The sequence below is a fragment of the Pseudopipra pipra genome, chromosome 17 (genome assembly GCF_036250125.1).
Source record: "Pseudopipra pipra isolate bDixPip1 chromosome 17, bDixPip1.hap1, whole genome shotgun sequence".
NCBI classification, from domain to species: Eukaryota; Metazoa; Chordata; class Aves; order Passeriformes; family Pipridae; genus Pseudopipra; species Pseudopipra pipra.
Genome location: NC_087565.1, coordinates 12,475,207 through 12,615,169, shown reverse-complemented (window position 1 = coordinate 12,615,169; position 139,963 = coordinate 12,475,207). Strand labels below are relative to the sequence as shown.

Sequence of the window (139,963 nt, the reverse complement as noted above, 5' to 3'; positions counted from 1 at the left end):
CCCCAGACTCGACGTTGGGCTGTACTACAATTTTAGGGTCAAGGCAGCTCAAAGAGGGAAACACAAGCAGTGAGCTGAAAGCAGGGGAAATATTTTGACTGAGCACGTGTGGAGTTGTGCACTGATGTGGTTTCATCACTCCTGGTAGCCACGGTGGCTGTTTCCAGGTCAGCTCAAATTTGGCCCCAAGAACTGCTTTCGTCTCCTTCGCTCGGCACAGGCACGATAACCTCTGCTCATGGATTGCATCCAAGGTTTTCATTGTGAAGCAACTGTTCCAGCATCTGAATGACCTTTAGAAAAATAGTAGCAACAGAGAAATGTTTGTTTTTTTTAACTTTGGATCACTTTGAATATCCCGCAATCCTTAAGGTTTGCCATCACAGTAATATGTGGCAAATGGCTCCGCTCCTAAAGCAGCATAATTGTCCTTTTGATCATCACTCTGGTGACTCCAGCCAAACTCAACCATCCTTGCCACCAACTATGTTTTTAATGCTCCAGCTGCACTTTTATTGTTTGGGTCATCCTGGCCAAACCTGCAATTCCACAGTTTCCCTGGAAGGGCACACAGCATTTTGCCTGTTTTAAAGGACCATTCTTTGTTGGTAGTAAAATGCACACTGTTAAACAACACAGCTGTTGTCTTCATTTGTTCGGGAGTAAAGCGAAAGCAATCGCTAATGCAATGAAGGGAGGGGGAAGGGACCTTCTTCTGCTGACGTTGCTTACACACACACACACACACACACTACAGATCAGCTTTCCAAGTCCAGTGTTTCCTTTTTTAGATGCTGACTTGGGTGAATTCCTCTGGGCCTACCCCAGCCACAGCTTTGGAGCCTGTCGGCGTTTATTTAAACACCGGCTGTGACGGAGCGATGACAGCCCAAGGACAGTGGCATTCCTCCCTCTCCCTCCTGCCTCACACACATCCTTTCCCACTGGTCACACAGGCCATGCAAGCCCACCCTGATTTCCCCACCAAGCAGCTTTGCTGCATCCCCTGTGGAATACATGGACCCTCCACATCCAGGTGCCTTTGAGCCTTGCTGAGCAGAGCCATGGAAAAGGCTGGGAAGGAGATGGAAGGATGCTTTGCCAGCAGGATCTCTGGCAGCCCCAATGAGATGTGGCGCTTTCAGGAAGTACCTGTGCCACCAGATCTGAAGAGGAGGAGCAGGTTCAGAATGTGCAGCCTTTGAAATCACTTAAGACACGCACCAGCAAGTACCAGAGCATGTGCGTGAGCTCAGCTTCCATGGGCACCAACTGGCGAGTGCTTTCTTCCCTAATTCATGGGAAACCCCAGCCCACTGGCTGTTGGACAGTGATCACTGCACTTGTCTCCCCTGCACAATGTTCCCTGGAATAGCAGGAGATGTGTGAGCCAGAGCCAGCCACGCTCCGGTGCTGCCCTGCTGTGGAGGTGTTTGCCTCTTTTCCTGGAGCGCTTTGTTCTTCCTCATGTTCAACTCTGGACATGAAAATATGATTCACACCAAGCAACCCAGAAAATTCCTCCTGCCAGCCACCAGCTTTTCCCGGTATCAGCATTCCCATCGTTGAAATTCTCTGTAAAACTCAGAGCCACTCTATCTTTGAGGGCTGTATAAACACACACCACTATAGCTCCCAATGAGCCCTGGAGCTCCAGAAGCTGAGGGAGAGACTGGATATCTAAACATAGATGTGTTGTATCCCAGAAATGACATGGGGTAGCTGAAACTTCCTCATGGGACCTACAGGAAAACCACACCTTAGCATTCTGAGGCACCTTAGATATGTGTCCTAAAGCATTTTATTCACTCCCCCCTGATTTTTCTTTGGCTTCCAGTGAGAATGTTGTAATGGGTGGTACAGGATCTGCTGCACATCTGCACCCCACATGTGGTGGATGCTGTATAAGAGGTATAGGAGTGTGGTCAAAAACTGGCCTAAGCTATGAGTGGTTTGAATGAATATCATAGAAAACTTCAGCAACAGAAATATTCCTGTGAGTAACCTGCACTGACATGATGAGAGTGTATTAGGAGGCTGTTGGCTGACCCACAAGTGTCTCTGCTCTTTGCCATGAGCACAGGGAGAGCTTTGCTTCTGGCACAGCTGTTCCCAAAGTCCAGTTTAACAGTGGGCTAATGAGAAACTTGGTGGCTTCATATACTGTAAAGGTTGAAACTGCAACAAGAAAGAGAAAGGGGAAGGTGGTGAGAAAGGCCACCATTAGTGCCACTGTGTGGGACTGGGCAGAGGAATTGACTGCTACGTTTAGCAGGAGTTATCAGCTCACCTAACATTTCTCAGCCAAAAGTAACTTGCTGGAGGAAGCAAAAGTGGATCTAGTTCATCCCCTTGCCTCCAGTCTGTTGCTCTTCCCTAAGAAGAGGGAAGAGACCTTCACCTTTGCACGGAATGGGGACCATAGAGACTTTTACCCCATGAAGACAGTGAAAAGCAAACTCAAGTCCATTGCTGCGAGGTGAGCTCTCAGCTTGGGGAAAACTCTCTCACTCTGCTGCACCAGTCCAGAGAAGAGCTGCTGGATTTGCTCTGCTCTCTACTTGGGCTCTGGTTTCGTTTCCTTGGTCAGGGCTGTAGGATGGTCCTTGCTGTGACAGAAATAGCTGTGCATTAGCAGCTCCTTCCTGCTGCCCTCAGCTCTGTTCAGCCTGGGAGAAGGTCTGGGGGGGGCTCGAGAGGAGAGAGGAGAGGGTCAGAGATACTGTGTGTGCTGCAGAGCCAGCAATGCGAGACATCTCTTCTTTCTAGAGGCAACATGTCAAGCTAAATTGAAGATACTAAATGTAATTGCAGTTTGCTTTAGCAAAACGCACTCTCAGCCGTCTGCGAGAGACATTTGAGCACTGAGTGCTCCTGATCCAAATATTAGCACATTTGTGGGATTACAGCTTCATCCCACCCCCGAGGTGAGTTTTTGCATTGATTTCAATGGGCACTCCAGGGCTGGGAAGTGGATCAGCAACCTGGAGTTCCCAGGTGGGGTTAAGCCCTTTCTGGAGACACCAGGTGAGCAGGATCACCCCTCCAAGGGGAACAGGATGGTCAGCAAGGCCACTCCAAGCCAGAAGCACTTTCCATTAGCCTGTGCACCACAGAAAACAGTGGGAAGGACCTGGTCAGTAAACCAGGAGCTCCTGCAAATCCAACCAGAGGCTTTGTCTGAGGATGAAAAGTGAGAATGTAAGGTGGGCAGCAGGAAGGTAGAAGATTTCCCAGAGTGGGATCTATCAGATACTGGAATAATCCCCCCCAGGGAAATGGTGTTGAGTCCAACCCTTTAGAAATTTAAACTAAATAAAGCACAAGACAATAGAGAGGAAGGGATTTGCAGTGTCTTTTCCAGTGTGAGGAATAAAGGGTGCCTAGAGGAGGACACTCCTCCTGAAATGCCTTCTGCAGCAGTGAAGGAAACCTGTAGCTCTGATTTGCACTAAACTGCCAGAAGTCAGGAGGGAAGAGGAGAGGGACAGCTGGTGGATGGCAGTGTTGGGATGCAACTCTGCCTCCCAAGGGCAAGGGCAGCTGTCTGGGACACACCAACAGGGGCCACTGCCGGTGCTGAGCTGCTGACCTGGAGGATATGGACCCACCAGGGAGACTAATAAACACAGGAGAGATCCTGACAGGCCTGATGGCATGGAGTGGGATGGGGAGAGAGAAAGCAAATGGTTTTTAAATACAGGAGCATGAGTTGCTGAGGGAGCAAAGGTGATGGTGGCATGAACAGAACCAGGGCCATGAACATGTCCCAGCCATGGTGACCCACAGACTGACAATGCAGGCACCAGGCACAGGCCCAAAGGAGTTGGAAACTGCCTGGATTCTGCCTAGACATGCCATCCTGGGAAAAAGAGGGTCCAGGCATGAGGCCCCTTGTCTCACCATCCAGTAAAACCCTCTCCTTGCACTGCTCTGGGGCTCTGTGCCTGGGAGGGACCGGCCATGGCTGGTGCTGCTTCTTCATGTTTTCCTCTTCTCTTCCCATTCTTCTTGGAGAGGGAGAGTGAAAAGGTATCAAGATGAGCACTGCTGAACTTTCAAACTCTTAGGGGGCTTAACACAACCTGTTTCACCTGCTGAACGTGTAGCCTGAATCTATGTTTCCAATTATTGTGAAGAATTTACTTTGACATTGGTTTTTTTGTTGAAAATAAAGCTGAACTGAGGGCAGGATGTTGTCTTTAACTAGTTTGAGATGACTAATTATTAAACTCATTTTCTAAAGGTTACCATATACAGAAAAGCAATTATACAGAGATTAAAACAAGTTCGGAAACCTGATTCATTCTGAAACTATGGTAAACCCAAATCTTGTACTATTTCTGATTTTTAATGACCTCAGGAACATTTTATTTAACTTAGATGTCAAATGCAATTCTGAAATGAGAGATTAAATACATTTCACGCTTTTCTTTTTTTTTTTTTTCCTTTTTTTTTTCCCCTACATAGTACAGTGCACAAATTTCCAGTGCTAATTCTGTTAGTGGATTTTAGCAGTCTGGGAGGAGAGCTGTGTGTGGAGAGAGGATCCTGGTTAACCCCTGGGTGGCTGTGCTCCTTCGAGACACCCAGCTGGGTCCAGCTCCTGGGGCTGGGGAATCCACCAGACCCCCCTCAGCCACAAGAGGAGCTTTGGGATTTGAGGGGACAGAGCAAGGTGGGTCTAATAAAGCTGTTTATTCTCAGGGCTGCTCCCCACTTGCTCTGCCCTGACACAGCACCCCTGAATTCCCCTCTGGGAGGCTCTTTCTCTTGTGGATTTTCTGTAAAAAGCAGTAAGGGGTTAGAACTCCATGGGGCTCCTGTGTTTGTCCCAGGCTCCCAGGCTGGGATGCTGGTGGTCCACAGATCCCACACGGTGCCATGGGGCATTTTTCCCTGGCAGATCTCCAGAGGAGGAAGAAGTGGCACTTGCCTGTGATGGTGCAGCTCTGCTCCACCCATGTGACACACTGGGGTGATCAGGAGCTCCTTGCTCCCAGAAGCATCACCATGGCAGGTCCTGCAAGGGGATGGACATTGAGGGAGGTGGGACAAGCACACTCCACATGCTCCTTGGGCTCCTGCCCTACTGCCAGGTACCAACAGCCCTTTCTGCATTGGAGAAGAGCAGGGTGGCAGGGCCAGGCCAGCAGAGTGTGCCAGTGATACCCTCACAGAGTGTACAGCAGAGAGAGAGATCTGCACATCTCCCTGGGACCCAGTGGATCTCCACCAAAGCTGTGCTGGTCAGCACATGGAGCCCTACAAAGCATCCCTGGGAGATGCAGCCCAGAGGGCAGCTCCAGAAAGTGATGGGAGATGCTGCATCCCAGCCATGGGGATGCCAGGATGGCCGTGCTGGGCACTCAGAGCTGCCCAGAGCAAAGGGCAAGGGCTTTTCTCCCTCCTCCCCTCTCCTCTCACTGCGCTGGAGCAGAGCCACGGGGAGTGAAGTCCCTCAGGAAATAGCAGCTCATTCAGCCTGACACTCCCCAGCTGAGGTGTCCCAGGTTAAACAAACCATCTGCTCCCATGAGGCCTCTGACCAGCAAACCTGCAGGCAGCAGTGACCCCTAGCCCAGCACAGGGTTTATCCCATCCCAGCCAAAACCAGACTTTAACTAATTGAGAGTTTCAGCCAGCTCGGAGGCAGCCATCCCCAGCAAGGGCTGTGAGTGCTCCAGGGTCTCTCTCCCAGGGACTCCAAGGAGACAGCCCTCATGGATGGCTCTTCTTCTGATGTTTGGCAGTTCCTCTGATCCCAGTCCCAAGGGGTGTTGGCAGTGGGCTGGGTCAAATCCCTGGTTTTCTCTGCCAGTAGCTGCTCTGGGGCACAGGACAAGGGAAAATGCTCATTTTTAAGCAAGCAGGAGAATTCCCCTGTTCTCGAGAACAGAAGGAAAGTAGACATGAGGTATGATGTACACTTGTACCATTCTTGCTTTTTTGGTGCCTGAATCTCATCACTGGAATGACCCTCTTTCTCAACCCTTGGGGTAATTCCTGGGTCCTTAACCTGGGTTATGTCATGTTGAAGTAAATCTCAGCTCATCCAGGTTGTGAAAGAGAGTGCAAATACATACCTAGAGGCAGAAAGAATAGATTTTGGAAGGATTCTGGGGGAAAAATATCACATTGCTTTCATTTCTTGTCTTTATTTCTGCTCCATACGGAAAAAAAAATTAAAAACTACTTAGCATTAAGTATTTGGTTTTGAGCTTCTAACAGAACATGAAGTTGTACTCTTGAACATCCCTGTTTCCCTCAGGCTCACCAAAGACAGAAGCTGTTACCCACAGGAGCAACACTCTGGTCTCATTTTCCATCTCCCAAAGACAAAGACAGCCAAGCAATAAGCAAGGTTTTAAAAAACATCAACTGCCAAGAGTTCCCAAAATACAGCTGCATTATCGAGGAGCTCACACAGCAAAGCACTCCCCCATCACTGTCCTTCAGTCCCATTTATCCCACTGCCACCCTCCCTGGCTCTCCCTCATCTCTCCCTTCATCTCCCCATGGCTAAAGAGGCACCCACGGATGGATCTGGGGCTGGGAAATAATTCAGGCTAAAATGAAGCCATTTCAGAACAGACTTTAAAAGCTGCCTGTTTCTTTTTGACGTGCAGTAAACAAAGGTTCTGCTGTTATGGTGTTGAGACCATCCCATGTGGAGAAAGGAGTCTCAATTTGCTGCAGCTGCTGCCCACGAGGAGGTGAAAACTTCAGTGAAATGGAGCCTTGCAGTGGCCTTTCATTTATCCTCAGGAATTGATTTTACTTCTCAGGGCCATCCAGAACTCGCTGTTTGTAGCTCAGTCAGAGAAGGGGTGGTTTGCCCAGCTCTGAGCTGGAGCTCGGCTGCTGCACCAGCCCGGTGTCCGGGTGGCAGTGGCACAGAGAGGGGAAGCTGAGGGACCTGCTCTGCCACCACGGTGTCCCGGTGGTCCCCAAGGAGCGTTGAGGACAGGGCTGGCTCCCGGCGGGTGTGTCTGCCCGGCTGTGCAGGGCTGGGGAAGAGGATCTGTGTCTGTGTTCCACCCTGGGCAAGGCAGCAGGTCCCGGGCAGGACCACGCTGGAGCCAGCACAATGCAGCAGGATTTTCCAGTCCCAGCTCCAGATGAAAGGGTTTACCCATCCCTCGGGGGGCATCTGCCTGCCTTGGCCTGGCCACCGTCCCCCGTGCAACAGGACCTCATCCCACGCTCAACGCTGTCCTCCCAACAGGAGGTGATTAATTAGCGCCTTGACATCTTAATTCAAGGTGCACACTGGCCTCTAGTGGGCACAGAGGAACCCTGTGTGATGCTAACTGTGGCTATCACAGGAATGGGTGACAGCACAAATTATATGGGTAATGTTTATATATATATTCATATATATGTCCGTTTGTTCATGTATTTCTATATACACACATATATATGTCTGGTTTTTTCATGTACTTATATATACACATATATATGACCTGTTATTCTATGTATGTCAGTGCTCCACATGATTTCTCTCTCATCCCTTGAACTCCATGAGTTTCCATGTTACCCCTTTCTGGCAGAACAGAACCAGCTCCCTGTGAAGTTGAGCCGTGGAATTAAAAACCAGCAGAGCTCTGGGGCTTGGTGATGCTTTGGGGAGTCCACAGCCCCTACATGTTCACTGATGGCTCCTACTGGGTACAAATGGGCTGGAATCTGGAAAGAAGACTAACAAAACTTAGAAAAAAAAATTTGGCTTGGGATTTCAAAGTGAAAAATGTCTCTCCTCTGAAAATTTGGGACAGAGGAAAGTTGGGTTGGGCACAGAGAACATGTGGGGCCACTTGGCCCATCAGAGGTGTCTGACTGTGACAGGAGCAGTGCTGTGACCTGGCAGATCCCAAAAGCCAGGCTCACTGGGAAGAAACTCCTGAGGTACAGTCCTGGGGAGCCTGATTGCCCAGCAGCTGAGAGAGCCCCAGCTCATGGACTGGGAGGATAATTTGGGTAGGAAGGTCTGCTGAAGGTCTTCTAATCTAGCCTCCACAGACCTCCCTCTGCCCATGGATCCAGCACTGATATCAATTGTATTTGTTATGGAGATGATCCTTTAGGGGATTTCATCCCCAGGACCAGGACCCAGGGCCTCCTGGAGAGGCAGGACAAGGGCAGAGCCTCCCAGCACTGCCCTCTGCTCTGCTGAGCTCCTTCACCAGCTTCTTCCCTCCCTCTCAGCCCAAGGGGATCACCCAAGGGGACTGGATCCTTCATTCCTCTTCCTTTCCTGATGCTGGCGAATAAAAAATGTGGCCACGCTTTCAAATATGGTTTTTGCCACCCTTTCTCTCTCACTGGGCAGCTGCCACCTTCAGCACCCCTCTGAGCAGCCCCAGTTACTGCACTGGGAAGTCTCCAGCTGGGACAGGTCTCCTGGAAGAGCCCACCTGGAGCTGCTGGGCAGCTCTGCAGCATCAGGGCAGAAACACTGGCCCCATCATCCTGGCCCCATCATCCTGGAGAGAGTGAGGAAATGGTCACAGACAGCCCCAAAACCCTACTGGTCCTCACATCTCCCTGCTCTCCCCCTCTGCCAGGCTGCTCCAGGCGTAAGGACATTTATCCCATGTGATCCACAGGCAGCTTTACATAGGGTGGCTCCCACGGGAAGAAAATAAGCCACTCATGAACTAAGGAATCACAATTTTAGAAGCTAATCAAACAGCCATTTGGTCTGCTAGACAGTGGGATAAAGGGTATTTACTGACTTCAGGATAACAGAAAGGAGAGCAGAGGAGAGAAGAGGACAGGAGAATGGAGTATTTTTTTTCCCAACTGTATATGAAATGTTTGTACAACTGGAGCTTCAGGAGCTTCAGCTTTAAGAAAAAAACTTGCTGGACAATCCTGAAAATTCAAGAATTCAAAGCACTGAGTGTAGAGAGAGATGGGAAAGATGGGGCTGCCTGCCTGGGAATCCACCCTCAAAACTGCAGTCACATCTCTGTGGTCCCAGGGCAAGCTGGGATACATAGGATGGGTTGGATTTTTTTGCAGTGAAACTGCTTCAAAACCCCTAAAAGCCCACAAGAGACAGCAGATAAAAATCTTTGGGTGTCTATAATCCGGCGACTAATAAATATTGATCAAAATGTTTGTAATCCTAACAGCGGAAATATGCTCCAGCAAAATGCAGACCTCAACACAAAGGTCTCCTTCCAACCACCCCACCAGGGTGCTGTGGAAGGAAGGCCATAGGATTTACTGGAAGGGTTGGATTGTTGTGGACTCATGGAATAATTTAGGTTGGAAAAGGCCTCTAAGATCATCGAGTCCAACCATTAACCCAGCACTGCCAAGGCCACCAATAAACCATGTTCCCAAGTGCCACATCCACAGATCTTTCTGTCCCCTCCTGTCAGAGAGTTGTGGAGAGTGAGAAGGTCCCCCATGAGCCTCCTTTTCTCCAGGCTGAGCCCCCCCAGCTCCCTCAGCTGCTCCTCACAAGTTTGTTTAACAAAAAATGTTCGTATTTGAATAATTTGAATAGTTTTGTTCCGTCTGTGCGTTTTATCTGACAGCTCACACAGAGCTTTGGAGGTGCCACCAGGAGGCCATGAGATCACCCATTCCCACTTGGTCCCCACAGCCCCATTCCCAGCTGTCACTGGGCTTGTAGGAAATTCCCACCTTCAAGTCTTTGGGCAAGTTTTCTTGAGATTAGTCATCAGCTGTAAAAGCTGTGGGGGAGACTCACAGGCAGATGGCAGAGAGACAAACAGGCAGCTGGAATGGCAAACCAGGCAGGAATTGGGATGTGTGTCATCTGAAGGCTTTTCAGCAGGGGCTCAATGCAGCTCAAACTGGGTGGGGGGAGATGGCCCATGGCCCTGGGCTTCCCTCCCACCAGTGGAGAGGAGAGGACAGGAGGACAAGAACCAGACAAACAAATCCATCAGGAAATGTGTCTGGTTGCCCAGAGAAGCTGTGGATGACCCATCCCTGAGAACATTCAAGGCCAGGTCTGGTGGAAGGTGCCCCCGCTCGTTGCAGAGGGGTTGGACTAGATGAGGTCCCTTCCAACCCAGACCATGATGTGGTTCTATGAAATAAGAAAGGCTCTGAAAAACACAAAGGAATTGAAGCCTCACTTGGGAAACTGCTCCAGGATCTCCAGGGCACAGCAAACAGACATGGAGAACAGAGATTTTTCTCTGGCTCCTTTATCCTACAGGCTGAGAAGCCAAAGTAGAGGGACAGAGAGAGAGGGTCACCATGGAGGGACTGATCCCAGCATTAATTCCCTCTCCAACACAAGAAGTAGACCTGAGCTCCCTGTCAAGTCACACGTGTTGTCATAAATATTTCTACTTAGCAGCCAACACTAAAACAAACAGCAGCCCTTGATCCAGGCCCAGCAAGGACAGGTTGGTTTTTTTTCCCACCCAAGTGAAATAGGAAAAAAAAAAATCAAAAAATGTTTTGACTCCCTCTGAAACATTTTGACTTCCACTGAAGAAACTCCCTTGGGTGTCTGGAAATTATTTACCATTGAAAATGGCTTTTGTGCCTTTGTAGTTCGAATTCTCCCAGGCAGGTGCCATTTCAAAACAGAAGTGGGAAGGTTTTGCTTTGGAGATTTTGGACTGATTTTTTTCCTTATTCTTTTCTTCTTTTTTTTTTTTTTTTCCGTCAACTACCAAGTGAAACATTTTGTTCAAAAAATGCCTAAACAAAATATTTTGACATTTTCAAAATGTTCTCCTGTTCCCTTTAGCCAAAACACGTTGCTATGTTCAAAGCAAATTCACAGATCCCTCCAGCCTTTCCAAAAGGCCCCGGGTTTGCTGAGTTGCAACAGAGAGATTGTTAACGGAGAGATGCTCCTGCAGCCACGGGGGCAGGGAGGATGGGGGGAACTGAGGGGGGGCTTGAGGAGTCAGAGAGGGAAAAATAAGGGGGGCAGCAGCTTGTGGAGTGCCAGGAGGATGGTGAGGAGGAAATGGGAAGAAACTGGGAGAGCATGAGGGGCTCACAGCAGGGCTGGAGTAGAGTCAGAGAGCTGAGCAGCTTCATGGGTGAGGGTGATGGGGCTTACAAGGTGGCATAGAGGTTATGGGCAGAGGAACCTGATTAAAATATGGCCAGACTTGATTTCTATGCCCACCACCTGTGGTCCAGCTGCTGGGTGGAAAAGGAAGACCCATCCCTGCTGGCTACCAGGCCGTGCAGACCCTTGGACGTGCACCCTGGGCTGTGAGCACCTTTCTCCTGGCACCCCAAACCTGGTGGTGAGCTCTGCTCACAGCTTTCCCTTGTGGAGAAACGGGAGGAGAAACAAAAGAACCACATCTGAGAGGCTCTGGTGGTGCTATTTACTGGCAGCCCTGCCCTGATGCTGCACAGAAACTGTGTCAGCAGCAGCAAAGCTGTGCTGGGAAGGGACTCGGCGGCCGGCCCTGCGGGAGCTGCTCCCACCTCTCCCATCCTGGAGCTGGGCCAGGGTGGGATGGGGCCCTGGAATGGGAGGTAGAAGGATGAACACCATGCATTGGCCAGCATGCAGAGCCCAGCTCCTGCTCTCTGGGGTGACCATGGCTCTGGGGGTGTCACTGGGGCTGGATGGATGTTTTCTGCAGACGTCCTCTCCGCTCAGGGCCAGCAGAGCTCCTGTGAGCTCAGCTATCCCTGCAAGCCCAGAGAGGAGGCAAACCTGCTGCCTGGATTCAGGAGAGAGGCAGCTGCAGAGCATTCACCCTTCTGGGTCGCATCCAAAGCTGTTTCCATGGCAAAGGAAGGAGCATGGTGCGCGCTATCGGCAGGATCAGCGATGGGTGATCTCGTTGTGCCCGTATTTCCTGTTGTTTTACCGGAGTTACACACGGATTCAAAGGTGAATCATGGGGTTCACGACCTTCTCACATACTCCACTACTGGGGATGCTGTGGGAGGCTGCTATAATTAGTGACTAATTTCTAGAGTTTGGTAGCCCGAGCATCTTGTCACCCTGGCAAAGCAGGTGCCAGCCAGCCCCGAGCAGGTCCCAGCAGCACATTGGCTGCAGGAAAAGAGGCACTTTCCACATTCCCCACATGTGTCCCTGGTTTTGCAAAGACACATGATGGGAGGGTGCTGCAGGACCCCTGAAGGATCCAGGTTCAATCCCACAACAGCCATTCCAAGCTCTAACCCCATCATATGGAGCGGTCCTGCCCCAACACACGCGATGACCTACACGTGGCCAGCATCCCTCCCAAAAAACAGCCCCCAGAGTCCTGTGATGGAGAGACTCCTGTGTCTGCAACAGCAGAAAAAAGAGGATGTTGAGAAGAAGGCAAAAAAAACGTGAGTTTGGGGCAGATACTGAGAGGTGGGGTTGGTTTGATGATTTCAGCATCACCAGTGGAAGATGATTTGGAAGCCCAGCATGTGGGCCTGACCTCATCCCAGCATGGCTAATGAAGATGATCCAAACTGGTAGCAGCAAAGAAGAGATTTGGAGAATTCTGGTGAAATGTCTCAGGATAAGGACAATTACTATCCCTTGGAACACGGGGAAAGCTCCAAGTTGGCCAAGCTGAATGAGGGCCCTGCTCTTAGCCTTCCTCTGGTACTGATCAGAAGTCAAGACACAACCAGTTGGGACATCCTCAGAAGCTTTAAAGGGACCTATTTTTAAAAAAAAGAAAAAGCACACCAGGCCTCCATCCCTGCCCTCCACCACCTCCCTGGATCTACCTGGCACCATCGGTGCCTTCCACAGAACCCAACATGTTGTGGGGTCTTCTGGGGAGGACTCAGCAGCTGACTGTGCTTCTACACAACCAGTTTCCCCAGCAGAAGTTCTGGCCCAACAGTTTATCCTCACATCAGCTGCACAGATGGTGGATTTCGAAGGGAAATTATTTAGATAAGAGATTATCAGGTATACTTCGATGTCAGCTGAGCTTATGGGCTTAATGCAGAATGATGAATCACCCATCCAAACACATATTATTTTCCCTGGAGGCATTGTCCTGAGAAATTTATTTCCCTCTGAAGGGCCTTGTAAATCATTTGGAACAAATAATCCACAGTATTGCCAACCCCACATGTTCTAAAATCTGGAGTCATGTGGCCAGAGATTGGCCTAAAACTCATGAGATCTTCCCCTTCAGCAGTTTCAGGAGGTGGATCTTTATCGTATTTCTGATCTTTTTTTTGCTCACTCATCCATTTTTCAAGCTTCCCTCTCCACTGCCCACTCCTGGCTGTGTGTTATATATTAACTTCTCCTGTTCTCATGGTGCTGGAGGACACAATTTGCCCAAAAGCATTTGCCATCCAAAACCAGGCATCTACTCACCCTTGCCACCAGTGCCCAGCAAGGAGCTGATTGTGGGATTTGGGATTTGGGTATTTTCCCTGATTGGGGAACTATGCTCAGATGTACATGCTCTGTGGCATCTCTCTGTCACCGGCTTTTTCCAATCAGCAGTGGATTTTTGGAGGGTTATCCAGGACAGGCTGTGTTGTCTCTTTGGCTTAAGTCATTTTTTGAGGCTCTGTGGGGTGATTTTGGCAATGACTTCCATTCTCCATTCTCCTCTCCAGGGAATGGATGCAGAGAGACTCACATTGCAAGCATGGCTGAAGCCAGGACAGCAGACAGTTTCCTTCCAGGGGGTTTTGTCCATCCCCTACCTGGGGATATCCCAGCCCTGGCTCAGTGCTCCTTTCCCACTGCTCCCTCTCCCCCCAGCATGATGTTCTCCTCTCTTTCTGCCTCCCACAGTTTCATTCGGAGTTGGACATTCATCGAGTTGGGCTTGATGATCTTTGTGGGTCCTTTCCAACTCAGGATATTCTGTGATTCCATGATTTCTGGGCAGCCCTTGGTGCTCTGCCCAGCAGCCCTTCGCAGCAGAAGCATCTTCACTCCCACCTGAGAGACAACCATGAACCTGATGGCCAGAGATCAGACTGACAGTGACCACAAGTGCCTTTGACCACCTCTGTGGCCAGCCTGTGTTTCTGGGGCATCAGCATCCATCTCTCCTTGAAATGAGGTTGGTGGAGACCCTCTCCAGGGGCTCTCTGTGGAGCAAGACAAGCTGAAGCAACAGTTGTGACAGGAAGGGTTGTGGGAAGCGTTTCACAGCAGCACCAGGGCTCCTCAACCAGCCTGAGGGCCTGAAGGCTCAGTTCTCTGCAGTACTGGAGATCACGGGTGCTGCAACAGCAGATTTTCACCTTTCAGTGGACATTAGTGGGAAATCATTTGTGCAGAGCAGAGCCTGCAGCACTCGCTGCCCCATATCTGATCATCTCCCCCGATAGATGCCCAGCCCTATCTGATCCAGCAGTTATTGAAAACTCAGCTGAGTGTGACCAGGGTCATTTTTCAGGGTTTTCGTGTTGCTCTTTAACCACGGTGAAAATTAAAAGAGCCAACTGTGGAACAGGAGAAAGCGCTGTACTTTCACTATGACACTTTCTGGTAATGAGATATTTATTAATGTTCATTTCTTCTGAAAGGAAACAAACCAAACCCAATCCCTTATCTCTCTCTCGGTGTTTAAGTTATGAGTAACACGGGAAGCTTTTGGGCCATGAGACAGCAAATACACCCTGCTCAGGAGCCTGTGGGTGTAGGAGATACAGTGATAAAGCCAAGATAGATCAAATCACTCCCATTTACCTAGAGCTTTCTGCAACTCTTGAAATGATGTAGGGATTGAAAGATGCTTTGTCTTTTTTATGAGAAAAGCAGCTGTGATTTAGCAGTTTAATCACTTTTGTCACAAAGAAATGCAAAACAAAGCCCACCACCAGGAGAGGTTTTTTTCAAAGATGTGTTTAACACCCATCAGCAAGGAAGGATTTTAAATTCCAATGGTGGGCTGAGATAGACATGTAGGAAATAAAGTCATTGCTTATACAGTGGCCAGGCACTGCAAAACATCCCCAAAATGGGGATACACTTTGGATAGCAAAATAGCCATCCCTTCCCAGGCTCCAAAGCCTCCCTAAGCCTCCCCGAAGAAAGACCCACTGGCTCATGATGATTTTGTAATTCATCTTTTTCTCCTGTGTCTTAAAAATGATGGTCAAAGGATCTGAAAGCTCTCTGAAGCTGCTGTCCCACTAAAGGCTTAGCAATGGTGTTCATGGCCAGAACCTGCTGAGTGTGGGTGCTCAAACAGGCAGGTGGCTCACTTGAGGGTGATTTGGGATTAGCTACATAACAAAGAGTTGCCTTAGCACCTTGTAGAGTTTGGCCCCTAGGTTTTTTGCCCTATAGTGACTTCTGAATAACCTTGTTGAACCCGCAGGACTCCAGCCCTGGCTGCTGCAGGTCTCCTGCACTCACCCCTGGCAGAGATGAGTTCTGGCAGCCTGAACTCCCTCCCACACTCTGGACCTGCAAACCCTCACTGCTCCACTCACAGGCCCTGGGGTGTGGTGGGATGAGTTTCTTAAGAAGAAAACACAATGAAGTAATTATTTCCTTTGTCATCATGATCACACGCACGTGAATTATTGGGAAGGACAGAAACTTCACAGACCTCTGCCAAAGAAGCTGCCCTTCTCACCAAACCATGCCAGCACTGCTCCCATCCCAACCACAGCTCCCTTAGCCAGGGATTTCCCAGCTTCCCAGCCCCAGCTCCTCAAAACAATCATGATATGGTTTGGGTTGGAAAGGACCTTCCAGATCATCTCATTCCAACCCCGCTGCCATGGGCAGGGTCACCTTCCACTAGCCCAGGTTGCTCCAAGCCCCGTCCAACCTGGCCTTGGACACTTCCAGGGATGGGAAGTGTTTTGGGATCTTTGTCTTAGACCCCTCCCTAGTCCCTCTTCTTCGCTGCAACTCAGTTCTCCTGCTCAGTACTTGGCAAGGGCTATGAAATACCCAGGAGAATTCAACCTCCCAGCCCTGGCTGCTGTAGGTGGGAGATGCAAAATAATCCCTGACCCCCACATGGAGTGTTTGCTAGATGAGATTTCTCCACAGGTTTGTGGCACAGCCACTGGGGCACATGTGCATAGGAAAAGCAAAACATGCCCATAGCAAAATAGCCATCCCCTCCCAGGCTTCAAAGCCTCCCTAAACCTCCCCAAAGAAAGGGCCACCAGTTCACGATGATTTTGTAATGCATCTTTTTCTGCTATGCCCTAAAACTGATGGACAAAGGATCCACAGCTCACATGTTACTGTCAACCTGGACAAGAGAGGTTATACAAGATTTGGAAGGTGGTTTTTCCCTCAGGAGCCTTTTTCAAAACCCATTTTTAATTTCATATTTTCTGGCTCTGATGTATGACTGCATTTCCCAGTGTCAGGCCATGGCAGGGAAGGAAAACGTCTTGCTGCGCTGGTTGCTGGATATAACAAGGGGTGATGGCTTCAAAGTGCCAGAGGGCAGGGTTAGATGGGATATTAGGAAGAATTCTTCCCTGTGAGGGTGGGGAGGCCCTGGCACAGGTTGCCCAGAGAAGCTGTGGCTGCCCCATCCCTGGAAGTGTCCAAGGCCAGGTTGGACGGGACTTGGAGCAACCTGGGTTAGAGGAAAGTGTCCCTGCCCATGGTAGGGGGGTAGAATGAGAGGATCTTTAAGGTCCCTTCCAACCCAAACCATTCTGTGATTCTAAGACAAGGACTGGAAGGGCAAAAGTCCTTATGGGGTTTTGAGAAGCCACTGTCCTCAGTGAGCAGTAGGGGTTTCCCACCTGGACACCTGGTTGGGTTGGTTAACAGTCTCCAGATTACTCAGGCAGAGGGACTGCATGTCCCTTCCTATGGAGAAAGGCCTTTCCACAGGGCCTGCACCAGCCAGCCTTCACCAGGAGACATGTGGGTACAGTGTTCCCATGGCTGCACGTTATTCCTGCCCCTGAGGTGGGGAAAAATGCAGGCAGGAACCAGTAAATGAGCATTCACCCTCTCTAGTTATTCAAATGGGAACAGTGAGTGGAGAGACTGGGAGACTGGGAGACTGGGAGACTCTCACCACAGCGTGGGCTGGATGGGAGTGGGTGTCCCAGTGGATGTGGGGAAGGACCACAAGAGGAGCATCTGCTCCCATGTGGGTCTGGAGGCAGGAGACACGAGAAGGCAAGAGCCAGCCTGGCTATACCAGCTGAGGGCTGGAAGGGATGAGCCTTTCTTCTCATGAGAAATGTCAGAAAGCCCCGTTTCCACCGCAGCCCCGGCGGGCCCGTGTTTGTGCTCAGCCGGCGCTGCAGAGCCGAGCGGCTGCTCCTCACCCGCCTCTCACCCGGAGCACAGGCTCCTCTGATCTCTATCGTTTCCAGCAGCAGGGTGATGACAGCAGTTGTGAGATGAGCTGGCCACTTCAGCTCCACAGCACCCGCAGCACCGCTGCTGGAAGCGCGGCTGGAGAGCCACGGGGCGGGGCAGGTGACACCAGCAGAGCCCAAAAAGTCACGACTTCAGCCCCAGCGAGGTGGTCAGTGCCATGGGACACAGCAAACCTACGAAGGTTGGGCTGCTGCAGCACTCAGCTGGTGCTCCACGTGCACCCCAGCAAGCCCCAGCCCAGGCAGCACAGGCAGCACGGGAACTCCTGCCAGTGGTGCTCAGGGGCCAACCCAGACACAGCCAAGCTTGGCCAAAATCTCCACACGAGCCAAGTGCCACGTGTGGCAGCGCCTGGGGGAGGCACTGACATACCCTGAACTTCCACTGCTTCAGCCAAGCACCAGCAGCTCCCAGGAGTTGTTTTGTTTCCTAAACCCAGTGACAGGACCTGAGGGAACGCCTGGAGCTGTGTCAGGGCAGGGTCAGGTTGGATCTCAGGGAAAGGTTCTTCCCCCAGAGGGTGGTTGGCACTGACCAGGCTCCCCAGGGCAGTGGGCACGGCCCCAAGGCTGCCAGAGCTCCAGGAGCATTTGGACAATGCTCTGAGGGACAGGATGGGATTGTTGGGGTGTCTGTGCAGGGCCAGGAGTTGGACTGGATGGTCCTGGTGAGTCCCTTCCAATCAGGATATTCCATGATTCTATAATTCTATCTCAGCCCAAGCCTTGCAGTTCAGTTTAAGATCTCAGCTGTCAGCAAGAAAAATGTTATGTTTCTAACACCAAGGGTAGCAGGATGGAAATTTGAGATCTTAGACCCTTTAAGTCTCTGAAACAAGAAGACAAACAGGTGAAGCTCATAGGCTTTAAAACCTCATAATTTTGCACCCCATACCCTGATCACTGTGTCCTGCTGAGCCCTCAAACATAACACAGGGATCATTGATAAAAGATCCCTCCCTGATCTGCAAAAGAAATCTCTCAGAGTTTTTTTGTTGGAATTTTTTTTTTCTGAGAGCAGGGGGAAGTTCCACAATTTCAGAAAGGTCATATTTTCCACTTCCAGCTACGTAAACAGCTCTTTTACCTGTATACATGTACACAAATTCAGAAAGTATGTGTTGGTATAAGGTATTACCCACAAAGATTTGTTAGATTAATACCTAGATAAGCATAATCATCTGAATTTTAACTACTTTTCACTTGGTTCATTCCTGTTTTGAGTGAATGATACAAGAAGATATTCTCCAAAACGCTTTTAAACATCCAAGTTCAGCAAAGTCCTACCCCATTTCTATTGTTAACCTTCACAGAGTTTTGTTACACAACAAAAAAACAATAAGGGGGAAAAAATACAGGAAACAAGCCCCAACAACCAGGTCTCAAAATGAGCAAAATTCAACTCAGATTCATTGGCAGGAATCCTATCAGACCTGGTCCCAAAATTGCAGTGCATTGTTGTGGCAGGGTGGTACCTTGTTGTCGTTATTTGCTTGTTGGTGCTCAGCCAACTTTTGAGAAACCACAGCTGAAAACTTGAAATGCAGAAGCCACAGCACTGATATGCTTGACAGGGAAAAGCAGGTGTGACATAGGCAATGAAAAATGCCTCAATACCTGCATTTTGTCTGACCTGAAAGCAGAGCCAGCACTTGCCTTTGAGGCTCTCTAGAAAGCTCTAAATATTAACAGAGGAGAAATAAATATCATCTTCAAATAAGAGAGGAAGGAGCCCTCCAGACCACTGACATTTGAGAAGGAGAACTGCCAGGAAAACTGTCCTCTCATGACACAGACGCTATTGGACCACTCACAGTAATTTTTAGTAAAAAAGACACATGGATTTCTTCAAAAATAATTTCCCTGTTGGCAGTTTTGTCAGTGGCCAGACTTCTCTGCAGCACAGTGGTCACTCCTCTGCCCATAGCCAGCAGGAGAACTGGGAGAAGAGGAATCCAGAGCATCACAGAATCCCAGAATGGTTCAGGTTAGAAGGGACCACACTGGGGCATCTGGTCCCTCCTCCCTGCTCCAGCAGGGCCATCTCAGAGCACATGGCACAGGATTGTGTCCAGAGGGTTCTGGAATATCTCCAGTGAGGAGACCCCACACCCTCTCTGGTCTCTGTTCAGAGCTCAGTCACTGCCCAGCAAAGAGGTTCTTCCTCACGTCCAGGTGGAGCTTCCTGGGCATCAGTTCCTGCCCGTTCCTCCTGTGCCATTGCTGGGCCCCCCCGAGCAGAGCCTGGTCCATCCTCTGCCCCCTCCTGCAGCCCCTGACACACCCTGGGGAGGGCCCCTCTCACTGTCTGCTCTGGAGGCTGAACAGCCCCAGCTCCCTCAGCCTTCCCTGCTCCCAGAGATGCTCCATCCCTTGGGCATCTCCACAGCCTGTGCTGGACCCGCTCCAGGAGCTCCGTGTGTGTCCTATGCTGAGGAACCAGAGCTGGACACAACATCCCAGCTGTGCCTCCCAGGGCTGAGCAGAGGGGCCCAACCACCTCCCTAAAGGGCACAGCAAAATCAGTGGCCCTCCCAGGGGCTCCCATGGTCCCAGGAGCTTTCCCAGAGGCAGAGGGACACAGGGAGCACTGGGGTGGGGGTCTAAACCTGGCTTGGACAGAAAGGTGTTTCCCTGAGTGCTGCCATAGGGACTCCAGGGAAAAGCTCCATGCTCTTTCTTGATAGAAAGGGGCAGCAGAACAGATGAGAATCTGAGGAACAAAACAGGTGAGGCTTTGGAAACCCAAAGTGGGTTTCTGGGGACTGAGCTGGAAGCCCCATCACTGAAGAGGTCCAGAGCAGCAGCAAACAGAAAGCCATGGCCTCCCTTCCCACGCTGGACACGGATGGACATCTGTGATGCCATCCCAGTGGTGGAGTTGTGTCTCACAGCACTGACCAGAGGGGCAGGAGCTCTCTGGGGACACAGACCAGGGACTCAAGGGTGCAAAACTGCCTTCGAAAGAGTTCTGGTTGACCGCAGAGGGAGCAGGTGGTTAGCCACCAAATCCTGCTCTGAAAAGTCACTGCCAGTGAGATAATATGCTTGATTTTTATCAATAATCCCAAACTAACAACTGAAAACTGAAAGTTTTGTTTCTAAAGCAAAGTTTTCATTCTTTCAGTTCTCTGCAAACCACCGAATGTTTGCCAGGGAGGTTTCAACGCCAATGTCTTGGCCACGACCTCGTTCTGTGTCTGGAATCTCTGTCCAGGCTGCCCCAGAAGTGGCCACTTTGGGGTTGGTTGTCCCCACAGAAAGCTCTCCTTGTCCACAGTTTTGTCAGGAAGGAAAAGGGGACGTCAAAATGTCCCTGTGGTTCTGCTGGTTGCTGCATAGCTGAGGTCTTAGAGGAGTCCTTCAGGTGACAGCCCATGGATGTGGAAGAAGGACCCAGATGCCACAGGGTGCTGGGAAGGGAGATATGTCACACCAAGCCTAGGAGAGCAGACAGCCACAGCCCTGCCTTACTGCAGAACTCTGAGCAAGTTTTGGGCACTGGGTTGCTTTCTTCCTTAGAAGCCAAATCCTTGGATTTATGTGTCTCCAAGGATCTCAGCTTGTTTATAAGCACATTGCAACTCCTGAGCTTATGGGGCTGCACAGAAAAGCCAAGAGATGCAATGTGAGCAGGACCAGAAGCACTAAGGAAACTCACCCTGTCCATATCCCTCTCCCATCCCTGTCTGGGGCAGGGACAGTGGACTGGACATGGCTTGGTGGGTGAATCTGTGGAGGGAGACCTCAATGTGCTGGTTCATCAGCTTGGAGTCAAGGTGGGGGTCCCACTGCAAGACCCATAACCATCAGGCCATCACAGTCCCAGCAGGAGCCTCATAAGTGGGATGTGGAGAGGAAGGAGGTTCCCCCCACCTCCTTCCACGCTGAGAGAGGGGGAAATGGCTTTGTGGGGATGAGTGTCAGGAAGGACAGGGTCAGGAGCCACCTCCTCACCTGCAGAACGGAGCTTTTAAGGAAATCAGTTTGCTGCTGGAATCCTCCTCATCAAACATGGATGAGACACTGAAAATGCCATTATGCAGATCCCCAGGAAGGGAGGCCAGGACCTTATCAGGAGGGGGTTACTCAGTGTGGGAGTGCAGAACGGAGGATGTAAGTTTTGAAGGCATCGAGTGCCAACAGCATGGATAAAAAAGCCAGGTGTTTATTCCAGAAACCCCAGCTGGGAATTCTCTCACAGCCAGGTGATGGATCCCTGAAGGACAGACAGCAAGATCACAGAGCCTGAGCTGTGTTTGGATTTCATTGCCCAGATCATCACACCTCTTGCAGGGAGGAGCGAGGTGTGGCCAGCACATGGGTCTCACCCAAACCCTGCCAGGACAAGGCACCAGAGCTCTTTGGTTGGCTCTGGCTCCAGTGCAGAGCTCCTGTGAGCCAGCCCTGCTGAGCAGGCAACTGCATGGGAGATGTCACTGAAACCTGGGCTGGGGGTTCCCTCTGCTCTGCCTTCCCACTCCAAACCATCCCCTTCCCAAGCACCAACAGGCACTTGCACTGATGACAGTTTGCAGAGGTCAATTGTGCTGTTTTCATGGTCATTTCTACATCACTGAATTGGCAATTGTCAAATATCAAAGTAATTTTCACAGAGAACAATGTCTTTCGGGGTTTGCCAGATTATTGCCCCAAACAGGCTGAAACAGCACCACCAGGGAGGGGCTTAACCTTTACCCCTGTCACAAAGGAAGTCTGGGGACAGAGGCAGCCATCAGAATTGTCACCCAGATGCCTTAATGTTGTCATATATATGACACACTTTGTGTAGCAGCGATAATCATACAACCCTAGAATGGTTTGGGTTGGAAGGGACATTAAATCCCATTTCATTCCACCCCCTGCCATGGGCAGGGACACCTTCCACCAGCCCAGGTTGCTCCAAGCCCCGTCCAACCTGGCCTTGGACACTTCCAGGGGTGGGGCAGCCACAGCTTCTCTGGGCAACCTGTGCCAGTGCTTCTGGAAGTGATCTTAGGTTGAAAGCAAAAATAAAAAGGCAAAAAGGAGGTGAATGCTGGAGAAGTGACTCCTCCAGACGTGCTCTGGTGCATCTCTGTGTAGTTCACACCACACCCAAGAACAGTGTCAGTCTCTGCCACTCAGGCTCCTGTGCCTGGGCCCAGACTGTCCCAGAATGGTTGGTGGTGGTGTTCCCCTTCCTCCACTGTCCCTCCTCAGGACAAAATTCCCTTTTCCCAAATACCAAAGAAATCTGCCCAGCAGCTCCAAACCCACTTCCCCTCAGACCCACACCCCTTTGGCAGCAGTTACCAGTCTGGAGTCACACAGTCCTTGTCTCCTGCTTTGGGAAACAATCTCATCTGTGTCCTGACCTTTACTCAACAGGAGATCCTTGTTCACTGACAAGTTCCAGTGAATTTGTTTTACACGGTCATAAACTAGGGAATAAAATGTCTCTGCCACTTCTCTGTATTTCCAGAGAGCCACAGCAGGGTTTTCTCACTGCTTCTCATTCACCATGCATATGTGGAAGGTGAGGGATTCTCCCAGACACAGAAGTATTTTGAACTTTGAAGTCCAAATCCTGGCTGAGCTGGAGCTACTAACCAAACTTCTCACCCCTTTCCCACCTTGTGTAAAGCTGAAGAACCCTTCTAGTCCCTTTTTTTTTTAACTTTGCAAGCCCACCAAGAAAAATAAAGAATGGAGAAGTCAGTCCCTGTGCAGACACCCCTGACTCTCTAGCAGACAGACCCACACCTCTCTCCTGATCCTTGGCCATGTGGATTTATGTCACAGGGAAATGCTGCCTGTCCCCTGTTTGCCTGTCTGTGTTCCACAGAACCGCTCCTCTGAACACCTCCAAATCTGCCTGGTAAAAAAATATCAAAGCCACAATCCTCATGGGATATCCTTTATCCCAGCCTCGATAAAGGACAGTAAACCTCATTCACACAGGTGTGGCAGTTTTGGACTCGAACAATGTCACGTAACAGGGGTGCCAGAAATCCCCACAGTGAAAACCAAGGCACAGGGATGGTAACCAGGTTTTAGTTTTGTTTTCTCACTTGTCAAAATCGCACAGCAAAGCAAACTTGCATAAAATATTCAAACTCTCCAGAGAGCCACAATTCTTTGTGAACACAGTGCAAAGGTTTGTGCGTGGCCCTCATTGGAAGAAACCTGTTTGGAACAGGAGCCTCTGGTTGTTGCCTACCTACAGCTGTTGTAACTATGTCAGTTAATTAATTTAGTCAGTGATAGAAAAATCACCAAGAGGTTTAAAGAGAACCAGCTGAAGCTGGGAAAGCTGTGTGGTGAAGTGATGCCACACCAGCTCTCCCCTCCTCATCTTTTGCTGTTGTTTCTGCTCCCTGAGTGCAGCCTCAGTGGGACCTCTCTGTTCCTTCTCCCTGCCTGGCAGAGCAGGGCTGTGCAGCACTGGGACACCTCACCAGTCCCACCTGGGAGTCCAGCTCTTGCATTTAGAAATTGCTGCGTGGCTTAAAAACACATCACCTCTAAAAAGGTCAGAAACCAGGCAGCTGATCACTTTTTCTATGCCTTCTACCCAGCAGTATTTTTCTCTTTTATTATGTTAGTCAGGTGCTAAACAAATAAAATCAATTCTGAACTTATAAAAAGCAATTGGAAATGTCTAGTCCTTTATAGTGAAATCTCAACTGAAGCAGCCCACAGCACTTGGAGAAAAATCAATCATCATTTCCATCCTGCTACGTGTGCTACTAAAATTAAGAATTGATGTTCGGCTGCAAAGGAAAATTATTTCAAGAGAACCACCTTAGCAACAGTTTTCAGTGGTCATAAACCTCCCGTTTAAACAAACATCTACATCCCACCATGAATTATGAATATTAATGAGCAATCCTGATTTACATACAGTTTCCATCTTAATGGGCATCAAAGTTGCAAGCAGGGCAACAGCACCACTTACTGTAATAGCAGGTAGTAAAGATGTCCTGAGCCTAAAGATGCCATAAACCAAAGTGTTAAACGCCCCTATAATTACAGCCTCTCCCACATCCAACCCAAACTTCCTATTATTTTGCCAGTGGCCTTTTCATGAAGACAGAGAGCCTGACAAGCTGGAGTGAGGCATCTGAAGAAGCACTTAACTCTGCTGTGGCCTAAATATTCTAGCAACTGTGTGCTCTGTCCATTTGGAAGCACCACTCCTCTGCATCTCCTTTGATTTATTCCAGCAAAGCCTGTGTAAGTTGTATGATATTCTGTGCACACCACATTAATATCCTCTAGTATAAGCCACAGTGAAAACCACCCTTTCCCCCAGACGATTTCCATCCCACCAGCTCTATTTATTAACAGGCACACAGGTGATTTCCACACCACCATGTGGAAGCTGCTGTCTCTCCAACACTCAGGGGCTGTGCAGCATCTGCCTGACACCCTGACCATGGTGCTCTCCCCTCTGGCAACGGGAGCTGTTCCCACTCAGCTCTCCAGAGTTTTCTCAGCCCCTCTGTGGTGGGGTTTGTGGTGGCCACAACAGTCACTTTGCTCCAGCATGGCTCGTAATCCACCTGTGTCAGGAGTTGCCTGGGAGGACACAGCGCCATGTGCCCTCCAAACCCATCCCAGGATGAATAAAGTGCTCTCAGAAAGGGTGAGGAGGGTAATGAGCACTGCATCAAAAGCAGTTTTTCCAAGTTTTTCCCAACCAGCTTAGTTTGACTCAGCCAACCCTCTCAGCCGCTGCTCTCTTCCACACCAATCCCTGGATTCGGTCCCACTTACACCACCCCGTGCTCACTCCTTGTTTTGGTCTTTTAATTAGTGCAATTAGCCCCCCAGGAGTCCTTCTCCTCCCTGGCCTCGATGGCACAGCAATCCCACCTTCCCAGCTCTCCCTCTGATGCCAGGAGGGACCCAGCTCTGCCTTGTCCTGCCTTTCTTGCAACTCACACCCTGTACGTGTTTCAAAAAGGCTTCAGTCAATCTTAGAATTGAAAAACTGACTTGGATAGGGAAATTAGTGCTCCAGTAGAAGGCAAAAGGCAGTGCTCTAGAACACTGTTAAATTTAAGTCTGGAAAATGAACTTTAACAAAAAGCATTCCAGTAATGGACTGTGGCAGCTTTTAGTGAAATCAGCTCCAGCAGTTTGATTTTCCCAGGAACACAGTGAGATATACTCCAGCAGCCTTGAGCCATGGAATAAGCAAGCAGACAGTTTTATGATAAATGGTCCCAGAAACTCAAATTACAGCTGCAGCAAATGAACAATATGTTTAAATTACTTGGTGGTTTTTGTTTGGGCCACTGGTATCCGGGTGTGCACTGACACCTAGTGGGATGGCCCTGGGCTGGGAGTCGAGGGGAAACTGGGTTTATTTTGTTACAGAACATCAACAGCCAGCCCTCCCTGATGCTAAACATCCTTTCCCATGGGGGGGGGGTGATTGGAATTAGATATCTTTGGGGTCTTTCCCGATCCAAACCATCCCATGAGTCTATAAATGCCATGAGAAGCCAAAGTGTTGGGTTATTTGTGCCCCTTCCTCTCCTGCAAGCAAAGTGGGTTAGTTTTGATTTCTAAATGCTGCACCTTTGCCAGGCAAAGGGCTGGTTTATCACTTTTCCTCTTGTTCCTGCTCTCCCTGCCCAGGTCACCCCCCTCCTCACCCATGAGCATGGATGGGGAGAACAGGAAGGATTTACTGTGGATCAATGCAAGTCTAAAGGTGCAAGTGTAGGAAGAGCTCTGCCAATCCTTCTGATATTAAAATTGAACCTGGTTGAAGAGCAGGGTGCCAAAATCAGGGTGATCACACTGGGAATACAGGCTTGGGAATCTTTCCTGGTGTGAGCCACAGCGCTGATGGTGGAATCAGAGTGGTTTAGGTTGGGAGGGACCTTAGAGCCCATCTTATTCCATCTCCTGCCATGGGCAGGCACACCTCCCACTAGCCCAGGTTGCTCCAAGCCCCGTCCAACTTGGCCTCGAACACTTCCAGGGATGGGGCAGCCACAGCTTCTCTGGGCAACCTGTGCCAGTGCTTCTAGAAGTGATCTTAGGCTGAAAGCAAAAATAAAAAGACAAAAAGGAACACGGGGCAATCCCTTCCCGAGCAGCTGGGCCCTCCGCTGGCAACACCTCCTTACTGTGCGAACCTCACAGCACTCGTTATCTTTATTTCTGGGTATGAGAGCATCACTCCAGCGCTGCCCGCTTCCCCCGTGCCCCCCCAACCCGCCCAGGGAGGCTCATCCCTACTGCAGGCGCGCTACTGCCGCCGGGGAGGCACCGCCGGAACCTCCCCGTTCTCTGCGGGCCATCCCGCCGATAATTCCCGCAGCCGGAGCCCCACAGCCCCAACAACACCACTCCGATGTCCCCGCTCCATCCCGGCTGCATCCCGGCTCCCTCCCCGCTCCTCCCGCCCCGCCCCGGAAGCAGCCGCACCAACCCGAGCGCTTCCGCCTGCGCCTGCGCCGAGCGCCCGGCGCTCCCATTGGCTGGCGGGCGCGGCGGGGGTGGGGCCAGGAGAGCCGTAGCTCTCCAGTGTCTCCAGACACCCATTGGCTGTCGGCACAGGAGGGGCGGGGCCAGAGCTGACGAAGCGTGCTCCCATTGGCTGGCGGGCAGGGCGGGGCCAGGGGCGGGGCGGGTGCGGGATGGGGGAGCGGGGAGGGCTGCGGGTGAGATCCAGGTGAGATCCAGGTGAGATCCAGAGGCGGATCCAGAGGAAGGGCTCCCCCGGCGATGCGGGGGCCCGGCGCGGCCGTGCTGCGCTGCCTCGGCTCCCTGCTGTGCCTCTGGGCGCTGCGGCTCCCGGCGGGCCCCGTCGCGGCCGCCCGCGGGCTGGACGTCGCTTCGTACCGGTGAGTGCGGGGCGGGCGGGGCGGGGGCCGGGCCGGGCCGGGTTGGGCCGGGTTGGGCCGGGACTGAGCGCGATGTGCCTGTGCTGCAGGGAGAGGGTGCGGGCCATGTTCTACCACGCCTACGAGCACTACCTGGAGAGCGCCTTCCCCTACGACGAGCTGCGGCCGCTGACTTGCGACGGGCAGGACACCTGGGGCAGGTGAGAGGTGTCCCTCTCCCTGAGCGTCCTTCCCCCACCCCCCCGCCGGCTCTCACCTCGCTTCTCTCCTCCTCCACAGCTTCTCCCTCACGCTCATCGACGCCCTGGACACGCTGCTAGTGAGTACGAGCCGGCCCTGTGTGGTTTTGTGGATGCAGAGCTAAGTGTAAAAAAGAATAAGCAGAGAGGAGGTAGAGTTAGAGAAATAACCACAGTGCTCGTAACTGCGCTGGAATCTCGTGTTTGGCGTTGTTCCTGAACACCTGCAGCACCCACACTGTGCCCTCAAGGCCATTGAGAGCTGACTGCACACCTGGTTTTTACGTGGCAGTGACAGAAAGTCAGCTATTCATTGACCCTGGAGCTTTGTGTTTCACTTGGCATCACCCCTGGGGAGCAGGTGGCCAGAGCTCCCCATCCCTTACACCTCCTAAGTCTGGAATAAAGGCCTAAAATGTGTCAAGAAAGCATTTTAAACACAATTAAACTGTCAGTCCCCTCTTTAGTACTATCTGTAATTAATGATTTCACAGAATAGCAAAACAAAACTAGAATCAGCACTGAACTGCCACTTGTTTTCCCATGAACTCTAAGCTTTGTTCCCTGTTCTTCTGCTCCCCTGCAGATCTTGGGGAATGTTTCTGAGTTCCAGAGAGTTGTCAATGTGCTGCAGGAAGGGCTGGACTTCGACATTGATGTCAATGCCTCTGTCTTTGAAACCAACATTCGAGGTGAGGTGGGTTTTCCTGGGGGGTTTGTGGTGGATTTCCTTCCTGTTCAAGCCTCTGAGCTGCACACAAGGGTAATGTGAGGTGGTGGTCACAGGGAATTTTTGGTGCAGAGTGACAGGACATGTAAACAGGCAAAAAAATCCCAAAGAAATTCACTTCCTTTTTCTCTTTGCACGTCCCTCTCAGCTTCCTGCCCCAGCAGAAACAGAAGTAGACGTGGCAGTTTCCATATTCTGGCGTGAGGTTTTGAGCCTTGGAATAAACATCTTTTCCACTGAAACAGGACAGATTATACCCTGTCTTCCTTCACACACTGTTTTGGAATAGAGATTATTAATTTCTAGTTTTGGCCTTTTCTCCTTGAAAATCACAAAGGCCTTTGGAGTCTTGTACCTGACTGAATTCCTGATTGCTTCAGTGCCATCCAACTAAAAACACTGTCAGGGTACAAAACTGTTAGTTATGCTTTTGTTGTCTCTCCTGTCAGATATTGCTGAGCCAGCTCTACAGCAGTGTAATTTCTCTGTGTTTGTGGTGGTTATTGTTACCGTAGACAAACCTGTGAAATAACTAATATTAACTAATATAGCTATATTAGCTATATAAAACTAATAGCTAAATATAGCTGCCTCTGTCAGTCACGTAGGAAGTTGTGTCTCTGGCCTGGGCAGTTTTCTCCAAGGAGTTTAAGAACTTTACACAAACATAGTATTCAACTTTCTGGAAGAAATGATTCAGAATTCCTCTCATAGAGGTTCGTGCTCATTACAGTGTTGTATAATGTCATATATACCCTGATAGTCCTCAGGGCAGTGCAGCTGTAGTAGGGCAAGTGGGATCTGATGCTTGTAAAGAAATATATCATAGAATCTGAGAGTGTTTTGGGTTAGAAGGGACCTTAAAGACCATCTTGTTTCCAAGGGGCAGGGACACCTTCCACTACCCCAGGTGGTTCCAACCTGGCCTTGGACACTTCCAGGGATGGGGCAGCCACAGCTCTCTGGGCAGCCTGTGCCAGGGCCTCCTCACCCTCATGGGGAAGAATTCCTTCCCAATATCCCATCTAACCCTGCCCTCTGTCACTTTGAAGCCATCAATCTCCCCTTGTGCTGTCACTCCACACACAAACTTGCAGGAACAATCCGACCACTCTTCTGTGGTGTTTGAATGAGGCCGGGGAGGATGAGCCACCTCACTTCTCTCCCCTGTAAAACCGTGCCTCTGATAAAGAGGAATAGAACTGGTGTTGGATTTCATTCCTTCCACATTGTTCAGTGGGTTCTCCTGTGCCCTTGCAGTGGTGGGGGGGCTCCTCTCTGCCCACCTGCTCTCCAGGAAGGCTGGTGTGGAGGTCGAGGCGGGCTGGCCGTGCTCGGGGCCTCTCCTGAGGATGGCAGAGGAAGCAGCTCGTAAACTGCTGCCAGGTGAGCCCTTGTTTGCTTTATATCACTGTGCTGTGGGTTAGGAGGTGGCTGCTGGCTTTGGTGAACATGTATAACTTGATGTGTCAGCTCATAAACCAGCCCTGTGTTCCCTGAGCTCAAAGCAAGTTTAGTTTGCAGGGAAAATGCAGTTGTATACGTGCATATCAAGTGTTTGTGGGCTTAACATATCAGTTTGTGGCTTGCTGAGGGGAAATGTACTTCATATAAATAATAAATAAAGGCTGTGAAACAGCAGCTTGTAAAGACAAGGAGATGCAGCCTTATCTCCTCTCTGTGGGCTGCAGCTGGGATGTGTTCCCTGATGGCATGGCACTGTCCACCCAGGGCTGCCACGGAGGGATCACAACCTCAGTGTTGGCACTTGGCTGGAAAAAAAGTAGGGATGCTGCTCTGGCAAGGTGGAAGAGATCCACAGTACCTTCTCAGGACTGTGTGTACCTTGGGACTGCCCCTCCCAGGGTCACACTGCTGCTCATTGTGTTCTTTGAAGTCTCTGCAATCACTCCAGTCCCACTCCTTGCCCGTGTGCAGTGGGCTGTGAAGCACACGTTGGCTTGAGAGTCTGTTAAATATGACCTTGAACACTCATGTGACCCAAAAATCCTGTGTTTCAGCTTTCCAGACCCCAACTGGGATGCCCTATGGCACAGTGAACCTCCTGCATGGAGTCAACCCTGGGGAGACCCCAGTTACCTGTACTGCTGGAATTGGTACATTTATAGTGGAATTTGCCACTTTAAGCCACCTCACTGGTGACCCAGTGTTCGAGGATGTGGCCAGGAAGGCTTTGAAGGCCCTGTGGAAAAATCGCTCAGATATTGGGCTGGTGAGTGAGGAATGGACTTGGACTGGGCTGCTTTCTGTGTGGTTTTGTGGATGCAATGCTGAGTGTGAAAAAGCATAAACAGAGAGGAGATAGAATTGGATAAATAACCACAGTGCCCATAACTGGGCTGAAGTCTCGTGTTTGACATTGTTCCTGAACACCTGCAGCATCCACATCTCTGCTTTGCTAGTGCAGCCCAACATTATCCCATTGTTCTGTCCCCTAACAGATGTGGCTGGGAGACAAATCCCTCCTGCTGGCTAGTGCAGCTTTTGTGACAGCAGCTGTAGCAGATTAAATAAAAGATCTGTCTGATGCCTGGTGGGACAATGGTCTAGGGAAGAGAATAAGAGCATGGCAAGTGCACCAAGATATTCCCAGCCTATTTAGCTTTGGTGTTTTAGGAATATCCAGAGCTGGAAGTGTTACCTCGGTGTTCACTGTCTCCTGGTCTTTTCTATTGCTGCTTTTTTAGCCTGTGTGGAAAACTTGGTGCTGCAGATGTGAAGTGAAACAGATTTATTCATACCCTGTGTTTATTGAGACAGATTTATTCATAGCCTGGATGAAGAGTTTTGTTTGTCCTTTTGTTTGCTTTGGGATTTGTTTCTTTTTGGTTTATGCCCCTAATCCTCATTCAAAAAAGAAGCTGAATAGCTATTTTTTTTCATGTTTGTTAAGCAAGGCATGACTGTGTATTTTATTCATCAGCTGTGTTTGTTCATAGGCTGAAGAGTCCCAGGTCTGAAGGGTCTATTTAAATAGTAGCATGGCAGCTCTTGTGCCTTTGATATTCTTGGCCTCCATCTCTGTATTTGCACCTCTTTATCCTTCTTTACTCTTTTGTAAGATCAGAATTAGGACCAGACACACCCATGTTGAATGAAGAAAATGCTAGTTGGACTGGGAACCACTGGTCTGGAAAAAGCTCAAGGGTTTCTTGTGTGGGGGTGTTGTGGGGATTTGTTAATTCTAAATTAGTAGAAATGCTTTATTTTTGCTTTAACTTCCTCCTTCCCCTCTTGCAGGTGGGGAACCACATTGATGTGATCACTGCCAAGTGGGTGGCCCAGGATGCTGGCATTGGGGCAGGGGTGGACTCCTACTTTGAGTACCTGGTGAAAGGAGCCATTCTCCTGCAGGACAAGGAGCTGATGTCCATGTTTCTGGGTGAGTGTTTGGTTTTCTGTGTGAAGGGGCCCAGCAGTGCTTGGCTGCACCTGTAAAAAGCAGCGGGCACTGCGGAAGGAGAGGATGGAGGATCTCACAGGGTACATTCAAGAATGTTCTTGAAGCCTTTGCTGTGATACTTTTGAGCAATCTGTGATTACAGAATCACCAAAGTGATTCTCATTCTTAAAAAAAAGGATTTTTTTTTGTTGGCTTACCTACCCATCTGCATTTCTTTATAGAATATAACAAAGCTATCAAAAATTACACCAAGTTTGATGACTGGTACCTGTGGGTTCAGATGTACAAAGGAACAGTGTCCATGCCTGTGTTTCAATCCCTGGAGGCCTATTGGCCAGGCTTACAGGTAAGAGCTGTCAGAGCACATGGTGATTTTGTTTGTCTGTCATGGGTCAATCTTTAATATAAAAGTTAGAAATATAACCCTCATCTGTGCAGGTGTAAAAGTTTGGTTGGACCTCTGGTGAAATCTCTGCCTGTGGAAGAGCAGATGTTGATTTTATCTACAGTTGATTTTATCCCAGCATCATGGGAGGGCAGTTTTGTTGTAGCACACTCCACTGACAGTGGTCTCATAATCCAGAGGTAAAATTAAGGAAAAAGAAGTTCCCACCTCTTTTCCATCACCTCATAAATGCTTTCTTTGTGTGAATGCTTTCCCACTGAGTGCTTTGCTTTCTCATCAGTCCTTGTGTTTGGACTGAGACTTTGTTATCCCCACTCAGTGCTGTGATTGATTAAACATTTGACTGAAGAAACACAATCTTCTTTAAAAAAAAATCAAAGAGACTTCATATTATTTCAGGTGTGGGAATGTGATCCAGCAGAAAAGCAGCATGTAACTCTCCAGTCTTACCTATTCCTAAGGCATCATATCCAAGTATTATTTCCACCATTCAGACCTGCTGAAATATCCATTTTTGTCACTACTTTACCTATAGGAGTGTTGCTGCATCAATTCCTTTGCTGTTTGTTCTTCACTCACATGTTGCTTTGTTAATTGTTCTCTCCCAGAGCCTAATTGGGGATGTGGATAATGCCATGAGGACCTTCCTCAACTATTACACTGTCTGGAAGCAGTTTGGGGGGCTGCCTGAGTTCTACAACATTCCCCAGGGCTACACAGTGGACAAGAGAGAGGGATATCCACTCAGGCCTGGTAAGCAGAAGTGGAATTAAAAGGGCCATGGACTCCTGCTTTTGCTGTGGTGGTGAGATCAAATGTTAGCAATACCTGCCTTCCACAAATTCCTCCTCCAGTTTTGCTCTGACTCAGTTCCTCACCAGGAGTTTGCAGAGTCAAAACTGCACGTTTTGTTTTCCACCATTCACAAAGACAGGGCTGCCTTTCAAGGAAGGAAGACAATGTTACCATAAAAAGGAGGCCCGTTAATGAATTGGCTTCACAGTGTAGGATTTACATATTTAAGTGTTAGGTTGTCTGACATGAGATGTTTCAGTCATGTTAAAGGGACTGTTTGTGTCCTTTAAATTTAGGAAGTGAAAGTGAGTTTGAATAGACCACTGTACTTGTGCTGGGTTCCTGAAATAAACTCATTCTGGTTGCACTAGTAAAGTTCAAGATCTAAGAGAGGTTCTGTGTTGTCTGTGATACTGCAATGAAATGATCTTTTTTTCTGATTTTTTACAACTCTGACTGAAAAAAAAAAATCAAATCTGATTATTAGGTCCATAAAATTTTGTACATGAGAATAATTAATTTCCTTTTGGTCTGAGTGTTCAGGTGACATCCACACTGGACAAATCCACCAAAAATACTCATTAGCATTAACTTTCAAATGAATTGTAGCATCCAAAAAGATCTTAGTAAGCAAACACAGCACAGTGCATATGTTGCCTATTTAGAGTGTTTGCATGGTGCTTGTTTTCATGATGTTTTGGATACCCCTGTTTCAAGAGACTTACAGTATTGTTTAAAATTGTATTTTGGGCATTGAATTTCTTATTTGTAATTCTTTCTAGAAGCAATTTTTTTTCTTCCTTTGACAACTGAGTTTTAATCTTCTTCTCTCTTGCTCCCCCTCCCACTCCCTGAATGTGGGAGGGAGGATTAGTCACTCTTACCTGAGCTGATCCAGGCTGGTGAGAGGGAATTTCTTAGTAGCACATCCTCAGGAAAAGCAAATCTGTGCTTGGAGCCAGAGGAAATTCAGTAACTAGATTATTTATCTGATCATCCTAAAGGATTTTTAAATTAGCTAAGGAGTATGCCATCATCCCTGTGTGTGTGGTTTGGTAATCTTTGCTATTTGCAAATGTCTGGGGTGTCTTTGCAGAGCTGATTGAGAGTGCCATGTATCTGTACCGTGCTACAAGAGATCCCACGCTCCTGGAGCTGGGAAGAGATGCAGTGGAGTCAATAGAGAAAATCAGCAAGGTGGACTGTGGGTTTGCAACTGTGAGTGCTAAATCATCTGCTAAATCAGCTAAATGGCTGCTGAAAATCAGCTTTTAGAAGGTGTTCTCATTAATTGTGTTTTCCCATTGAGTTAAGTGGTCACTTTGGTGGAAACATGAGTTCTTTTTCAAAAAAGCCCCTTTTATTTCTCTGGGAGGCTGATCTGGTCATGTTTCTGGTAGTAACTTCCCTCACAGTGTGAACAGTGGGCCAAATTCTGTCGTGGGCTGTTGCACCAGAGCCCAAAACCCTGGAAGGCATCAGAAGCTTCTCCTGCATCCCAACCAGGTGTAGCACCTGAGCAGGAAGGTTCAGGGGTAGGATCTCTGCCTGACACGTTCATGTGGGATTCTGCTTTCCCACTATGCCTTGAAAATCTGATCAAACACACAAAAACTGCAGGGAGTGATTTCTCTAACATCATTTAATGGGGATTTCAAACATACCATCAACTACCACCAACTACTTTTACAAAAAACCCTTAATATATAATGGGAATTAGGTCTTGTGATTTGGAAAGTAGGTAAAAGCCTTATGATTTTTTTTTTTCTTTAGTAGGGGAAATGATGGGAAGCTCTTCTCCTTGCCCAAACTGAGTTGGCAGAGGGCAAGTTTAGATGTTAGAAAGAAATTCTTCCCTGTGAGGGTGGGGAGGCCCTGGCACAGGCTGCCCAGAGAAGCTGTGGCTGCCCCATCCCTGGAAGTGTCCAAGGCCAGGTTGGACGGGGCTTGGAGCAACCTGGGCTAGTGGAAGGTGTCCCTGCCTGTGGCAGAGGGTAGAATAAGATGGTCTTTAATGTCCCTTACAACCAAAGTATTCTGTGATAAGAAATAGGGTGAATTGATGTCATACTGGGCTGTTAACTGAAATGAATTGCAAGCTGGCTTTATTTTCCCCCCCCCGAGTTCATAACTTAACTGAATTTGATATAAGTGTAACCCACTCTATTTCTTCCCTTGTAGATCAAAGACTTGAGGGATCACAGGCTGGATAATCGCATGGAATCCTTCTTTTTGGCTGAAACAATCAAATACTTGTACCTGCTGTTTGACCCGGACAACTTCATCCACAACAATGGCTCAGACTTCGACGTGGTGGTTACACCATATGGGGAGTGTGTCTTGAATGCTGGAGGCTACATCTTCAACACAGAGGCTCATCCCATCGATCCTGCTGCCCTGCACTGCTGCAGGAAGCGCAAGGAGGAGCAGTGGGAGGTGGAAGACTTGATGCGGGAATTCTACTCACTGAAGAAAACCAAGAAATTCACTTTAAAAAGACCCTCTGACCCCGGTGAAGGGGAGAGTGCAAAAGACCCTGAAGATGCAGAGAAAACTGGAGAGAAGAGAAGATCTAAGAAGAGCTCACACTCCCTCCTGAGTTGCCCCAGTCAATCTTTTAACTCCAAGCTTGCAGTACTGGGACAGGTCTTCCTAGATAACACCTGATCCCTTTTGCATCTTCAGTGTAAATTATTGAACTTGTTTCAGACTCTGGGAATGTATTTTTATAGTTTCATAATGGAAAGTGTTGTACCTCACAATGTGAATTGTATTATGAAGTGAAACAGCTTCCCATTAAATTCTGCTACTGCTCCTTCATAAACCAGGGCTCAGATACCACCTGTTAATGCTGTCCAGGGGCTGATCTCAGAGCAGTTCGTTGCCTGAATAGCAAAGAGGTTTTCAGAAAGAGAAAGAAAGGTCTGCAGGTTAAAGGTGCCTTGTTTTAGTGCATTTTGGGAGATTAGTTTGAAGTTTTACAGGCTTAGACAGAGTCCCCAGCTTACTTTGGTCTCTAAAAATGAGCCCGAGTGGCTCCCTGTCATAAGGGGAAAGCAGGGATTACTGGCTGTAGCTTCCCTTCTGAGCCTGAAACTCCCTGTGTGCTCCATCTTATCTTCAGTCTCTTTGTAAACGTGTGATTCACCTGAAAGAGCACTGGCCAGTCTAGAAAACCTGTTGATTTTGAGGTGGAGGCTCAGATGTGAAGCTCTGGCAGGTCTGTCGAGCCTGAAGGGTGGCATGGGGGAAGCAGAGCACTTGGAACTGGGAAAAGTGCTCTTTTTAGAATCAATTTGGTCAGTACCACCTGCCTAAAAAAAAAGCTAAGTGAGTGTCCAGGTAATGTCTGGACAGGAAACTGAGGTGGAGGATGGACTAGCAAAGTGATTGACACTGCAGTGGAGCTTGCTTTCTTTTTACAGAACCTAACATGCTTTTCTGATGAAGTTTCCTCATTTCCTTCCTCTTTTCAACTTCCCTTTGGGCTTCACCTCACTGCACGTCAGCCCCTCAGTCAGCGGGGCCCAGCTGAGCTGTACATGAGGCTGTTCTTGGTGTTCAGCTGACTTGGCAAATCCAAACCTTTCAATGTGTTATTAGTGTCTTTGCAGCAGGTGTATGCAACAGTCAGAAAGGGAGAAATCAGGAGTCTTACCAAAAGATTTTCTCTCTGAAGGAAAAACAAAAAGAGGGGGGCAGAAAAGCGATAGACTTTCTTCAAACCTGCTGGAGTGTGAGGAGTCTGGAGGAAGCACACAATCTAGGGTCACTGGAGTAGGTTAGAAATACAGGATAAATAAATCCCTGTGGCCAGCAAGATACTTAAATACAACTGGGCCAATGCCCAGTCTGTTGCCATGTTGGGTTGCTTTGAGAAACCATTTTTTGTTTTGATCAGTACTAGTACTGTAAAATTACATAAAATCTGCGTTTTACCCTTCAGGGTGGAAATCCTGTTGCAGTTGTGAGTAAACTCATTGTAAGAGACACTTAAAATGTTTGGGCAGGCATTTTGGTAGGATTGTTAACCTGTAAAGGTTCTGCTTCTGTCCTTCTTTCCCACAGCAGGTGGGACAGCTGCTGTTCAGGAATTCTGCATGGATACAGCGATTGCAGGGGAGATACTGGGAGAGGAGCACCCTAAAACTGAGGCATTGTTGGGCAAAGTGGAGCTCTTGTTAGTGGCTCTGTGTTGTAACCCTGGGTTATCTTTTTATTTTCCAGCTGTTCACGTCTCACACACTATTCATTGTCTAATCTGTTGAAAACAAAACACAGGCCTTCTCCTATGGCTTTGCTAAGTGCTGGGTCCTCATTTTCTCTCGGAGTTGCCCCATCCATGAAGCAGAGGAAAAGGAAGGACTTAAGAGGCCAGGCTGCAGATCTCCAGCTCAGTAAATCTCTGCTAACCAGGGCATTTTGGTACCCTCACCCTTGAGACTCCAGTAGCAGAACTAAGGGGCAGGAGCCTTAAGAGATAACATTTTTCCTCAGCACAGAGCTGAGAGAACTCATCTGCCCACAGCAACTGTGAGAGTAATCAGATGGATCATCTATGGGATGGGTGAGTCAGAATAACACAGGACAGCCTTAATTTTGGTTTGTTCCATCTCACCAAGACTTTCTTTTAACTGAAAGAACTGACAGGAGCTCTTAGGATCCTTAGTAAGCCTTTTTTAAATGGAAAACGGGCTTGGCCTTGTTTCTGGAGGGCAGAGCATGCTGGAGTCTCAGGGGCACTTGTACAAATTGTGCTGCTTCACAGGCAGTGTGAGGAAGGGCAGATGTCTGGGAATCTCTAAGGAATGATGGGATGAAATGGCTGCTGTCCCACTGGAGAACAGGTTCAATTCCCTTTAGGTACACCATGCTGTCAGTGAGAACTTCATGGGCTCAAAATCACTATCGCAAGCCGGGAACATAAAATAAAGCTAAAACTTGTGGTTCTCTGCTGCCTCCTCCCAGGGGAGGGAGAGGGAAGAGATGGCAGGTCTGTTTTGGCATTTTCCAGCTGGAAGGAGAGCTCCAGTTGAGCAGTGTGGTGAGTGCTTGGTCCTGTGAACGGAATTGTCAGGAATCCAAAATAGGACGCGTGTGGCAATTTTGGGCGGCTTCCAAATGAGGCAGGTCAGCACTCCAAAGGTTCCGCCTACGGAGCAAACTTGTGGCACCTGTCAAAAGGCTGGAAGGGAGCTGGGTTTTGGTTGAGTGGTGAAAGGTAGTGCAGAACCCAAATTTAGCATTTGCTGTCGATGATATCACTGTAATTGTGTCGAGTTTTTTCTCCGCTCCGAGCAGCCTGCAAAGCCCAAAACTGAAGGCCAGATTTTCTGAGGTGTTTCGGAAGTAGTTGGTTGGATTTGGAGAGGCAGTGGATTAATGGAAGGTCAGACAAACAGCTTGGGAAAGACTGTTTCGAAGGAGGAGGAAAAAGAGTCAGAGTTGCTGTCAAATGGCAAAAAAAAACCCCAAAACATACCAAAAAGGCATTTTAGTAGGAATAAAAATATTTTATTGGGGAAAAGGCATTTTAGTGGGGGAAAAAAAGGCATTTTAGTGGGAATAAAGATAGTTTAGTGGGAATAAAGTTATCTTAGTGCAAATAAAGACATTTTAGTGGGAATAAAGGTATCTTTGTGGGAATACAGTTATCTTCATGGGAATAAAGGCATTTTAGTGGGAATAAAGATATTTTAGTGTCAATAAAGGTACCTTAGTGCAAATAAAGGCATTTTAGTGGGAATAAAGATATTTTAGGGGGAACAAAGGTATCTTAGTGTGAATAAAGATATTTCAGTGGGAATAAAGGTATTTTAGTGAGAATAAAGTTATCTTAGTGGGAAAAAAGGTATTTTAGTGGGAATAAAGTTATCTTAGCGGGGAAAAAAGGTATTTTAGTGGGAATAAAGTATCTTGAAGGAAATAAATGCGTTTCAGTGGGAATAAAGGCATTTTAGTGGGAATAAATGCATTTTCAGGGGAATAAAGCTATTTTAGCAGGAACTAAGGTATGTTAGTGCGAATAAAGATATTTTAGTGGGAATAAAGTTATTTTAGGGGGGGAAAGGTATTTTAGTGGTAATAAAGTTATCTTAGTTGGAAAAAAGGTATTTTAGTGGGAATAAAGTTATCTTAGTGGGGGGAAAAGGTACCTTAGTAGAAATGAAGGCGTTTTAGTGGGAATAAAGGCATTTTCGGGGGAATAAAGGTATTTTAGCAGGAACAAAGGTATCTTAGTGCGAATAAAGATATTTTAGTGGGAATAAAGTTATTTTTTTTGGGGGGGAAGGTATCTTAGTGGGAATAAAGGCGTTTTAGCAGAAATAAAGGCGTTTTAATGGCGATGGAGTGTGGCGTGGAGGGAGCAGCTCCCGTGAGGAAATAAATGCATTTTAGTGGGAATAAATGCATTTTCGGGGGAATAAAGGTATTTTAGCAGGAACAAAGGTATCTTAGCGGGAATAAAGTTATCTTGGGGGGGGGGGAAGGTTTCTTAGCGGGAATAAAGGCGTTTTAGTGGGAATAGAGGTATTTTAATGGCAATAGAGTGTGGCGTGGAGGGAGCAGCTCCTGTGAGGAAATAAATGCATTTTAGTGGGAATAAAGGTGTTTTAGCAGGAACAAAGGTATCTTAGCGCGAATAAAGATATTTTAGCGGGAATAAAGTTATCTTGGGGTGGGAAGTTTCTTAGTGGGAATAAAGGCGTTTTAGTGGGACTAGAGGTATTTTAATGGCAGTGGAGTGTGGCGTGGAGGGAGCAGCTCCCGTGAGGAGCAGCACGAGTGACGGCGGCGCGGGTCCGGGCTCAGGCCGTGCCGTCCCCCCGCCCTCCCCACGCGGCCCCGCCATGTCCCCTCACCCGCCCGGGACTCCATTTCCCGGCATCCCCCCCGCGGCCGCTCGTTTAACACACGCTCCCCCCCCGGGGGCCGAGGCGGCGCTTGTTGTTTGTCTCGGATCGGGTCCCAGCCGGGCCATGGCGGCCATCGCGAGGGGCGGCCCCGGCGCCCGCGGGGCCCGAGCCGCGACCACCAACATCGTGTCGCAGCTGCGGCGCGGGCAGCTCAGCGGCCGCGGGCTCACCCGCGGGGCGCAGGTAAGGGCGGCCCGGGGGCGGTGTGAGGGGGTGCGGGGTGTGTGTGGGGGGTGCGGGGCTGGGGGTGCGGCGGCTCCCGGCCGAGCACGGCGCTCTCGGGGCTCTGCGGGGCCGCCAAGAGCCCGCCTGGCCTGGCGGGGCCCGCTCGGCCGTGCCGGGGCTCCCCAGAGCCCTCCCGGCCTCGCCGCCGCGCTGAGGGGCGGCCCCGCCGCACGGATGCGTCCCTGTCCCTGCCTTCCCCCGCCGTCCTCCCATCCCCGCAGGACGGGCGTTTTCCGGGCTGTTAAAGAGCCGTTCCCGGCCCCCTCCGCTCCCCGGCCGGAACAATGCGGCGTGGAAATTAAGGTGTATTTCCTGCACAAAGGCGACCTCGTGGTGTTTGGGGGGTTCGAGAAAATCCTTTTTGGGCCCCGTGGTTTTTCCTGCTCCGGGTCTGGGTTCCGTATTTGTCGCCTTTCCCAGCTGATAATGCTGGGAAATGGGATCGGCTCCTCAGCCCAGGCCTGTGCCTGCCCCGTGCTGATGCTGGGTCTTATTTTTTCTTTTTTTTTTTTTTCTTTTTGTTTTTTGATAACCTGCTCACGGATAATGGACTATTTTTTTTCCTTTTTCTTTATGGAGAATAATTGTGGTTTATTTTTGCAGATTAAATGCGAAATGGTGCAAAGGCTTGGAAGCTGAAATGTGGGATAAAGAACTTGCGTTTTGGGTGGTGATTTGTTGAGCTAAACTATTGTAACCATAAATATATTGTATAGCTTACTAGCTTAAAAGAGTTCAAACGGAATAAAAATTGAGACGCCTTTAAATTTATTTACTAGTGCAGACAGCAGTATTTTCTTTGGTTAACAAGGATTCTGAGGAATTACTGAGGGAAGGTTTGTTCATCGTGAATGTGCCTCGTTCTGTAGCAGAGATGGGTAAAAGAGCAGGAGATGATTTCTCACAGCTCTTTTGTCCTTATTGTGCTGCTTGCTCAGCTACGAGTTTGGTTAATCCTTGAGAAAAAGTAAATAATTTGCACAAATATAAACCTGTATTGACTCTTTTGAAGGAAGTTTTTTCTGTGGGACTGTTTTAGGAGTGGATTTCGTACAGCACTTGGACAAATATTGTCTCCCTGACTTACCTGTCCACTCCTGTGCTCTTTATTTCATGTTCTGCAGTTTCAGTCAGATAAACCTGTACCAACCCTGTGCACTTGTGTATCTGTAGCACGGTGCCTCCAATCTGGGCTTTGATTTGCCTCAGAAATTCAGTGCTGCTGTTTTAATTTGGGGCTTTTATGAATTTGCTGAAGCAAATAACTAAGCTTTTGCAGTAATCAAGGAAACTTCTGCTATTTGCATCCTCCTCCTCCTCCTCGAATTGCTCGAGTTTGGGGTGGGTTTTTGGTTGCTGGGGTTTTGTTTTGTTTTACTTGAAAAATTTTGGCATCCCTGTACTGCCCTGAAAGACTGGAGGCTTGGATACACAGAGCTCCCAGCACTTCGTAAATGCTGTAGGAAGACACTTTTAAATCACTTTTTATAATGGCATGGGGTGACAGGACTAAGGGGATTGGATTCACACTGATGGGGAGCAGGTTTAGATTAGATATTAGGAAAAAAACTCTTCCCTGTGAGGGTGGGGAGGCCCTGGCACAGGTTGCCCAGAGAAGCTGTGGCTGCCCCTGGATCCCTGGAAGTGTCCAAGGCCAGGTTGGACGGGGCTTGGAGCAACCTGGGCTAGTGGAAGGTGTCCCTGCCCATGGCAGGGGGTGGAATGAGATGAGCTTTAATGTCCCTTCCAACCCAGACCATTTTATGATTCACTTAGACTAAGGGAGGGAGAACAACAACTCCCTGAATGATTTTGGACTTTATAAATTACGTGTCTCTGTACTTTTACCTTGAAGCAGTGTTTTGTTTGCAGATGATCTAAATATAAAACACTTTGATGTAGCTTTTAAAGAAGCATGAGGCAGTTTTGGGTGCTTTCTTTTTTTTTTTTTTTAAGTTCTATTTTTTTAACAGAATGTTCCCAGTTTTCCTGCAGTTCACTCCTCAGTGGCAGTGTGGGAGCCCTTGCTTATGTTTCTCAACTCCTTTTTCTCCTGAAAAGCCTGAGAGCAGATCGAGTTTCCAAGCTGCTCTGTTGGGGTCTAGAGCAAGTCAGGGCAATGTCCTTGGAGCTCTTTCTTCCTGTCCTCTGGAAGGAAGTTTTGGGTCATGTGCTGCCTGGACTGCACTGTTGGTGTCCTGTGAGGAAGGTAAACCCTTCTCAAGATATTAACTCAGGGAGATTGTAGAATACTCTTCCTTGCTGTGGTGCCTGCCATGGGCAGCAGTGGCATTTATCCTTAAACAAAGCTTTGTGTACTATTTTTAGGTGATCTCAAGATCCATTTTTGTATAGGAAAAGTAGGGGCTTATCTGTGAACTGGGAAGGATCACTGTTGACAGGCCTACATCTGAAAGTTCATCCCTCTGATCTTACAGGGACATAAAAACATTTTTGACAGCAGCAGCCCCCTGAATATGTGGCAGTTTTGAGGTCAGCTGAGGCTCTGAAATCTGGTTCCCTGGGTGTTCTTGCTGTGCTCACCTACCAGGAGCCACAGCTCTCTTGCCAGTTGGTCTCTTACTTTACTATTAATAATAAATTATTAAGAGAGGGGCAACAAAGTTGGGGAAAAGTATAGAGAGTCATATGAGGGGGGGCTGAGGGAGCTGGGGGAGCTCAGCCTGGAGAAAAGGAGGCTCAGGAGGGACCTTCTGGCTCTGCAACTCCCTGACAGGAGGGGGGAGCTGGGGGGGGGGTCAGGCTCTGCTGCCAGGGAAAAAGGGACAGGACAAGGGGAAACAGTCTCAAGTTGTGCCAGAGGAGGTTCAGGTTGAACATCAGGAAGAATTTCTTCCTGGAAAGGGTGGTCAGGCATTGGATGGGGCTGCCCAGGGAAGTGGTGGAGTCCCCATCCCTGGAGGTGTCCAAGGGAGGACTGGATGTGGCACTCAGTGCTCTGGGCTGGGGGACAAGGTGGGAGTCAGGCACAGGGGGGACTTGGAGATCTTTTCCCACCTAAATGATTCTGTGATAGTAAGGTTGATGGATAAATCAGATTTCAGGGTATATTGCCATTATCTGTTCCTGTATCCATTTTATCCATATTTCTGGCATCAGCTGCTGCCCAGGACACAGGTTGGTATCAGATTGCATAACCTTGGGTCGGGGTTTGCCCTGCACTGATCACACAGCCAGTGGAAGGGGCTTGGCAGGAGCTGGTGAACCAACTTTCCAGAAGTGACACACATTTTCTGCTAAGGAGGAACACTGGTTGTGAGGGGGCTGGTGTGTTGTCCCTCTCTGGACACAGCTGTGCTGTGTGTCACAGGCACAGGGAACAAGCTCTGATGGGGGTTGTGCTGCTGTTCCTTGAAGGCAAAATAACACTTTGGGTCAGCTGATCAAGCTCAAATCCCCTTAGCAAGAGGGCACACACTTCATCTGCTGCAAGCCAGCTGTGAAAAACATGGCTACAGCAGGAAACCAGAAGATATTTAGGTGCAGCTATGGGAATCCCTGTAGGCAGAGCACTGTAATAATGGACTAACCAGGGATTTGTTGGCAAACCAACATGCTGCTGGTGCAGTCCCAAGAGCTGATCGTCAGCACTGCTCTCACCCTCACAGGATTGCCAAGGCTTAGCTGAAACAATCAGAATGGAAAAAAAGAGCCTCTTTTTCCAGCTGTAATTCATGCTCTGCTATCCCTAGGAATAGACACTTCCCTTTGCAGGGCAATCTCTATCCACTCAGGAAAAAGAAATCTCCGTGGAAGGAAAACATTTTCTGCCTCAGACACCCAGATTTCCAGCTCCTGCCCTTGCAGGTTATCAACAGGCTGAAGTAGCTTCCTAACTCTGAGAAAAATATTTTGTTTTCTAATCAGTTTTTAGTTTCCTCCTCAAAACAGCACCGCCAAAACAACATTCACATGAATATAATCCACTTGAGCAGCTCTAATTGTGTGGGTCTTAGCAAGCTTAGGCCTCTTCAGGAGAGGACAGCGAGGGAGTGTTAGAAAGCCTAGAAATGCCTTTATTATGTAACAGGGCCCAGAGCTCTGTCATGCAGTAGAAATGCTCAAAAAGTGGTTGTGTTGGACTTGAACAGTCTTTATTTTTTTGTGTGGCTGAAGATGAGTGGGAAGAGAAATGTTATAGCTGTGATATTCCGTGTCCCTCTGCTTTTCCTTAGGTATCCCTGCAGGTTTTGTTTTCTTTCAAAATAAATTAAAGAAGAAACTTAGGCAATTCCAAGGAAAACTGTTCACTGAGAAGTTAATATAATTTCACTTATTAGTTGATCTGTTTCTCTCTGAGAGTAAAATCATCAAAGCAAACATTAGTTGCTCTGGTAGATCCTGTAGTGGTTTTGGAGAGCTCTTGGTGTCAGAGGTCCATGTTGGAGTTGTCCTGCTCTTGGAAATGTTGTGGGGATTTGGGATTCACAAGACCTGTTCCTTGTCTTGGTAGACCAGCTCTTCTTCCAGTCCTGGTGAGTAGAGCTGTAGTTTGGGAGTCTTTAGGTGGGTTAGGCCTGCCTGGAAGCTGTGTCAGGTTTTATCCTAGGACAGTGTGTCCCTGGGTTCATACCTGGCTTTTGGGATGGCAGGAGAAGGGAAGGGGCTGGGGAGGATGGAGGAACAGTAGCTATAGGAAACTTGAGCTGCACTTGAAGTATCAAGGAGCTGGAGAGAGGCTGGACATAAGTGCTCTTAAATGGACTTCTCCTGGCTTAATATCAACAGTGGAGATCCTTTTTATGAGTAATGTCTGGGGGGCTCTGACATGTTTTTGATCAGAGCTCTGTGCAAAAGCCCCAGCTGGTGACTGACCACGGTGTTCTGCCCCAGAGCTGCAGGCCCACAGCTTCTCCCTTGGAATTCTTTCCAGAATCACTCCATGGGCCAGCAATTGTGTTCCTGCAGTAAGGGAAAACTTGGGAGGAGGTCATTTACCTTCGTAACAGCCTTTTGTGTGAAAAGTTGTGTGAGGAAGGAGGCAGCTTAGCCAGGCTGCTGGATGGTTGTTAGCAACTGGAAAGGAAAATATAATAAAGAGCTGGGATGATGGGGCACTCCCCAAAATCCTGAATAATCATTCTCCTGGCAGCCTGTCAGAGATGACTTCCTAAGTTATTAATGTTCCAAGGAAAATTTAATATTTAATTGCACAAATATTAGTTTCCTGTTTTTAAAGGTACAGCCTGAAAAACTTGAAGGAAAGAATCTGGAAAAGCTTCAGTTTTATTAAAATACATAGAGACAATATGCATGCATCTGTTTGTCAAGATCCATAATCTTGTGCCTCTTTGCTTTTAAACTTTGAGGACATTTAAATATGTGCTTTAGAAGTGGTCATGGAAAATACCAAGAGTGAAAATTCTGCTTTTTTTTAAAAGCACTTCCAACCTTAATGTATGGTTGCAATGCAAAATGGAATTAAAAGAAACTCATAACTGATGTGTCATAGCTGTGAAGTCTGTCACAGCATGAATCCTTTCGAGCTGTAAAGATGCCTGGACACCTGAGTCACTGCTTTTTGCTTTTTTGAAAGATGACAGCAAAAGCCCCCCTGGAGCGAGCATTTAGCTAGACAGTGAAATGTTTGAAGGGTAAAATATGAAACAGAGAGAGAATTTTATCAGGGAACTGTTCTCCCTACTCTGGAGAGTGAAGGGGAGGACGAGCTCCTGGTTTTTCTGCTGCTTTCAGGTGCTCTGGGAAGACACAGAGATGTGTCACTGACCACGGCTCGGCAAAGGGGGGGAAAGGTTTGGAAAATCAGGGGTTTGCTTTGTAGGGAGATGAAAATGCAGGAACACAGATGGGAAGGAAAATCCTCACTGGAAGGGGAAGGGACTTGGAAGCAGTTGTAGCTACAAGAGGTCTCAGGGCAGTAACAGATGTTTGGGCAGGGGAAGGGGCACAGAGCAGGGAGGATGTGCTGCTGCTGCTGCTGGAGAGGCTGTGCCTGGAGGAGGAGTGGAGGGGAGAAATGAGAGGGAAACTAAACTGATCAAGGGGTGGATTTAGGTAAAAACAGAGAACTTCATGGAGATTTCGATATTATTCATAATTATTTACTGACCATCTTGCAAATGGATGCTGTCAGGGGAGTGTTAGGTTGGATCTCAGGGAAAGGTTCTTCCCCCAGAGGGTGGTTGGCACTGACCAGGCTCCCCAGGGCAGTGGGCACGGCCCCAAGGCTGCCAGAGCTCCAGGAGGGTTTGGACAATGGTCTGAGGGACAGGGTGGGATTGTTGGGGTGTCTGTGCAGGGCCAGGAGTTGGACTGGATGATCCTTGTGGGTGTCTTCCAGCTCAGGATTTTCTGTGAATCTATTCTGTGATTCTGTGATCTTTAAAAGGATTTAAAAGACAGGAGGATTAGAAAGAAATTTAAAGAAATATTAAGACTTGAGTGCAGTCTTTGTTCAGCCCTTTTTATACTTCCAAGAAAAATTATGCATAAAAGTTATTTTAAACTGTGTAGTAGGAATGTATAACTATGGTAGTTATCAGTCTTTGGAGCAATCTCCTGGGAAATCCTGGGCCCAGTTCCTTAGGAGACTTTAAAAAGAAAACCCCTTGGTCTGCTCTACCTTGCAGTCATGGATGGGCTTGAGGACACGTTTTTAACTCTGTACTTAAATCCTCTGGAAAGCCTTTGATTGCCCTTCTGGCAAATCCACGCTGCCATGACATAGCTGGAGTAGGGGGAGATGGATGATGATCCTGGGGAGGTGGTGATACCTGGCTGGGGAGCAGGATCCAGGAAACCACGGCTGTGGATGCCATTTCCAGCTGGGCTGCTGCAGCCTCCCCTTTGCTGGATAATACCCAGCTTCTCAAGCTTTGTGTGCAAGATTTCAGGTGTTTTATCCAGAATTTTTCAGTGAGTGAACAAAATCTCTGAGAAATCAGTGTTGGGTTGCACTTACCCTGCTTGGATGAGACCAGAAATTTCTACAGAGGAAAGGAACCCATTTTACTGATGACTATTCAGTAAAATTTGCCCAGAAAGAGCCAAGAAGAAAACCACCTTTGTTTATAAATGAAAACCATTGACTGGCTGCTGGTACAGAAATGGAGAGATGCAGTTTTTAACCAAAATGGCTGTAAGGAAAGACAGCTCCATACAGTCGGGTTGAATTTGAATCCCTTCAGAGAATCCCAAATCTTTGCGTTGGCAAATCCCACCCAGCCACAATGGAAACATCCAGAGCCAGGGCAGCCTCGTAAACACAGAACAGGGACCACAAGCCAGAGCTTGCCATGAAACCAAAGACATGTTAAATCAAGAGAAAGAAAAATTGCCTTTTTTTTCCTTTTTTTTTCTTTTGAAAGCGGTTAAAAGATGATGAGAACAAGGAAACATTTGCTTCACTCCTTCAGAATTTCAGCTCTGAAAGTTTTTCCTGTGGCTGCCTCTGGGAGCCCAGGACAGGGAGTACAAAAATGGGAGTGGGGGTGGATCCTGCCCCAAACCAAGAGTGTATGTGAGATTAACAAATTGGTGCTAAGCCCAGGACAAGATTTTAATGTCAGTTAAGGGCTTTTGGCCTTTCCAGAGAGCACTTGGATACTGAACTCTGCTGCTGGAACCTGAGCTGCAGCCCAAGCACGTCATCTCTGCCTGGGGTATCTTCCCATCAGCTGGAGCCAGAGTTGGACTCTTTCCCTGGCATTTTGCTGTGTGTTCTTTGCACTTTACCCAGTCATTAATCCAGTTCCTCCACCGCCCCTGGGGTTGTGTGCTCCTCCCACACCTGGGATGGGGTGGTGGAGAAGCTCCTTTGGCTCCCTCTGTGCCAGGAATCACAAGGAGAAATGGGAATCTGTGACTTCAGAGGAGCCGACCTGGAGTCCACACGATAAGAAGCCATTTTGACATTCTGGTTTTGCCCTTTGTTATTTCTCCTCCTCAGAAGGAAACTCTGTGTTATTCTCCAGCAGTGCTGGTTGATTACTCTGATCCAGGAGTCAGAAAGCAGGGAAAAGGTAAAAAAGTCTCCCCAGTTTTTGACTCTGTGTTCCAGATCTGCTCTTGCTGCTTCAGTCACCCCTTGTAGCAAGAAATCTTGATTCTTCATACCTGAACTGATACTTCAAGAGCCTTGAAGTTCTTAGTTACCTGCAAATTTAGGAATTTCATCAGGAAAAGACCCCTAAGTATCTGGGAAGCTTGGAAGGATGAGGACCCACTGCAGCTGCATTGCCAAGCTGAGTTTTCAAGGGCTTGCATCAGTTTTCTGGTCTTCCTGTTTAACAAGCAGAGAAAAGGGTTAAATTGTCAGCAGAAATTGGGGTATATTTGCATATAATTGTCTAATCAGGACTTGAGTGGCCCTTTGGAATTGCACACTGAGGTGTATCTGAGAAGGATGTCTTGGCTGAAACAATGAGTGAGATTTCCTGGCTGTTAATTATTAACAAGGAAGGAGGGAGGGAAGCTCAGTTAACCACAGGAAGGGTCAGAATGAGAGCAGCTTAGAGGTTTAGGCCTAGGAGTAAGAGCAAATCCACACATGTGCCAGGGCAGGGTTAGGTTGGATCTCAGGGAAAGGTTCTTCCCCCACAGGGTGGTTGGCACTGACCAGGCTCCCCAGGGCAGTGGGCACAGCCCCAAGGCTGCCAGAGCTCCAGGAGGGTTTGGACAATGCCCTGAGGGGCAGGGTGGGATTGTTGGGGTGTCTGTGCAGGGCCAGGAGTTGGATTGGATGGTCCTTGGGGGTCCCTTCTAAGTCAGGATAATCTGTGTTCTAAATGTTGCCTTGAAATCCTGCTGGCTGTAATTATTTTCTGCTTTACCTTTCTGTACATGAATAATTCCCTGTTTGGGGGTTGGTGTGGGTACTTCTGAAATATCATAAGGGAAGGGAGTTAAATTTTTGTCAGCATTAGCTGGATGGTGAACTTTACCAAAGAGCTCCTCCTTTGCAGCTTCTGCTGGCGTTAACCTGCAAGTGTTCAGGCTTCAAAACATCTTTTGTGGATTCAAAGCAGAATATTTTAGTCTTGTACTGCTACTTCATTTCTTTTTTCAGGTGTAAAATACAGTGGCGATTATTGAGAATTTTTTTTTTAATCCTTTGGTGAGAAGGACAAACCTGAAGAAAGTTTGGACAAGTGTGGTAGCAAATGCCAAGGTGTTCTTTTTTTTATGGCTGCAGCCTCTTTCTCAGCCAGCACTGCTGTTCTACTGATTTAGGTGGTAGTCTACATTTATAACAGAGGGGAATTTCCTCTGTATGTTTGATATGTTCTTCTGGAGCTTGGTTGTCAATCTTCGTGGTTTGGGTCAGTGCTGTGACCAACAATGGCTTCAGGGACTTGGCTGAGGTAATACTCATTTCAAGTAGTGAAGCCTTTCCATCTTTTGTGTTCTACACCTTAGACTAGTTTAATTTGGGAATATTGGCAAGGGCACCCAGTTCCTCCCTCACTGACCTGTCAATTGGAGTGCTGCTAATGGAATTATTTAGAGACTAATGCGTTCCCATTTTAACATACATGATCAATATAAAAATACAGGATGAGATGGAGTGCTCTAAATGACAAAATCTGCTTGGAGCCCTGCCCTGCTTCAGATACTGTGAAATTCTGCAGCTCCCAGTCCTGGATAAACTGCTGCATGGAAAGAGGTGCTGGATTTTGGAGTGGTACTCTCTACAGCAAGCTAGTTTGCCATGATATTCCGTTGCTGACATGGGGGAGGTGATAAGGTTATATTTTCCTGCTTATGAAGCATTGGACACATGGGAATTATGTTGTTTCTTCCTTGCAGATCACAGAGGCCTTGTTAAAGGAGAGAGACAAGCAAGCAAAGTGGAATGGGATTCCCTTGCTGTTGCAGAAGCTGTATGAGCACAGCCACCCAAACAGCGACTTCTCCCAGTGCCAAAGCATCCTAAAGGTACTGCCTGCACTGTCCTTCCTGCAGCCAGGCAGGATTTTGTCTGCTGGGATCATAATTCTAACTAATTTCTGAAGCTGTTTGCATGATAATATGTCTGAAAATGGGCTGGTAGATACGAGCTGGGAATGCAGGTAATGATTAGTCAGTAGATCACACAGATCGTGGGAGATAATTGTGTTTATACTGATGAGCAGTTTCCTTCTGGAACTATCTCTTGATTTTTTTTTTCTTTTTTTTTTTGCTCCATGCAGGAAATTTCTCCCCTTCTTTCGATGGAAGCCATGGCATATGTTACAGAAGATAGAAAAGCTGCTCAAGAGTCCACTTTCCCAAATACGTACACGTTTGACTTATTTGGAGGAGTCGATGTGAGTGCGTTTTTTCCATATTATCAAAACATTTCTGCATGATAATCATACCCCTGAGAAATCTCTTCAGTGAGGTCTCTGAGACCTTTGAAGCTCCTAAATGTGAGCTACAAAATGACTTCACTAATTTGATGTTAAGCAGTGGAGTTGTGCCTGTTTCTGTTAATCAAAATACGAAGGGGGTGTGTTTTTCAAGGTATCACATAAAAATGTGCTTTTTCTTATATGATAAATAGCCAGAAAACCTGGATATTTCTTCACTCAGTCTTTTTAACTTAAAAAGGTGAGACCTTTAGTTCTCAGTGAAAACAGTTGCAAATGATTCCTGATTGTGAGATGAAATGCTACAGCTGGACCCAGAGCAGTGAGAATTTCACTTACCACTGAGGGAGGTGTGGCAGTTTTTTAAGCACACCAGGACACTCTTAGCCACCTTGTCTGTGTTTATTGCTTCATCTATGGAAAAGTTTTTTTTTAAAGAACTGTAAGTTTTCTCTTGACATTCTGGCAATTTATCCTTTTGTTTATTTGTTTTAATTCTACGTTACAGAAATACCCATTTGTTCAGTTTTATGGTGACCGACTCTGGGATCTTGGTTTTCATCAGAAACACATGATTTGTATTTTCTGATGAACTAATTGACACTCTCTTCCTTTTTTTTCCCTTTTTTTATTGTCTAATTAAGCACTTTTTGCTGCTTCTTTCTTGTTACACTTAGCATGCCTTTACTTAAGTAAAACTGGTATTTATGTTGGTTTGAAATGAGGAGTGGTTTAGTTGCCTGTGTGCTGTCAGTTGAGGACAAAAGTCTTCAGCTACCCAAGCAATTTAGAACACTTTTTCATCTGAAAATGTGCTAAATTTCCCTTGGTTTTAAAGGAAAATAGTGATGCTTCCTGTAGGAATGATTTTAACACACAGAATCTGTGTGTGTTGGGGGTGAGTTGTTTTTTTGCTGGTTGGGGTTTGGTGGTTTTTTTTCCTCTTGGGCTGGAGATGGCAAAAATCAGATATGCTGTAACTACCTGGTACTGTGGCCAGAGATTTGGCTGATACAGGTGGGTTTAATGTGGTTAAAGGCAGTGATAGAATCCAGTGCTATGTTGTTGTTGTTTTTTTTCAAAAATCCTGCTCTAGGGCTTGAAAGGGAATCGGTGTGACCTGCTGGTACTGATTGTTTTGCAGGGAGTAACCCTGAAGGACCCTAAATTTGCAGTGTATTCTCTATGCTATAATGTGTGATAGTATGTTCTGTATAATATTTTTGGATTCTGACAGCTTTTACATCAAGGAAGAACAAAAACACATTGTCCTCCCTTCATATGAATCCATGTAAAATACGACCTGAGAGTGCAAACACATGAACTTGATGAAGCCTCATGGATTTTATACCTGAATGCAACCCCATTCCAAGAAATAAGATCTTGTAATTCCCCTTCTGTGCCTTCTGCCACACAACATTAAAACACAAACTTTAAAGCATAAAAAACACATAAACCCCAAACCTTGAGGTGTGAATTCTCCTCCTTAAAACAGGAGCCATTAATATGAGCTCTGCATTACTGCTGCAGTCATTTTTCTCTACTCTGTTGATGCTACAATTACTGTTACAAATATTGCTGGAAAATGTATGTTCCTCTTCAAAGTTGCCTATTTATTTGTTTGTCAGTGCTTAAAATGTGGCCTCCAGGTGGCTTCCTCTGTGTCTGGGTAGGTAGTTCATTAAAGGAAGGGCAAAGTTAAGGTGGGACTAAAGAGAGCAAGTAGTAAATTGTAGGTTTATTGATCAACTGGGTGGTGCCTACATTGCTGTTGACAATGTTAAAACTAGAGGCATTTTGCAGTACTTGGGGGAGTTATCAGTTGCTTCTAGTGGTTAACTCTCATTTTTAAATAAACTGCTTATTTTTCAAAATGTTTTAAGATAAACCAGTGGTATAGACTGGAGCAACTAAAGATCAGTTCTGCATTTAACAGAACCACAGTCCTAAGTCTTGGAAAACTGATTGTTACATTCCTTAAATAGAAATGAGACATCTGTAAATATATAATAAGTATAGATCAAGGTGATGTACACAAGCAGTGGCTTTTTGTCAGTGAGATTAAAATCTGGAGCAGCTAAATTCTGTTATGTCTAGACCTGAAATATGTTTGAAGGCCAGAAAGATTTAGGGAAAGCCTTTGCAAAATATGCATTTCTCTGCAGATTATTGCTAAAGATTCCCTATTTTGGGAGATGTGTGATAGCCATTCCTGATTTTATCTGGAGGCATGTGAAAGCACATTCTTTGCAGGCTCAAATTCTTTAAAACTTGCCAGTGGGAGATTATTTTATACAACCATTACTGTTTCTTCAGGGTAAATGCAACTATTTTCTGTCAGTGTGATTTTGACACCAGTGGAGTGTTGATTGTAGAGCCTCCATTATTCACCTCTGTGACTTCAGCAGGGACAAGTCTGGGTTTGACTTTGTCACTGGCAAATTAATTGTTATTTGTATCTAAATGATCATTCCTTTAATTCTTTATCTTATCGTTACAGCTTTTAGTAGAAATTCTCATGAGACCAACTCTTATTACACAGAAAAAGAAGCAGAAAAGTAAGTAAATTCATGTTTTATCTCTTCCCCCCCAATTTTGCCTTGTGTTCTTATTCAGACAGAAATTGTTCTGTTTTTCTGTTATTCTCTTTCCATACCAGCAATTTCCTGTTGATTCATTTAGGAATGAATCATTGGTCTCTTTGTTCTCCGTGGTACTGATTCGTGCTGGGATTTGGGATAGTCACCTGTTGGGATATTCACATGGCTCCAGAGGGTTCATACACTCAGCACAACATCCCTCACTCAAAGAACTAAATCTGCAATCAGTGGAAACTCTTATTGCTACTGTGGCTACAGCTACAGTGAGCAATTTTTAATAATAAGCCACAAAACATTGTTTATGTAATAGGAGCTACAGAGATTGTGAGATAAAAAGTGTGCTGTTCTCCTGACTCACTTCCACATTGCTGTGAGGAGAACTTTGCCAAGGGGGTGCAGTGGCTTCAGCACAACTTTCCTGCTGGAGCAGCTTTGCTTCAGTGTTTTCATTTGCCCTGTTTGTGACTGTGCTGGTTCCCTGAGCCCTTGTGAGGAGAGGGAATGTCCTGGTGCACTCTGTGCCCGTCAGCCAGGGAACTTCAAAGGTGACATGGCTTGAACTTGAGCTACAGGCAGCTGTTGTAGGGCTGTACTGAAAACATATTTTAAATATTAAAATGTGCAGTGAATCAGATGGAAAGCTGTTCTTATGAAGTCCAGGTGCTCTGTGGAGAACACTACATGAACTGTCCTTATTTTTTTTTTTTCCCCATACTAAATAATTTCACATGTGAACAGGTCAGGAAAAGACTTATAGAATCATAGAATGGTTTGGGCTGGAAGGGACCTTAAAGATCATCCAGTTCAACTCCCTGCCATGGGCAGGGACACCTTCCACTAGCCCAGGTTGCTCCAAGCCCCATCTAGTCTGGCCTTGGACACTTCCAGGGATGGGGCAGCCACAGCTTCTCTGGGCAACCTGTGCCAGGGCCTCCCCACCCTCACAGGGAAGGATTTCTCCCCAATATCCCATCTAACCCTGGCAGTTTGAGTCCTTCTTCCAGTTTCTATCCTCCAAGGCATTTGCACATGTGATCTGAGGTAGCAGCCTGCAATTCCCCTCCATTTTATGGCTTTCCATGGCACTCCTTGGCATTGGTGTCCCTTGGCAGCCTGTGGCTGGTGACTGACTGTTCTCTCCTTTGCAGTAAGTGATGACCTCATCAAGGACTGTCTCAGCATACTGTACAACACGTGTCTGTGTGTAAGTACAACTGCTGCAAAAGTCTTCTGCTGGTCTCTTTTTACAGGTGCCACTTGATAAGACAATATACAGACTCTTAAGTGTAATTTAAACTTACTCCGAAGCTTTATGTGAAAATTCCTTCAGTTAAATACAGGACTGCCCTGTATTTTGGTGTGTTACACAGTTCCTTAGTCAAGTTTAATTCCTCTGGTTTGGATCTTTCTGTCTCTGTGTTTCAGTAGGAAAGCCATGCCAGCCTTTGTTGAGTTCCATCTTAAAATTTGAAACTGGAAACAGATCCCTGTTAACCCCAGCTGCAGCTAGTCTTGTTCAGAACTGGTGCTGGCCCAGTGTTTTAAGTTTGATCCTGCAACTCCTTCACGTTCTGGGTATCAGTTTAGTTCGGCTCTGTGGATGGCAGAGCAGCACTAAGGAAGGTGCTGGGTTAAAGGCCTGTGGAAATACCTTGTCATTAAAATTCTGAAGCTAAAAGCACAGGCCTCCAATTATGCATGCAGGGAACATCCTCAGGATTGTTTACTTCATCACACACTTCATTATGCCATAATCCAGGGAACGTTGTTTAACAAAAATTTAAAAAGAAGAGAGGTGGTTGGTGGCTTTGGAGCTCTTCTGAAGACATCAGCCTGATCTCCAGAGTATGAGTCTTACACAATCATGTCTCACTGCTGAAGATCTGCACACATGGGAGGGGGAAGAGAAGGGATGCTTTCTTCTTGGCTTAGATGATTTATTTTTTTAACTACAGGTAATGCTACTTCTGCAAACTGTGAAAGAAGCAAGTTTGCAATTTTTAGAGTAGTTGCTGTTTTAATTCACTCTGGTTATTACTGCTGTCTCTTGAATGAGAAGTGTGCAGGATCACAGAAATGGTGTGTGTGCAATATTAATGTGTAGATATTGAGGAACTGTCTAAGCCAGTGTAGGTCTGTGAGCACTGGTGATATGCCAGTCACACAGAGCAGACAGCTTTGCAGGCAGTGAGGATGCAGTTTTAAGTTCCAGGGAAGCCTGGCTGTGCTCTCAGCAGAGCTCAGAGCATGAAACTTGTCTGTAATGATTAGAGCATGAAAGCCAGTCTTAAATTCAGTGCTGAACTCAAGTTCAGGCCTCAGTGTGACTTTTGGTTCATCACCAGGTTCATTTAGGCCAGTGCTGCATTTGGGTGGCTCAAACTGAGAGCGGTGCTGAGGGTTGAGGAGTGGCTGCATTTGCATATCAGGGCATGGAGCTGGTGACAGTTTGTATGGGAAAGCAGAGACAAGCCTCTCTGGAGTGCTGCCAGGCAGGCAGTGTTTAGTTTGGATTCAGGCAAGTAAACAACTCTGAGGTGAAGCCTCTCCTCACGGAGCCTGTCGGTTTTGCAGGCTCCTGTTACCTTCAGACAAGGCCTGGGGTTGGTTTTGGTGGCCATAAACCCAGCTTTTCCTGGTGCCAGGAGTAGCTGGGTCGGTAACACACCATCTGCAGGGCTGTGTCCTGCATGTGCTGTGAGATGTGGCTTCTCAGGGTGGGCTCTGAGCAGGTCTGTGCTGCTTTGCAGACGGAAGGAGTCACGAGGCGACTGGCAGAAAGAAACGACTTTGTGTTGTTCCTGTTTACACTGATGACAAACAAAAAGACATTCCTACAAACTGCAACGCTCATTGAAGATATCCTGGGAGTTAAAAAGGTTAGTTACTGGTTTCTTTGCTTTATTTGTATGGCTTTTCAGGCCAGTAAAGAGCTGTTGCTTTGAAGAGTCGCTGAGGATAGTCCTCTTAAGCTGCCAGTCCCACTTGTTTATTTGAAACCTGAGTGTTCACAGTGATCATTAACTTCAGTCATCTCATAGAGAAGCCACACTATTGATGTGGAGTCATCCTTGCAATGTTTTTCCATAGCTCAGAGGATGATGGGAGGTGAGCACCCACCATCTGAGTACCTCACTGTCATTAAAGTACAGCCAGTGTTTCAAATAAAGGAAATGAACCTCATATAAATTAATTTTTCATCCTTGCCTTCTGATTACACTTCACACATTATACTTGTCCTCATGACATCTGGAAGGGCCTCCTGTCCTTCTCTCTTACCTTGGGCTTTGTCACCTCTCAAACAAGTTGTAAGCTGGGGAAACAGGACACTTCAGTCTTCTGCACAGATTGGGGTTGTTTTTTTTAATTGAGTTCTCTGATGTGATGCAAATAAAATATTAATGGTGTAATCCTGGGAAAACCCTGAATGAACAGTGTCTATGTACATTTTTTGGAGAGAGTCAGGAGTCTCTAACTTGATACTTTTTTTACTTAAGAGTAAGGTTGAGGTAGATGTACTTCCTGAAATAAGTAGGAAACAAGCTTAGTTTATCTGAACAAAAATGGTGTTTTTCTGACAACCGTTTTCAGCCTCTTTTTATTAAAAAGATCTTTTGATGAAAAAACTGAAAAATAATCTGAAAGGTGATTCTTATCTGTGAGTTTCAAAGAAAATACAGAAGTGGAAAACAAAACTGAAACTTTTAATACCCAAACATAATTTATGTATTAAATTGGTTTGTGGGGTTTTTAGTTAAAAAAGGCCCCCAAATTTTATGCAAACATCTGGTCTTTAAAATACGGATGTCTGTACAGCAGTTGTAAATCCCAGCTGCTTTCAGACTCTTCACTTGCTTCTCCTTTCCCAACATTGGAATAACCCACAGAGCTCCCCAGGGAGGATCTTGTGTCTGTGTTCACTTATTGAACGTCACATGTGACTCAGTTGGTGTTGCCTTCTCCAGGAAATGATCCAGCTGGATGATATTCCCAACCTGGCCAGCCTTGTGTCCAGCTTTGACCAGCAGCAGCTGGCAAACTTCTGCAGGATCCTGGCTGTCACCATTTCTGAGCTCGACACGGGCAGTGATGACAAGCACACACTTCTTGCCAAAAATGCCCAGCAGAAAAAAAACCTGGGTCCTTCTCGAGCTGAGATTAATCAAGGTAATTGTTACACTGTGAACAAATCACACTAATCTCCATAGTAATCTCAACTTTCCCCTTTTCAATGTCACTTATGTTTCTGGAGGATACTGAAAGTGTTGTGTCTTGCAGAGCATTTTCCTTTATTTTCTTTATCCCTCAGGAAACAGTCTTTCCTGTTAATGAACTTTACTTTGTAGCTTTTGGGTCGATATGGTGTTGCTAATTAGGTGGGTTAATTTCTGTCATTTCAGCACTCTTTGATGAACTGAGTGGCTTAAAATAATTGGATTTGCTTTCTATGCCTCAGTCATGTCCATGGCAACTCTTGGTAATTCTGTGTCCTCCTTAAAAGTCTGATTTCTGAACTTAAACTGTGTGCAGCGTGGTTGCTGTTGGAGCAGTTCCTCTCTGATTTTATCTGATGTTGTGTTGAGCAGGATGTCTGTCTTTGTCAACAAGGAAATTGTGTTTAATGTTAGTTATGTTGCCCACTGTTACCAAAGCAGCCTTGGAAATCTGTGGGTCTCATCTCAGCTTTAACTTAGGGCAGAGTGTAGGTTTCCTTATTTTGCTGAGTGCTTCTCAAGTGCAAAAGCCTTGCTTAGAAGGATGAGTAGGAATTGGAAAAGTTAAATTGTAGAATCTGCTGTTTTCAGCTCTTACTGTGCTGAAAAGCATTTGAGCTTCTGAAGCAGATGTGAGAACTGCATCCAGTGAGAGGTGAGTAGCATAATACAGCAGCTGAGAAACTTTAAAGGGAGGGGTGTATTTTCTACCCTGGGATAGCCAGAATTCTCTTGTGAAGAGCAGTGGACAAGTATGGGTAGGTGTGGGTACTAAGTTTAATTTAAATCAGTTGAACTTAATAAGCTTGGATCCCCCAGAGCTGAACTTAGCCAAGCAAATGTTTAACTAATCATTTTTTGTGTGCACAATTAGAGACTGATTCTGAGATTATAAAATATATTCTACTTTAAAAATTTTATCAGGGAGCTTATCCTTTCAAAGATCAAACTCTTTCTTATCATGTTAATGGCCAAATTCTTTGTCTTTTTCCACTTGCAGAGGCAAGTGTGTAGTGAATTAAAGCCTTAGTTATGTATCTTTAATAAACAGGTCCTGTAATTAAGTTATTCTGTGAAAACTTGAGGGCAAAATGCAGCTCTCCAAGCATTTTGCAAAGCAGTGACTTCTGTCCTTGCAGTGCTCCTTCTAAGGGTGCAGTTTCACCATTAAAAGCCTCAAACCTGGGGCTGCTCTGGTGTATTCCCCATCTGTTTTGCTCCTTGATGATCTAATTCAGGAAACCATTACTTAGAAAGCTGAGGGCTTTCCTCCCAGCTATTCCAGTGAGCCAGTTCAGTTTGCTACAAGACAAACACCACGGGAGGGAAAATGAAGGAGGAGCATCACACAGAGGAAAGGGGGTGTGGAGCTGCCCATTCCAAGGGCTGCTGCCTTATTTCTGCCAGCTTAATTTTCAGCCAGATCAGTTCCTCGATATTGAGTCACTGTGGACTGGAAAACAGCACTGAATTATTCCTGGGATATGAAACTCTCTTCCAGTCCTTAACAGGAGGCTGCACTGACTTCTTCCATCTTTGGATCTTTTTGACCAGATCTTTTTAACCATACTCTTCTGTATCCCTGATGTAGATGTTTTGGTGCCTTGTGGCGTGGAGGATTTGATGACTGCTGTGTTGATCTTAAATAGGAATAAAGTTATTTTTCTTTTTTTTTTTTTCAGCTACACTTCTGAATATTCCAGGCTTCATAGAGCGATTGTGCAAACTGGCAACACGGAAAGTGTCTGAAACCACAGGTACTTCCAGCTTCCTGCAGGAGCTGGAGGAGTGGTACACCTGGCTGGACAATGCACTGGTTCTGGATGCACTGATGAGAGTGGCAAATGAAGAGGCAGAGCAGAGCAGTACAGGTACCTGGCTTGCATTCCTTCAGCTGGTGTACATCCTAACCATCTTCAGGGTTTGCCACGTGTTGCTTCTCCTTTCAACCAGAAATATCAGCAGTTAGGTCTTATTCCCAGTTTGTTCTCATGTAGCAGTGATTTTTTTTTTTCCTGATTAAAGTTAGCAGAATAGGTAGGAAATGTCCTTCAGCAGTCTGTGCCCTTTGCATGCCTAGATAACCCTGTAATGCTGTACATCCTCACCACTAATCTCCCTGCAGAGGCAAAACTGCCCTTCTGAGGTGAGTGACTTCACCAGCATTTTCCTCTAAAACTTTGGCTGATGGCTTTGGGTCCAAATGCTTCATACCAAGTAAGTGGCCCCTTCTTTAAAAAGGCAATCTAATTTCAGCAAAATTGAGTAAGTAATTGAAGAAAAATAATTATTCCAGTTAATACAACCATAGGAAAATGCTTTGAAGCACATGTGTGGTTTGTTTCTTCACCCTTTGGTATTACAAAAATGCAGGGTATGTCTTGTAAAACTCAAAGTACTTAGTACTCCTGTTTCTGCCCTTAGCAGGGTAATTCTACATAGGGTTATGAAAATTATTTAACTGTGGCCTAAGAATACTGATCCTGAGGTATGAAGTGAAAGTATATCAATAGTAAATGCTTCTGATCTCTCATCCCTGCTTTCATTACCTTTTCTGCCATGTCCTGGTGCAGTAGTCTATTAATTCATTTAGGTGAGCCTACTTATTTTAGGTCATTGAGCTTATGATGGACAATCAATTTTTAAAAACTTATCTCTAAATTTCCAGCTATTTTTTTTTTCTCTTCTGTGATTTAAATTGGTTATTTGCTGTACATCACTGGTTTTAGCTGAGAGGAAGATTCAAGCAGATGGGCTGGTCCTACACCTGCAGTGTTGGGTGTAAAAGTAATAACTGTAACAAATCCTTGCTGTTGAAGCTGCCTCAGGCTCACGTTTTTGCCCTCTTGTTCAGAGTCTTCAGATGAAAGTGGGTTGGCCAACAGCTCAACACGGACACAGCTCCCACAGTCCATGAAGATCATGCACGAGATCATGTACAAGCTGGAGGTGTTGTACGTTCTCTGTGTGCTGCTCATGGGGAGGCAGAGGAATCAGGTGAGCCCTGGGACATGGTCACACAGGCAGCTGATGGCCCTTTGAACCTGAGTGCTCGTTAATTAGGTCGTGGGCACAGAAACACGGAGGGCAGAGCTGAAGGCACAAAGCTGGGCAGAGCCCATCGTGGCAGCTGTGCCCAGACACACAGGAAATGTTCCACTGGGAAACAGGGCTGGGCACAAGGGTGGGGGTCCAGTCCCCCCAGAGCTGCTGCTCTGGTGCAGGATGGATGCAGGAGGATGTCTCCTGCATGGGGATCCTGTCCCTCTGTGTGAGGAAGTGTGTGGGTGTACCTGGATGCTGCAGGAGCTGCAGCCAGACCTTCTTACCCCTCCTGGTAAGAAGGGGATGGAGCCCCTTTGTACCTTCCCCTTCCTTGGCTGCTTTCACTTTTGGAAACTCTCTGGGGTGGTGTGAGTGGGTGATTTTTGCAGCAGATACCCATGTCTTGGCTGAGTGTGAGCAAATTTTAAACTCTGAGTTGAGAAAATGCACTTCAGTGCTGTCTGCACTGATCACTGCCTGGTAACCCCACTCATCTGTTCCTTTTGCCTTTCTTCCTTTTGAAATGAAAAAAAAAAATTATTCCCAGCCTCACACAGGCTTATGGAGAACCAGTCCCTGCAGCCTGGCTGTGGTTTGATTTAAATGGGTCAAAAGCATGTTGTGCAGGGAAAAGAAAAGCAGTCCTTGGTGCAGTTTTGACAGGTTTCCAGCTTTGTCAGTCTGCTCAGCTCAGCAGAGCAGCTCAGGACAGCAGGGACATTCACATGCCCTGGAGACTGGGAGGCCAAATTGGTGTGAATGGAAGGGACTGGGAGGGCCAGATTGGTGTGAGTTGTTGAAGGGCTATTGTATTGGGTAAGAGTGGCTGTGTTGGGGGGCAGTTGCTTGAGCACATTTATCTTGAGTATTTTGGCCTTTGCTGGTGACCTCCCACTGCATGAAAGTCACAAACACTCGCCAGTCTCTTAAATCTCTTGATCTGAATTTAAAATAGAAGTGCAGTTGTAGTGCAGTCCCAAACATAACTAACCTGTTCATTCTGAACCTACTGAAGTGGTTGTGGACTCCTCATCCCTGGGAGTGTCCAAGGCCAGCTTGGATGGGACTTAGAGCAGCCTGGTCTAGTGGGAGGTGTCCCTGCCCATGGCAGGGGGTGGAATGAGATGAGCTTTAAGGTCCCTTCCAACCCAAACCATTCAAGTGGATACTTGGCATTAAAATTAAATAAATTCTCTATAAGAGGGGACTAGCAATTGTTGCAGAAACCACAATCACTACCATAAGCAACTGTTGTCATTCCTTTTAGAAATGCTGTTTCCGTTGGGCATAAAATGAAATTTAAACAAAGCCCAGACGTAACTGGAACTACCAGAACGTGGATCTGTTAGGAGGACTGTTTTTTCCATTGTATCAAGCCAGATAATTCATTGCTGCCTGATTTCACCACAGGAATGCAGTTTTATAGATACTGCAGAAACAACTTGCAGCTTGCACTCATCCTGCTGCCACTGCTTCAGGGAGCTGGATTCCTTCCCTCCCTGGGTCAGCTCCAGTGTGTTCCTGTCAGATATGACAAGGCAGAAAATATGCTGCTGAAACAGCCAGCTTTGAAGCTGAATTTATTTTTTAATTTCCTGAGAAAACAACTCTTTATCCTTCATCTGCTCTCTCTGCCCCTGTGCAGATGGGAAAACTAAGGATAAAGCTGGCATGCAGTTCACCTCCTCCCCAGGACTGACACAGGGGGACTGGAATTGAACTCTTGAAAGATTTGAGTTACTTCATTCCCAGATACTTCTTGTGAAATCCTTTGCCTTTGAAACACATAATATATCCTTCATTCCTTCATCTGCATAAAACTTGTGTGGCAGATGTGAATCCATTTTCCCTTCCTGAGCCAGGCAGATGAAAACTGGAGCTGAGCTGTTCTCCATGGAAAGCTCCAGAGTGAGGGACAGCAGTGCCTGCAGTACCACACTCACTGGCAAGCATTGCAGCTGCTTGGTGGTGTCCCTTCTCTACGATGGAATAAAAGCACAGGATCTGTGATTCCAGTCTGAGCAGCCAAAGGACTTAGTGGTTTTAGGTTGGATTCATTTTGCATGGAATTTCTAAAGGGCATCACAAACCTGCTTCAGTCCACCATGACAAGCAACAAAATGGTCTGGTGTTTGCTTGAGGCATTGTGCAGCTTCCCAGACTCAACCAGTTCACTCTAAATCCTTGGTGTGAACTTGATTGCTGGCTAATTTGCATAAATTGATAACTGTGGTAGCAGTGACTTGGCTCTGCCTGCTGCCACCTCAGGGGTGAGCTCACCCTTGGGGGTAAGTGGTGTTTCTCTCAGACCTGTGCCTTTGCTTCCTTCTTATTATGGTCACACTCTAAATTACTCTCCTTTTATATTTTTCTGGGCTGTCCTGCAGACAGTGTTGGGGTGAAAAGCCATCAGGTGATTTGCTTGCTCCTGTTGTAAGGAGCCACACTGCACACAGCAGAACCTTACGTTTTAGTGGGGAGAAAGCACTAGGCCAATTCATGTGAAGGTGGGCAGCAGTAGGAAAAAATCCAAGGAGTTTGAAGGGTAAATACAGAGCAGGGATTGCCTTGGCATCCCCAGGTAGTTGTAATGAGTTTGAGGTCTGGGAGAGAGTGTGATACAAAGGCAGTGACTGTCATGCAGCTCCTGTAAGGTGAGAGCTTTAGAGCTGAGCAAACTAAAAGTGAACAAGACACATTTGAAATTAGGGATGAGTCATTTAGAGGGAGCAGACTCAGGAGTTAAAACTAGGAACATGGAGAGCTTTTCCTGTGGTGAGGGCTGAGGCTCTTGCAGGCAGCTCACCCACTTGAACTCAGCTCACCCACGCTGGCCGTGGAGGGACAGGGAGAATACAGGGAGCTCTTTGTTTGGAGAGATTCCTCAGAGCTGGTTTTGTTGGAGGCTTGTGACGAGATCAAAGTGTCCAATAGCATTTTAAAATACTGGAGCACTAGAGGACTCCAAGCTTTGCAATCTCTCAGGTAGGATGGGTGAGATAGGAAGGAGTTGGATGTGAGACTTGGGGTGTCCAGCAGCAGGAATGTGATTTCCACAGAGATGGGGCAGCTGGTGGCTACAGCCAGGAGGAATGCAAAAAGGCCATCAGCTATGATGCAAGTAAGACTGAGAAAATGAAAACCTGTAAAACAACATCAGGTTTAACTATTTTGGATTCATTCAGGTGTTTGAGTAGATAGAACAAATTTGAGTGACCTGCTGGAAATGCTGCTGGTTATAATGCTGCATCTTGGGGACAACCTGGGCTACTGTTAAGTGATTTTGTTTATTGATTTTAAGGAATATGTCCATTACTGCATTGGGCACTTAATTTTTGCAGCATGTTGGGCTTCCCAGTCGTGTGGTTTCCATTTGCAACCACATCTCAAGGAATACTGCTTATCCTAGGCCTATAGTTGATGAGAGTCCCACTTTGTATTTCCCTTACTCCTCATCTTCCAAATTGCTTACATCAAAAGTCTCACAGCTTGGACTGAAGGTATTTAACAGCTGCTCACACCAATATTAGGTGCTTTTTTTACATGAGTAACTCTGTTTCAAACACATAGTGATGTGCTGGGTCCCAGCTTGGCAGGCAGACTGATAAATAAACCCAAGTATTTTAGCATTTTCTTCTCTCCTGATCATTCTCTAAAGAATTCAACTTCTCCCTAACCTGAAGGAGTTACACACTTGCTGTTTGATACAAGAATTCTCCTTCTGTTGGCAGATAATGACAGAGTTGTGCCCATCTGTTTCCAGACCACGTCATATCCGTGTTTGAGGATGCAGCAAATGACTTTGTACCTCTCTTTTTTTTCCCAGGTTCATAAAATGATTGCAGAGTTCAGGCTCATTCCTGGCCTCAATAACTTGTTTGACAAACTGATCTGGAGAAAGCATTCAGCATCAGCCCTGGTTCTGCATGGACACAACCAAAACTGTGATTGCAGCCCGGTGAGTAACTCCTAAAATTCTGTGTTGGGTTGTTATCCTGTCATACAGTCCTCAGGAGCTGTGCTGAGGAACTGGGTGCTTGTCTAATCCACAGCTTGAGATGTGGCAGCATTCGGTTTCTTGGCAATTATTGTTTTCACTGAAGTCTTTGGCTTGTGTCATCAATTTAACAGGGACAATTTAGCCTCTCCTCTCTCCTAGTTTGGGAACTGGGAAAGGGGGTAAATTGGTGGACCCTGGAAGCCAGAGGCAGAAGATAACCAAAACTTAAGGAAATGATAACTAGGAAGGGCACAGAATACAAATTGGGTCACAGTCAGGTTTAGGGGGGTTGAGTTTTTTATTGGATTCTTTTACTTTTTTTTTTTTCCTTCCAAACCTAGATATTTTGAATTGATCAATACAATTATGAGCTTTTCTGCCTTTGCAGTGAGAAGAAATTAGTAATTTTATAGGCTTGGAGCAGTTTCCACTTCTGTTCTATTTTGGGAAGCCTGCAAAGTGCAGCCTTCCCCTTTATGCAAGTCACTTGCTCTGCTGACCAGAGGGCTTTGATTTGGAAAGGTTTTTTTATTCAGCTTGGTAACTAATGATATCCAGAAACCCTAAAGCAATTTTTTTTTTTTACTTTTCTTGTCTCTTTTTAGGACATTACTTTAAAGATACAGTTCTTGAGGCTTCTTCAGAGCTTCAGTGATCACCACGAGTGAGTATGAGAAGCTGTTGTGGCTCGGTGGTGTTTGCCTGGTTGCAATTCCAGGTGTCCTGAGCACAGGGCAGGCTCCACGTGAAGGGAATGTTGTCCTGTCCTTAATTCAGATTTCAGGTGCTTTTCAGCTCCTGCCGTGAGCAGCCTAAGGCTCTGCTCTCCAGTGGGCATGTCTTAATATGCCTGTTGATACTTGAAACCAGCCCATTTTGCTTCATGTTGAAATGTGCTGGAACGTGTCTGTGATGAGTTAACACTTTCTGGCTGAGGAAATAAGGAGGCAGTTTTCATGGTGTTGTTTATCTGCCTTCTCCCCAAGAGCTGGTAGTGAGCCAGTGGGAATAGGGAGGAAGCTTCTGTCTGCCTTCCAAAGGCATCCTTAAGAAACTGGAGGCTGCTGGAGTTTGAGGGGTTTGCTTGGGGGTTTTTTTAATGCTGTGCTGCTGGTACAGATGTAATTCTTGCTCTATTCTGACTTGTGGAATTGCATCTTTTGTTCCATCAGTGTCCTGTTGCTCTGATTCAGTCCTGTGAGATGGTGTCCACTGCTTACAAACCTCTGTGTTTGAGGCATGTTGTACTTGAGGTGCTGGTCATATCCACAGCCAGGATGATATTTTTGTGCAGGTTTCATCTAATACTATTGGATATATTGGAAGTATCAGCCTTTTTGATTGTGGAGTTTTAGCTGTGAGAATGGGAAGCTGCTGGACAGGCATAAAGGGAAGGCTGACCTATTGTAAATCCTCCAGGCAAGACATTGTTTGCCCAGGAATCACTCCAGGTTTTCCAATAAAATCTCTTTAGATGATATTCCTACTTAAGTGGCTGCTACAAAGATCTCAGGCTTGTTCAAACAGGAAACAGCTCCCAGCTGTAACCTCAGAGCAGGTGGAATGTGTGGAATCTGGTTAAGGGCTTTAAACAAATAATGACACAAACTTTCTATGAAATCACAGATTAGCTGAGGACAAGATGAGAGCAAGTACTTGTGCACTAATATTAATTTCAGTAAAATTGTGTCTAAACCAGACTTGCAGAACTGTTTGTTGCAGGGAGAGAAGGGCTATGTTCTCCTTGCAGAAACCTGTTAATCCACATCAAAGGAGGCTTTACATGAGAACCTCAGTGGGCACTAATCTGGCTGATGGTGTTTGAAACAAGGAGACACTCAGTCCCCTTGGGTCTAATAATTTATCTTCCATGTAGTTGCTGTTTTGATGAGTAGTTTCTTTTTGCTCACTCATCCTGTGCTCCCTGAGGTTTCCTGAAAATAAATCTGTGCAGTGTGATTCTGAGCACTTTGAAGTAGGAAGATGCTGGCATTGGGCAGGGAGTGTGGCAAAGGGAGCCCCTGGACTACATTTCTACTCTATCAGACTTGTTCTGCATTTAATTTACTTTACAGATGACATAATTCATTTTCGTTACGCAAAATTCAGTATTTGGTAAAGAATTTCCTTCAAATTCCTGGGGTTTATATCCATTACTGTTCTGATCTCTACATTTCATGATGTTTTTATTGCCAGAGTGAAGTTTGCTGAGAGCAATAAAGTACAAGGATGATTGAGTACATTTTTGCAGCTTCTGCTTTCTGAGACTGATTACTGATAAAGAGCAGTATGATAAAGCAGAGAAAAACTGTGGGAAGGTGTGAAAAAGTTTGCTATTTAAGTCTTCTGAAATTCGGCAGAACGTTGCTGAGGTTTTAAAAAACAAGAAGAAAATAATTACAAACCATAAGATTTTTGAACAAGTCAGCAGGGAACCATCATCTTCAAGCTGGTCAGTGCTAAAGCTGGAATTTGGTGAATTTTGGAGGAGGTTCACCAAACAGCAGCTGTCTGGCCTGGGGGAGGGAGCGGGGTGGGAATGCTGTGAAGAGCAGCCAGGTGAGAGAGGATTACCCAGCCCTGTGGCTTTACTTCTCATGGAATTGCATGTTTGCCTCTGGAATTCATCCTGGTTTTCCCCCCCCTCCCGCTGTCTTGCTTTAGGAACAAGTATCTCCTCCTAAACAGCCAGGAACTGAATGAGCTGAGTGCAATCTCCCACAAAGCCAACATCCCTGAAGTTGATGCAGTTGTCAACACTGACAGGTGAGAGGGAATAGAGGGCTTTGGGCAGCAATTTAGGAGGTTTTTAAGCATCTCTGTTGGAGGTTTGATGTCCTCTGTTCTGTTTGAGGTCCATCTGTCCACCACAGATTTAATTTCAGTGATGCATTTCAGCAGGAAGTGTCCAGGTTTGTGTGGTATTGATGGCTATTAGCAAATCTAAAGTGTGCTTATGCTCAGAGTAAAGTGTTTTAAAATCAAAAGCAACCTTAAGGAAAGCCCAAAATGGGGAGGTTTGAGTTCATGGCCCAGATTTTATTGTGTTATTCTAGTTCTGACTGTTTGTCTGGCCTTGTACAGCAGGCATTGCAGACAGACCTGGAAAGTAAACCCTGATCCCTCTAATCCATTAATTGCTCCTGCTAATAAATCTTAGGTTTGAGATTCAGGAGCAGTCTGTGCACACATAATGTCCATTTCCAGGCTGTTTGAACAGATCCAGGTGTCTGCTCAGAGTATTTTAAGAGCAGCTAATAAACAGAATAAGCTAAATTAGATTAACACGTTAAACCACTTACAGAATCTCTGGTGTTACATTGGAGTATCTGTTAGATTGACTGTTTTGATTCAATAAGCTCTTTAACACACAGTTCTGGTGCACAAACCTCACCAGGTGGAACACAGTTTGCAGAATTGAGTTGTCAGAATATTCCCAGAGTTTCAGCAGGGACTTGGGCTGCACAGAGCAGATTTACCTCGCTCCAAAAGGGAATCCTCTAAGAGGATTTCCAGATTATAATTATTATCATAATACTGTGTCTAATTGGGAAGAACTTGAGGGGTTTTTACAGCTTCAGCATTTAGTTCCCATGTTGCTTTGCTTGAAATGTGAGGGCAAGGCATTGCTTCTGCACAAGGTGGAAACTCCACTGAAGATGTTTAATACAATTAGTGTTGCAGTTGTACAGCCTCTATGCTTTTACTACACCAAACAGAACAAGGTTGTCTCATGTAGCATCCAGGTTTCCATATTCTGCTCTGCCTCCTAAGTGGAATTTAAAGCTTCCTTGTTGAGCAAAGTGTGTGTTTTTCATTCCTAAGATCAAATGTGGGGTTTTTTTTCCTAATATTTTCATTTCTGCAAGCTGTGAATTGGTATTTCTGAAATATTAACGATTTGAGAGAAAATGAATAATTTTTCTTTAGGTTTATTTAGAACTCATGTTGCAGGTGTTGCAGACATTTACCAAAGGCAGTGAGGGGAACCCTTCTGCTGGTAGAACTGGCACAATAGTTGTACCATATACTTAATACTGAGATTTTGATCACCAAAAGCTGTGGAGCAGAGACTGGATTCAGTATTTTGTAAGGTACAGCATTTGCCAGCCCTTCCACTCATGCTGTCATTCCTTCACCTGCTCCAGGAGTCTTGTCTGTGATGGGAAGAGAGGTTTGTTGACCAGACTGCTTCAGGTCATGAAGAAGGAACCAGCTGAGTCCTCCTTCAGGTGGGTTCACTCTGCACTCTGATGTGCTGTTTGAGATCCCTGGGATGTAGCTTTGGTTTCATACAGTTTATTTCAGCTGGGAATGCTTGAGAATCATAATCTGGGGAAAGGCCTGGCTTTGCTGTGCTGTGGTGGCAGTGCAGGTGAGGGAGAACACCAGAGCTTGCCCTGCACTCCTACCAGCATGGCCAGGGACAGGTCTGACTCCATTGTCATGAGACAGATCAGGAAACTGGGTTGAAATTACAGATGTAATAAAGTACTGCCCTTGCTCACCTCATTTCTTCTACTTCTCAGGTTTTGGCAGGCAAGGGCAGTTGAAAGTTTCCTTCGAGGCACCACCTCCTATGCAGACCAGATGTTCCTGCTCAAGAGAGGACTCCTGGAGGTAAGGAACTCTATGTCAAGCATCCTCCATAGCAATCAAGAGGGATTTATCTGCAGTGAATTCAAAAGTGGGTAAAAATGTTAAACATTCTCTGGGAATACTTTTGGAAAGCATCTGTGAATTGTACTTGTGGTGGCCAGTTGTATAACCTGCACCAGTGGGAAGTTATTTTAACAGGAGACTCATCTGAATTGTTTTCTTTAGTTCAGTCATCCAAGAACTGAACCTGCAGATGAATGCTCTAAATAGTGGTTAAACCAGATCTGTGTTGTGCTGCTGGCTTGGCCTGAGCTGTGGCAATAACATGTTTTCCTCCCCTGCCAGCATATTCTGTACTGCATCGTTGACAGCGAGTGCAAATCACGGGATGTGCTCCAGAGTTACTTTGACCTTCTGGGAGAACTGATGAAATTCAATATTGATGCGTTCAAGAGGTTCAACAAGTACATCAACACAGATGAGAAGGTAAATATTTGTAAAAGCTGTCCCCTGAGGGTCAAATTACAAACTTTTATAGCCAGAGGTAGCACTAAAACTCAGATTCATTTGGTTTTGGTGTGATTGGTGAGCTTGGGGCACAATAAACATTAAAGGGGTGAGCTGCCAAAGTCTCTGCACAGGCCAGGTGAGTTGCTGCAGATACTCAGTTCTCAGCAGTGCTCCTGCTGTCCTGAGTCAGCAAGTGCTGAGCTGTTCAGAAAACACTGCCCTGTTACATGATCAGGCAGGTCTAAGGTCAGGGCTCAAGGATGGCAGAGCATTTCCTGGGAAGCCTCTCAGTTTTGAGTTAAGCTGATAGTTCTGGACATTGGGACAGCTCCAAAAAGTCTTTTATTGGAGCTTGCAGTTCTTATGGACGTGGATTCAAATATTAATATTTGATGCTGCAAAAAGATGTCATATCTTTGATGTTATTTGAACTCACAGCCATTTTAAGAAGTCGTGGCTGATGTAATTACCTATAAAACTGAGTTGCACATGTAAATCAAGGATGGACAGTTCTGTGCAAAGTGGTTTCATGCTCTTGTGCACTTTGTACATATAACATCAGTTGTTGGGTAGGTTCTGAATGGCCTCATACTCTTGCTTCTGTTACTGTAATTTTTCCCCCATTGCTCTTAGGTCTGGCAGACCTTGGAGAATGGGAAGTATAAATGTATTTTAAAAGAAAGTTTTACTTAATTTTGTTTTTTTCTCTAGTAAATGAACTCCTACGTTCTAGAGAATGTCTTTAGACTTCATATGTGCTTCCTATTTATTGATCTATAACTGAGTTTAGTTCTCATTCTGTGTGACTCCCTCATTGTATTTATTCCTCCCTAGGACTGCCTGTATAAAGTAAGTGTAGGAAAACATGGAGCTGGAGGAATTAAGAGGCCAGCAGCCAATGCTGTCCAGTCTCCCTCTTTCAAAACAAAGAGTGTATGAAATCTTGCTCTCGTTGGAGTGGGACTTCACAAAATATTTTAGGAATGCCAGGACTCTGGCATTTTTCTGTTCCACAGTGATTTTAAGGCACTTGCTGCAGGGATCCTTTGGTCAGCCCTCGGTGCCAGTGTTGGGCTGGATGAGGCAGATGTATTTTGTTAGAGATGACAAAAAGGTCATGGCCCTGAGTATTTATATATTTAATTATTTTAATTTGACACTAAAAAGGGTTTCTCTTCAGTTCCAGATATTTTTAAACCAGATCAACAGTTCCTTGGTTGACTCAAACATGCTGGTTCGCTGCATCACACTGTCCCTGGACCGGTTTGAGAACCAGTCTGATGCTAAAGGTGAACAGTGAGGAGTGGGGTGGGCTCTGTTTGGTGGGGATACCTTAAATCTGGGCTTTTGAAAATTTGGGGTGCAGACAGAGGGAAATGCCACCCTGAAAGTTTGTTTCTGCAGTCTGAGCACCAGTTCTTGCTGCCCTGGTGCTTGGACCAGCGTGTCTGACCCTGCAGCACCTGCTGACTGTGTCTCTCTCACTGCAGTGGCAGAGGTCCTGTCCGAGTGCCGCCTCCTGTCCTACATGTCCCAGATGTCCATGAGAATGTCCTTCCTTTTCCGTCTCATCAACATTATCCATGTACAGACACTCACACAGGTAAAGAGCTGACAGTAACTTTAGTTACCTTGCTGGTACTGGAGTGATGAGCAGAGCTGGGAGCAGGGAGGAACCATGGCCCTTCCTCCTTGCTGTGTGCAGGAGCACCTCCTGTGCCTGCTTTCCACAAGCATATTTTGTAAGGACGTGTTTACAACCAGCATCTTGATATTTTTTTGTTTGCTGTGTCATTTTTACGCTCAGGAAAACGTCAGTTGTTTGAACACAAGTTTAGTTATCCTAATGCTGGCCCGAAGGAAAGAAAAGCTCCCCTTTTACCTGCGCACCTTGCAACAGATGGAATACACGGAAAAGTACCCTGGATTCATCCTGAACAACTTCCACAGCCTCCTGCGATTCTGGCAGCAGCATTACCTCAACAAGGATAAAGACAGCACCTGCTTAGAAAATGTATGTGACCCTCTGACCACGGCAGGGATTGACCACAGCAATACCTGCCTGCCAGTCACCACAGGAATGGGAAGTGGGAGGCTGTGAAGGGAAAGAAGGGGGGAAGTTCTGCCCCCAGTGTAACTCCTGCAGTGTTTTTAACACCATCTCACACAGTCAGGCTGCCACAAGGCAGCTGCTGGGTTTCCCTGCAAACAAAACCTGAGGTCTTGGCTCTGGCACACAGACTTGCCAGTGCTGAGTGGGGTGAGAGGCAGGGCTGGCAGGACGGGCAGGGATGTGGAGGCAGGACAAAATGCAGCTCCCAGACTAGTCAGCACCTTAACCAGGCTGCTCCCTCTTCCTGGAGTGGCAAACAGTGCAGGAAATTATCTGGTGCAGCTGCTGGAAGACAAGGAGCTGCCCTGTGGAGAGCAGCCTGCAGGCTTCTGCCCCAGAGCTGGTCTGTGTTGGGCACTGGGGTAGAAATGACCTGTGATGAGAAGGCAACTCCCTTGTATAGGGAAGGTGAAGTGAGGTTGTACAGGTTTCTTCATTGACTTTTCGGTGATTGGGTGGCAGCTTTAACAGATTTTTAATGAGTTCAAGGAAAAACCCCTTCAGTTCAGAAAGCTCCTATGGATGAGGTACCTGAGGTGGAGCAGCATTAGGGCTTTGGAAGTAGAGAAAATAAGGAGTTCCCAGACAGGAGGAGTGTGATGGAGGAGGATGATGGGGGGGAATAACTAGTCCAGTGTGTAAAGGCTGTGGATAACACATCATGTGTGTTGGGCTGCCAGAGTGGCCTTTTGGCTTTCAGGGAATGATGCAGGAGGGATGTGAGCAGGGAGGGGGTGTTGCCTTTGTGTCTTCCCAGGGGTGGGAGGTACTGCCAGTACCTGCAGCACTGCATGGACACAGAGTGTGCTCAGACTGGACAGCAGAGGGACAGTTTGGGGTGGTGTGGGTGGCCCAGGGAGAGGTGCTGGCAGTCCCTGTATGGAGGCATACATGTCTATATCTGTACCTCTGTATATACTGGGTAGGGGGAGGCTGGTTGTGGAGGGTGTGGTTGGTTCATCCAGCCCTTCTGCTGCAGGCCCCAGGGAGGGAGGGCTGGGTGGTGAATCCAAAGCGTTGGTTACACGGTCGGGCTGGGGAGAGCTCGGGATGAGCAGGAAGCAGTTTCCAGTCCTCTCTGCTGAGTGCCTTTGAGATGAGTCTCATGCTGCATATTGGTGCTGTGGGCCACCCCAACCACCCTTTCCTCTCTCCCCACAGAGCTCCTGTATTAGTTTTACCTACTGGAAAGAGACTGTATCTATACTGCTCAGTCCGGACCGGACGTCCCCCTGTGCCATAGTGAGCTACATCGACGAGGCGTACATGGACATTGACAGAGACTTTGTGGAGGAGTAACCTGGGCTCCAGCTCCCGATGGACAGCGCTTGGAGGGTCCCTTGCAGCCCGTGGATTTTCAGGGATACGCTGTGTAGTGTGTGTGTGTGTGTGTGTGTGTGAGTGTGAGGAGCACTGTCAAACCCGGCCCCTCCCGGTCCCCAGCTCTGATCTCTGACCGATGAGACTTTGGGCAGCTCTCTGGGCAACACATTCAGGGATGTATCTTCCAGTTGTTCTGGGATAAAAATAACCACCTGCAAATACCAGCCTCTGTTATTTTTTTTTCTCTCTCCCGGTCCAGCGGGGTTGGTCAGAGATGGTTTTGCTGACAGTGAGGATACTCTGTATGTGCCAGTTGAGTTGTGGCTCTCTCATGGCAAGTCAAAAGCACAGCAATTGCCCTCCAAATGTGAGGTCCAAGGAGCCAGTCTGACCAGGACCCCAACACCAGCCACGTGCAGAGCCCCCACGGGGACCCCCCTTCAGGTGTAACCCTTCTACTGGGGTTTGGAATCAGGGGTTTAGGGTTGGGTAGAGCATGAGTGTATGTGTGTGTGTGTGTGCTTTTAATTCCTGAGAGCTCCAGTCACCTCTTCACCATCTCCTTTTGGATCATTTGGTACTAAATCTGTGCATTAGGAGAGAACCTCTGCTCCTGCTGTCTTTCCTGCAGATCCTTTCCACCTGGAGGTGTTTTACAAAGCTGCAGAGAACAGAGACATTTGAGCAGTGGTGGAATTGCAACAGGGGTTGGCTTTTTCACGGAGCACTAGCATTAAAATGTACTAATTTTTTAAACTTGCGGCTTGTCCCTTCTCTTGGGTAACTAATCTGGTTTTAAAATCCTTTTCAGGACCATTGCTCTTGATGTTAACCTGCTATGCCTGGAAGTCTTATGTCAGTCTCTTGCTTTCAGTCCTTAATATCAACACACACATTAATCTTGAAGTGCAATATTTACTGGAGATGTCCGTATTTCCTGCATCTGTTTTAATCAGAATGTGTTAAATGCTGGGAATAAACACTCCTGTTCCTGAAAGTAACTTTGTAGGATATGTTGGGAAAGGGGGAATTGGGTTTTGGCAGTCCTCATTGCCAAACCTGCACATGCCCTGCCTGCTCACCAACACTGTGTTATCCAAGACAGTCAGATTCCCAGGAATGAGATACAGCCACTACATTTAAGTCAAAAAAGTGTCTTGCAGTTCCAGCTAAAAGAAACCAGTTTTGAAACATGCATCTGAATTTTTATTTTCTTTTTTACATTTTCTAATTTATTTTATGAGATGACTTGACTTCAGCTCTGTCCAGGCTCCAGAGGGCTGAGGATGTCCCAGAGCCGGCAGCATTTTGTGTCTTGTCGTTTCCAGCAGAATGAGTCCCACTCTGAGGCTCCCAGTGCTGGGGGTGGAGGAGTGAACAAGGCTCCAGTCCCGAGGGCAGGACCTGTCTCTGAACATCTCCCTCCTCCTCTTGCTTCTCTCACCCCTCAGTGTCCCGCTATGGACGTGCAGGGTGGTCAGAGCTGCTGAGCTTGTGCATAAACCTGGAGCCTTGCAGGAGCTCCTGGGGATCCTGCTGGCCCTCTCTTTGGGCTGCTCCAGTGGGATCACCCTGGGGAGCTCCTCCCTACAGCAGCTGCAACTCTGTTCTTCACCAGGTCACCCCCGCCCTGCCCCTCCCTCCCCTCAGCTAATTTCTTTCTCATCTGTACTTTTTTTGTTCTTGGGTATTTGTGTTTTTGGTGTATCTTTGCTTCTTCTTAACTGTAATAGATGTACACTTCAAATAAATGCTTCAAATTAAAAGGCTTTTAAGTTAAGGGATGCCTTTTCCATAGTGTAGTTGATTGGTGCATCCACTGGCTGCTGCTCTGACCCTGCCCAGTCTCTCCCCCCTCTCTGTGTTTTAAGGTCCGTTTGGGGCTGAGCAGCCCCTGGGAGGTTGAGCTGAGCCCACAGCACCCCATCTGCTCCCAGGCCTGGGAGCACAGGCATGTTCGGGTCCTCACCTGTTTGAGGTGTCTTGGCTTTGCTTTGGGGCTGAGGCAGGAGGGGCAGAGAAAGGCAGAGGGGAGAAACCCATGGCAGCTCCTCCAAGGACAGAGCTGGGCTCCAGGGAGAGGCTCTGCCCCAGTGCAGAGGGTCACAGACACATCCTAACTGGGGCTACATTCCTGGGGGCTCGTCTGTCTGTGCCAGATGCTTCAAGAATCTCATTTTGAGAGGGACCAGACCCCCTCTGTCCTTCATCCTTGTGTGTTATTTATGGAGAGCAGGGGCAGGTGGTGCTGGGAGAGCCCACTGGCCCCACAGAGGTGGCAGCAGGTTGGGAGCTGGGACAGGGAGGAAGTAGGACCCCTGTCATTTAACAAATACCTCGGGAAGTCTGCACTGTCCCCATGGTTTGCTGAGGTTCGTGCTGCCCTGATTAATGCCAATTTACTAACTGCAAATAAACATATTAAATGGAAACTATTAAAGAAATCTATTTTAAAGAAATGAGCGGAGGTGTCTTTCTTTGCGATGACTTTGCCAAAGCTGTAACAACCCTCCCTGTGCCCTGCAGGGCTGTAGTTGGGGGTTTTATGTTCTCAGGAGTAGTGGGTGAGGTCTGTTCTGCCCCCCTGTCCTGCCTCACCCCTCAGCTCTGGCCCCCTGCAGCTGAGAGATGTGTTTTGGTGGGGAGGGATGAGGAAAGGGCTCTTTTCCCAAAACCCATCCCAAGCTAGGGCTGTAGAGCTGGAAGGACAAGGCCTGGACCTCTCCTCTGCCCCTACCTGGCTGTGAAAAGATGTTCCCAAAGATCCCAGCTGGCCCCACATCCCATCAGCAGAGGCCAAGGTTACCCTGGGACAGATACAACAGAGCAAGTCCTGGCAGAGCTACATTTATTCACACGGTGCAAAGCTGGCAGTGGCTATTGCAGCCACTTGCCTCCAACCTACAGCAGCAGCTGGGACAGGGCAGGGTGGGCACCCAGGCTCCTAATGCTGGAAAAAAATCCAAAAGGGCTTTGGTGAGAGCTGGGACCTGGAGGACAGAGCGCTGTGCCACCCTTCAGCTCCCGGCAGCAGTGGGAGGTGAGGGCAGCAGTGCCAGGGCAGGATGTGGCCGTGGGCTGTGTGGTCACTGCCCTGGTTCCAGAGCTGGCAGGAGCCCTACCCTCCTCCCCACTCCCCCCGTCCAGGTGTGCTCACCTTGGAGAGGACGACGTCCCTGGTGCGGGCACGCAGCTTGTTCACCTGCGTCTCGGCGATGTCGGCGCGTTCCTCGGCGTCGTCCAGCTCGTGCTGCACCTTGCGGTACTTCACCAGGTTGGAGTTGGCCTGCTGCTCCTGGATGGGGTGAGGGGAAGGGTGGGTGTGTGGGGCACAGCTCCCCACATCGCCCTCAAGGCCCCCTGCAGCCATGCCAGGCGGTCCCAGGGAGGGACAGCCCCGTCCCCTATCCCAGGAGAGCAGTGCTGGGCACTTACGGCCTCCTCGAACTGGCGCTTGTAGCTCTTGACCTTGCTCTGCAGCTTGTCAATCAGGTCCTGCATCCGAGCCAGGTTCTTCCGATCTTCCTCAGCCTGCAATGCCCCAGCTCTGTTAGCAGGACCCCAGAGCCCCCCCAATGGGGATCCACCTGCCCCCCACCTTTCTCGGAGAGTCCCAGTGGTGCCAGGGCCCTACACACACACACACACACACACACACACAAAGGCCAACCCAGCCCCCTGTCACAGCATCTGCCCCCTGGTTCCCTCCCTGTGTCCCATCACCCAGCTCAGGAGCTGCTGGGAAATGGGCAGAAGGACACAGAGCAGGATGTGCATGTTGTGGCAGAGACAAACCTGTCCCACCCATGTCAGTCCCTGCACAGAGCCCAGAACGAGCCCAGGCTGGGCTGGGCTCAGTGGGTGGGTTATTGTTAAACACAAGAGGCTGGCAGAGGGAGTTGTCTGCCCTGCTGTGCTGGGGCTGTGCCTGGTGCTCCTGTACCTGGTAGCTCATCTCCTTGATCCTCCTCTCGTACTTGCGGATGCCCTTCTGGGCTTCAGCCATCTTCTTCTGCTCCGTGTCCAGCTCTCCCTCCAGCTCCCGCACCTGCAGGTGGGCACAGCCCGGCTCAGCACCCTGCTCGTGGGCACCAGCGCCAGCCCAGCTGAGGCCAAGCCACCTTCCCAGCTCAGAGAAGCCACAGTAGAGGCTAAACCACCCTGAGCACAGGCTGGGAGCCAGGCCCAGGCTCGCAGGTCCTTGGGGACTGTCCTCTGGTCCCCCCAAGGCACCACCTGGCCCCCCATGGCTGGGGTGGGACAGGGGCCAGGGCAGCACCAGGAACTGGCATCTGGGGGACAAAACCAGGGATCTGCCCCTGCCTTCTCACCCTGGCCTCCAGCTTCTGGATCTGCTTCTTGCCCCCCTTGAGAGCAATCTGCTCTGCCTCATCCAGGCGCATCTGCAGGTCCTTGATGGTCTGCTCCATGTTCTTCTTCATCCGCTCCAGGTGTGCGCTCGTGTCCTGCTCCTTCTTCAGCTCCTCTGCCATCATGGCAGCCTGCCAGGCCAAAAGCAAGGGGGCATCACCACAAGGCCAGGCAGCCCTGCCAGACACAGGGGGAAGTTCTGAGACCCTCCCTTCTCCTCCCAGAACCACCCAGCACAGTGCCCACCATGCTCTTACATCTGTGATGGCCTTCTTGGCCTTCTCCTCAGCGTTGCGACACTCCTGCACCGCGTCCTCCACCTCACCACTCAGCTGGGAGACGTCTGCCTCCAGCTTCTTCTTCTGGTTGATCAGGCCTGTGTTCTGCACACAGAGCAGGTTCAGTGTGACCAGGGCTGGCCCCTCACCGTGGCCAGTGGAGAGGCTCCTGGCTCTCCTGCCAGCAGAGATGTGGGACGTGGCAGTGCCTCACCTGGGAGTGGAGCAGGGTGACCCTCTCGCTGGCCTCCAGCAGCTCCTGCTCCGCCAGCTTCCTGCTCCTCTCTGCCTGCTCCAGCACGGCGCGCAGCTCCTCCACCTCTGCCAGCAGCAGGTTGTTGCGGCGCTCCAGGGCCCCCACCTGCTCCTTCAGGTCGTCGTTCTGGCGCTGGGTGTCATCCAGCTCGATCTGCAGGTCCTGTGGGGCAGTGCAGGGTCAGTGGGGTCAGGGGGGGGCCGGGCAGGGACAGCACCCAACCTGTCCCACCGCGACCGCCCGACCTTGATCTGGGCCTGGAGCTGGCGGCCCAGCTTCTGGAACTCGGCAGCCTGGCGGTTGGCGTGGTTCAGCTGGATCTCCATCTCGTTCAGGTCTCCCTCCATCTTCTTCCTCAGCCGGACAGCCTCGTTCTTGGCCCGGGCCTCTGCGTCCAGCGAGGCCTGCATGGACTCCATGGCCCGCTGGTGGTTGCGCCTGCGGGGGAGATGGGGAATCAGCCACGGCCCCCTGGGGACACCCAGCCTGGGGCAGCCCTGCCAGGGCCACAGTGTCAGCTCTGCCCCCATAGCCACGGCTCAGCCTTGTCCCCTCACCCCACACACCTCAGGTTCTCAAACTCCTCGTCCTTCTCCGCCAGCTTCCTGTCCATGTCAGCCTTGATCTGGTTCAGCTCCAGCTGGATGCGCAGAGTCTTGCTCTCCTCATGCTCCAGGGCTCCCTAGAAACACCTCAACCATGGGAAAGTGGTTCCTGAAGGGGGGGTCACCCACTCCAGCCTGGCAGCCTGGCCTTGCCTCCTAGCCCAGCATTATGGGGAACAAGGCAGGTGGAACCACCCCAGCGCCTGCAGTGGTTGCAGGACTCCCATGAATAACCTCCCAGGGGTTAGAGCCTGGCTCAGGACTGTCACCCTCCAGCAGCACCTGACCAGAGCTGCAGGGTGGGCCAGTGGCTACTGGGGGCAGCAGGAACATGTGGAAAACAAGGACCCACCTCAGCCTCTTCCAGAGCTGCCTGGATATCGCTCTTCTCACTCTCCAGGGCTTTCTTCACCTTCTCCAGCTCATGGATGGTTTTGCCTCCCAGACTGATCTGGTCAGTCAGATCAGCGATTTCCTCTGGCAGGGACAGAAGGCATTTGGTCAGGAAGGAGTTTATGGGACCAGTCCTGAGAAGGTGACATCCCCACCCCCCTGCCCCAGGCTCAGCTGATGTCCCCCCAGCCCCTGGGAGGGCAGCTGAGGTTGTGCTTGGGGACATTTCTGAAGTCTGGGTGAAGGAGAGGGAATGGGAGAGGCATTAAGTACCTGGGGAGACCTGTTTGTCCAAGAGCAACACCCCCAGGGCAGTGTCATGCCACAGCCATGGCACTTGGCAGCAAATCATGCACCATGTGGGAAGAGGAGCCAAGTGGCTCTGCCTGATCTCCCAGAGGGCCCCAGCAAGGGGGCAGGACATGTTTTGGCATCCTGGCAGGGCTGCTGTATCCCTCCAAGGGATGGGCTGAGCAGCAAGGTCTCCTCTCTGCCAAGAAGGGACCCAATATCCCCCTGGCCTTAGGACAGGGAGCAGGAGCCTGGGCAGAGCCCGAGGGGAGAGCCTGAGCCCAGTCCTACCCTGCAGGTTCTTGTTCTCCCTCTTGAGGGTCTCCAGGTGGTCCAGGGACTCCTCATAGGCGTTCTTGAGCTTGAAGAGCTCCGTGCTCAGGCTGCGCGACTCCTTCTGCGATGCCTCCAGCTCCACCTGGGTCTCCTCGTACTTCTGCTTCCACTCGGCCAGGATCCTGTCGAAGTTGCGCTGCTTCTTGTCCAGGGCGGCGCAGGCGGAGTTGGCGCGTTCCAGGTCCACCGAGAGGTCCTCGATCTCCGTCTGCAGCCGGTGCTTGGTCTTCTCCAGCGAGGAGCACTTGGCGTGGGCGGCCTCTACGGCCTCCTCTGCCTCCTGCAGCCGGGTGGCCAGCTTCTTCCTGCCCACGGCAGCCAGGGTGAGCGCTCCCTGCCCGAGTGTCAACCCACCCCACTGCTCTGAGCAGCCTCAAATCCCTGTGGAAGGGTCACCCTGGTGTCTGGGACAGCCCCGCTGGTGAATGGAAACTTGCCACCCGACTCGTGCCATGGGACTTACTTGGCTTCCTCCAGCTCCTCAGTCCTCTGGATGGCATCAGTCTCGTACTTGGTTCTCCACTGGGCCACCTCGGCGTTGGCCTTGGACAGGTTCCTCTGGAGCTCGCTCTTGGCCTCCACCTCCTCCTCGTACTGCTCCCGCAGCAGGTCACAGTCGTGCCGGGAGGCTTGCAGGGCATGGGCCAGGGCATTCTTGCTCTGAGGGAGGGAGAGCAGCCGTTGTCAGAGCAGCAGCTGGCCCCAAGCTCCAGGACATTGGCCGTGGCACTGGGAGCAGCAGGAGGGAACTTCTGTTCTTCCCAGGTTCTTCCCAGGTTCAGAGCTGCCCTGTGTGCAGGGTGTGTCCCACCTCCCCAGTCCAAGAGCCTGAGCCACTGCCACAGTGTGACACACGCCCCATTCCCTGTGATCCTTGTCACTCCCAGATCAGCCATGCCCTAGAAGCCTGACCTTGGTCTCTTCCTCCAGCTGCCTCTTGAGCTCCTCGATGCTCTGTGTGAATGAGATCTTGCCACGGCTCAGCTGGTTGATGAAGGACTCCTTCTCCTCCAGCAGCCGACTAAGCTCCCCTGGGTTCAAACAGAGCAAAACCAGCTACTTTGGGGCTGAAGGGCTGCAACCTGCACTCCCCTGCACTCCCCAGGGTCTCTGCCTTCAGCAGGCCCAGCGGTACCCAACATGGGCAAGCTGGGCCACGGGCACAGGTGCAAGCAGCTAAAGGCAAAGGAACCCCTCCTTCTGATGCTCAGCTAGGGTTTTTAGGGGAAGGAGGACAGCCTGCCTGGCTGTGCCCTGGCACTCCCACCCAGAGCAGCCCCGAGGCAGCCGCGTGCCCCCCACTCTGCCCCACACACCGTTCTCAGTCTGCAGCCTGCCCCGCTGCGCGCTCACGTCCGTCAGCTGCCGCTGCAGCTCGTCCACTTTGGACTTGGCCTCGTTCAGCTGGTCCTCGTAGGTGCGGCACAGCTTCTCAGCGTTGGCCTGCGGGCACCAAGCACAGCCTGTGTGAGCCCAGCTCAGGCCTGGCAGCACCGCTCTCCCAGCCTGGGACTCACTGCCCTGCTCAGCAGACCCCACGGGCACACGAGGCAGGGAGCAGGAGCCTGCCAGGGATCTCGTGTCTCTGCTAAGCTGACAGTGGCTCCCTGAACTCTGTCTCCCAGGAAATGCCTTCCCAGAGCCTCTGGACTCTGCTTAGGACAAGCAAAACACTGCCATAGTGACAAGGGGGGAAAAATAGGGACTCAGCCATGGCAAACTGTGTCCAGTTCTGGGCCCCTCAGTTCAGGAAGGATACTGAGGGGCTGGAGTGTGTCCAAAGAAGGGAAACAAGGCTGGGGAAGGGACTGGAGCACAAGTGCTGTGAGGAGAGGCTGAGGGAGCTGGGGTTGTTGAGGCTGGAGAAGAGGAGGCTCAGGGGAGACCTCCTCACTCTCTACAACTCCCTGACAGGAGGGTGTAGCCAGGTGGGGGTCAGTCTCTTCTCCCAGGTAATCAGCAGTAAGACAAGAGAGCACGGTCTGCAGCTGTGCCAGGGGAGGTTTAGGTTGGACATTAGGAAGAAATTATTTACAGAGAGAGTGCTCAGCCATTGGAATGGGCTGCCCAGGGAGGGGGTGGATCCACTGTCCCTGGAGGTGTTTAAGAAGAGACTGGATGTGGCATCAGTGCCATGGTTTAGTAGTCAAGGTGGTAATGGGTCAAAGGTTGGACCTGATGATCTCACAGGTCTTTTCCAACCCGGTTGATTCTGTGATTTAGTGGATGAGCTCCCTGGGACACCACCCTACAGACACGCCGCTGCCAGTTGCCCCGATGTTCACAGGCGAGACGAACCAGCCCCATGCAGGACCAGCACCCACCTTGTTCTTGGTGATGTACTCAACGTTGGAGGACAGGTCGTCCACCTCCATCTTCATCTCGCTCTTCTCCTTCTCCAGCTTCTGCTTGACACGCTGCAGGTTGTCGATCTGCTCGCTCAGCTCGGCCACGCTGTCCGCGTGCTTCTTGCGCAGCGCGGCCGCCGTCGCCTCGTGCTGCAGCGTGGCCTCCTCCAGGTCCCGCCTCAGCTTCAGGAATTCCGCCTCCCGCTTCTTGTTCAGCTCCAGCTGCGTGGCCGTGGTCCCGCCGGCCTCCTCCAGCCTCTCGCTGAGCTCCTCCAGCTCCCGGGACACCTCCGCCCGCTGCTTCTCCACCTTGGCTCTGGCCGCGCGCTCGGCCTCCAGCTCCTCCTCCAGCTCCTCCACACGGGCCTGCAGGGACAGAGCGAGCCAGATGCTCCAAGCTCTGGGTGGAGCTCTGGCATTTTTGCTCTCCACAATGGAGCAAGTTGTCTCCAGAGATGATGGGGAGCAACAAGACACAAGTTTGGAGCAAATGCTCGGGCTGTTTTGGGAGACAGGCATTCCTGGTGCTCCTTGGAAGTGTGTTTTGTGCATGTCCTGCTCTCCTCTGTGCCCTGCCATCAGGATCCAGGCTGGTATCAGCTTCTTGTCATGGGAACTTCCATGAATGTGGGGACCTGTCTCTGATAGGAAGAAGCCCAGCGCACCAGACTTGGATTTTTAGAGTTTGGGCACTGGATCAAAGGTTTTATTTTGGACAGAGAGCTACATTCTAGAAGCTGTCCTTCAGGCTGATGCTAGAGCTCATCTCAATAGTTCATTCTTTAATTTTCAGCCCACCACACTTTGGCAGAGGGCTTTGCTTCTGCTAACCAGGCCAGCTTTGTCCATCTCCTTTTCCAAGGAGATGCCTCTGTGCTCAGAGAGGGACTGGCCCATGCAGATTCCCCAGCACATTACATCTGAGGGGAATTTCGGACTCCTGGGCTGTGAGAACAGCTCTTTCCACCATACCTGGACCTCCTTGATCTTCTTCTGCAGCTGGGCCTCAGTCACTTGCCCATCTTCAATCCTTGAATTCAGCTGACTGAGTTCAAAGTCTTTCCTGCACAGAAAGAAGACAAACACTGTCCTGACATGTCCTTCTGGCTTCTGAAGTTCCCTGTAACACCCAGGCTTAGAGGACAAACAAACCCACACAGGAAAGGAACTGCAGGGGTAAGAAGCAGCTCATGGAAGGCTCTCAGGGAGGGCTGGAGTGGCCAAACTTGCAGACAACTGGCTCTGAGGGTTTCCCTCTGAGGTCCCCCAACATAAGTGGGACATGAGTGATGAAGTCCATACTTGTAGCTGAGGTCCCAGCTCTGTTTGGGTCCTGCCAGGCAGGTCCCTCCTCTCCAACCCAATGTACCCCAAGGTCTATAGTGCCCTGATCTATGAGTCTGTGTAGCTCACAAGCTCCTCAGCAACCCTGCAAAGTGCCCAGGATAACTCAGTCCTCATTTTGTCTGGACTGGTCACACCAGCAGAAGCCACATCCCTGCAACCCCTGCAGAGGCCACACAGAGGCTCCATTTAGAGGAGCAGAGCAAACCCAGAGCCCAGGCACATGTCACACACTCACTTCTTGAGCCTCTCCTCCAGCTGCTGTTTGTCATTCTCCAGATCCATTATAGAATCTTGTGTCAGCTTCAGGTCTCCCTCAAGCTTCCTCTTAGCTCTTTCCAGGTCCATGCGGATCTTCTTTTCTTGTTCAAGAGAGCTTTCCAGCTGGAGAATGAAGGGAGATGGGATAGGGAGGGAAAGGACCCTCTGCAGCCCCACCCTTCCTGTGTCCATTGTTGTGGGAAGTTCACCCATCCCTGAGAGACAGAGGTGTTTCCCAGCTGGTCTCCAGTCCCATTCCTTCAGCCCAGGACTGTTCTCCCTGAAGTGCTCTAGGCCACCTCTTGGTTCAGGGACAGTTTGCTAATGGGGTTATTCCTCAACTGGCCATATTAAATGTGAATCTGCTAATGTCCCCACTCTCCAGATCCCACTGAGGGACAGCCTTTGGGCTCTCCTGGAGGTGTGACTCAAACCTGTTTTGCTTCACAGCCACTGGTCTACACTCACATCATCCACTTGCTGCTCCAGTTTGACCTTGGCTTTGGTCAGCGTGTTGACCTTGTCTTCCTCAGCCTGCAGGTCATCCAGGGCCTGCTGATGGGCCTCCTGCAGGGCTTTCTTCTCCTTTGTCAGCTTGGCAATGATCTCATCCAGAGAAGCCATCTCCTCAATCAGGTTTTTAACCTAAACAAGGGCAGTCAAAAATTGCATCCATCTTCTCAGAGAGAGGGGGGTGCAGAGCTGCTTCAGCAGCCTGACCCTTGAAAGGCATAAGGTACATGGCCAACAGCAGCTCAGCACCCCAAGAGCAGCCAGCCCTTCTCCCTTGGCCATGCTGGTCCCACCAGGGGGTTGTCAGTGCCCCAAATCACTTGCCCACAGCACAGAACCATTTGCCCACACCCCCCTGGGCAAGGAGACAGGACACTGGGGGGGGTTCCCTCTTCCCTTTTCACTCTGCCCTACCCCAGCTTCCCCACACCTGATGTGTCTCTGGTGCCCCCACAAGCACTGAGGCTCCAGGGAGGTCTCTTACCTTGTTCTCTGTGGCATGTTTCTCCTTCTCCACCTTGGCCAGAGTGATCTCCAGGTCATCGATGTCCTTCTTCAGCTCTGCACACTCATCCTCCAGCTTGCGTTTCTTGGCGGTGAGCTCTGAGTTCATCTCCTCCTCATCCTCCACACGCTCCATCAGCTCCTTCACCTTGGCCTCCAGCTGGATCTTGGACTTGATCAGCAGGTCACAGCGTTCCTCGGCGTCTGCCAGGTTGTCTTGCTCCTGGGAGAGGAACAGGAGAGCCAGAGCTCATCCACTGTCCCAGAGCATACCAGCAGGCTCTGAGTCCTGGTGTCCTGGCCCAGAGCTGAAGTTCTCCGTGTGGAATGGGCAGAGCAAGCCCAAGGTGCTCAGGTGTACAAAAAATACAGCCACTGCCCATTTTCAAGGTTCAAGGGACAACCACTAACATTGAACCAGGGCCAAAAAGCAACTAAATCTTTCCAGAGGAAGGAAACATTGGACTGGTACTTCTTGGCACAGAAATGGCACAGATGAGCCACAGTTTGGTGAGCAAACATTGCCATCCCTCCCTTTCCAGAGCCAGGGGACATCCCTGAGATGGGAGTTTGCTTCCAGTCTGCACAGTCTTACATTTCATTCCTGACAGATTGTGGCCACGAGGCAGCCTCAGAACTGCAAGAGGCTGGAGGAGGGATCTACCACACCCTGCTCCTTCCTCTACCCATGGACCATGCACTATCTTTGCACTTCCAGAGAGAGGGTGAGGCACTCACTGCCTGAAGCTGGAGAGTCAGGTCATTCTTCTCCTGGATCATGGAGACCTGCTTCTCTTCCAGCTCCTTCCTCTTAGCTTCAGACTTTTCCAGAGCCTCCTTCAGCTTCTGGAACTCCTCCTTCAGGTTGGACATTTCCTTCTCAGTCTGAGCAGACTTGAGTAAAGGCTTGATCTTGAAGAACAGCTTCATCCAGGACCAGTTCTTGACAGCGTTGAAGGCCCGGATGTTCCACTGGATGGTATAGAGGGCTTCCCTGGGGGAACACAAGTACAGCATCATCAGGGGTGTAGATTTCCCATGTCCCATCTCAGCCTCTGCACACCTGGACAAGGCTCTATTCTCCACCAGCTGGATAAATGGCAGAATGGTGGATGAATCATTGTCTGCACACTGGACTAGCCCTGGTGGGATGGGTGGTGTGGTCTGGCTTTCAGGTCTCTTCACTGCCTCCCTCTGAATCTCCCAGTGGAAACCAGAGGCTTCCCCACCCCAGATCCTCCCTACTAGAGCCATGCCAGACCTCTCCCAGGTCTGCCTCCACCCCTCAAGACAGGACCTTCACCAACCACTGCCAGACACAGGGAAGCCCTACAGGTCAAACCCACTGACACGTGCAGAAGGAACAAGGAGACACACAGAGCTCTGCCTCTTCCCCCCTCCAACTCTACCTCCTGCTGATGATCTTCTGGTACTCCAGGCGCATGAGGAACCCGCGGATCCTGGCCTGCAGCATGGTCAGGATCTTGGCCAGACGCTCATCTCGCATCTCCTCCAGCAAGCCCAGCAAACCAGCCTTGAAAAACACCTGTGGGGAGGAGAGTGGGGATGGAGTCACCAGCAGAGAGGGCTCAGAGGTAACACGACCTGGGCTGTGTGCAGACACATGGAGCAGGGATTGAGTGCCTGCATGGGCACAGGCACCTGATCTCCTGTCTTGAGTATGTGGGCAATGGGAACGGAGAGAGACAGGAGGGGCAATGTCTCCCTCCCAAGGACCAGCTGCCAGGTCTCACCTTGGTGTGACCAAACTTGTACTGTGCATGGTCCAGTTCCAGGGAGCTCAGCAGCTTCTCCGTGGCCTTCCTGCTGTCCACAAACTTGTCTTCTGGAATGGCTGTTGGATTCAGGATACGGTAACTGCAGGGACAGAGCAGAGGGAGGACATGCAGGGGAACTGCAGCACAGCTCCATCATCATCCCTGAATCCCGGTCGTGCCAGTTCCCACCAGAGTCATGTTGCTGCAGCACAGGCTGGAGCAACATATGAACCAGCTGCTCCAGTCCTGGCTCTTCTGCAGAGCAGGCACCAGGAGACTGTGCATGGAGGAGTCACTGGCCTTACCACGCCTGGTCAGGCCCAGGCCAAGCAGCGTGGATGGGGCCAGCTGGAGAATGGCAAGGATCCATCCCAAGGGCAGAGAGAAACCTGAGCCAGGATCAGAGGACCTAAGCCTTGCCACCATCCCCCTGCACCGGCCCTGCACTCAGCATCTCAGACATTCATGAGATCTCATCCCGTCTGGCACCAACCTATCCAGGTCTGGCACCCCAGAGCCAGCAGCAGAGCTATCCCAAACTGTACACGCACTGGGGGTATGTGGGGGTTCAGACCAGCCCTGCACAAGCTGGGGAGCAGATCAGAGCCAGGACAAGTCTTGTCTCCCCCCAGAACATGTGTGGGTTGCTGGGTGAGGAAGAAGAGGGAGTTACCGCTGCTTGAAGTCTGCGTAGAGGATCCTGTTGGGGAATCCCTTCCGGCAGATGCGGATGCCCTCGAGGACACCGTTACAGCGCAGCTGGTGCAGCACCAGGAAGGAATCCATGGCTCCTGTGGGTGAGAACAGAGCTGGAGCAGGTGCTCAGCCCAAGAAAGCAGAGCAAACAGAGCTGCAGGCTGGGCCTGAACTCTGGAAACATCCCGTGGTTTCAACATGGGTGTTGATCCGTCCTGCAGGTCTGTGCTGAGCACCAGGGCTGCACCCTGGGCCTCAGATGGAGGGAGTCACTCTGACAGACTCATCTGTGCCTGCTGTTATATACAAGTGCAAAGCAGCCCAACCACCAAGGCACAGCCAAAAGTCTGGCAAAGCTCCTTCTCCCCAGCAGAGGAGATTGACCTGGGTCACAGAGAATCAACACTGAGATGGGATCAGGGCTCAGTGGCAGCATGAAAAGGGTTGGGGAGAAGGTGGGTGCAAGAATCTCTGCCTGCTCCCACATGTGGGTGTCCCCAGGGGCACTGCCAGGCTGCTGCCTCAGCCCACCCATACCTGGGGTCTTTGTCTCGTTGGGGATGATGCAGCGCACGAAGTGGGGCTGGGTGGAGCGCAGGTTGGTCATCAGCTTGTTCAGATTCTCCTGCAGGGCAGACACAGGGTGAGGTGACAGCTCTGCTCCCCTACAACACTTCTCTCCAGCCCCTTCCCCTCACAGGCAGGAAGAGAGCAGACCCTGAGAGCCCCTTTTGTCATGAGAAAAGGAGAATTCCCTCCTGCTATCCTGTCAGTGGGACATCCTGAGCCCGGGGCAGGACCACTGCCTCCTGCCAGGATGGGAGCCATGGCAGAGGGGACTGGGCTGGCAGACAAGCCAAGTGGCACCTGCAGGTTTTGCTGTGCCAGAGAGGAGCCAGATGTTTCCCAAATATTTGTAGGCAAAGTTTTGCTGTGGGGGAGAGCCAGGAAGACAGGATTGAGCATATTCCTGGTACAGATCTCTGCTGGTGCCCATCAGCCCTGTGCTCAGCACTCTGCAGTTCTGGTGCTGGGGTCCACAATGGCTGCAATCCTTGGCTCATCAGGAGTTCCCTGCACCTCCACAGTGCTTCACCCCCTACAGCTGTGACAGAGGGCCCTGCCAGTCCAGACTGCACCTCCTTTCTCTCCCAGGCAGGGCTCAAGGTATGACATAGCCTTGACTTTGCTTGTGGGAAAAGCATCTGCACCCTTAATCTTTCCTTCCCCTGCTCATACAGGCTCAGTCTGTTCAGGACCAGCTCAGGGAAGGGAACACCTTCCCACAGCTCCACATCACCATGGGGCAACTTGTCACCACAGACACCTTTCCCCAAGGTCTGTAACTTGTCCAGGAGAAAAAAGTGACACTTCTCCCTGAACAGGGGCTCTGCCTCTTCAAGCACCCTGTCACAGAATCACGGAATATTTCTAGTTGGAAGGGACCCACAAGGATCATCCAAGTCCAACTCTTGGTCCTGCACGGGACACCCAACAATCCCATGATGTCCCTGAGAGTGTTGTTCAAACACTCCTTGAGCTCTGTCAGCCTTGGTGCTGTGACCACTGTCCTGTCACTATGAGGCTGTCATGGCAGGACATGGGCCCACAAACCCCTCTGGGCTGTTTTCCAGTTGGTTAAGCTCTGGCTTGGACTAATAACTCCTATGGTGAGCATGGAATGGGAATGTGTGTTATCCTGAGCTGTAAAACAGCCCAGGCCACCTCCCAGGACAGAGACCTGCCAGATCCTCCTCCATTTTCTTCTGCCCAAAGGTTGTCCTTCCCGCTGGTAAGAGTGAGGAGAGAAGTAGCACAGACTTAAAGTGATGTTCATGTAATACATTATCTAAACATCACTACAAGTCTTAACTGCCGCTCTCTCAAAGGCGAAGGAGCCGCCGAGCAGCGCAAGCGTCACGTGGGCAGAAGCAGCACAAGCCCCAGCTCCAAGGGAGCCACCACCTCATGTCCTGCCCTAGGAGCACGGGGACAGGGCTGGGACTCTGCCAGGAACAGGCCCTTTGCTCAGGGATGAGAAGGTATTGGGAGTTTTTGCCTAGTGGTGGTCCTTGAGGAGCTCTGGGGGTCCTTGAGGAGCTCTGGGGGTCCTTGAGGAGCTCTGGGGGTCCTTGAGGCCACAGGAGCTCATGTGCAAGAAGCCAAGAGTCTTGGCAGGGAAGTGGGACTGCCATGGGACCCTCTGAGCACATTTCCCTCAATGCCTTGGATGAAGGGCTGGCTCTTACCTTGTGCAGCTGTGACACTGTCTGGAAAGAAGCTGCCTTTTTACGTTTCTCCTTGGTCCCCGGCTTGTGAGGCTCCTCTGTTGGGTTGAAATATTGATTACATCAGCAAAACATCTCCTCAGCTTGGAGGACTCAGGAGCACCCCCCAAACACCCTTGAAATGCCCACAGCCCCCACTCTCTGTAAAGCAGAGGTAGTTGTGCCCTGCTGTAGAACAAAGCCAAAGACACCAAAAACATCTCCCACAGAGCCCAGTTCTGGGTGTTGCTCCTCAGCTCCTGCTAACAAGAGACCTCTTCACACACCCCAAAGTCACAGGGCCTCCAGGACAGCCCTGCAGCCCCACACCAGCTCAGCCTGGTCCTGACCACACACCTAAAGCCCTTAGGCCAGCACCCACCTATCCAGGCCAGCGAGGTTTTTAGGGATCAATGTGGGTCTTCCCTTTGCCCAGGCTGCACCAACAGCTGGGCATGGGGGTGGGAAGGTTTTGCTGCAAAGGGAGGGGGAGACCAAGGTCAAAAAAGGGGTGGGGGTGCTCCTCACCTGAAGCAGAGCCCACGTAGTTCTCATAGAGACAAGCCAGGAGCTTGTTTTGGGATTTCTGGAAGATGGACACCACTGTCTCATTCAGGGGGTCCTTGTTCTTGTCCAGCCACCCAATGATGTTGTAGGGCACCTGTCACAGGAGAGGCAGAGGTGAGGACAGCCCTGTCCCTGCCAGGGGAAGGTGGGAATGCTGTGGAAGAGCTGCCAGGGACGTACCACACCCGCATAGTGCACCACCTCAAAGTGGGCCTCGTATTTCCGCTTCTTATCCGGACGGGGCTTCTGGAAGTTGGGAGACTTCCCAATGTGGTTGTCGTAGAGCTTAGATTTGAAGGTCATGTCAGAAGCTTTTGGGAACATGCACTCCTCTTCAAGGATGGACAGGATTCCCATTGGCTGCAGGGAGAAGGGGGTATGAACAGGACTGAGCTCAGCGTTGCCAAGTCCCATCCCAGAACAGGGATGTGCCACTGAGCAAGGTGAGGCAAGGCTGGAGTTGGGAGACCTGAACAAGGGTTCAGGTGCAAGACACCAAGTTATCACTGGCATATTCCAGGCTGCATCTGACCTCCAGCCAGTCTGAGTGGGACTGGCCAGGCCTGCAAGACATGGGAGCTTGTCCAGGTCCTTTAGATTGTTGGGAAGGGGAGATCCTCCCCAGTATCCTGACAGATTTTCTCCTTTCCCTGTCAAAAAAGGTGAGTTTCCTCCATGCATGGAGATCTTTTCTACAAGATGCTCTGAATCAAGTAAGAGGCACTGAGAGTCAGCAAGTGGGGAGGAAAAAAAGGGCAGTTCTCTGGAGGAAAAGGCTGCACCAGGTTTTGTGGCTCACCAGTGCACAGGAACATAATTTCCATGGGTTCATAAAGTCAGAATTTCTGTCAAAAAGGTCTCTGTTGGCTGGAGACTCTGAGCTGTAAGTGTGGGGAAAATAAAGTTGGGCACTTGCCACTGACTGGGGAGGGAGTAATTTAATCTTGGTAGCAGAGCACCTCTCACTGCTCCAGCCTTTGCAAACAAACCATCTACCAGCAGTACCATTCCTGTGCCCTGAGTCATGTTTTACCTTCTCAATCAGGTCGATGCAGGCCTGCAGGTCCAGGCCAAAGTCAATGAAGACCCATTCGATGCCTTCCTTCTTGTATTCTTCCTGCTCCAGGACAAACATGTGGTGGTTGAAGAACTGTTGCAGTTTCTCATTGGTGAAGTTGATGCACAGCTGCTCAAAGCTGTTGAACTGCAAGAACAAACCAGATCTGAGTCAGAAGGAGCTCCAGTAGTGAAGGGGTTCAATCCTTCTGCTCTGTCTGGGTGTGGAGGGTGATCTCTGCCAGGCCCAGCTGCATTGCTGAGAGCAGGTAGCCAGGAATCCCTGGAGATGTGCCCACAGCAGTGTTAAATCAGCCCTTGTGAGCTGCCTGTTTGCTCCACAGCTCTTCCCCATCAAGGCCAGCAGTTCCCTGGAGGAGACAGAGCTGCCCCCACAGCTTCCCCCCAAACCCTTTGCAGGGCCCTGCAGAACTCACATCAAAGATCTCGAAGCCTGCAATGTCCAGTACTCCGATGAAGAACTGCCTGGCCAGCTTGGTGTCCAGGGTCTTGTTGATCCTTGTCACCAGCCACTTGAACATGCGGTCGTAGGTGGCTTTGGCCAGAGCTCCCACAGCATAGAGCACCTGCAAGGCAAGGCACAGGGCAGGCCATGAGCTGCTCCCTGCTTTTGTAGGAGCCAGAGGGGGATGGAGAGAGCTCCTCTCGGCCCACAGAGGATGGACAGGCTGATCCAGGGAGTTTGTGGTTACAGTATATGCTCCAAAATTAGGTTTCACTTTGCTCACAGGTGTGTTCTCGTGTCCCTGGTCTAGTCTTGCTTCCAAGGTCTTAGGATACAAATACAGTCTAAAGTGATATTTTCAGAAGCCTTGTGCCCTGTCAAGAGCCTGCAGCTCACTTTGGATAAGATCCTAAGATCCTCTCGAATTGTATTTAAGGAGTGGTTTGCACTATTCAGGCCAGGTTTGGGTTCTGAACTGGGATGTGGCCAGAATCTGGCAAGATACATTTTTGGTACATTTGAATCTCCCACAAGATCAGTTTGGATGAGTGTTTAGATGAGTTTTCTACTTTTCAGGGCTGGACTCTCCACAGGAGTGTGACTGTCTCTGAAGCAGATCCATAGAACCTGGACCTCCTCTGGCTGTGATCCAACCCACACCTCAAAGACAGAGCACTGAACCTCCAGCCATGGTTCATGTGCAAAGCTATCTGCCAGCTCTGCCACCAACTTTCCCAGCTGCTAAAAGCCACTAACTGTGGATACATCTTCTCCTGCTTCTCTGGAGTCTCCTCCTAAACTCAAGGGAGTGAAATGAAGCCCCATTCCCTCTGTGCAGAGCACATCAGGCCTGGCTGCAAGAGGAGTCACTGACCAGCAGGGAGCCCCTGTCCTGTCCCACTCACCTGCTCCACATTCTGACCTTTGGTCACGTACTCATTGCCCACTTTGACACGAGGATGGAGCAGCCCCTTGATGAGGTCAGCTGAGCTGATTCCCATCAGGTAGGCAGCCTTGTCAGCACCTGGAAAGCAGGACAAAGGCATGAGGAGCCAGCAAGGAAGCTCTGGGAAGGGAAAAAAGGAAGCAAAAAAAAATGACCAGCTCTTATGATGATCAATGCTAACTGTACTAGTTTTCCCATCTGCTCCAGAGTCTCCTCCAGTGTTTCATGTGATTTCCCATCTTGGATATCGTGTGATGCTTTTAAAATCTGGACCTCCTTCCTGAGAAGTTAGTGTTTGGATACAATGGCTATAGCATCTTATCAAGTGCTTATCAGATTTTATCTGGGAATTTCTATGCATTTTCCAGTGGAAGCTTGGATTTCCATGCAGAGAATTTGAAGTGACCAGAAGAGAGGTGATTTTCTTGTTTATCATTCAAAGACTCCTAGTAGCAGATTGTAGACAGAAAATCACCTCTGTAGGGAAATTACTGCCAGATCAAAATCTTCATTAATTACCAGGCAGTACCTGAAGCCTGTGTTGACATTCCTCAGGCAAGGAGAAGTCTTCCCTCTTGAATGTTAGCATGACAAAGTCTGATCCAGGTAGTCATTTCTGCTGGATCCCTGCTTAAACCTTCTAGGGAAGTGCTGGGGCTCCCCCTTCCCATCCTTCCACACACTGGAAAGTCACCCTCTCCCTCCAGGTTTGCTCTGCAGCCTGACTATTCCTAGATCTATGATTTGCATTGGATTTTCCTGAGCCATAAACCAGGAAAAGTGACAGACAGTGACTGTACCCTGCTCTAACTGCTCTCTGGGAGGCTGTGACCTGAGCAGGTCCTTGCAGTGCTGATCCTGGCCTGGCTCATCCTCTGGATGCCCTGCTCTGGAATGCTGTCTAATGAAGTGCAAGAGATAAAAAGCAGGGGAAGACTGAACGAGATGAAGCCCAGCTGGGGTGTGACACCCTGTGGTGCTGCTGAGGCAAGTCTGATGCAGATGAGACCACCTAGTGCTTGCAGAAAGACTGTCCTAAATACTCCTGGTCCTTTGTGCACCTATAGCAGGGCCTAGTGTGGGTGCTTTTGATCACAGTCTCTGACCTTCACAGGCCAGGTTAGGGGGAGTTATCCCGGCCTGCCCTTGGGGGAACTTTGCCCAGACCAGGTTGGACAGGTCTGGAGCACAGAGCCCAACTCACTTTCAGTGCCATCAGCCTCTGCCTGCTCTTCTCGCTGCTTCTGCTTGAACTTCATGTTGCCAAAGTGCATGATGGCCCCCACTATTTTATAGGAGCCGTATTTCTCATCATTGCTGAAGCCCAGGATGTCCATGGCGTGCTGAGGGGAGACAAAGCAGCACAGAGAGAACAAAACCACTCTGAGGTGAGGGTTGGTCCATCCTCCCACCATCTCCTAAGGTGCTCTCCCTGTCCTGGGGCTCTGGGCAGGGTGGGCACCTAACCAAGGAAACCTGTCCATGGGACTTTGAAAGTGAGCCCAGCTCCCACAAGACCTGTTTGAAACCAAAAGGATTAGCTTAGCATCCACAAGAAGGAGGTGTTCCAAGCTGAAGTCTCACTCTCTACAACTCCCTGACAGGAGGAGGGAGCCAGGTGGGAGTCAGGCTCTGCTTCCAGGGAACAAGGGACAGGAGAAGAGGAAATGGCCTCAGGCTGTGTCAGGGGAGGTTTAGGTTGGACATCAGGAAGAATTTCTTCACTGAAAGGGTGGTCAGGCATTGGATGGGGCTGCCCAGGGAGGCGGTGGAGTCCCCATCCCTGGAGGTGTCCAAGGAATGACTGGATGTGGCACTCAGTGCTCTGGGCTGGGGGACAAGGTGGGGATTGGGCACAGCTTGGACTCGGTGACCTTGGAGGTCTTTTCCAATCTCAGTGATTCAATGATTCTATGATTCTACAACCTTCCTTCTCATGGGCACTATGGGAAGTGCTACAAGCCCTTCCTAATGCAGGGAATTACCCTCCCTTCCCTGTCTGGATGAGGCGGTTGATGGAGATCAGAGTCACTCTGCTCTCCCTTGTAGGCTCACAGCAAGTGCAGAGCAACTGCCAATAAACCAGAGGGAACTCCCAGCTAATTTAGAGGGGGGGACACACGAGAAGGCAGGACAGGACCCCAGAGCTGCCCAGGAGGAGGCTGTGCCCCCCCTGGCTCAGGCTGTACACGTACGTCTGTCGCCATGAGCTCCTCGCCGTCATCCAGGTTGTCCACAGTTGTCACACCCTGGGAGCAGAAGTGGTAGTCATAGGGGTTGAGGGAGAGCAGCAGCATATCTGTTGGGGGAAGACATGCAGAGAGTGAGGTCAATCTGACAGAGAGGCAGCCTTGGCCATGGGTGCAGAGGGAAGGCTTCACCAGCTTCAACTAGAGGGCACCAGCTGGTGGAGGAACAGCCTCTTCCAGCCCAGGCAGGTCCACACATGGGTCCACCTCTCCTCTGATCGCCTCCAGCTTGCTATCTTGGGATATGGCTTGGCTGCAGACTGATTTAGAAGTGGCCACCATGCCCTTGTGACACCAGATAAGATTACTGCTCTGTGCCACTCTCCAGAGCTGCCTAATAAGGTGCTGCTCAGCACCAAGCTCAGGAGCCCACAGCTAAAAGCTGACCACCCCAGGGGGCTGTGCCAGCCTTCTTTCTGCATGGGGAAAGGTTTCCTGAGCACTCTGTGGGATGTGGCCCCTGGAGGGCAGAGCTGCTTGGAGGACACATCCAGGATGGGTTTTCACCAGGGCCCTCAGTGAGCTGTTGCAGCTGTTTCCACGCTCACCTGAAACAGGTCATCTCACCAGGGAGGCTGAAGGAGCTCAGAATAGGCTGCAGGACACTTCCCCCACCCCAAAATGAGTAAATCTCCAACCTGCACATGCTGGTTGAGGTCAGTGCTGTACCCACCACATGACAAGGCCTTTATGCAAGGCAGCTTTGCCAAGTGCACTCCAACCCTGCAGATAGACCCTGAGTGACCTCTGCTCCTAGACAGTGGCAGAAAGGGCTTTAGTCTGGCTTCTCAGCTGGTGGGGATAAAGGAAACTGGACTGGATGACCTCTTGAAATCCCTTCCACCCTGAATTATCCACCAATCCTATGATCCTGCACAGCTACAAAGCATTGGAGGGCAGTACCTGCATGGTGAGCTGGATTTGCTCATTCCTGTGAACCTCAAAGCTGACAGCAGAGCTGTCTGTGGCTATTTTCAGGCCATCATGCTGTAAGGGCTGTGCTGCATCTTTGGCTGCCTTACCTTGCAGCTCTGGTTTCTTCCCAGAGAGGATCTGGTAGTAGATGTGGTAGCTTCGCTCTTTGGGCTGCTGGAAAATCACTCTGGATTTTTCCAGAAGATCTACAATGAAATAGGGCAGAGGGGTTAGAGGAGGGCTGCTTCTTTCCCAGAGCTGTCCCAGCATCAGCACAAAGAGTGGGATGGATTCCCTCCCCCCTGCAGCTGGCACATGGCTACTCACAGATGTCAATGTCTGCCGAGGCCAACTTCCCGGAGGGACCAAAGTGGATCCGGATGAACTTGCCCTGAAAACACGTGCAGGAGGTAAGTTCTGGGCTTGGCTACACAGATACGATTCTGAACACCCCCTAGAAACTGAATTAACATCCCACTTCTTGGGTTTCTGCTGACCAGGCAAGTTTCTGGGCTCTGTGAGCCGTAGAGGGGTGAAGTTCCCTGGTTTGTAACGTGCAGAGGCTCAGACAGCATTGCCCAGGGCTTTAAATACCAGGCTGGCAGAAATTTCACTGAGAGCAGATAAATCCCTGTGCTTAGGCCTGTTCTTAACCCTAAGCACTCCTGTGGGGTGGTGTGACACCGAGCCTGCCCACAGCCCCTGCTCTGTGCTGTGCTGAGGGTCTCCCCCAGCAGTGCCTCCTTCCCCTGCACGGCACAGGAGCTCTGCAGCCCAGAGCAGAGCCAGGCTGGGCTTAGCAAGAACAGTGGTGCTTCCTGGAAGGGGCACACTTGTCTGTCCCAGCCCCAGCATTCCAGGCTGTGCTTAGTGTCCCTCAACTCTGATCCTGGAAGGGACATCTCTCCAGGATCTACCACTGACTCACAGGCTGTGGCACCAGGGCCATTCGTGCTGGCCGCTATTTGCTGCACTGATGTAACCAGGAAAACTTGGCCCTGGCAGTCCAATCCCACCAGGAAGCAGGTTCAGCTCCCTGTTCAGTGCCTTGGGCTCACACTGTACAAACCCACAACACCACTAGCCACACATCCAGCCTGCAGAGACATTCCCAGCTCCCTGTCCTGCTGAGGCACTCACAAAACGCGAGGAGTTGTCATTCCTTATGGTTTTGGCATTGCCAAAAGCTTCCATAGCTGGGTTAGCCTCAATGATTTGATCCTCGAGGGTGCCCTGTAAAAAAGAAAAACAAACAAAAGATATGTCAGCTCCACCGAGCCAGAGGGGATCTGTAACCAACAACACAGAGCAGAGGGAGTGGCTCCTTGCTACCCCCTCATTAGTTGCCTTTGAGAACCTGCTGCTCCTGAGGCACCTCCCTCTCTCAGGAGGCAATGGGGCTGTTCTGGGGGTCACATCCACGATAGGTCTACACCAGGGCCCTGAGTGAGCTGTTGCAGCTGTTTCCATGCTCACCTGAAACAGGTCATCTCATCAGGGAGGCTGAAGGAGCTCAGAGTAGGCTGCAGGACACCCCCTACCCCAAAGTGAGTAAATCTCCAGCCTGCACATGCTGAGTTTAGGGGTCAGCAGAGCTGGGGTTTGCAGCAGTGCTCTCTGTGGGCTTCTCCTTGCCTGAACTGGTCCCCCTGGAGACCCAGGCTACTGTGCCCTCTGCACACAGCAGCCCTCAGCCCCTTTCTTTGGAGTTTCAATATGCAAACCAAGAGCAAGCACACGATGTCACCAAAACAGTCTGAGTCATTTCAGGCTCTCTGACTCTGCCAGGCAATTCCTCTTCCACCAAACCAAAGTTTTGGACAATTCACATCACAGCACGTTGCAAAAGAAGAGTTCTATAAAACAGGCTGGATCAACAACTCTTTATGTCAACAACTTACATAGCAGGGTCCTGGTATGGTGGGAACACACCACAGGTCCCAGCTGGCATGACCTGCTGGACACACTGGAGCTCCTGAGCAAACCCAGAGATTAATCTTCCCCTAACCTTGTTTTTTCCATTCATGTTTCACATGCCCAGTTCAAAGGTAAAGAAGCAGCAAATGCCTAATGCAGGTAAAGCAGGACAAGAATTTGAGGAGAGAAGCAAGAGACTGGTGCCAATCCACAGGAAGGACAGTGGGGGTTGACAACAGCAAGAGCTTGGTGGCACAGGGACCTGCAGGATTTTTCATGAAAGCTTTTGCCCATTCTCTGACAAATTACAGTTCACAGGGCTCTCCTTAGGAGAGGAGCACCAGCTCTGGGCTCTGTCCACCCTCTCTTTCCAATGCTAGACCCAGCCCTGCTCCACCTCTGCAGCTCCAGGGATAGGAGGGGCAAAAGGGAGAGGGAGCAGCTCTGAATCACCATTACCAACAAACTGTATCTTGTTACCTGGATATGCTGGGGTCTGCTATCTTTAAATTCAGCTTGACCTAAAATTGCCTGGACTGTGAGATTCAATGGGGGCAGCCCCAGGACCCACAGATTCAGCCCCCCATTCACATGTCTCACCCTAAGTTTGCCCCAGTGCTCTGAAACCCATGTGGTAATGAACATCCCCCAATAAAGGGTGTGTATCAGCTAAAGGCTCAGAGAAAACAAGGCCTGAGGATGTTTGACTGAGCTGCTGGAAGGGCTGAGCCCTTGGGGTGCTGGGAGCACCAGGGACTGAACCTTTGCTGGGTTTCCTTGGAGCTGAGCAAGCACCTCAACAGTGTACCCCAGAGAAGGACATCAGCTGCAGCGTGGTGGGCTGAGCCAGTTCAGGGCTTTGCAGGAGGTGGCATGTCCAGGCATCACCAGGGCACTGCTCTGCAGCCAGAGCAAAGAGGGTCTTCCCCTGCCTCCCAGCACCACCAACCTCAGCTGGACTTCGAGGCTGGGAGACACACCAATGTCTGCAGGGAGTGGAGGCTTCACCTCATTTTTAGAGGAGCCCATGTCATTCCCTCCCAGACAAACACTGTGCTGGTTAGAAATGACTGTTCCAAGAGTAATGGTGCCTTGGTGGAGAGGCTGGAGTCAGGAAGACAGAAAGTCACTGAGAGATGAAACATCAAAGCTTCCAGCAATGGGAAGGTGGGTGATACAAAGCCAAGTGGAGAACTAAACACTGCCCTGCTGCTGGGGCAGCCCTTGGACCCAGACCTAAGGCAGAGGCTCCACACATCACCCCATCATAGATCTGTTGTGCAGCAGAACTCTGTCCTCAGCATTAAAGAGTCCACAACACTTACCCCAGTTTTAGTGGCAAGAGCTGCCTAGAGAAAGGAAAGAAAATTGTCTTTAGAAATCCAAGAAAGCCAGGCAAGAGCCACAAGAAGCATGGTCAGAAAAGCAGGGCATGACCATTTAGTGCCAAAAGAAGTCCAAGAAAAAAAAACCAAAAAAACAGGAGGATTAAACTTTGTAAGAAATGCCAAAAAGTTGTTAAATAGATTAGCTCGAGAAAATAAAGAAATGCATCAAAAAAGCAAGAATAGTTAAATCCAAACCCAAAGAAGAGGAAATAAAACAATGCTGAAGTATTGCTTGTTTGATACCTAAAGCAGCCAGTTTGCTTCCAAGAGGGAAAAGCAGGCTGGAGCCTCAATGTATCCAGAAGAAATAAGCAATTGCAAGGGCAGCTCAAAAATAACCAGCACCAAAGAAATGCAAGAATCAAAACAAGAGCAAGAAAAGCACAAGGTAGAAAAGGGTCAAAATGAACAAGAGGAGGAAAAAAAAGGAGAAAAGGCTGAAAAGCAAGGCTTAAAAGAGGCAAGGTGGGAAATGGAAGGTTCATTCCATCCTTTTAATGCTCCTTAAGAAGATTGGTGGGGTGTTGAAGGAGGAAGAGAAAAGAATGTCTAAAGTGCCTCTTCCAGACTGCACAGATAGAGCAGCCACATAAAAAAAAAAAAATCCATTTCCCCTTGAGCAGAATAATTTCAAGCCTTGCTTGTTCAAAAGTCAGGGAAAAGCCAAGCCCTGGGTGGGTCAGACCAAAACACACTTCCAACTGCAAAAAGTCAGGGGAAGAAACAGTAAAAAGAAGAAAGGAGGAGGGAAGGGGAAAAAAAAATAAAGAGAAAAAAAAAAAAAGGAAGAAAACAGCAAGAACTTGTTTCAAAAGAAGGTCTTACTAATTTCTTGCCCGGTGTGTCGCCCAAGGCTGCGACAATGGCAAAGTACTGAATGACCCGCTTGGTGTTTACAGTCTTACCAGCACCAGATTCTCCGCTTAGAGCAACAGAAATACACAGATCAAGGGCATGAGGCAAAGAACAGACACAACTCACACAGACACCCTGCCACCTGCACCCACGCACCGAGCAGGGACAAGCCAAGGGTCGGAGGGACGGGGAGGCTGGAGCTGTGGATCCCTCCAGCCTGGGAGTGTGTTTGTCTTCGGGGATTGCCTTTGGAGAGGAGCTCAGCTCCATCCTCCCCGTGTCCTCTTGGCTGTGCCCGACTCCTCGGAGGTGCCGCGGGGGCTCAGCTGCCCTCCTCAGACATGGCAGGAGGTGCCGGCGCCCACCAAGGCTGCACAGCCCTGGCCCCGGGGCTTCAGCTGTCTGGGATCAGCCAGGAACCGGCCTCGCTGGTGGTTTCAGCACGCCCTGCTTTGCTGGGGTGTCTTGGAGATGGCAGGGCCATCGTGCCGGGTGGCTCCTGCCCGGGCGAGCGCGGGCGCCGCCGTGCCCGGCGTGGGGTGTGGGTGGCCAGCAGGCCCTGCTGAGCTCATCCCTATAGTTAGCTGCTCTCCCATTGTAATCCCAGATCACAAAGAGCCGGGGGGAGCGGGCAGCGGAGCCGCCACCGGACACGCGCCAAGCATCTCTCCACAGCCCCTGCCTTTCCTAATTAGGCCATAGCCGAGGCTAAAAATGTCCGTGGCTCCTGGCAGCGGCGAAGGGTCCTTTAGAGTCCTTTATATAGCCCTTATCTATATGTCACTTGAAATCAACCTGGCCTACACCCTCCCACGTCACCCTCCTCCCCCTCTGCCGCCCCTCTGGCCGCCATCTCCCTGCGGCCTTGGCCTCCATCTCTCCTTTCCCGTCGCTCCCGGGAGGATGTTGGCAGCCCCACGGCAGCTCCCGCAGCTGTCGGGGTGCGGGGGAGCCTTCCCGCCAGGCTTTGTCACCTGGCACGGCGGCAGCCTGGGCGGGAAGGGTGACAGCTGCCAGGGTGGGTAGGGGGGGACACGGCCTGGGGGGGCCCTACCGGGCACAGGGTGCCCATGCAGGGCTCCCCTGGCAGCGCAGCACAGCACAGGGGGTCTCACTGCTCACACCGGGCACTTACGTGATGAGCATGGACTGGTTCTCGCGGTCTGGAAGAGAGGAGCCGGCGTTAGGGCAGCGCTGCCCGCCTCACCCCTGCCCCGGGGGGCACAGCCCCCCCCGGGATGGGGGTCCCCAGGGCAGGGCTTACTGCGCAGCATGTCGTTGTAGGCGTTGTCAGCGATGGAGTAGATGTGCGGGGGGGCCTCCGTGCGCCGCTTGCCCTTGTAGGCGGCCACCACGGGCGCCGTGTAGACGGGCAGCCACTTGTAGGGGTTGATGGTGACACAGAAGAGCCCCGAGTAGGTCTGCAGGGGGGAAAATGGGGGGGTGAGGGATGAGGGTGTCCCAGCACCCTTTCACCTCCCCAGCCCACGGGGTGACCCCCCGGGTGCTGTGGCCTTACGTAGATCATCCAGTGGGAGTAGCGGCGCTTCAGGTTGTGGAGCACGGAGGCCTCGTTGAGGTGTGTCAGCATGGCCATGTCCTCAATCATGTCGAACTTGGGGGGGTTCATGGGCTGCACCTCGTCCTCCTTCACCACCCGCGTCTGCCAGAGGAGGGGGCACACATCAGATGGACCCCAGGCCCCCCCAAACACCCCCTACCCTGAAGCCTGAGGGGTTGGTGGACATCCTGATAGTCCCATGTTGGGGACAGCCCTGGCCCCATATCTGCTGTCAGCCTCATTTTGGGGTGACAGGGCTAGGGGAGTCCCACCAGCACCCAGACACAAAGCCCAGCTGGGATAAGCAAGCCCCAGACTTGCTCCCTGCTCCAGGAGATGGGCTGTGGCGGAGCCTGACAGAAGGAGTCCAAGCCAAGGAGTACCAGTATGTCCCCCCAAAATGTGCTTGACACCCCCATCCCATGCTCTTCTTCACAGCCTAAAAGCCTGTGGCAGCACAGTCCCTGTGCAAACAGCTGAAGCCTGTACCCCTTCACTTAAAACTGGATTTATTTAATCCCATGAAGCCAAGCACAGGGAAACTATCGCGTTACGTATCTGGCCTGGATGGGACAAGCTGGATTTAGCAATTGGTCTTGTTAATAAAGATGAAATGAAACCTTTCAGAGGTTTTTTTAATGGGTGAAGATAAAGTGTGTGGTGTTAAAAGGTGTTAGGTGTTAGAAGCAGGAGGGTAGACAGAAGGATAAGGGTGGGTTTATGCCTCTCTTGAATCTGTTTCTGCTGGAAATGCTGATCCAGTTTCTGATATAGTTTCTGATTTTGTAAATCCGTGACAAATTGTTAAAAAAGACTTTCAAAAGGGAACAGCTAAAAAGATTTGGAAATTGCTGAAGGCGTTCTCAACAGCAGAATAAGTTTTTAAAATTTATACCCCCTCCCCAATAAATTGGGACAAATCTCTTTACTTGTTTTCCCAGTCTCAGACAAAAATATTTCCAAAGCCTTAACACTTTTCAAGGATGATTATATATATTTCTTTTAAATTTGGCAGACATGAGCACTTCTCAATGCCATTCTGTCTAGCAGAGAGATAGAGATAGAAATAATAAAATCTACTATTTGCTGCCTGGTCAGGTCCTTGTTCTTTTTCCCAGTTTCACACCAGGGTGAGTCTCTGCTCTGCAATGAAGTTGCAGGGCCATGAGACTCCCACAGCCAAGAAAGGAATATTAATTAAGCTCATTTGCAGCTAATTGTGCTGGATATTATCTTGACAAATACCAGCTGGTCCTTGCTTGCTTTGCCTCCCTCCCACTGCTGGAAAGCTGAAGCCTCACCACCAGACAGCCTGTCCAACCCCTGTGCCCAGCGCCTGTTCTCCTGCTGCAAATCCAGGCTAAAACGAGCAGGAATCGGCCAATCGGCCCCTTACCTCCTGTTTCAGCCTTCGGGATGAGCCGGGCAGCGGTTCAGCATCACGCAGGGCTGTGATGGAGCCGGCGCTGCCTCTGGGCAGCCGGTCCTTCTCCATCCAGAGGCTGCGCGGGGCCAGCCCGACTGTCCCCTCGCTCTGCCTGTCACGATAACCCGCGTTTGACAGCAAACACTCGATGGGGGGATGCTGAACCGCGGCCACTCTTGGCAACTAAGTGGCCTACGTGTCCTGACAGTGCTGTGTGTGTCCCCCCGGGGCATGACCGATCAGCGAGCGGGGCAGGGTTATCAGCCAGAGCTCCTCATTTCGGACGTGATCTTGTCACACGTATCCCCCCTCCGCACACACTTGCTGTCCCTTGGAAAAGGAAAGGTATTTTGCTTACTTCCTTATCTTTGGTTTCCACAGTGACTTTGCCACCAGAGCTTTCTTTGATTTCCACTTCTATATAGGCTTCTTTCTCATCTGGGATCCAAGCTCGCTTCTTTCCTGGAGGAGGGGAAGGAAAGGAAAGGGAAGGGAAAAGGAAAGGAAAAAGGAAAGGAAAGGAGACATAATACAGGTTGAAATGTAGGAAACCATTTGAAATTGTCAACTGAAAGCCACATAAATGTAGTTTGATAACATGGAAGCACAGTGATTATTCCTTCCTATGTTTTTGGTCATACGAGCTAGGATTATTTCACCTTCTTCATATTTTTAAGCTGCTTACTCAGCTGGGGTTGAATTCTAGCCTGAAACCTTCTGCTTCATGTGTGCCTGCACTCAAACCATCATAAAAAAAGACAGTGTGAGCAAGCAACACACTCCTTGTTTGCCCAGCTGAGAGGAGCAAAGTTGGGCCCTGGAGCCCAAGCACAGCAAACCAAGGAAAAGCAGGGTGGCTGGGACAGAGAGGACACCTCCCAAATGAAATGGAGCTGGAGAAGGCTTTGACACAAATCCCTCAGCCCTGCTGCCCCTCAGTGTCAGGGGAGATGAAGGGCCACCTCCACCCACACTTCAGCAAACAAGGGGAAAGTCAAAACCCCACTTTTCCCTTTTTGAGGGAATTTGCCCTCCCAGGTGCTGGGGGGAAGCCTGGAGTCCCTGCTTGAAGGGCAGCAGTGGAAAAGGGACAGGGATGGACTCCCAGGAGAGCTCCAAGGGGCTGGCTCAGGGCACTCACATAGGCTGTGCTGAGCTGCTTTGGGCTCTTACCATCGAAGGGGATTGTCTGGAGCTTCAGCTGCTCCGTGTAGCTTTTCCGGAGGTACGGAGCAGCCTCCCCAAACTCACTCATGTCCAGCATAGACATCTTGTCCGGCTGGAGAAACACGTGGCAGCACTGAAGGAAGAGTGAAAGACACCTGGATACTGAAAGGAGGGAAGGGACAAACGGTCAGTGCATGGGCAAGTGCCCATTGGTGGGTTGAGAACCAAGAGCAACACAGCCAAACATGCTTTTAATTTTAGAGAGTGAGAGAAGACAGCGACAACAATACTAGCTAATAAGAATTATAACAACCAGGCAATTCCAGAACACTTTCCCTTCTGCTGCTCTCAACCCTGCACTGGAAGTCCCAGCTGCGTGAGCTGGTATTGCTTAGGTGTCAAAATCCACATTTGCACTTTAGGTGAGATTGTCAACGACACCCATTTTCTTGATAAATTCAGCTAAAATCCATCCCAGCTCCTGTTGGAGCCCTGGTGTCCTGCACAAACCCTCTGCAACGACCCAGGTCTGTTCTGCAGAGCAATATTGCAGGAGGATAAAAGCAAGGCTGGATGTATTATCCCTGGGAAGACCCTTCTGGAAGGCCACTGTGGCAGCTGCTTGGAAAAAGCACTTGTATGATTGTGCTCTCTAATATCCATCTAATGTGGTATCACCCAGCAGAGCTCTGGAACGCCACAGCCACCACAAATGGAGCCACAGCGTGGCAAAACACACAGTCCTCAGCAAAAAATGCTCTTGGTCCTGGTCTGTCCCACCCTCCCCTGTCCTCTGGGAACATCCACCCTGCGGAGGTGAAGCGGGTTAGTAGCGGGGACACACGTGCACACAGACATGCTCTGTATTACTAACCTTGGTGCTAGGACTGAGTGGCTGTGTGAGTGCTGCAAAGCCCCTTTTTATTGTGTCTCTCAAGGTCAGAGTGGGAAAAGATATGTCAGAAATTCCCATGTGTCATGTCCACACAGCTCCATTGGTGCTGCTGTCCCACTGCCCGGACAGACACAAAAGGCAAACTTCACTTTTATCTCTCTGCAAATGCAGCCTGGTTATTTTTATTCCTGTATTGTCAGGCGAGTACAAAGGCAGGGTGAGAGACTCCAGCCTGGGAAGGCAGAGCAGCTCTCCCAGCCTGCCTGCACTGCTGGTTCTGGTGGGGAGCTGAGGAATGAGAGCTCAGCTGGTTCCTCCTGCACCTGAGCTCTCGGTCCTCCTGCTCCTTCCCTGCACCCTGCCAGGAGAGCTGCTGCTTGGTGGGATCTGTGTGGTCCCTGCTTTCCCAGCTGGAGCATCCCAAACTCTCACTGAGCTCTGGTTAAGCCTCTCCTGGACAGTCTGCTCAGAAGGGGAAGGACTCTGGGGCTTGGAATGCCAGGTTGTGCTCCCAGAGCTCCTCACCTTGGCATGGGAGCTTGGTTTGTGACTAGGCCAGGTTCATAATCTCTCATCAGACAGGCTTCTGGGCTTCCTGCACACCATTTTACCAGGCAGCACCCAAAGGCTCTGTGAAGAACACGGTGATTGCAGCCTGGAGCACATCTCCATCCTGGCAGAACCACCATGGGCTGCTCAAGATGGGCACAGGACACAGTGGGGACCAGCCAGACCCACAGCCCTGCCACAGGGATTTCTGTGCCAGGCTCAAGGAAAAGCCACTTATCAGCTGGCATCCAAAGTGCAGTGAGGTTTCTACCCCAGAGAACCAGGGCCTGGGGTTGATATTCCCCACTCAGTACCCCACACATCTCAAAGTAATTTGGCTTTGTATTCTCCTGAGAGAAGGGGAAACTGAGGCAGGGAGTGGTTAAGGATTGTCTGTGCAGTGCTGTGCCCAGGCTGGATGTGGTGTGGCCTCTGCCACGGCCAGAATAGCAGCACCGGAGGCTGCTTTGGGCATGTGGCTTCAGCCTGGGCACACAGCCCAGGTTGCAGAGATTTCTGCAGCCCCAGCACCTGCCCTGAATCCCAGCCAGGCACTGGAGGGGCTTTCTGCTGAAGGCCCAGGCATGGTCAGTCCTTCCAGCACACACACATGGTTTGCTGCTACACTGTCTGGGTGCCCAGTGCCATCTCCTCTGCACCCCCCTGACAGATGGGTCCCTGCCCTCCCACCCTGCTTTGGAGTGAACTCTGGGGGATTCATGGGATGGAGGAGGACTCCAGACATGTCCCCTGTGGTTTGAGCCCCAGCAGGGAGGATGCTGGGCTGAGGGACAGGTTGATGTTGCCTTCACGGGCCGCACAGTGCAATGTCAGGGCCTTGCACAGTGCCAGACTTCCCCCTGAATTCAAATACTCCCATGGAGCAGAGTCTGTAGCACAAACAAGGACTTGGAGCACATCAGGATGAAATGCAATGCAGGTCCCCATTTCCCATGCAGGCTCTCCTCACCAGGCTGGTGTTCAGAAGTGCAGATCAGGATCTGGCAGCAGCTGGTGCAGCGCTGGACTCCACTGATGTGCCTGCTGTAAATCCCCTGGGGACACCATGGGGACACCATTCCTGAGGTCCCTCTTGACCATGGCATGAGAGGTGCTTGATCCTGCCAAGATGGCAGAGTTCCAACATCCTAAAAAGCCACGGGCTCTGGTGGACCACAGGTCCCTCTGAGGTTACCCTGGTGGTCTTCTGCCTCTCTGTCCTGGGCTCGGAGTCAGGTTTCCACCCACTCCCTGGAAGGACCCGAGGCCTTTGGTGGGTCTGGTGCCAAGTACCTTTGCCACAAGAGCCCCAGCAGTGGGACGAGCTCCTGGCCCAGACCCACCAGCTGGTCCATCCTCACACATTCTTCTCAGGGCATGTACCCGCCCCGCTCTCTGCTCACCCCCTCCCCTGCCTTATCTTTAAAGAGATTTTATTTTCGGAGATCCCTCCTGCAGTTCCTTCTGTTCGCCCTGGTTTCTCTCCCTCTTTGAAGAGGTTCCAGCAGGGTCCATCAAAGGCTGAGCAGATCTGTAGAAGGGGGAATGTGGAGCGGCCGCTCCAGCAGCTGCTGAAGGGCACTTCCGATGGGTTTGGGCTTTTCTGGTGTTTGTGATGTGGTTTTCAGGGTGGTGGAAGCTCATCCTTGTGTTGCTGGCAAGGCCTGAGCTGGCAGGGCATTCCCAGTGGGGCAATGGCCACAGAGGGCTCCTGTGGACCTCCCACAAAATGCCATAGGAACAGTGAGAAGCCCATGGTTTGGCCTGAGGAGAAGGGACTTTGCTTTAGGTGTGTCTTGCCCAAAGCAGTCTTCCTGAATGTCCCACCAGTCCTGCACGACCATCCTCAGCAGTGGGACCATCTCCCCTGACCACTGTCACTCCCGTTCTTCCCTCCATAGCTCTGTGCTTGTGTTGGTGTCCCACAATATGATGGAAAAGGATGGGGCTCCTCAGCTGAGCCCCAAGGGCTGGACAAGCCTCTCCCCATGGGACAGGACACCACCAGCACCAGACTGCAGAGCTGCCCCTCCAGTGAGTGTTTTGTGGTCAGATCAGCTACTACCCAGCCCTGGAGAGCCAGGATGGTGCCAGGGGCTCAGCCACCCTCTCCAGAGAAATCCCCCAGCTGCTCCCCGACCCCCAGGAGGAATGTTTCCCATTAGCAGGCTCTGATAAGTGGCAGGAAGGAGAATTACTCTACGTGTTGGGCAGTTTGCTAGAGGTTTCCACACTTAACATATCACTGCTATCAGCTCCCTGAAATGCACTGGAGGGGGGTGCAAAGGAGGCTGATTAGATAAAGACAATCTGCAGAGGGGCTATTTTGGGCATATTTCCATCCAGTGGGAATGTCTGCTTGCAGCAGGACAGGAGGTGACAGGCCAGCACTGCCAGCCTGGCCACGTCCCTCTGGCTCAGCCTGGCCATGCAAAGCCCCCTTCAAAGCAAACCCCCAAGCCCCCCCAGCCCTGTCCCACCGGGTGACAGGGACAGCAGCCACCACCCCAGCACAGCTTTCCACGCCCCTTCCATGCGAGCAGGAGATGCTGCTGCAGGGACCCCAAAGGGAAGGTGCTCCTGTGGGATTCAGGATGGGGTTAGCACTGGATGCCCTCATCTCACATCTCCCTGGGCACTTCCCAGCATGTCCCACCCTGGGGACAGTGCTGGACCCCTGTCCAGAGCTGGCTGTCCTTTGACTGGGAGTGAAGTGCTGCCTCTAAAACCCTTCACGAACACACACAAAGCTGCTGCTGCCACAAGCACCTTGGTGCTGTGGTTCACATCTTGCTTGGGGAGCACGAGAACACTGGTGGATGACCCTCCATGTAGGAAGCCTCTAAAATCAGTATCAGGAATGAGAAAGTATCTGGAAGAGGCATGGCATGAGAAATTAGTGTCCAGAGTAAGCAAGCAAGGTCATATGCAGGTTGGAGACAGTGAGGTCACCTGGAGACTGGGAAAATCAGAGAGGTTTTAATTGTTTCCTTTGAATTTACCAGCTGTGAGCTTCAAGGAGTTTTCTTCTGGGTATTGTAATCATAAAGCATCTGTTTGGGAATGAAGGTTCTACTGAACACTGCAAAAATTGCAGGAATGTGTAAGCCTTTGCTGAAGATGCTTGAGGTTTTGGCAATGCACTTCAAAACAATGAGAGAAAACAGAATTTTGCCCTGTTCATTTGTATACTTAATAGCACCTTAATTACAGCTGGCCTGCCAGGACAGACCCTGGAACATTGCAGCTGTTGGAAGTCATGACCAGGAGCTACCTTGGAGGCTGCAAGGGAGGTGCAGAGCCTGACCAGAACCAGAGGTGGGCTGTGGTTCTGACACTCTGTGGGCAGGATCTGCCCTGCAGTGCCCCAGCTGCTCTGCTTTCACATCAGTTTTCATCTGCTGTGAGATTTGAGAGCAGGAGGTTGGGTGGGTGTTGTCCTGCACATGTGCACCAAGCCCACACAATCAGCTGCCCAGAGAGCATCAGTCCCTGGGATGATCCCATCACAGCCCCCTGCTCTCTCCAGCCCTCATGCACCTTTTCCTTTGCTCCATAGGAAACTAGATTAAGGTGGTATTGAGGTCATAACTCAATGGAAGTGGCTGCACTAGGCTTGGCTTTAGCTGTTTCCTTGGCTCTGCTCTCCTGGCCCACTGGCCCAGCATTCTGCTCACCATGGGCTCAGACACTGCTGGGCTTGTCCTCCCACTGCTCTGGGTCATCAAGAGATCGAGCTCAGCCCATCTCATGGCAGGGGACAACTCTTCAAGATGGAGAAGCAACAGACATGGGAGTTCTCCATGGGATGCAGCAGGCTTGGACCTTTCTCAAGACTGGCTGTCAACAGGAGAGAGCAACATTCCTGCATGTCCTCACATCAGGACATGAGACCTCACCTCCCAGCAGACACGATGGGCTTTCCTGTCTCGAAACTGCAGCGAATGCCTGACTCCAGGTATCCAGTCTCTCGTCTGGATATGCCCCAGTGGGATGACATCTTGGAGACAGCAGCTGTCCCCTGTCCCTAAACAAGGCTCTGTTCCATGGTATTTGGACTCAAGGGTTTCCTGAGCATCCCAGCACAGCAGCTGAGCTGGACACACACACAGAGCCCATGCTCCCACCTGCTTGTTGGCTGGTAGGTAAAATAAACCTATAAAAGTCTGTAACTTCCTAACAAGGGGCAGTGGAGGAGCAGCACCAACCTCTGCTCTCCGTGACCACTGACAGGATTCAAGGGAATGGCTGGAGCGGTGTCAGGGGAAGTTTAAGCCAGATATCAGGAAAAGGTTCTTCCCCCAGAGGGTAGTTGGCACTGACCAGGCTCCCCAGGGCAGTGGGCATGGCCCCAAGGCTGCCAGAGCTAAAGGAGCATTTGGACAACGCTCTCAGGGACAGGATGGGATTGCTGGTGCGTCTGTGCAGGGCCAGGAGTTTGATGATCCTTGTGTGTCCCTTCCAACTTGGGATATTCTGTGATTCTAAAAGCTCCCCCAGGAAGCAGGTCCTGGTGCTGGTGGGCTCTGGCCCTGGAGGAGCAGCTGCTGTGTTCCTGCACATCCAGCGCAGGGGCCATGCCTGCAGGGATCTGCTCCCTGCCAGCAGAAGGGATCAGCATCTGTGGCTGGTGCTGCAGAGGTTCAGGCACAGCTCAGGGACACAAAGGTGCAGCCCAGCTCAGGTTCAGTGCAGCAGCTCCCGTTTTCCACCAGCAGGTCCTGCTGCCCCTCTCACATCCAGGCTCAGTGCTATTTATACCTCACTCCACGGCCACTTCACGGCGCAGAAAGGTCTGGTGGAAAAGCTAAGGAAGTGAAATTACTTTGGGGAAGAAATGACACTACCCGTTTATAAATAACCCCGGCTTTCATTGATCTTTTAGATGCTCTCTTGGCAGAGAGTCCAATGTCATCGCTCCAGCAATGCAGACAATACTCGGGCATTGTTTTATTCTCAGTTACAGGGAAAAGGACAGCACCAGCTGCCGTGCTATCTTTAGCCCATGAGAGCACCCTTCAATTGTTCTGCACTTCAAACAATAGGCACACGTTAGGGGGGGTGGGTTGCTGGCCTTACCAGAGCATTTTACATCAAAATACAGCTTTAGAGACAATAGATTTCCCTGGCTGAAGCTGGTGTTTAAACTATAGGAAAGCCAGGGTTCCAGAGCCCTGTCTTGTTTTTCTTGTGGATGATGGGCCAGCAAGAGGTTTGGCTCCCCCAAGGAGCCCTGTGAACACTCTTCCATGCAAATAGCCCTATTGTTCTCTCTGTGTTTGGCTGGTGCTGCACATCACATCATCCCCTCCTCTTGTGGTCAAGTGAATGGCTTTGGTCCTGCCCTATTGCAAACACCAGTTTCTTCATTAATGCCCAAATATCCTGAGCTACAACAGAGCTGGCCAAAACCTCAGACTGGGCTACGTTGGTTTCTTTGCAGATGGAGAAGCAAAGGAGAACTGGAGATTTGGGGGGTTTAGCCCCATTTTAGGGTTCCAGGGCAGCGAGCACGATTGATGAGCAGCTCTTCGGAGGTGAGGAGGGGCAGCCAGTGCCCAGCTCTGCACCCACCCATCAGCTGCAGGGTGTCAGATGACCGTGCAAAGCTCAGCAGCGCTGTGGGCAAACCGAGCTGCTGCCTGTCGGTGGCTCTGCAGTGCCCTCGGTGCCTGCAGGGCCGGGGCACCTGGGCTCTGCCGTGGGCACTCCGGGGGTGGATGGGGCTGCGTGGGGGCCGTACCTGCTGCACAGCTCCCACTCACGTGTCGTCTCTGACAAGTGAGGAGAGCAGGGTCATGTCAGAACTATTTATTCCCCCACCCCGCTGTGGCTGATGTTGTATTGAGTTTCAATTGTCTGAGCGCTGGGCAGCCTTTGAAAGGGGATGCGACAGCCCAAAGCCACAAAGCCCATCTTTGAAGGCTCTTTAGCAGCCAGGGGAGAGGTTTACAAATATGAGGCGCTTTTCTTTAAACTTTGCGGGACTCTATTTTTAGCAAATAAAGATAATGGCCCAGTTGCTGTTGTTCATCTTTTGTTGCATGTAACATGCCAAATACTTACCATGTCTGCCATATTTTTTTGTGATTTAACCTCCTCTGAGCTGCATTGCAGCTCTCTTACCCTGTACCAGAGATTATGGGCTATGTGCATGTACAAATCCTCCCCAGGCTACTGGATTACTTTGAAGAAACTTCATTCTCCAGACTGAATTTGAAAAATATAGAAAAGGCAAGTCACAGCCTTCTCTCAGTCTGAGCAGGGTACATTCATTCTAGGAACTCCCAAGGACAGGGCAGTTCTTTTTTCCAGCTTTTTGCAATGAACCTGGACCATTTTTGCAATGTTTTGCTTAGGAACTGAAGCTTTTCATGCCTTTTCTCAGACTATGAGAGCAAACAGCAAGGAGGGGGGACTCAGGATCCTACCAGGATTGAGGATTGTGAAGGGAAATGCTTCTGTTTGAGTAAACTCTGTTCTTCTGCACCACTGTTAAAACTCTAAGACTTTGTTGCTCATTTCCATCCCTTGACCAGCATGTGGGCAAACAGCCCTTGCCCCATGGTGGAGTCTGAGCTGGCTCCTGGCAGAGGGCATTTTTCCAGTAACATAAGACTGGATCACCAGTCCACTTCCAAATTCACAGCCTGGATATGTGTTAAGGTGTGAATCCACAGTTACTGTCCAAAGCGGTGGCAGAGAGGAAAAAGAAAGAGTAGGACTCCTGAGTCCAGAAAAGAAACAACATGGGTATATTACAGAATCACAGGATGGTTTGGGTTGGAAGCTCATCCAGTTCCACCCTCTGCCATGGGCAGAGTCACCTTCCACTATCCCAGGTTGTTCCAAGCCCCATCCAACCTGGAACACTTCCAGGAATGGGGCAGCCACAGCTTCTCTGGGGAAGTGCCAGGGCCTCACTACTGTCACAAGGAAGAATTCCTTCCCAATATCCCATCTAATCCTGTCCTCTGCCAGTGGGAAGCCATTCCCCCTTGTCCCATCACTCCATGCCCTTGTCCCAAGTTCCTCTCCAGCTCTCTTGGAGCCCCTTTAGGCATCAGAAGGGGCTCTAAGGTCTCCCTGGAGCCTTCTTTTCTCCAGGTGAACACCCCCAGCTCTCCCAGCCTGGATCCAGAGCAGAGGAGTTTTGCCTCACTCCAACAGGTCCGTGAGAGCTGTAACTTCAGAGCTTCATTTTGGTGATAGATCCCTAAGAGCAGAGCTAAGAGCCTCGCAATGACCTGGACAACTCCTGGCACTGGTAACAGGATAAAGAGCCAGTCATGTCTCAGTCTGTCCAAGCCACCACTGATGAACTCTCTAAGGAGGGTGACCAAGTGTGACAACAGGCGTTGCCCAACTTGCTGGAGAAACTTCTCCACCACAAACAGGCACATTCCAGGGGCAGAGCTGCCTCTGCAGCCTCCTCTGTGTGTGTCCCACTGCAAGGTGCCCTCCTGGGGCTTTCCCTTGCTGCCCCAGGGTGTTGGTGTGGGTGAGGGCATGAGCAGCCCACATGTGAGCCACAGCATGGATGGGTGAGCCTGGCACCCTCCTCAGGTCTGGGGTAATATGTACCTATATATGTATGTACATATACAGAGCCTTCATCCATCCACAGCCTCTCTGCAGGTCAGGTGGGTTAGGGACCTTCCTGTATAGACAGGTTTGGGGCAAAGGGCTCCTTTTGGGGCTTGGCACTGGAGCTGTGGGGCTTGGCACTGGTGCAGTGTCAGACTTGGTGCTGCTTTTGCTGTTAGATAAAAGTAGCTCCTAGGGAAGACAAGAAATCAAAGCAAAGGATAAAGTCACTTGCCCAAAACCATCAGCAAGTCAGTGGCCAAGTGAGGAAAGGATTCCCTCCTAGACAGTGCAGTGACACATCTTACAGCTCTGGGACAGGTCACCCAGGAGATGGGGAGGTCTCCACGCTGGGAGGTTCTCAAGGGTTGCCTAAATAAAGCCATGGCCACTCTGATCTTGTGCTACTGTAAGCAGAAGGTTTGGTTAGAGACCAGCCCCCTTCCCTCTTGTGAGGAAATGTCTGAGCTAATCCCTACTGGTAGAGCAGACAGAAAAAAATAACTATCCACAGGGAGCACACTGAAGTCAATGAAAAAAAATCACAATTTCTCAGTTTGCAGGATCTGAACACCCTATGTGGATTTACACATGTCACACCCAAAGCTGCATTAGTGGAAAAATGAAGTCCAAACAGAGATGCAGATCTGGTGCTGGTGTCCAGCTGTTCTTCTCTTGGCTGCACAGAAGCATCACCCCCCCTCTCCTCACCAGCCAGCCATGTTTTCAAACCTTCCTAACACAGGTCCCAAACCAACTCCAACCCCAATGCTTTTGTTGGATCCTCACAGTTGTATCATAAATGAGCCATGGAAATGCTGAAGTTATTCTGTTACTCCAGCAGGAACACAAATGATGGCCTGGTGACAGAAAATAAATCTTTTCTCCAGTTACACTGTTGTGCCGGTGTGACCAACAAAGTGTTTTTCATCTTATTACACTTCTTCAAGGGCACCCCAGACACTGCCCTGGACCTGGGAGTGCCTCCTGATCCTGGCACATGGCCATGGACATCCCTGGGGACACCTGGGAACACTGAACAACCTCTGAGAACAACAGAGGACATTGGGGATGGAGGCTGCCCAACATCAATCGAAGGGACTGGCCTTGGGAATTGCCAAAGCCTGGGAGCTCTACGGTTCCCAAAGGCAAGGAGAGAGGAGGACAAAATTAGCAGGAGCAGTGCAGGAAACCTGGATCACAGAGATGAAAAGCTGGTGATCCTGGGTGCATGTGGAGTGTCTGTGGGTTTAATGGTGCCCCTTGTATCTCTTGCAGTGCTGTGGTGATGTTTCTGGTGGAGGAAATCCAGAGGAACATTTTCAATCAGCAGTGTGTAGAAAATGAGCTATGGAACTCATGGCTGAATTTTCCTGGGATGGGAAAGGAAGGAGGTGGTTCAGTTTTGAGAAAGGGAAGCAGAACAAGCTGCTGCCAGATCCTGGTGCTTCCCTCAGGGCAGCTTGTGGGGTATCTCCAGGCTCTGCAGCAGGCACAGCGTGGTGGTGGGAGTGTAGGAGCAGGCCAGGGGAAGACAGAGGTGTGCAGAAGCCCTTTACTCTTTACATTGTCACCTCCTCAAGGATAAAGTTAATACACTCAGTGCTCTCTGGGACTGCAAGAGGGGCCTGTTGTGGTATGGAACAGGGCAGCCTTTCCCTTGGCCTTGTCCCTGTGCTCTGTTACACGGCTCTTTGTGGCCTCCTGCCTGGCCTCTGCACCCACCTTCGCCTGCTCCACACCCTCCCAAAGCCTCTCACCAGCTCTTGGCTGGCAATACCAGCAGCCGTCAAAGCCTCTGCTCTGCAGGGCTGATTCACCGCTGACTTTGTCCCTGTGCAGCTCTCAGAGCCGCATCTGTGCGAGCTTTGCTGGCGTCCAAGTCTCTCAGACCAGATGCCAAGGAGCAGGACTTCACCTACTAGACTGCTTTGGGTGAGGCAGAGCGTATTCCATAAAACCTTATTAACAAATATTCGGACCTGCCGTGAAATTATCTCGGCAAAGGAACAAGGCGGGGGTGGAGCAAAGGCCGGGGAGAAGGAGGGGTTTTGGTGCCGGAGCGGCGGGAGGCGCAGGGCCCGGGCTGTGGGATCAGCAGGGCCGCAGTGCCGCGGTGTGGGCGAAAGGCTGTGGACCCTGAGCAGGGAAAAGTGCAGGAAAGCCCCTTCTCTGTATCCCTTGGCTTTGAAGCCAACAGGGAGTGAATGTGTTGATTGGTCTGTTGTTAATCCCACAGCCCTGCCCCCTCCCAGCATCGCATCCCCCGGCACTCTCTGCAGCACCCACGGCTCCCACACCCTGCACCCCCTCCAGGACCCTGCACCCATGGGGCCCATGGCACCCCACCAACAGCACCCTCACACCAAAGGCCCCCGGGTTCTCCCCAACACAGCCTGTGCTGCCCACTCCATGTGTCCCCCCGAGTGGGGGACATGGGCCGTGCCCGCTGCCAGCAGCAGGAATCGGGGCAGGGCAAGGATCCCTCACTGGCCTTTGGGCTCTTCCACGGCCCAGGGCAATGCCATGGGGATGGGAAACAAAGCCCAGAGTGCTTGGAGCTTCAAAGCCTTAAACATCAGCCCCTCCAGCTCCAAAACCTTCTCCCCACATCCTGCCTCCAGCCATTCCCAAGGCTGCCAGGGCCTTCGGGGCATCCCTTGGCATTTGGCCTCCCTGGGGCCTGATCCCGGCTCTCGCCCCACCAGTCCCTTTGGCTGCAGCAGGAAGGGCAGCAGGAGCTTTCCTGCCTGCTTTGGGGCAGCTCTGCAGGGGCCGCTCATGTCAGACCCCCCTGTGTGCTGGGGACAGCTTTGCTCTTGGGGACACCGCTCTGCCCCAGCCCAGCAACACCAGCAGTGCCCAGGGCCGCCACCTTCCCAAGGGGGACCCCTCTGGGCACAGGTACCCCCAGCCCAGGGGGGCCGTGCCAGCACCCCCAGACAACGGAGTTACACAAGGACAATAAAACAACAACACAGTAAACATCGATATGGAATGTATTTACAGTATAAAATCTTTATAAAAACAAAAATTTTCTTAATAAAAAGAACAATCTTCTTAATAAAAATAACTATCTTCTTAATTAAACTATGTTCTTTATAAAAACAGCAATCTTCTTTAAAAAAACAACTATCTTCTAAATAAAACAACTATCATCTTAAAATAAAAGTCTTCTTATATAAAAAACCTGTTTTCTTAATAAAATACTATCTTCTTAATAAAAAATATCTTCTTAATACAAAAATTATCATCTTGATAAAAAAACCAACTTCCTTAAAGAAAAAAAATCATCTGTATAAAAAAAACTTATTTTCATATAAAATCAAAAATATAAAATGTATGTACGGAACAATAGAAAACGATGTGTAAAACATATGTACAAGTGGGCCCATGTAATGACAATAATCTTTGACTATATTTACAGAAGGGCAATGAAAAAACAACATATAAGACACGTCCACAGAATTTATTGATATTTTCAGAATTTTGTTATAAAACCATCATTCATCTTTATAGAAACTACAGTCTTCTTGATGACAACAATTTTAATATAATAACCATCGCTTTAATAAAAACAACAATCTTCTTAATGAACAACTCTCTTCTTAATAAAAATATCTTCTTAATAAAAACAACTATCCAATAAAAAAAAAAACTATCTTCTTAGTAAAAAACTATCTTCTTAAAAAGAAACCTTATCTTCTTAAAAAACTATCATCTTAATAAAAAACTATCTTCTTATTTAAAAATCTATTTTCTTAAACTATCTTCTTCAAAAAAACAACAAACTTCTTAAAAAGTGAATAATGTAAAACATATTTACAGAAAAAAGGGAAAAAACATATGTACAGAGTGGCCGATGCCATGGCCGGCAGGTCCGTCAGTGCTGGAAGAAAAGCAAGGGCACGGTCAGTGCAGTCGGGCCCTGCTGGGTGTTCCCTGTGCCCCCAGCCTGGCACACCCAGCAGGTGACCCCGGGGCAGGGCATGGCCAGTACGTGCCTGTTGTGCTGCTGGGGGACTGTCCTCATCCCAGCACCATGTCCTCCTCCTCATCTTACTGGTCGACCTCCATGTCCTCGATCTCCTCCACCACATCGACCTCCATCTCTTCATCAATCTCTTGGACGTCCACCTCCATCATCTCCTCTGTGTCCACCACAACGTCGACGTCCATCTCTTCCTCTGTATCTCCAGCAGTCTGTGTAAGGGAGCACAACCTCAGAGAGGGGTCCCTGTCCCACACCAGCCCCACCGAGCTCCAGCCTTCCTTGGAAGTCAGGGGTTTCCCACCTGCATGGATTGGCACTGTACCTTCACTGGGAGGAGGTTGCCCATCCTGCTGGGATGGCTGCAGAGCTCCAGACCGTAGGTTGAGTCCAGGACTCACGAGTCTCTCAGGGATCACCTGTCGAGGGTGCGCTGGGAGCTGCTCACAGATCGCTGTCAGCAGGGGAATGGCTGCGTTGTGCTCGTCGCCGGGCCCTGGCAGTTCCACATGGAACACGGGCACAGCTCTGGCAGCTCTGATGTCACAGGAGTTGTGGGGTCACTCGGCAGTGCAGGGATCATGGAATGATGGAGTCCTTGAATCGTTTGACTTGGGAGGGACCTTAAAATCATCTTTTTTCAACCTGACCAGGTTGCTCAGGGCCGCATCCAAGTGGTCCTTGAATGTTCCCAGGGATGGGGCATCCACAGCCTCTCTGCACAGCCCCTGCCAGGGCCTCACCACCCTCACAGGAATCAATATTGTCTGAACATGAAATGTAATGTAACCCTCCCCTCTGTCAGTTTGAGCCCATTCCCCCTTGTCCTGTCACTACAGTTGCTGACCAAGAGTCACCCTCCGGCTTCCTTGGAGGCCCCTTCCCACACGGGAAGGTTTCTCCCAGGTCTCCACACAAGCTTCTCTTCTCCAGGCTGAAGAGCCCCAACTTTGCCAGCCTGTGTGCAGAGGGGAGGTGCTCGAGTGCCCTGAGCCCCTTGGTGGCCTGGTCTGGCCTTGCTGCAGCAGTTCCCTGGCCTTGTTGTGTCGGGGACCCCAGAGCTGGAGGCCGCACTGCAGGTGGGGTCTGCTGAGAGCGCAGCAGAGCGGCAGAACCCCCCCTGCCCTGCTGCCCCCAGGGCTGGGGATGAGCCCAGGACACGGGGGGGGCTGGGCTGAGAGGGCACATTCTAAGGGCTCATGTAATGACAATAATCTTTGTCGTGTATTTACAGAAGGTCAATAAACCAACAACATATCAGAGACGTCTACAGAATTTATTGACTTTTTCTGAATTTTTTTTAAAAAATCCAGCATTCTTCTTTACAGAAGCAAGAGTCTTCTTGATGGCAACAGTCTTAATATCAACAACCATCTTCTTAATAAAAACAATTGTCTTCTTAATAAAAATATCTTCTTAATAAAAACAACTATCTTCTAAATAAAAAAAAATCTTCTTATATAAAAAACTATCTTCTTAAAAAGGAACCTTATCTTTTTAAAAAAACTAACTTCTTAATAAAAAACTATCTTCTTATTAGAAATCTATCATCTTAAACTATCTTCTCTATCCAAACTACAGTCTTCTTAAAAAGTGAATAATATAAAACATATTTACAGAAAACAATGAAAAACATATGTACAGGTGGCCGATGCCATGGCCGGCAGGTCCGTCAGTCCTGCAAGAAAAGCAAGGGCACGGTCAGTGCAGTCGGGCCCTGCTGGGTGTTCCCTGTGCCCCCAGCCTGGCACACCCAGCAGGTGACCCCGGGGCAGGGCATGACCAGTACGTGCCTGTCGTGCTGCTGGGGGACTGTCCTCATCCCAGCACCATGTCCTCCTCCTCATCTTACTGGTCAACATCCATCTCCTCGATCTCCTCCACCACATCGACCTCCATCTCTTCATCAAATTCTTGGACGTCCACCTCCATCCTCTCCTCGGTGTCCACCACAACGTCGACGTCCATCTCTTCCTCTGTATCTCCAGCAGTCTGTGTAAGGGAGCACAACCTCAGAGAGGGGTCCCTGTCCCACACCAGCCCCACCGAGCTCCAGCCTTCCTTGGAAGTCAGGGGTTTCCCACCTGCATGGATTGGCACTGTACCTTCACTGGGAGGAGGTTGCCCATCCTGCTGGGATGGCTGCTGAGCTTCAGACAACAGGGAGAGTCCAGGACTTACAAGTCTTGTAGATATCTCCTGACGAGCTTTCCCTTGGAGCTGCTCACAGATCGCTGTCAGCAGGGGAATGGCTGCGTTGTGCTCGTCGCCGGGCCCTGGCAGTTCCACATGGAACACGGGCACAGCTCTGGCAGCTCTGATGTCACAGGAGTTGTGGGGTCACTCGGCAGTGGGCATGGGGATCATGGAATGATGGAATCCTTAAATGATTTGCCTTGGAAGGGACCCTAAAAATCATCTTATTCCAACCTGACCAGGTTGCTCAGGGTCCTGTCCAAGTGGTCCTTGAATGTTCCCAGGGATGGGGCATCCACAGCCTCTCTGCACAGCCCCTACCAGGGCCTCACCACCCTCACAGGAAACAATATTTTCCTAACATCAAATCTAACCCTCTTGTCTGCCAGTTTGAACCCCTTGTCCTGTCACTACAGTGGCTGACCAAGAGTCACCCTCCGGCTTCCTTGGAGGCCCCTTCCCACACGGGAAGGTTTCTCCCAGGTCTCCACACAAGCTTCTCTTCTCCAGGCTGAAGAGCCCCAACTTTGCCAGCCTGTGTGCAGAGGGGAGGTGCTCGAGTGCCCTGAGCCCCTTGGTGGCCTGGTCTGGCCTTGCTGCAGCAGTTCCCTGGCCTTGTTGTGTCGGGGACCCCAGAGCTGGAGGCCGCACTGCAGGTGGGGTCTGCTGAGAGCGCAGCAGAGCGGCAGAACCCCCCCTGCCCTGCTGCCCCCAGGGCTGGGGATGAGCCCAGGACACGGGGGGGGCTGGGCTGAGAGGGCACATTCTAAGGGCCCATGGAACAACAATAATCTTTGACATGTATTTACAGAAGGACAATAAACCAACAACAGATAAGACACGTCTCCAGAATTTATTGACTTTTTCCAAATTTTTTTTAAAAATCCAGTATTCTTCTTTACAGAAGCAACAGTCTTCTTGATGGCAACAGTCTTAATATCAACAGCCATCTTCTTAATAAAAACAATTATCTTCTTGAAAAAACAACTATTTTCTTAATAAAAATATCTTCTTAATAAAAACAACTATCTTCTAAATAAAAAAAAATCTTCTTATATAAAAAACTATCTTCTTAAAAAGAAACCTTATCTTCTTAAAAAACTATCTTCTTAAATAAAAATCTATCTTCTTTAAAAGAAAACTTATCTTCTTAAAAAAACTATTGTCTTATCAAAAAACTATCTTAATAAAAATCTATCTTCTTAAGCTATTTTCTCTATCCAAACTACAATCTTCTTAAAAAGTGAATAATATAAAACATATTTACAGAAAAAAATGAAAAACATATGTACAAGTGGCCGATGCCATGGCCGGCAGGTCCGTCAGTGCTGGAAGAAAAGCAAGGGCACGGTCAGTGCAGTCGGGCCCTGCTGGGTGTTCCCTATGCCCCCAGCCTGGCACACCCAGCAGGTGACCCCGGGGCAGGGCATGGCCAGGACGTGCCTGACCTGCTGATGGGGTGGGGTGTCCTTATCCCAGGATCATGGCCTCCTCCTTCTCGCCTTCCTCCTCTACTTCCATCTCCTCTTCTACATCCTCTTTCACGTCCACCTCCATCTCCTCTACATCGTCTTTCACATCTCTCGCCATGTCCACTTCCATTGGCTCTTCGGTGTCTCTCTGAGCCTGCAGCAGGGAGAACAACCTCAGAGAGGGGGCCCTGTCCCACTCCAGCCCCACTGAGCTCCTGCCCACCCGGGCAGTCAGGGGGTTCCCACCTCTATGGATTGGCACTGTACCTTCACTGGGAGGAGGTTGCCCATCCTGCTGGGATGGATCACCAGACCCAGACTGCAGGCAGAGTCAGGACTGACGGACAGAGCAGGGATCACCTGAAAACACTCCACTGAGAGCAGGGTGAAGGGTGGTCTCAGACCACCTGCGCTGCGAGCTGCTGACGGTTCGCTGGCAGCAGGGGAATGGCTGCGTTGTGCTCGTCGCCGGGCCCTGGCAGTTCCACATGGAACACGGGCACAGCTCTGGCAGCTCTGATGTCACAGGAGGTCCAGGGCCACTCCACATTGGGAGATTGGGATTGTTGAATGCTCAAATCCTTGAATGGTTTGGCTTGGCAGGGACACGAAAAATCATCTTGTTCCAACCTGGTCAACCTTCCACCACACCAGGTTGCTCAGGGCCCCGTCCAAGTGGGCCTTCAATGTTCCCAGGGATGGGGCATCCTCAGCCTCTCGGCACAACCTGTGCCAGGCCCTCAACACCCTTCTTGCTAAATAAAACCTCCCTAAAGCAAATCAAACCTAAATCCACCTCCTTCAGTGTGAAGCTATCACCCCTTCTCCTCTCCCCAGGCCCTGCTGAACACTCTGTTTCCAGCTTTCCTCTGGCTTTCGTAGCCAATAGGAACCTGCACTGATTGTCCCTGTCTTTTGCTCTTGGCAATGGACCTGAGGACACCTGGATCATTTTTTCCCCCTGAATTCTTGATACTCAAATAGAGACTTATTTTCCCTTTCTTTAAAGCTTTGTATTTTTCTCCTTTTTTTTCTAACAAGAAAAGGGCTTGGCTGAGGTTCATGAGTGTCCAGCAACTCCCCCTTGCCCACTCCCTGCTCCCACAGCCCTGCCTTCCCCAGCCCTGCCCCTCCCAGCATCGCATCCCCCGGCACTCTCTGCAGCGCCCACGGCTCCCACACCCTGCACCCCCTCCAGGACCCTGCACCCATGGGGCCCATGGCACCCCACCAACAGCACCCTCACACCAAAGGCCCCTGGGTTCTCCCCAACACAGCCTGTGCTGCCCACTCCACGTGTCCCCCCGAGTGGGGGACATGGGCCGTGCCCGCTGCCAGCAGCAGGAATCTGGGCAGGGCAAGGATCCCTCACTGGCCTTTGGGCTCTTCCACGGCCCAGGGCAATGCCATGGGGATGGGAAACAAAGCCTGGAGTGCTTGGAGCTTCAAAGCCTTAAACATCAGCCCCTCCAGCTCCAAAACCTTCTCCCCACATCCTGCCTCCAGCCATTCCCAAGGCTGCCATGGCCTTTGGGACATCCCTTGGCATTTGGCCTCCCTGGGGCCTGATCCCGGCTCTCGCCCCACCAGTCCCTTTGGCTGCAGCAGGAAGGGCAGCAGGAGCTTTCCTGCCTGCTTTGGGGCAGCTCTGCAGGGGCCGCTCATGTCAGACCCCCCTGTGTGCTGGGGACAGCTTTGCTCTTGGGGACACCGCTCTGCCCCAGCCCAGCAACACCAGCAGTGCCCAGGGCCGCCACCTTCCCAAGGGGGACCCCTCTGGGCACAGGTACCCCCAGCCCGGGGGGCCGTGCCAGCACCCCCAGACAACGGAGTTACACAAGGACAATAAAACAACAACACAGTAAACAGCTATACAGAATGGACTTACAGTATCAAATCTTTATATAAACAAGAATCTTCTTAGTAAAACCAAAAATCTTCTTTATAAAACCAGTAGTGTTCTTTATAAAAACTCTTTTCTCTATAGAAAAAACAATCTTCTTAATAAAAATAAGTCTTCTATCTTCTTAAAAAGCAACTATCTTCTTAATAAAAACAGCTATCTTCTAAAAAAAACTATCTTCTTAATAAAACACTATCTTAAAAAGAAACCTTATCTTCTTAAAAAAACTACCTTCTTAATAAAAAACTATCTTCTTATTTAAAAATCTATCTTCTTAATCTATCTTCTCTATACAAAAAACAATCTTCTTAAAAAATCAACAATATAAAACATATTTACAGAAAAAAATGAAAAACATATGTACAGGTGGCCGATGCCATGGCCGGCAGGTCCGTCAGTCCTGGAAGAAAAGCAAGGGCACGGTCAGTGCAGTCGGGCCCTGCTGGGTGTTCCCTGTGCCCCCAGCCTGGCACACCCAGCAGGTGACCCCGGGGCAGGGCATGGCCTGTACGTGCCTGTCGTGCTGCTGGGGGACTGTCCTCATCCCAGCACCATGTCCTCCTCCTCATCTTACTGGTCGACATCCATCTCTTCGATCTCCTCCACCACATCGACCTCCATCTCTTCATCAATCTCTTGGACGTCCACCTCCATCATCTCCTCTGTGTCCACCACAACGTCGACGTCCATCTCTTCCTCTGTATCTCCAGCAGTCTGTGTAAGGGAGCACAACCTCAGAGAGGGGTCCCTGTCCCACACCAGCCCCACCGAGCTCCAGCCTTCCTTGGAAGTCAGGGGTTTCCCACCTGCATGGATTGGCACTGTACCTTCACTGGGAGGAGGTTGCCCATCCTGCTGGAATGACTGCAGAGCTCCAGACAGTAGATTGAGTTCAGGACTGACAAGTCTTGTAGATATCACCTGTCGAGCGTTCCCTGGGAGCTGCTCACAGATCGCTGGCAGCAGGGGAATGGCTGCGTTGTGCTCGTCGCCGGGCCCTGGCAGTTCCACATGGAACACGGGCACAGCTCTGGCAGCTCTGATGTCACAGGAGTTGTGGGGCCACTCGGCAGTGGGGATGGGGATCATGGAATGATGGAATCCTTAAATGATTTGGCTTGGGAGGGACCCTAAAAATCATCTTGTTCCAACCTGACCAGGTTGCTCAGGGTCCTGTCCAAGTTGTCCTTGAATGTTGCCAGGGATGGGGCAGCCACAGCCTCTCTGCACAGCCCCTGCCAGGGCCTCACCACCCTCACAGGAATCAATATTGTCTGAACATGAAATGTAATGTAACCCTCCCCTCTGTCAGTTTGAGCCCATTCCCCCTTGTCCTGTCACTACAGTTGCTGACCAAGAGTCACCCTCCGGCTTCCTTGGAGGCCCCTTCCCACACGGGAAGGTTTCTCCCAGGTCTCCACACAAGCTTCTCTTCTCCAGGCTGAAGAGCCCCAACTTTGCCAGCCTGTGTGCAGAGGGGAGGTGCTCGAGTGCCCTGAGCCCCTTGGTGGCCTGGTCTGGCCTTGCTGCAGCAGTTCCCTGGCCTTGTTGTGTCGGGGACCCCAGAGCTGGAGGCCGCACTGCAGGTGGGGTCTGCTGAGAGCGCAGCAGAGCGGCAGAACCCCCCCTGCCCTGCTGCCCCCAGGGCTGGGGATGAGCCCAGCACACGGGGGGGGCTGGGCTGAGAGGGCACATTCTAAGGGCCCATGGAACAACAATAATCTTTGTCGTGTATTTACAGAAGGACAATGAAACAACAACCTATAAGACATGTATCCAGAATTTATTGACATTTTCAGAATTTTCTTAATAAAAGCAGTATTCTTCTTCATAGAAACGACAGTCTTCTTGATGACAACAGTCTTAATATCAACAAACATCTTCCTAATAAAAACAACTATCTTCTTACTAAACAACTATTTTGTTAATAAAAATATCTTCTTAATAAAAAACTATCTTCTTAAAAAAAACTTATCTTCTTTAAAAAAACTATCGTCTTCATAAAGACTATCTTCTTAAATAAAAATCTATCTTTTTAAAAAGAAACCTTACCTTCTTAAAAAAACTACCTTCTTAATAAAAAACTATCTTCTTATTTAAAAATCTATCTTTTAAAACTATCTTCTGTATACAAACAACAATATTCTTAAAAAGTGAACAATAGAAAACATATTTACAGAACAATGTGAAAAACATATGTACAGGTGGCTGATTGCATGGCTGGCAGGTCCGTCAGCTCTGGCAGCTGTGATGTCACAGGAATTGTGGGGCCACTCCGCTGGGGGCGATGGGGTTATGAAATGATGGAATCCTGGACTGGTTTGTCTTTGGAGGGACCCTAAAAATCATCTTTTTCCAACCTGACCAGCCTCCCAGCAGACTAGGTTGCTCAGAGCCCCATCCAAGCAAGCCTTGAATGTTCCCAGGAATAGGGCATCCACAGTCTCTCTGCACAGCCCCTGCCAGGGCCTCACCACCATTAGTGCAAAAAACCATCTTGCTAAATCAAATCAAACCTGAATCCCCCTCCTTCAGTGTAAAGCCATCCCCTCTTCTCCTCTCCTCCCAGGGCTGAACACTGTCCCCAGCTCTCCTCTGGGCCCCTTCAGCTCCTGCCCAGCCACACTGAGGCCTCCCCGGGGCCTTCTCTTCTCCTGCCTCAGCAACCCCAACTCTCTCAGCCTTTCCTCAGGGCACAGGGGCTCCAGCCCTCGCAGCACCTCTGGGGCCTCCTCCCCACTGGCTCCAGCAGCTCCACGGCCTTCCTGCACTCAGCACCCCAGAGCTGGAGGCCGGGAGGAGCCCTGTGGGGGCTGCAGCTTCCTGGGGAACAGGGGAAGGTTTGGTTATCCCTGGACAGGAACTAAACACACTCCTGTGCTGAGGGATAAAATCCCCGGAGCGAAGCCTGTGCTGGGCAGAGTCCTGCTGCCAAGGGTGGTTCTTTGTGGAGTCTGCAGGGATGCGTCGGGAGCAGATCCCGTCTGTCCCCTGGGCCCAGCTCCCGGCCTGGAGCGGCTCCATGGGACGCCTGGGCCGGTCCGTGGGTCCATCCCCCAGCTCAGCTCTGAGCTCCCTGTGCTCCCACAAGCCCAGGCTCCAAAGCAAACCCTGGCAATGGGGACACAGTGTCCGTGCCCCGCTGGCTCCCTCCAGCTGAGGCTGGGCCTGCAGCATCCTGGGGAGCCCCCAGAACAAACATTTTCCCCAGAGATTTCTGGAGCAGGAGCAAAAGCCAGAGTCCCCTGTGCTGACGCTCCCTCCGGGCTGGCTTCAGCCCCTCGGGGTGCCCGAGAGAAGGGGGTGCCCCCAGCCCAGTGCACCCTCCTCAGCACTGGGGCCACCCAGGGAAGAGCCATTGAGGAGGCTCTGCAGGACCACGCAGGCACGGCCCTGCTCCCACATGGGATCCCAGGGCACAGGGCCCCGTGGGATTGGCCTCTACAGATCCCAAGTACGTGCAAAGCAATTGCCAGGAGAGTGGGACCTCTGTCAGTGGGACCCCTCTGAGCACAGGGACCCCACACTAGGATTGGCCATTCCAACACCCCCAGACACCTCCAGCCCTGGGAACTCGGAGCAAGTGGAAACCAGAACTCTGCAAAAGCTGCGAGTGCCCAAAGCAAACACGAAGAGAGCTGGGGTGTGAAAACAATGATTATTTATTTACAGAAGAGCAACAAAACCAATGAACAACACAACATATTCAAATTACAAGAATCTTTATTACAACAATGGTCTACACAACACATTTAAATTCTAAGGGTGTCTTTAACAACAATAGTCTATGAAACGTATGTGCAGAAAGACAGCAAAACAACAACATATAAAACATATATTCAGAATGTATTTACATTATAAGAACAATAATATTCCTAATAGAAACAGTCTTCTTAATAAAAGTAACAATCTTCCTTATAAGAACAACAACCTTCTAAAGAAATACAACAATCTTCTAAAGAAATACAACAATCTTCTAATTAAATCAACTGTCTATAAAACATATTTATGGCCGATGCCATGGCCGGCAGGTCCGTCAGTCCTGCAAGAAAAGCAAGGGCACGGTCAGTGCAGTCGGGCCCTGCTGGGTGTTCCCTGTGCCCCCAGCCTGGCACACCCAGCAGGTGACCCCGGGGCAGGGCATGACCAGGACGTGCCTGTCGTGCTGCTGGGGGACTGTCCTCATCCCAGCACCATGTCCTCCACCTCATCCTCTTCATCCACTTCCATCTTGTCCACATCCTCCTCCACATCCAATTCCATCTCCTCCTCCACATCCACTTCTACATGGATCTCCATCATCTCCTCCATATACAACGCAACATCCACTTCCATTGGCTCTTCACTGTCTCTCTGACCCTGCAGCAGGGAGCACAACCTCAGAGAGGGGTCCCTGTCCCACACCAGCCCCACTGAGCTTCAGCCCACCTGGGCTGATAGGGGTTTCCCACCTCCAAGGAATGGCACTGTACCTTCACTGGGACAAGGCTGCACATCCTGCTGGGATTGATGATGAGCTCCAGAGAACAGAGAGAGTCCAGGACTGACGGGACTCTCAGGGATCACCTGTCGGTGCGCTGGGAGCTGCTCAAGGTTCACTGGCAGCAGGGCAATGGCGGCGGCGTGCTCGCCGCCGGGCCCATGGAGCGCGGGAAAAGCTCTGGCAGATATGATATGGAACTCCGGAAGCAATCCATGGGCGGGGATGGCGTTTATGGTATGATGGGAGTTCCGGTTTCTTCGGCTTGGAAGGGAGGCAAAAGCCATCTTGTTTCTACCTGACCAGCCTCCCACCAGACCAGGTGGTCCTTGATGGGGCATCCACAGCCTCTCTGCACAGCCCCTGCCAGGGCCTCACCACCCTCACAGGAAACAATATTTTCCTAATATCAAATCTAACCCTCCTCCCTGTCAGTTTGAGCCCATTCCCCCTTGTCCTGTCACTACAGTTGCTGACCAAGAGTCACCCTCCGGCTTCCTTGGAGGCCCCTTCCCACACGGGAAGGTTTCTCCCAGGTCTCCACACAAGCTTCTCTTCTCCAGGCTGAAGAGCCCCAACTTTGCCAGCCTGTGTGCAGAGGGGAGGTGCTCGAGTGCCCTGAGCCCCTTGGTGGCCTGGTCTGGCCTTGCTGCAGCAGTTCCCTGGCCTTGTTGTGTCGGGGACCCCAGAGCTGGAGGCCGCACTGCAGGTGGGGTCTGCTGAGAGCGCAGCAGAGCGGCAGAACCCCCCCTGCCCTGCTGCCCCCAGGGCTGGGGATGAGCCCAGGACACGGGGGGGGCTGGGCTCAGAGGGCACATTCTAAGGGCCCATGGAACAATAATCTTTGAAATGTATTTGCAAAACCACAACAAAACTACAACATATAAGACACGTATCCAGAATTTATTGACATTTTCAGAATTTTCTAAATACAACCAGCATTCCTCTTTACAGAAACAACAGTCTTCTTTATGAAAACAGTCGTAATATCAACAACAATCTTCTTAATAAAAACTACTATCTTCTCAATGAAACAACTATCTTCTTAATAAAAAACTATCTTCTAAAAAGAAACCTCATCTTCTTAATAAAACTATCTTCTCAATAAAAAACTATTTTCTTAATTAAAAATCTATCTTCTTAAACTATCTTCTTTATATAAACAACAAATTTCTTGAAAAGTCAACAATAGAAATCGTATTTACAGAACAACAAGGAACAGTGTGAAAAACATATGTACAGGTGGCCGATTGCAAGGCTGGCACATCCATCAGTCCTGGAAGAAAAGCAAGGGCACGGTCAGTGCAGTTGGGCCCTGCTGGGTGTTCCCTGTGCCCCCAGCCTGGCACACGCGGTAGGTGACCCTCCCAAAAACTGAATACAAATGGAAGATTCCTCCCAGACAAAAGGTGCCACCACACAAAGCTCTTGCTGCCCACGGAGTGCCCAGGCTAGCCCAGCAATTGCACCTGAAGCCAAAGGTTCCAGGCTTTCTGTCCTGGGGGAAAGGGCTGCTCTTCCCTTTTTTCTACCCACCACTGCAATTGCCAGTCCCACTTCCCCAAAAACTGCATACAAATGAAGATTCCTCCCAGACAAAAGCTGCCACCACACAAAGCTCTTGCTGCCCACAGAGTGCCCAGGCTGATCAAACAACTGCACCTAAAGCCAAAGGTTCCAGGCTTTCTTTCCTGGGGGAAAGGGCTGCTGTTCCCTTTTTTCAGCCCTGCACTGCAATTGCCAGTCCCACTTCCCCAAAACTGAATACAAACGAAGATTCCTCCCAGACAAAAGGTGCCACCACAGAAAGCTCTTGCTACCCATGGAATACCAAGAGTGGCCCACCACCTGAACATGAGAGACAAAGGGTAAAGGGCTGAACTGCCCTCATTCTGTTTTTGAAGCCCTCCACTTAAATTGCCAGTCCTACTCCACAAAAACACAGACAGTCACAGACCTACCTCACAGGCCATCAGACAGAGCTGGGAGGGTGGCTGTGTTCTTCCTGCTCTCCCTGCCCAAAGTGCCCTGCCACGTCCTCACTGACATGCCACACCCCTGTTTGCCTCCTCCTATTGGCCACACTCCAGGTCGTTTGTACTCCCTGGACCAGTTTATGTCACCCAGAAACGACCTGGACTCCATCCCCTGCTGAGCTGATTAGGCCTCGCAAGGCAGCTGGGCACAGCTGGGCTGAGCTGGGAGCAGTTTCTCCCTGCAGTTTAAATCTCAGACACTCTCAGCTCCATCCAATGATCAGATGATCAGAGCTTGCAGGGCGGCTGGGCTGAGCTGGGCTGAGCGTGGAGCAGCTTCTCCATGGACTATAAATCTCCGACAAAAAACCTTGGCTTCTCCCTTGGTCACCTCAGAAAGCCTCGAAGGGCAGCTGAGCTGAGCTGGTCTGCTCAGATGCCAGGACAGAGAGCGCTTGCTGCCCATGGAGTGCCCAGGCTAGCCCACAGACTGCACCAGAAACCATGAAGGTAAGGGTTTTCTTTCCAGGGGAAAAAGACTGATGTTTGCTTGCAGGTATCATACAGCTGAAATAGGAAGTCCAGCTCCAAAAATTGAATATGGATGAGAATATCTCCTAGACAAAAGGTACCAGGACAGAAAGCATTTGCTGCCCATGGACTGCCTGGGCTGTCCCACCAACTGCACCACAAACCAAAACAGTAAGTGCTTTCTTACCTGTGGGAAAGCGATGTTGTTGAATTTCAGGAATCGTGTGCTGAAATGGACAATCTGACTCTCAAAATTGCATATGGACGAAGATTCCTCCCAGACAAAAGGTGCCAGGACACAAAGCTCTTGCTGCAATGGAGTGCCCAGGCTGGGACACCAACTGCACCAGAGAGCCAAGGGTTTCAGGCTTTCTCTCCTGGGGATAAGGGCTGTTGTTTGCTTTTTTCAGCCCTGTGCTCAAACTGCCAGTCTTGGGCAAGGCATGGCCAGTACGTGCCTGTCCTGCTGCTGGGGGACTGTCCTCATCCCAGCACCATGTCCTCCTCCTCATCTTCGTCACTGACATCCATGTCCTCGATCTCCTCCACCACATCGACGTCCATCTCTTCTTAAAACTCTTGCACATCCATCTCCTTCATCTCCTTGGTATCCAACACAACATCCACGTCCATCTCTTCCTCCGTATCTCTTGTTCCAACCTGACCAGGTTGCTCAGGGTCCTGTCCAAGTGGGCCTTGAATGTTCCCAGGGATGGGGCAGCCACAGCCTCTCTGCACAGTCCCTGCCAGGGCCTCACCACCCTCACAGGAAACAATATTTTCCTAACATCAAATCTAACCCTCCCCTCTGTCAGTTTGAACCCCTTGTCCTGTCACTACAGTTGCTGACCAAGAGTCACCCTCCGGCTTCCTTGGAGGCCCCTTCCCACACGGGAAGGTTTCTCCCAGGTCTCCACACAAGCTTCTCTTCTCCAGGCTGAAGAGCCCCAACTTTGCCAGCCTGTGTGCAGAGGGGAGGTGCTCGAGTGCCCTGAGCCCCTTGGTGGCCTGGTCTGGCCTTGCTGCAGCAGTTCCCTGGCCTTGTTGTGTCGGGGACCCCAGAGCTGGAGGCCGCACTGCAGGTGGGGTCTGCTGAGAGCGCAGCAGAGCGGCAGAACCCCCCCTGCCCTGCTGCCCCCAGGGCTGGGGATGAGCCCAGGACACGGGGGGAGCTGGGCTGAGAGGGCACATTCTAAGGGCCCAGGGAACAACAACAGTCTTTGAAATGGATTTACAGAAGGACAATAAAACGACAACAGATAAGACACGTCTCCAGCATTTATTGACTTTTTCCAAATTTTCTTTTAAAAATCCAGCATTCTTCTTTACAGAAGGAACAGTCTTCTTGATGGCAACAATCTTAATATCAACAACCATCTTCTTGATAAAAACAATTATCTTCTTGAAAAAACAACTATCGTCTTAATAAAAATATCTTCTTAAGAAAAACAACTATCTTCTAAATAAAAATATCTACTTAATAAAAAACTATCTTCTTAAAAAGAAACCTTATCTTCTTAAAATCTATCATCTTCTTAAAAAACTATCTTCTTAAATAAAAATCTATCTTCTTTAAAAGAAAACTTATCTTCTTAAAAAAGCTATTGTCTTATGAAAAAACTGTCTTCCTATTAAAAATCTATCTTCTTAAACTATTTTCTCTATCCAGACTACAATATTCTTAAAAAGTGAATAATATAGAACATATTTACAGAAAAAAGTGAAAAACATATGTACAGCATGGCCGATGCCATGGCCGGCAGGTCCGTCAGTCCTGGAAGAAAAGCAAGGGCACGGTCAGTGCAGTCGGGCCCTGCTGGGTGTTCCCTGTGCCCCCAGCCTGGCACACCCAGCAGGTGACCCCGGGGCAGGGCATGACCAGTACGTGCCTGTCGTGCTGCTGGGGGACTGTCCTCATCCCAGCACCATGTCCTCCTCCTCATCTTACTGGTCGATATCCATCTCTTCGATCTCCTCCACCACATCGACCTCCATCTCTTCATCAAACTCTTGGACGTCCACCTCCATCATCTCCTCGGTATCCACCACAACGTCCACGTCCATCTCTTCCTCAGTATCTCCAGCAGTCTGTGTAAGGGAGCACAACCTCAGAGAGGGGTCCCTGTCCCACACCAGCCCCACCGAGCTCCAGCCTTCCTTGGAAGTCAGGGGTTTCCCACCTGCATGGATTGGCACTGTACCTTCACTGGGAGGAGGTTGCCCATCCTGCTGGGATGGCTGCAGAGCTCCAGACTGGAGCTGGTTGAGTCCAGGACTCACGGGTCTCTCGGGGATCACCTGTCGAGGGTGCGCTGGGAGCTGCTCACAGATCGCTGTCAGCAGGGGAATGGCTGCGTTGTGCTCGTCGCCGGGCCCTGGCAGTTCCACATGGAACACGGGCACAGCTCTGGCAGCTCTGATGTCACAGGAGTTGTGGGGTCACTCGGCAGTGGGGATGGGGATCATGGAATGATGGAATCCTTGAATGGTTTGGCTTGGGAGGGACCTTAAAAATCATCTTATTCCAACCTGACCAGGTTGCTCAGGGTCCTGTCCAAGTGGTCCTTGAATGTTGCCAGGGATGGGGCAGCCACAGCCTCTCTGCACAGTCCCTGCCAGGGCCTCACCACCCTCACAGGAAACAATATTTTCCTAACATCAACTCTAACCCTCTTTTCTGTTACTTTGAGCCCATTCCCCCTTCTCCTGTCACTACAGTTGCTGACCAAGAGTCACCCTCCGGCTTCCTTGGAGGCCCCTTCCCAGACGGGAAGGTTTCTCCCAGGTCTCCACACAAGCTTCTCTTCTCCAGGCTGAAGAGCCCCAACTTTGCCAGCCTGTGTGCAGAGGGGAGGTGCTCGAGTGCCCTGAGCCCCTTGGTGGCCTGGTCTGGCCTTGCTGCAGCAGTTCCCTGGCCTTGTTGTGTCGGGGACCCCAGAGCTGGAGGCCGCACTGCAGGTGGGGTCTGCTGAGAGCGCAGCAGAGCGGCAGAACCCCCCCTGCCCTGCTGCCCCCAGGGCTGGGGATGAGCCCAGGACACGGTGGGGGCTGGCCTGAGAGGGCACATTCTAAGGGCCCATGGAACAACAATAATCTTTCAAATGGATTTACAATAAAATGACAACATATAAGACAGGTGTCCAGAATTTATTGATATTTTCAGAATTTTCTTAATAAAATCAGCATTCTTCTTTATAGAAACGACAGTCTTCTTGATGACAAGTCTTAGTATCAACAAACATCTTCTTATTAAAAACAGTTGTCTTCTTAATAAAAATATCTTCTTAATAAAAACAACTATCTTCTAAATAAAAAAACTATCTTCTTAAAAAGGAAACTTATCTTCTAAATAAAAAAACTATCTTCTTAAGAAAAAGCTATCTTCTTAAAAGGAAACTTATCTTCTTAAAACTATTTTCTTAATAAAAAACTATCTTCTTAGTTAAAAATCTATCTTCTTAAACTATCTTCTATATAAAAACAACAAACTTCTTAAAACTTCACTAATATAAAACGTATTTACAGAAAAACTGGGAAAAGGGTGAATAACATATGTACAAGTGGCCGATGCCATGGCCGGCAGGTCCGTCAGTCCTGCAAGAAAAGCAAGGGCACGGTCAGTGCAGTCGGGCCCTGCTGGGTGTTCCCTGTGCCCCCAGCCTGGCACACCCAGCAGGTGACCCCGGGGCAGGGCATGGCCAGGACGTGCCTGACCTGCTGATGGGATGGGGTGTCCTTATCCCAGGATCATGTCCTCCACCTTCTCGCCTTCCTCCTCTACTTCCATCTCCTCTTCTACATCCTCTTTCATGTCCACCTCCATCTCCTCTACATCGTCTTTCACATCTCTCGCCATGTCCACTTCCATTGGCTCTTCGGTGTCTCTCTGAGCCTGCAGCAGGGAGAACAACCTCAGAGAGGGGGCCCTGTCCCACTCCAGCCCCACTGAGCTCCTGCCCACCCGGGCAGTCAGGGGGTTCCCACCTCTATGGATTGGCACTGTACCTTAACTGGGAGGAGGTTGCCCATCCTGCTGGGATGGATCACCAGACCCAGATTGCGAGCAGAGTCAGGACTGACGGACAGAGCAGGGATCACCTGAAAACACTCCACTGGGAGCAGGGTGAAGGGTGGTCTCAGACCACCTGCGCTGCGAGCTGCTGACGGTTCGCTGGCAGCAGGGGAATGGCTGCGTTGTGCTCGTCACCGGGCCCTGGCAGTTCCACATGGAACACGGGCACAGCTCTGGCAGCTCTGATGTCACAGGAGGTCCAGGGCCACTCCACATTGGGAGATTGGGATTGTTGAATGCTCAAATCCTTGAATGGTTTGGCTTGGCAGGGACACGAAAAATCATCTTGTTCCAACCTGGTCAACCTTCCACCACACCAGGTTACTCAGGGTCCTGTCCAAGTGGGCCTTCAATGTTCCCAGGGATGGGGCATCCTCAGCCTCTCGGCACAACCTGTGCCAGGCCCTCAACACCCTCCTTGCTAAATAAAACCTCCCTAAAGCAAATCAAACCTAAATCCACCTCCTTCAGTGTGAAGCTATCACCCCTTCTCCTCTCCCCAGGCCCTGCTGAACACTCTGTCTCCAGCTTTCCTCTGGCTTTCGTAGCCAATAGGAACCTGCACTGATTGCCCCTGTCTTTTGCTCTTGGCAATGGACCTGAGGACACCTGGATCATTTTTCCCCCCTGAATTCTTGATACTCAAATAGAGACTTATTTTCCCTTTCTTTAAAGCTTTGTATTTTTCTCCTTTTTTTTCTAACAAGAAAAGGGCTGGGCTGAGGTTCATGAGTGTCCAGCAACTCCCCCTTGCCCACTCCTTGCTCCCACAGCCCTGCCTTCCCCAGCCCTGCCCCTCCCAGCATCGCATCCCCCGGCACTCTCTGCAGCACCCACGGCTCCCACACCCTGCACCCCCTCCAGGACCCTGCACCCATGGGGCCCATGGCACCCCACCAACAGCACCCTCACACTAAAGGCCCCCTGGCCCCTCCCCAACACAGCCTGTGCTGCCCACTCCACGTGTCCCCCCGAGTGGGGGACATGGGCCGTGCCCGCTGCCAGCAGCAGGAATCCGGGCAGGGCAAGGATCCCTCACTGGCCTTTGGGCTCTTCCACGGCCCAGGGCAATGCCATGGGGATGGGAAACAAAGCCCAGAGTGCTTGGAGCTTCAAAGCCTTAAACATCAGCCCCTCCAGCTCCAAAACCTTCTCCCCACATCCTGCCTCCAGCCATTCCCAAGGCTGCCAGGGCCTTCGGGGCATCCCTTGGCATTTGGCCTCCCTGGGGCCTGATCCTGGCTCTCGCCCCACCAGTCCCTTTGGCTGCAGCAGGAAGGGCAGCAGGAGCTTTCCTGCCTGCTTTGGGGCAGCTCTGCAGGGGCCGCTCATGTCAGACCCCCCTGTGTGCTGGGGACAGCTTTGCTCTTGGGGACACCGCTCTGCCCCAGCCCAGCAACACCAGCAGTGCCCAGGGCCGCCACCTTCCCAAGGGGGACCCCTCTGGGCACAGGTACCCCCAGCCCGGGGGGCTGTGCCAACACCCCCAGACAACGGAGTTACACAAGGACAATAAAACAACAACGCAGTAAACAGCTATACAGAATGGATTTACAGTAAAAAGTCTTTATATAAACAAGAATCTTCTTAGTAAAACCAAAAATCTTCTTTATAAAACCAGTAGTGTTCTTTATAAAAACTCTTTTCTCTATAGAAAAAACAATCTTCTTAATAAAAATAAGTCTTCTATGTTCTTAAAAAGCAACTACCTTCTTAATAAAAACAGCTATCTTCTAAAAAAACTATCTTCTTAATAAAACACTATCTTAAAAAGAAACCTTATCTTCTTAAAAAAACTACCTTCTTAATAAAAAACTATCTTCTTATTTAAAAATCTATCTTCTTAATCTATCTTCTCTATACAAAAAACAATCTTCTTAAAAAATCAACAATAAAAAACATATTTACAGAAAAACATGAAAAACATATGTACAGGTGGCCGATGCCATGGCCGGCAGGTCCGTCAGTCCTGGAAGAAAAGCAAGGGCACGGTCAGTGCAGTCGGGCCCTGCTGGGTGTTCCCTGTGCCCCCAGCCTGGCACACCCAGCAGGTGACCCCAGGGCAGGGCATGGCCAGGACGTGCCTGTCGTGCTGCTGGGGGACTGTCCTCATCCCAGCACCATGTCCTCCTCCTCATCTTGCTGGTCCACATCCATGTCCTCGATCTCCTCCACCACATCAACTTCCATCTCTTCTACAAAATCTTGGATGTCCACCTCCATCATCTCCTCTGCATCCACCACAACGTCCACGTCCATCTTTTCCTCTGTATCTCCGGCAGTCTGTGTAAGGGAGCACAACCTCAGAGAGGGGTCCCTGTCCCACACCAGCCCCACCGAGCTCCAGCCTTCCTTGGAAGTCAGGGGTTTCCCACCTGCATGGATTGGCACTGTACCTTGACTGGGAGGAGGTTGCCCATCCTGCTGGGATGGCTGCAGAGCTCCAGACAGTAGGTTGAGTCCAGGACTGACAAGTCTTTTGGGAATCACCTGTCGAGGGTGCGCTGGGAGCTGCTCACAGATCGCTGTCAGCAGGGGAATGGCTGCGTTGTGCTCGTCGCCGGGCCCTGGCAGTTCCACATGGAACACGGGCACAGCTCTGGCAGCTCTGATGTCACAGGAGTTGTGGGGCCACTCGGCAGTGGGGATGGGGATCATGGAATGATGGAATCCTTAAATGGTTTGCCTTGGAAGGGACCCTAAAAATCATCTTTTTTCAACCTGACCAGGTTGCTCAGGGTTCTGTCCAAGTGGTCCTTGAATGTTGCCAGGGATGGGGCAGCCACAGCCTCTCTGCACAGTCCCTGCCAGGGCCTCACCACCCTCACAGGAAACAATATTTTCCTAACATCAAATCTAACCCTCCCCTCTGTCATTTTGAACCCCTTGTCCTGTCACTACAGTTGCTGACCAAGAGTCACCCTCCAGCTTCCTTGGAGGCCCCTTCCCAGACGGGAAGGTTTCTCCCAGGTCTCCACACAACCTTCTCTTCTCCAGGCTGAAGAGCCCCAACTTTGCCAGCCTGTGTGCAGAGGGGAGGTGCTCGAGTGCCCTGAGCCCCTTGGTGGCCTGGTCTGGCCTTGCTGCAGCAGTTCCCTGGCCTTGTTGTGTCGGGGACCCCAGAGCTGGAGGCCGCACTGCAGGTGGGGTCTGCTGAGAGCGCAGCAGAGCGGCAGAACCCCCCCTGCCCTGCTGCCCCCAGGGCTGGGGATGAGCCCAGCACACGGGGGGGGGCTGGGCTAAGAGGGCACATTCTAAGGGCCCATGGAACAACAATAATCTTTGTCATGTATTTACAGAAGGACAATAAAACGACAACAGATAAGACACGTCTCCAGAATTTATTGACTTTTTCCAAATTTTTTTTAAAAATCCAGGAATCATTCTTTACAGAAGCAACAGTCTTCTTGATGGCAACAGTCTTAATATCAACAGCCATCTTCTTAATAAAAACAATTATCTTCTTGAAAAAACAACTATTTTCTTTATAAAAATATCTTCTTAATAAAAACAACTATCTTCTAAATAAAAAAAAATCTTCTTATATAAAAAACTATCTTCTTAAAAAGAAACCTTATCTTCTTAAAAAACTATCTTCTTAAATAAAAATCTATCTTCTTTAAAAGAAAACTTATCTTCTTAAAAAAACTATTGTCTTATCAAAAAACTATCTTATTAAAAATCCATCTTATTAAGCTATTTTCTCTATCCAAACTACAATCCTCTTAAAAAGTGAATAATATAAAACATATTTACAGAAAAAAGGGAAAAACATATGTACAGGTGGCCGATGCCATGGCCGGCAGGTCTGTCAGTCCTGGAAGAAAAGCAAGGGCACGGTCAGTGCAGTCGGGCCCTGCTGGGTGTTCCCTGTGCCCCCAGCCTGGCACACCCAGCAGGTGACCCCGGGGCAGGGCATGGCCAGGACGTGCCTGTCGTGCTGCTGGGGGACTGTCCTCATCCCAGCACCATGTCCTCCTCCTCATCTTGCTGGTCGATATCCATGTCCTCGATCTCCTCCACCACATCGACCTCCATCTCTTCATCAAACTCTTGGGTGTCCACCTCCATCCTCTCCTCGGTGTCCACCACAACGTCGACGTCCATCTCTTCATCAGTATCTTTGGCAGACTGTGTAAGGGAGCACAACCTCAGAGAGGGGTCCCTGTCCCACACCAGCCCCACCGAGCTCCAGCCTTCCTGGGAAGTCAGGGGTTTCCCACCTCCATGAGTTGGCACTGTACCTTCACTGGGAGGAGGTTGCCCATCCTGCTGGGATGGCTGCAGAGCTCCAGACAGTAGATTGAGTCCAGGACTCACGGGTCTCTCGGGGATCACCTGTCGAGGGTGCGCTGGGAGCTGCTGACGGTTCGCTGTCAGCAGGGGAATGGCTGCGTTGTGCTCGTCGCCGGGCCCTGGCAGTTCCACATGGAACACGGGCACAGCTCTGGCAGCTCTGATGTCACAGGAGTTGTGGGGCCACTCGGCAGTGGGGATGGGGATCATGGGATGATGGAATCCTTAAATGATTTGGCTTGGGAGGGACCCTAAAAATCATCTTATTCCAACCTGACCAGGTTGCTCAGGGCCTCATCCAAGTGGGCCTTGAATGTTGCCAGGGATGGGGCAGCCACAGCCTCTCTGCACAGCCCCTGCCAGGCCCTCACCACCCTCACAGGAAACAATATTTTCTGAACATGAAATGTAATGTAACCCTCCCCTCTGTCACTTTGAGCCCATTCCCCCTTTTCTTGTCACTGCAGTTGCTGACCAAGAGTCACCCTCTGGCTTCCTTGGAGGCCCCTTCCCACACGGGAAGGTTTCTCCCAGGTCTCCAGACAAGCTTCTCTTCTCCAGGCTGAAGAGCCCCAACTTTGCCAGCCTGTGTGCAGAGGGGAGGTGCTCGAGTGCCCTGAGCCCCTTGGTGGCCTGGTCTGGCCTTGCTGCAGCAGTTCCCTGGCCTTGTTGTGTCGGGGACCCCACAGCTGGAGGCCGCACTGCAGGTGGGGTCTGCTGAGAGCGCAGCAGAGCGGCAGAACCCCCCCTGCCCTGCTGCCCCCAGGGCTGGGGATGAGCCCAGCACACGGGGGGGGCTGGGCTGAGAGGGCACATTCTAAGGGCCCATGGAACAACAATAATCTTTGTCATGTATTTACAGAAGGACAATGAAACAACAACCTATAAGACATGTATCCAGAATTTATTGACATTTTCAGAATTTTCTTAATAAAAGCAGTATTCTTCTTCATAGAAACGACAGTCTTCTTGATGACAACAGTCTTAATATCAACAGCCATCTTCTTAATAAAAACAACTATCTTCTTACTAAACAACTATTTTCTTAATAAAAATATCTTCTTAATAAAAAACTATCTTCTTAAAAAAAACTTATCTTCTTTAAAAAAACTATCGTCTTCATAAAAACTATCTTCTTAAATAAAAATCTATCTTCTTAAAAAGAAACCTTACCTTCTTAAAAAAACTACCTTCTTAATAAAAAACTATCTTCTTATTTAAAAATCTATCTTTTAAAACTATCTTCTGTATACAAACAACAATATTCTTAAAAAGTGAACAATAGAAAACATATTTACAGAACAATGTGAAAAACATATGTACAGGTGGCTGATTGCATGGCTGGCAGGTCCGTCAGCTCTGGCAGCTGTGATGTCACAGGAATTGTGGGGCCACTCCGCTGGGGGCGATGGGGTTATGAAATGATGGAATCCTGGACTGGTTTGTCTTTGGAGGGACCCTAAAAATCATCTTTTTCCAACCTGACCAGCCTCCCAGCAGACTAGGTTGCTCAGAGCCCCATCCAAGCAAGCCTTGAATGTTCCCAGGAATAGGGCATCCACAGTCTCTCTGCACAGCCCCTGCCAGGGCCTCACCACCATTAGTGCAAAAAACCATCTTCCTAAATCAAATCAAACCTGAATCCCCCTCCTTCAGTGTAAAGCCATCCCCTCTTCTCCTCTCCTCCCAGTGCTGAACACTGTCCCCAGCTTTCCTCTGGGCCCCTTCGGCTCCTGCCCAGCCACACTGAGGCCTCCCCGGGGCCTTCTCTTCTCCTGCCTCAGCAACCCCAACTCTCTCAGCCTTTCCTCAGGGCACAGGGGCTCCAGCCCTCGCAGCACCTCTGGGGCCTCCTCCCCACTGGCTCCAGCAGCTCCACGGCCTTCCTGCACTCAGCACCCCAGAGCTGGAGGCCGGGAGGAGCCCTGCGGGGACTGCAGCTTCCTGGGGAACAGGGGAAGGTTTGGTTATCCCTGGACAGGAACTAAACACACTCCTGTGCTGAGGGATAAAATCCCCGGAGCGAAGCCTGTGCTGGGCAGAGTCCTGCTGCCAAGGGTGGTTCTTTGTGGAGTCTGCAGGGATGCGTCAGGAGCAGATCCCGTCTGTCCCCTGGGCCCAGCTCCCGGCCCGGAGCGGCTCCATGGGACGCCTGGGCCGGTCCGTGGGTCCATCCCCCAGCTCAGCTCTGAGCTCCCTGTGCTCCCACAAGCCCAGGCTCCAAAGCAAACCCTGGCAATGGGGACACAGTGTCCGTGCCCCGCTGGTTCCCTCCAGCTGAGGCTGGGCCTGCAGCATCCTGGGGAGCCCCCAGAACAAACATTTTCCCCAGAGATTTCTGGAGCAGGAGCAAAAGCCAGAGTCCCCTGTGCTGACGCTCCCTCCAGGCTGGCTTCAGCCCCTCGGGGTGCCCGAGAGAAGGGGGTGCCCCAGCCCCGTGCACCCTCCCCAGCACTGGGGTCACCCAGGGAAGAGCCATTGAGGAGGCTCTGCAGGACCACGCAGGCACGGCCCTGCTCCCACATGGGATCCCAGGGCACAGGGCCCCGTGGGATTGGCCTCTACAGATCCCAAGTACGTGCAAAGCAATTGCCAGGAGAGTGGGACCTCTGTCAGTGGGACTCCTCTGAGCACAGGGACCCCACACTAGGAGTGGCCATTCCAA

The 139,963-nt window shown here is 49.9% G+C and overlaps 3 protein-coding genes and 2 long non-coding RNA genes across 6 annotated transcripts; 2 read left to right on the top strand and 3 right to left on the bottom strand.

Annotated features, from left to right (window-relative positions):
- The first annotated feature begins 26,957 nt into the window (after positions 1–26,957).
- EDEM2 (ER degradation enhancing alpha-mannosidase like protein 2) lies at positions 26,958–35,543 on the top strand. Its single transcript, XM_064674276.1, has 11 exons — positions 26,958–27,125; positions 27,215–27,325; positions 27,405–27,444; positions 27,951–28,056; positions 29,355–29,480; positions 30,116–30,327; positions 31,356–31,497; positions 31,740–31,864; positions 32,533–32,677; positions 33,816–33,937; positions 34,901–35,543. Exons 1-11 carry the CDS (start codon positions 27,007–27,009, stop codon positions 35,384–35,386), a joined length of 1,734 nt encoding a protein of 577 aa, XP_064530346.1. The 5' UTR covers positions 26,958–27,006; the 3' UTR covers positions 35,387–35,543.
- A 4,102-nt stretch (positions 35,544–39,645) lies between these two features.
- On the top strand, positions 39,646–73,352 carry TRPC4AP (transient receptor potential cation channel subfamily C member 4 associated protein). Its single transcript, XM_064674275.1, has 19 exons — positions 39,646–39,819; positions 49,651–49,779; positions 50,034–50,150; positions 52,693–52,750; positions 53,941–53,996; positions 55,543–55,671; positions 56,758–56,959; positions 58,689–58,877; positions 59,861–60,003; positions 63,878–64,009; positions 64,657–64,715; positions 66,716–66,817; positions 68,200–68,283; positions 68,581–68,671; positions 68,996–69,136; positions 70,341–70,449; positions 70,651–70,763; positions 70,968–71,174; positions 72,435–73,352. The coding sequence occupies exons 1-19, from the start codon at positions 39,700–39,702 to the stop codon at positions 72,570–72,572; spliced, it is 2,319 nt and encodes a 772-aa protein (XP_064530345.1). The 5' UTR covers positions 39,646–39,699; the 3' UTR covers positions 72,573–73,352.
- Positions 72,828–104,402, bottom strand: MYH7B (myosin heavy chain 7B). 2 transcript variants are annotated; one of them, XM_064674273.1, is made up of 43 exons: positions 104,225–104,402; positions 103,357–103,512; positions 102,542–102,645; positions 100,716–100,859; positions 100,461–100,617; positions 100,332–100,359; positions 99,167–99,263; positions 98,279–98,302; positions 96,177–96,269; positions 95,364–95,427; positions 95,144–95,242; positions 94,068–94,171; positions 93,077–93,215; positions 91,832–91,950; positions 90,898–91,047; positions 90,438–90,608; positions 89,585–89,764; positions 89,366–89,498; positions 88,820–88,896; positions 87,108–87,195; positions 86,548–86,665; positions 85,851–85,974; positions 85,506–85,642; positions 84,835–85,090; positions 84,077–84,319; positions 83,548–83,724; positions 83,057–83,202; positions 82,447–82,537; positions 81,451–81,840; positions 80,443–80,569; positions 80,039–80,157; positions 79,590–79,786; positions 79,082–79,431; positions 78,459–78,583; positions 78,068–78,183; positions 77,747–77,939; positions 77,460–77,663; positions 77,225–77,350; positions 76,928–77,098; positions 76,540–76,644; positions 76,032–76,127; positions 75,754–75,891; positions 72,828–75,546 (listed from the first exon to the last, which is right to left on the bottom strand). In XM_064674273.1, exons 2-43 carry the CDS (start codon positions 103,451–103,453, stop codon positions 75,541–75,543), a joined length of 5,823 nt encoding a protein of 1,940 aa, XP_064530343.1. In that variant the 5' UTR covers positions 103,454–103,512; positions 104,225–104,402; the 3' UTR covers positions 72,828–75,540. The 2 variants fall into 2 exon arrangements, with proteins under 2 accessions (XP_064530343.1, XP_064530344.1); XM_064674274.1 differs by lacking the exons at positions 98,279–98,302; positions 99,167–99,263; positions 100,716–100,859; ... (1 more) ...; positions 103,357–103,512; positions 104,225–104,402 and having other exon boundaries at positions 100,461–100,475.
- A 17,694-nt stretch (positions 104,403–122,096) lies between these two features.
- LOC135423743 (uncharacterized) lies at positions 122,097–122,972 on the bottom strand. The gene is made up of 3 exons (XR_010434939.1): positions 122,771–122,972; positions 122,459–122,657; positions 122,097–122,343 (listed from the first exon to the last, which is right to left on the bottom strand). It is a non-coding gene; the product is annotated as an uncharacterized LOC135423743 (long non-coding RNA).
- A 7,636-nt stretch (positions 122,973–130,608) lies between these two features.
- LOC135423742 (uncharacterized) lies at positions 130,609–135,600 on the bottom strand. Its single transcript, XR_010434938.1, has 3 exons — positions 135,399–135,600; positions 130,820–131,018; positions 130,609–130,704 (listed from the first exon to the last, which is right to left on the bottom strand). It is a non-coding gene; the product is annotated as an uncharacterized LOC135423742 (long non-coding RNA).
- Positions 135,601–139,963: the final 4,363 nt, after the last annotated feature.

Bases quoted from the DNA above. Each gene is read 5' to 3' on its own strand.
- EDEM2 (XM_064674276.1), top strand. From the start codon at position 27,007: ATGCGGGGGCCCGGCGCGGCCGTGCTGCGCTGCCTCGGCTCCCTGCTG. The intron at 27,126-27,214 runs GTGAGTGCGGGG...CCTGTGCTGCAG, and splicing joins CTGGACGTCGCTTCGTACCG to GGAGAGGGTGCGGGCCATGT. The intron at 27,326-27,404 runs GTGAGAGGTGTC...CCTCCTCCACAG, and splicing joins GGGCAGGACACCTGGGGCAG to CTTCTCCCTCACGCTCATCG.
- TRPC4AP (XM_064674275.1), top strand. From the start codon at position 39,700: ATGGCGGCCATCGCGAGGGGCGGCCCCGGCGCCCGCGGGGCCCGAGCC. The intron at 55,672-56,757 runs GTTAGTTACTGG...TGCCTTCTCCAG, and splicing joins ATATCCTGGGAGTTAAAAAG to GAAATGATCCAGCTGGATGA. The intron at 58,878-59,860 runs GTACCTGGCTTG...CCTCTTGTTCAG, and splicing joins GGCAGAGCAGAGCAGTACAG to AGTCTTCAGATGAAAGTGGG.
- MYH7B (XM_064674273.1), bottom strand. From the start codon at position 103,453: ATGTCTATGCTGGACATGAGTGAGTTTGGGGAGGCTGCTCCGTACCTC. The intron at 94,172-95,143 runs GTAAGGCAGCCA...TTCCCCCAACAG, and splicing joins GAAGAAACCAGAGCTGCAAG to ATATGCTGCTGCTCTCCCTC. The intron at 87,196-88,819 runs GTAAGAGCCAGC...TCTGCCCTGCAG, and splicing joins CAGTGTCACAGCTGCACAAG to GAGAATCTGAACAAGCTGAT.